This window comes from Bufo bufo, chromosome 8 (genome assembly GCF_905171765.1).
Source record: "Bufo bufo chromosome 8, aBufBuf1.1, whole genome shotgun sequence".
Classification (NCBI taxonomy): Eukaryota; Metazoa; Chordata; class Amphibia; order Anura; family Bufonidae; genus Bufo; species Bufo bufo.
In genome coordinates this window covers 208,363,196-208,491,262 of record NC_053396.1, presented here as the reverse complement: position 1 = coordinate 208,491,262, position 128,067 = coordinate 208,363,196, and the positions used below count along the sequence as shown (strand labels likewise).

Sequence of the window (128,067 nt, the reverse complement as noted above, 5' to 3'; positions counted from 1 at the left end):
TACATCCCTGCCCCGCGAGTCCATGCCTCGTTTAATGCAGACAATATCCTGGTGGCCTTAGGCTACTTTCACACTCGTGTTTGGTGCGGATCCATCATGGATCTGCACAGATGGATCCATTAAGATAATAGAACCAAGAAAAGTCCAGCTCAACCCAATTATCCAAACACCTGCGTGCACGGAAAAGGCTGGTGAGCCTGTATATCTTTAATATGAAGCACAATGAAATTCCAGCACTCACGATTTTGGTAGCTAAAATCTTCGTCTTTTAATCAGGCAGTAGACAGTTTAGACAGGACATCCACCCACAAGTGTAGCAACTTTGACGCGTTTCAAACAGTCACTGTTCGAAACGCGTCAAAGTTGCTACACTTGTGTGTGGATGTCCTGTCTAAACTGTCTACTGCCTGATTAAAAGACGAAGATTTTAGCTACCAAAATCGTGAGTGCTGGAATTTCATTGTGCTTCATATTAAAGATAATAGAACCGTCTGCATCCGTTCAGAACGGATCCGTTTGTATTATCGTTAACATAGCCAAGACGGATCCGTCTTCAACACCATTGAAAGTCAATGGAGGACGGATCCGTTTTCTATTGTGCCAGATTGTGTCATAGAAAACGTATCCGTCCCCATTGACTTACATTGAGTGCATGGACAGATCCGTTTGGCTCAGTTTTGTCAGACGGACACCAAAACACTGCAAGCAGCGTTTAGGTGTCCGCCTCTAGAGCGGAATGGAGACGGAACGGAGGTAAACTGATGCCTTCTGAGCGGATCCTTTTCCATTCAGAATGCATTAGGGCAAAATTGATCCGTTTTGGACCGTGTGTGAGAGCCCTGAACGGATCTCACAAACGGAAAAGCCAAAACGCCAGTGTGAAAGTAGCCTTAGAAGCAGTTGTCTGACATTGTATGCTGTTATTAAATCTATGATCTACAAGGACACCCAAATCCTTCTCTATAAGTGACTCCCCCAGGTTTACATCCCCTAGGACAGGCATGCTCAACCTGCAGCCCTCCAGCTGTTGCAAAACTACAACTCCCATCATTCCCGGACAGCCTACAGCTATCAGCCTACAGAAGGGCATGGTGGGAGTTGTAGTTTTACAACAGCTGGAGGGCCGCAGGTTGAGCATCCCTGCCCTAGGACATATGAAGCAAAGATATTATTACCACCAAGATGCATAACTTTACATTTTTCCACATTGAACCTCATTTGCCAAGTTGATGCCCAATCACTCAGAGTGTTCAAGTCAGACTGTATTTTATGGACATCTTCCATACACTGCACAGTAATACATAGCTTAGTGTCATCTGCAAAAATAGAAATGGTGCTATTAATCCAGTCCTCAATATCATTAATAAATAAATCAAATAATAGAGGACCAAGCACTGAACCTTAGTAGCAAATGTATTTTAACATGTAGATACTGAAAAATGTGAGAACTTCATGTGCTCACGTTGTTAAACCCAAACATATACATGGAACTTAAAATTTCAGTGAATGTCAGTGGCTCACCTGCTGTAACAGTCCTACAGGCTCACCTGAGTCAGAGGACCGCTTGCTGGAGGTAGGAGTGGAGCCCAGTGGCAAGGACCGCAGGCAGGTAGTAGGTGCAGGAAGTCTGGCAGAGGCATAGTCGGTAGGCAGGCGGTGGGTCAGGGCAGGCGGCAGTAAGCGTGGTCAGACAATCCGGATGGCAACGGTGGAGGCAGTTCAGTAGGTAGGGACAAAGCAGAAGAGTAGTCAGCAGGCAGGCGGTGGGTCAGGGCAGGCGGCAGTAAGCGTGGTCAGACAATCCGGATGGCAACGGTGGTAGCAGTTTAGTAGGTAGGGACAAAGCAGAACAGTAGTCGGTAGGCAATTCCTGGTCAACAGTGGACTTCCAGCAGTAGCAAGAGCAGCAGATGAGGAGAAGCTAGATCAAGGCTCAGGAGCTCAATAATCAGCAAACTGGAGTGCAAGGGGCTGGACTTATATAGGGAAGTACCAGGTGTGGGGAATCAAGGGTAATGAGCAAGGCTTGGCAAGACTGAGGTTAACTAATAGGCTTCAGGGAGGAATGTCCAGAGAGGACGGTAGCCTAGTAAGCAGGGCTACCGCCTGGGATGTGGCTGGTCACGGGTTTGAATCCCGACACCTGCATGCACAACCGTGATATGGTGCTCACATGGAACTTATTGTAAGATTTTTATTTGACTGCAGCATGACAAATATCAATAAAAAAGAAAGATGCATAAAAGATGTTTTATGGCACTTACATGACAAATCTTTGCATTAGTTCTCAAGAACATGAATGGAAACCTGGACATCTATCATTTGCACCAACTTTGTATCACATATAGAAGTATTTTTGGGCGGATTTACAAATCCTCTATAAAGTGAAGACAGTGTAAACGCAGGCTCTGTGCACATCTGCAGGAGAGGTTCTGGCAGGAGCCTCTGACATAGATTTCTGCAAAAATGCAGCAACAGAATTTCTATCGGTAAGGTGCTGGTACTCATGTCAGAACCTGATGGACCCCATTATAGTGAGTGGGACTCGCAGACTCCTCCCTCCTCCCATTGCTAGCATGGTTACACGCTGGAGGTAACTAGTGAGTTGTTTGTGAGTCGGCCTCATGCTCCTGTAATTTGCCCACTGGCTCCTGGTATTGCCCACATGGCACAGGTAGGTGAGTGTTAGGTCCTGAGCTACTTGAGAAACCTTGGTGCGGTGCTCGGGCTCAGACATGTCCTACACCGTAGGACATGTTGGCTAATCTCTCAATTTTAAAATCAGTTTGAGGGTTTAGTAAGACCGCAGAGTGCACCTGTCTTTGCTATTATTTTGTTATACTGATATATTGATTATCACATCCACATAATTGCTATCTTGTGTAGGATGTCTATTGTGGTACTTGTGGTTCGCTGCGGGCATCCTCCACTGTATGCATTTTTGCTGGGGATCGTCATTAGCAAAGGGCCACAAGTGCGGGATTTGCTCCCCTGTATATATATGCACAACTGCATGTGGGTTTGAGCACCTCCTGCCTGTTTAATACCACGCCATTCTTTTCAGTTTGTATATATAGAGATGCCTGGAGGTGTATAAACTCCAATTTAAATGTGCCTGCTTTCCATCTACAGGCTACATTTAGGTGCACCTGTGAGGCCTGGGCCATACCAGCCGTCTTCAGTGGGACTCGCAGACTCCTCCCTCCTCCCATTGCTAACATGGTTACATGCTGGAGGTAACTGGTGAGCTGTTTGTGAGTCGGCCTCCTGCGCCTGTAATTTGCCCACTGGCTCCTGGTATACTTTTAAAACGTTGCCCCTCTAATTTAAAACTATGTCCTCTTGTAGCAGTTTTTCTTCTTTTAAATATTCTCTCCTATTTTACCTTGTTGATTCCGTTTATGTATATAAAAGTTTCTAACATATCCCCTCTGTCTCGTCTTTCTTCCAAGCTATACATGTTAAGGTTCTTTAATCTTTCCTGGTAAGTTTTATCCTGCAATCCATGTACCAGTTTATTAGCTCTTCTCTGAACTCTCTCCAAAGTATCAATATCCTTCTGGAGATATGGTCTCCAGTACTGAGCACAATACTCCAAATGAGGTCTCACTAGTGCTCTGTAGAGCGGCATGAGCACCTCCCTCTTTCTACTGGTAATGCCTCTCCCTATACACCCAAGCATTCTGCTAGCATTTCCTGCTGCTCTATGACATTGTCTGCCTACCTTTAAGTATTCTGAAATAATGACCCCTAAATCCCTTTCCTCAGATACTGAGGTTAGGACTGTATCACTGATTTTATATTCTGCTCTTGGGTTTTTATGCCCCAGGTGCATTATCTTGCACTTATCAACATTAAATCCAGCATAGAGGCAGGGCAGAATGCTGGTTGCAGAGTGCTATTGCAATTGTGTCTTTTTCTTTGTATTAAATTTTAGTTGCCAGATTTTTGACCATTCCTCTAGTTTTCCTCAATCCTTTTCCATTGGGTGTATCCCTCCAGGAACATAAACCCTGTTACAAATCTTTGTGTCATCAGCAAAAAGACACACCTTACCATCGAGGCCTTCTGCAATTTCGCTGATAAAGTTATTAAACAATATGGGTCCCAGAACAGATCCCTGAGGTACCCCACTGGTAACAAGACCATGGTCTGAATATACTCTATTGACTACAACCCTCTGTTGTCTGTCCCTCAGCAACTGCCTAATCCATTCTACAATATGGGAGTCTAAGCAGAAAAACTGCAATTTATTGATAAGTCTTCTATGTAGGACAGTATCAAAAGCCTTACTAAAGTCTAGATAAGCGATGTCTACTGCACCTCCGCCATCTATTATTTTAGTCACCCAATCAAAAAAATTAATAAGATTAGTTTGACATGATCTCCCTTAAGTAAATCCATGCTGTTTTTCATCTTTCAATCCATGGGATTTTAGATGTTCCACAATCCTCTCCTTAAGTATGGTTTCCATTATTTTCCCCACTATTGATGTCAGGCTTACTGGCCGATAGTTGCCCGATTCCTCCCTACTACCTTTCTTGTGAATGGGCACAACATTTGCTAATTTCCAATCTTCTGGGACGACTCCTGTTAGCAGTGATTAGTTAAATAAATCTGTTAATGGTTTTGCTAGTTCACCGCTGAGCTCTTTTAATAGCTTTGGGTAAATCCCATCAGGCCCCTGTGACTTATTTGCATTTATTTTAGACAGCTGACTTAGAACCTCTTCCTCTGTAAAGACACATGCATCAAAAGATTCATTAGTCTTCCTTCCTAACTGAGGTCCTTTTCCTACATTTTTCTTTGTAAAAACTAAACAGAAGTATTCATTGAGGCAGTCAGCTAGTTCCTTGTTTTAGTTTCCTTTTTTCATTTATGTATCTGAAGAATGTCTTATCACCTTTTTTCACTGACTGAGCTAATTTCTCTTCTGCCTGTGCTCTAAAAGCTCTTATAACTTGTTTGGCCTCTCTCTGCCTAATCTTATAAATTTGCCCCTCGTTTTTTTTATTTTTATAATTACTAAATGCTATCTTTTTGTTTTTAATGATTTTGGCCACTTCTGCTGAGTACCACAGTGGTCTCTTCCTTTTTTTGCTTTTACTGACAAGCCTAATGCAATTATCTGTTGCCTTCAATAGTGCCACTTTTAAGTAGTCCTATTTCTCCTGGACTCCATTGAAACTGTTCCAATCTGATAGGGACTCGTATACCACTAATCTAATTTTAGAAAAGTCAGTTTTTCTAAAATCTAAAACTTTTGTTTTTGTGTGGTGTGACTCAGTCACTGTACTTATATTAAACCACACTGACTGGTGATCACTAGATCCCAAGCTTTCCCCTACAGTAATATCAGATACCAAATTCCCATTTGTGAATACTAAATCTAAAATGGCCTCCTTCCGGGTTGGCTCCTCAACTACTTGCTGTAGAGATAATCCCAGTAGGGAATTTAGAATATCTGTACTCCTGGCAGAACTAGCTATTTTGGTTTTCCAGTTTATATCAGGAAGATTAAAGTCTCCCATAATGATAACTTCCCCTTTCAATGTCATTTTAGCTATTTCCTCAACTAGTAGATCATCTGATGGGATTTGTAGTTTTACAACAGCTGAAGAGCCGCAGTTTGCCCATCACTGACCTAGGGCATAAGGTTTAGCCGATCCTAACTATCCAGAGTGCAGAAGGAAATAGCTAGAAAAATACCAGGCCTCATATATAAAAAAAATGCAGACAAAATGATAGAGGCTATAGTAGAAGGAGAGCAGAACTAGCACTTTGAATGGAACAGGAAACATAGCTACTTTCAAACTATAGTGGTCGGTCTGTGTTACAGGGTTACCTGAGAGCCAAACTGAAGTAACTCAGCGCGGCCACTTAACTTTGAAAGGAGCTGCACTTCCTGTTGTATTCAAAGTGATTGTTCCAGCCTCAGAGTCTGCAAGGAACTGCTGATCGTTGGGCTACAGGGTGTTCAACCCTCACCGATAAGACTTTATGATCCTGAGGATATGTTACCAATATCATGAGCCTGGAAAACATGGATGTCTTTGTGTGCTTTCCACATCTGTATGTCCATTCTGCATAAGATAGAACATGTTCTATACTGCAAAAAGCAGGCCCTGGATCTATTGAAGTCAATGGGTCCACAAGAAAATGCAGCATGCACATGGCTAGTATCTGTGTTTTGTCGGTCTGTGGTTAGCAGCCTGCAAAATACTTTTGGTCATGTGCATGAGGCCTTAATGATGCAGGTACAGATAGTACTGCCTCCCTTTTCTCTCCTTGTAAATGATGTAGGAACAGATAGTTCTGCCTCCCTGTCTCTCCTTGCAAATCATGTAGTTACAGATAACACAATAGTACTGCCTCCAAGTCTCTCCCTGTAAATGATGTAGGTACAGATAGTACTGCTTCTCTTTTCTCTCCTTGTAAATAATGTAGTTACAGATGGTACTGCCTCCTATCTCTCCTTGTAAATCATGTAGGTACAGATAGTACTGCCTCCTATCTCTCCTTGTAAATCATGTAAGTACAGATAGTACTGCCTCTCTGTCTCTCCCTGTGTCATGGTCTCTCCCGTGACAGGGGTCAGAAGATCTAAGAGACTGGCTGCATGTGATGTGATCTGACAGCCTCTTTGGTTTCACTTGTTTCTATTTTGTTGCTGGTGATGACCACACCTCTTGTCTCAGGTGTAGCTTAAATGGTCATTCCATCTCCTCTATTTAATCTAGTCTCACCCATCATGCTTTCTGGTTGTGGAAGTGCTGGTGTTTGGTTCTCCACTTAGTTCCTGCTCATCCGCGTACTTTGGAGTTAAGTATCTTTTCCTATTTCTAGTTTGTTGTATTCCTCTATATTTTGGTATTAGGCCTGAGTGAGCCTCCTGTTCCTTGAGCTGGGAAGGAACAGGTCATCTTTTGTCTTGACACTATTTCCAGGGCCCTTTAGGGTAAGATAGGGCTCTAGGTTACTGCGTATGAACATTCCTACCATCGAGGTCTGTTCATACTGATAGTAGTCAGGGCTCGGTTTAGGGATTCACTAGGTGGCGAACTTTTCCCTTTCCCTAGTTTCCAGGCCTAGTACCCTTTCCCTTCCCTCCTATGTTTGGTGTGGAGTTTACCACCCACACCGCGCAGTGACATTATCAACCGCCACAAACTGTCATTTTTTATTTGTGTCAGTGAGGCTATGGATCCAATCGCTGCACTGGCTAGACAATTGCAGGGTCTGTCTATAGAGGTAGTTGTATAACAAAACAATAACAAACATAGGTGCACTCTGCAGTCTCACTAATTCTCAAACTGATTTTAAAATTGAGAGATTAGTCAACATGTCCTACGGTGTAGAACATGTTGACTAATCTCTCAATTTTAAAATCAGTTTGAGAATTAGTGAGACTGCAGAGTGCACCTATGTTTGTTATTGTTTTGTTATATTGTTATATTAATTATCACATCCGCACTTGTTACCTTGTGTAGGATGTCTATTGTGGTACTTGTGGTTCGCCGCGGGCATCCTCCATTGTATGCATTTTGCTGGGGATTGCCATTAGCAACGGGCCACAAGTGCAGGATTTGCTCCCCTATATATATGCACAACTGCATGTGGGTTTGAGCAGCTCCTGCTGATGCCAACCTGTCTTCTTAGTTTGTATATATAGAGGTAGTTGACCTCCTCACGCTGATCTAGGGATCGCAGGCTGCTGGTGCCAGTAGTAGTTACCAGGCCTGTCCTGAACCTAAGGTTGCACTTCCGGACAGATTTTCAGGGGGAAGCGATAGTTTCTTTCGATTCAGAGAGTCGTGTAAATTGCACTTTAAGTTACGTCCATTCTCATCTGGGGATGAGAGTCAAAGAGTGGGTACTATCATGTCGTTGCTGAAAGGGGACGCTCAGTCTTGTTTTTTTTCTCTACCGACCGGACAACAGTCCCTCCGGTCGGTAGATGAATTTTTCAGAGCTCTAGGTCTTATCTACGATGACCCAGATTGGATCTCCCTTGCAGAGACCAAGTTATGTGGTTTACAGCAGGGAGAGAGTTCTGCAGAGATCTATTGCTCTGAATTTAGGAGATGGGCTACGGATACGGAGTGGAATAATCCAGCTCTTCGTAGCCAATTCTGTCAGGGATTATCCAAGAGGACTCGTTGGCCTTTCACGAAAATCCTGAGTCATTGGAAGTGGCTATTTCTCTTGCTGTACGTATGGATAGACGCCTGAGAGAGAGAGAGAGATCTAAGGTCCCTCACTCTCAGGACGAACTATCATATAACGTGGCGGCTTTCTCTGACACCTTGGGTGGAGAGACTCCTGAGTTTATGCCTGGTGACAAACCTATGCAGTTAGGGGGAGCTACCCCTTGGCCTGCTTGCAAGAGTTTTAGTCATAAGAAGGGAGTATGTTTTTTCTGTGGAAAAAGGGGACATTTTGTTAATGTTTGTCCTTACGTTCAGCGTCAAGGTGAAAAAAAAAACACGTTTATTCCCATCTTACTCTTGGTGGTGTGGGTGGGGAGTCAGAGAACTTACTTTTGTCATTTACTGGTAGTACCCGATTTCTTCTGTCTGCCGAAGTGGCGCTAGAGTCCAAAACTGTGGGAATTGAGGTGTTTATTGGCAGTCGGACAGGGGTTAACCTAGTTGATGGTCCGTTCGTTCGTTTGCATGGGTTGACAACAAGTGCATTAGAGAAAAATATTTAGGTATTTGCAATACACTCCGCACCACTTACTCAGAAATGTTTGTCACTGATGGTGCAGGACATCCGTTTAAGAGTGGGAGATTTTCATCAGGAATCCATTTCGTGTTTTGTGCTGGAGGGTCTGCCTGCTCCGTTGGTGAGCAAACATAATCCTACTATTGACTGGCAAGCGAGACAGATTCTCGATTGGAGTGATTATTGCATGGACAACTGTCTTAATACATCTCTTTCTGTCTTGACTACTAAAGCTATTTCCTCTTTCATTTCAGATTTTTCTGATGTATTTTCTGAGTGGTTGCCAGGGTTAACCCCCACACTGGGAATACAATTGTCCTATCAATCTTATTCCCGGAGTGAGGTTGCCCAATTCTAGGTTATATAACCTTTCTGAACCCGAAAGAGCAGTCATGCAGGAGTATATGGCCGAGAGTTTGGCTAAGGGACATATTAGACCTTTCATGTCCCCAGTGGCAGCAGGGTTTTTCTTTGTAAAGACGAAAGACGGAACTCTTAGGCCATGTCTGGACTTCCGTGAGCTCAATCGGATTACGGTCCGTGATCTGTACCCCCTTCCTTTGATTCCTGACTTGTTTAACCAGATTGTTGGTGCCAAGGTGTTCTCCAAGTTGGACATAAGGGGGGCATATTATCTGGTCAGGATCAAGGAAGGGGATGAATGAGAGACGGTGTTTAATACCCCAGAGGGTCATTTTGAGAGTCTGGTCATGCCATTTGAGTTAACTAATGCTCCTGCGGTTTTCCAGCATTTTGTTAATGATATCTTTAATCATCTGGTGGGGAGGTTTGTTGATGTGTATCTGGATGACATACAAATTTATTCTCCAGATATGGAGACTCATCAGGATCACATGAGACAGGTGTTACAGATCCTAAGGGAGAATAAATTGTATGTTAAGATGGAGAAGTGTGTTTTTGCAGTTCAGGAAGTGCAATTCCTGGGTTACCTACTCTCATCTTCAGGTTTTCATATGGATCCAGAGAAGGTCCGTGTTGTGTTGGACTGGGATCGACCCGAAATTCTGAAAGCGCTTATGCGGTTTTTGGGGTTCACAAACTACTACCGTAAATTCATTTTGAACTAATCCACTGTGGTTAAACCTTTAACGGACATGACTAGGAAAGGTTCGGATGTCTCAGTCTGGTCTGATGCGGCAATACAAGCTTTTTCTGCGGTGAAGGAATGTTTTGCTTCTGCTTCTATACTAGTGCAACCGGATGTGTCACAGCCATTCATTGTGGAAGTTGACGCATCCGAGGTAGGGGTAGGAGCAGTCTTGTCTCAGGGTCCTTCATCTAGTAAATGGCGCCCATGTGCATTCTTCTCTAAGAAACTCTCGGCTGCAGAAAGGAATTATGACGTGGGTAATAGAGAGTTGCTTGCCATTAAGTTGGCTTTTGAAGAGTGGCATCATTGGTTGGAAGGAGCAGTTCATCCTATTACTGTGCTTACTGATCACAAAAATCTGGCTTACCTGGAGTCGGCTAAACAACTGAACCCAAGGAAGGCCAGATGGTCGTTGTTTTTTGCCAGATTTAATTTCATTGTCACCTATAGCCCTGGGGTTAGGAACATCAAGGCCGATGCTTTGTCACGTAGATCTCCTGGGGGGGTTGGGGGGGTGATTTGGAATATCCTGGTCCGAAGGGGTAGTCTGAAGGGGTAGTTATATCCACCCAATATTCCGACCTTGAGGCAGAGGTGTTGGAGGCCCAGGGAGATGCCCACCGGCTTCCTGTCCTCCGGGGAAGCTGTTTGTTCCTTCTGAATTACATCACAAGTTTTTTGAGAAACATCACTCTACAGTTCTCACAGGACACAAGGGCCGCCCGGGCACCGTCAGAAGGGGGGCGCCGGCAGGGCACAGCAGGAGATGAGCGCTACGCTTCCATTGTGGAAGCGCTCACTCATCTCTATAGTCATCTGTATCGCCGTCCTCAGGACGGGCGATACAAATGTCTGTGCTGCGGCAGGGGAGGGAGAGGTGTCCCCCCTCCCTGTTCCTCCGATAGGCTGCCAGCACTAGGCCGGCAGCCTATCAGAGGCCGGTGCAGGCGGCGCGATGAAGTCATCGCGCCGCCTGAGCCAGCGAGGGACACAGGCCGGAAGAGGCCTGCATCGCATCAATGGAGGAGGTAAGTATAATTTTTTTTTTATATATATATATATATATATATATATATGTACAAATTGCAATACTGGCACATAAGGGGGGCTGCTGGCACATAAGGGGGATGCTGGCACATAAGGGGGACTACTGGCACATAAGGGGGCTACTGGCACATAAGGGGGGCTTCTGGCACATAAGGGGGGCTACTGGCACATAAGGAGGGCTACTGGCACATAAGGGGGGCTATTGGCCCATGATAGGAGGCTACTGGCACATAAGGGGGCTGCTGGCACATAAGGGGGGCTGCTGGCACATAAGGGGGGCTTCTGGCACATAAGGGGGGCTGCTAGCACATAAAGGGGGGCTGCTGACACATAAGGGGGGCTACTGGCACATAAGGGGGGCTGCTGGCACATAAGGGGGGCTACTGGCACATAAGGGGGCTACTGGCACATGATAGGAGGCTACTGGCGCATAAGGGGGGCTACTGGCACATAAGGGGGACTACTGGCACATAAGGGGGGGGGCTACTGGCACATAAGGGGGGCTACTGGCACTTGATAGGGGGGCTACTGGCACATGATGGGGGGGCGACTGGCACATAAGGGGGCTACTGGCACATGATAGGGGGGCACTCTGGCTACTGGCACATGATGGTGGGGGGGCTCTTATTACTGGCACATGATTGGGGGGCATCTATGTGGGCTCTTATTACTGGCACATGATTGGGGGCATCTATGGGGGCACATCTTACTGGCACATGATTGGGGGCACATCTTACTGGCACATTATTGGGTGGCACTATAGGGACATCTACTGAGTCTAAAAAGAAGGGGTATCTTATATGGGGGGCTCTGTATAGGGGCATTTTATACTGGGACACATTATGGTAGGTACTATGGGGAAGGGGGGAGAGGAGCACTATGGGGTCATCTACGGGGGCACTGAGAAGGGGTATTTTTTATTGGCACATTATGGGAACATTAGCTCAACTTGGGGCATTACAAGGGGGTATGTTTTGCACATTATAAGGAGAATTATTTCTACTGGGGGGCATTATGGTGGGCTTTATTACTCCCCCATGGTATGACCCCGTAGTAGCAGCACCAGCCTCTCCCTGCTCTGTTATCCCTCTGCCCTTTCTCCAAATCCTTATTATGAAATCTTTCTCATTAGGATAAAGCACAACATCAGCTCCACCGAGCCCCCGGCCAAAGTGTTGATGTGGTGTCCGAGATCCCCAAGGGCCAAGCCAAGAAATTGTAAGTTTTCATGTGAAGTATGTTTATGTTATACACATATAGCCTACACTGTGCCACACAATATACAGTATACCGCTACACTGTGTAGGGGTTATACTGTTTATTGTACAGCATGGCACAGAGGTTATATTGTCCAGCATGGTGTAACCTCCATACATTTTATGTACAGTATACAGTAATCTGCCTACCATCTATGCTTTGAATCTGGTTTTATATGTTACTTGGTTTTTGTACATTTACTTGCGTGTGCTAGTTGAGACCTGCTGTGATTGGGTTTTAGTTAGTTATTAAATGCAAAACAGTTTTTTGGTTTTGCACATTATTGATGATTGTATTTCATGACTACTCTTGTAAGGGTATTGCCTTCCTTTATACTGCAGTTCTCCTGTTCCACTCTGCCTGCGACTTTTAGCAGTTTAAGCAGTAATTTATGATTTTCTTTTGCTCTCAATAAATCTTGTGTTAAGCATAAAAAAATAAATAAAAATAAAATAAAATATGGTGAGATGGTTGCAAGTACTCTTCTGATATGATTTCATCGAGCAGTTTTGATGGGGGGGGGGGGGGTTTGACACTCGCCCTGAGAGAAATTTTACCTGGAAACTGCACTGCAGGACACCCTGGGAGCAGATCCACTGTCGATCTCATCTCTCGTAGATTCTGGTGACTGGGGTTGCATAAGTGTGTTGAGGACTATGTGTCTGCTTGTAGTACTTGTGCACGTGCTAAGGTGACACCTACTCGGCCTTCCGGATCTTTACTTCCTTTGTCCATCCTGTCCCGACCTTGGACTCATTTATCCATGGATTTTATCACAGATTTACTGAATTCTTCAGGAAAAACTGTGATTTTGGTGGTTTTTGATCGCTTTAGTAAGATGGCGCCCTTTATAGCATTGTCAGGTCTACCTAATGCTAAAACTCTCGCACAAGTGTTTGTTGATGCAGCACGCCAGACCTGCAGGGTATAGCGAAGCGAGGTCACGGTTATGGGCAATCGAGGGTTGCTCACTGTATTGGAGAACCCTGGGCAGGCATGCGGCAGTGAAGGAGAGGTAGACACAGTTCCTCTGGGGCACACTCGGTATGTAGGGACCAGGCCTGATGGTGGATGAGGTGCCCTGGATGTTACAGGTATATTGAGTGCCTGGGGCAAGGTCCCTTTTGGATTCGTGACGCCAGTGCCTGTAACGGTGGCACACCGATTTATAGTTGGAATAAGTGAGGTACACAGGTGCTATAGTGAACCAAACGTTGCTTTACTTAACAGTCCAACTTTGTTGTTCAATTATTTTATTTAGGCATAAAAAAACATGTAACAACATGAATCAGTACAATGCGAGAAACACATCATATTTATAGTGACATCAGTAGGTTACAAAACTTAAGCAAGTAAACCTTGCATCTGTAGGATTCACAACAAAGAGTGTTTCCAAAAGCCTATGCATAAACATGAAACGAGACAAACGGGGGAGACAAACATAGACAACACAGATAGACACAAAAGGAAAAAGACAAACTACTAGGTATCTTCCATAAGAGCAAGCATCAACAGTCTTATACAACCGGAGACACACTGTACCGATTCATCCATTCAGAAAATCCCTGAGACCCTTTAAACAAAATCCATGGCATCCACACTTTCAAGTATTTCTGGTCTAGTCCCGCATCCTCTGCTATCAATTCCTCCATTCTACGTAAGTTCTCAAACGTCTCTAGCCATTCTGACATCTTCGGCGCGTCCTGTGACTTCCAATGTCTAGGCAAAACCAAACGAGCCGCCTGCATGAAAAATCTCAGGAGGCCTTTTTTGACTACCAGGGTGGGACTGGCAAACATTGATAGCAAAGCTTCCTCCGGAGTCCAAACAGAAGTCGTATCCACCACTCTGTTGTACAATTCATTCAGGGCCGACCAAAAGGGAACAATTTTCTTACACCGCCACCAGATATGGGACATTGTACCCACCTCCTCCAAACATCTCCAACACAGGTCAGAGCACTCCGGGAAAAAGGAATGCAAAATAGCAGGGGTCCTATACCATCTAGAAAGTATTTTAAAATTCTTTTCTTGCACCCCACAGCATATGGAGGACTTGTGAGATAATACAAATGATTTCTCCCACTGTTCCTTAGAGAACACTTTTCCCATTTCCTTCTCCCAAGCCCGAACATAAGGCAAGGAAGAGGCCGGCCCAGCATTCTCCTGTAGCAGCCCGTACACCAGAGACACCAAATGCGCAGGAGGAGATGACTGTGAACACACTGCTTCAAAGGGGGTCAGATCCCTAGCCAGGGCTTCCGTCGGACCTAAGGACAGTATGTAGTTTCTCAGTTCTCTATATAAAATCCACGCCCCTCTATTCCTACTCCCCGGCAAGTCATCTAAAGTACGGATAGAGGTTCCCGAGATCAATTGTCGAACCCTAAGTCCATCCTCTCTACGATAACCCAGTATTTCTCTCCTACCCTTACACAGCGGAAAAGCTGGATTATCAAATATCGATGTCATAGGGCTCGGGAAAGATGAGCAACCGAGTGTAGCCGCACAACTGTCCCACACCTGTAGTACCCCAGCTGTAATGGTCGGGATTACCCTGCCACGTAAACCTTTTGGTATCCACAAAAGATTTTGCGGGGGGACTTCCATCTCGCTCCTCTCAAATCCAACCCATCTTTTGCTGGAGCTGTTGTGAAACCAGTCTAATATGTATGCCAGAACTGCCGCTCTATGGTATAATTTTATATCAGGGACCCCAACTCCGCCCCTATCCTTAGTCCTAAAGAGGAACTTGATCCCCAACCTAGGAGTAGAACCGGCCCAAATAAAGTTTATAAACAGGGATCTTATGGTCCTGAAGAACACGCCTGGCAACGGGATGGGAATAGTCCTGAGAACATAAAGAATCCTAGGGAGTACATTCATTTTTAACGCGTGTATTCTGCCAAACCATGACAGGGGTAATCTCTTCCAGACCGCCAGATCCTTCCTAATCTCCTCTATTAATGTAGAGAAATTTAGCTGATATAAGTCCTCTAAACGGGTAGGGATGGACACCCCCAGGTATGAAATGTGATCTGTCTTCCATTGAAATGGAAAGGCTTGTTTCAAAGCCTCCATTGTGGTGTGTGGAACCGTGACATTCAATATCTCAGATTTGTGGAAGTTCACCTTAAAATTACTCAAGTCTCCAAATATAGAGAATTCTTTAGTAATATTTGGTAAGCTAACAACTGGATCTGTACAGTATATCAGTAAGTCGTCTGCATAAATTGCGATTTTAGATTCTAGTGCACCAAAACCCAGACCTCTAATTGAAGCATTAGCTCTCAGTGCCCTTGCCAGAAACTCCATGACCAGAATATATAGTAAAGGCGATAGCGGACACCCCTGGCGAGTCCCATTGTGTATCTCAAAAGAGGAAGACAATGCGCCATTTACTCTCACCTGAGCTCGTGGTTTATTGTAGAGCGCCATTATTCTGAGCAACATATTAGGACCCAGCCCAAACGCCAACAAGGTCTCCCTGAGGAAATCCCAGTCGACGCGGTCAAATGCTTTTTCCGCGTCGACTGAGAGAAGGCACAAAGGCGATCCGTCAGCTCTAGCCTTTGCGATATGAGCCAAGGATCTGATGGTATTGTCCCTAGCTTCCCTGCCGGGCACAAACCCCACTTGATCTGCTGAAACCAGGGAAGGAATATGCCCCCTTAGCCTATTTGCCAGTATTTTCGCATAGATTTTCACATCCACGTTGATTAAAGAAATCGGCCTGTAATTACAACAGGCCAGGGGGTCCCTCCCCGGCTTAGGGATGACACATATGTGTGCTGTAACTGCCTGCGCCGGAAACACATCCCCCTGATCTAGGGAATTGCACATATCCTTCAGAGGCCCTAATATCTCCGTCAGAAATTTTTTATAAAAACGAGGTGTGAACCCGTCAGGGCCTGGGCACTTGCCTACTTCCAATGACTTCACCACCCCCTTTATCTCCTGATCCGTCACCTCCCTTTCTAAGTCCAAACTATCTATAGATGAGAGTTTAGGTCCCTTTAGCTCATTCAGGTACTGTCTTATTTTTTGGGCTTTAAGTTCAGAGGCTAAATCAGCATATTTCCCTTTTAAGCTATAAAGCTCCTCATAATAGGCCCGAAACTCCTTCAGAATGTCCTCCGTAGCATGGACCTTCCCCCCTACTCTACAGTTGAGAGAGGGAATGTACCCAGAAGCCGTGCGTGGTCTCAACGCCCTCGCCAGGAGCCCACCACTCTTATCACCTAAACTGTAGAACAAACTCTTCAATTTGTCCCTGGCCCCCAAATATTTCTGGTCAATGAGTTTCCGCAACGCACTTCTAGTGTCGCAGAGCTCCTGAAACACTTCAAGATCCAGACTGCTCTTATGGGACTTCTCCAGATCCGCTACCTTCCTTAAAAGATCAATAATCTTAGCGGCCCTCATTCTCTTGAGTCGGGACGCGTGGGAAATCAGACGACCTCTGATCACACACTTAAGCGCCTCCCATTTAATAGTGGACCTGGAGGAGTCCTCCTTGTGAACCTCCACAAATTCCTCAATTACTTTTTTAATGTCAGCCACACACACACTGTCTTTCAATACGTTATCATTCAATTTCCAAGAACTCCTTGAACGAGTGGGATCCCCTAGGTCTAAAGCTACCCAGGTCATTGAATGGTCAGAGAAGAGGATAGGTTCTATCGCCGCAGTCGGATGTAGATCTAATAGTTCATGTGAAATGAACACGTAGTCCAGGCGGTGATATGAGTTATGTGTCACAGAAAAAAATGTGAAGTCCTTCCCTGACGGGTGCAGTATTCTCCACACATCAACTAAACGCAGTGCATGTAAGTGTCTCTGGAAACCACGGGATGCCCCAGGAGAAGTAGAGGACTCACCTGAGGACGTATCCAATTTAGCCTCAAGAGGGAGATTAATGTCACCACCTAGGATAATCTTTACACCATCCGCAAAGTCCTCCAATGCGGCAAAGGCCAAATTCGCAAAGCCACTCTGACCTGTGTTGGGACAATATATATTAGCAATAATCAATACTCTAGAGGCAATATTAACTTTCAGGAACAAGTAACGACCTTGATCGTCTCGACGGGTATCCAGCACAGTGCATGGTACATTTTTATGTATAGCTATGGCAACCCCCCTTGATTTAGATTCAGCATATGTACTATGAGCCCATGTGGTGAAGTATCTGTTTTTACATGAGGGGATGTGACCTTCTTTAAAATGGGTCTCTTGCAGGAGGGCTATACCCACTTTCTGTTTATGTAGATTATATAGTACTTGGTTTCTCTTGACCGGTTCGTTTAGCCCGTTGACATTATAGGAGCATACTTTAATGGATGCCATAGCTATTGTATGATATGCTTATGAAAGTTACTGGATACCTAACATGTAAAGGCAGAACCACTGCCCTAAGGGAGACAAGACACAACAGGGGGGACATACAAACATTACATATAACAAATAAGCCCCTACAATATGGAGCGACAAAAATGACATTTCTTGTAGATAACATTAGGTAGTGGAATGAAACAACCATCCACCACCCACACCTCTAAGGGAGAAGAGGAAGCCCAAGATGACAGAGCAGGCCCTCCCCCCCATCTCCATCTGATATTATCATCTGACAATTTAAAGAAAAGCTAAACATAGTAATAATGCTAAAATACAACCTGCATTATATGAACTATAAAGGCCCTTACAGCCCATCCGATTCCTTGCTGGAACTCTCTGGAAAACATCGTATACCATAACATAATAACGTTCATCCCCCATACTATCCTGAACCAACTGCACAGAATATGTGCTAACTTAACAGGGAAGCCTATCGGCTATAACCACAATAGTATGGGGCAGGTTATGATTCACATAAGTGGTCCACTATATGACCACTGTAAAAAGATAAGTGACCCCAAGGTTAATCAGACTATCTTCATGGTGACTTTCTTTGCCTAGAAGCCCTTGGAGAGACCTCCGACCATCTTTCTCTTTGTGGCCTAGGCGCAGGCTCCATAACCATCGGCCAATCCGGTAATGAAACACGTGGGAGCGACAAAGTCTCCAGAAACTTGGGAAGGTCCTCCGGATCTCTGAAAATCGCTGATCTTCCATCTCTCCTAACATGCAGTTGGAAGGGGAAGCCCCATCTATATGGTATCTCTCTCTCTTTGAGTAAGGCGAGTAGAGGCTTCACCGCCCTTCTAAGTTGAAGAGTTCGTCTAGAGAGGTCCGGCAAGATCTGTACCACAGAGCCTCCGAGTTCCAGAGTGTCCGCTTGCCTAGCTGCTTTTAATATCTCCTCTTTTACTTTAAAAAAATGCACACGGCACACAATGTCCCTTGGTCTGGAAACATCCATAGATTTAGGCCCCAAGGCCCTGTGCAGGCGATCCAACTCCACCGGTAGCTGCGCCGATTCCCCCAGCAGTTTGCTAAAAAAGGTCTGGATCGTTGCCTCTAATTCAGACGTGGATATTGATTCCGCCACTCCACGGATCCGCAGGTTATTCCTGCGATGGCGGTTCTCTAGATCATCCACATGTGAAAGAAGGTGGCTGATCTGCTGCGTATGCGCCGATAGTACCTTGTGCTGGTCATCCAGCTGGTCTTGAAAGGACTCCTGTGTCTTTTCAGCAGCCTCGACTCTGGTGCCCAAGTGTTTGATTTCCCCTTTCAGGGTCTCCATTTCTGAGCGAAATGTCTGCTCTAGCCTCTGCACCGAGTGGGCTAAATCATCTTTGGTAGGGAGAGCCTGCAAAAACGTGCGGATATCCCATTCGCCATCCGTAGTAAAGGTCACCGGGCTTTCCGGCTCTCTGTCCTCATGTGGCGGGCTCGAGTTACCAGCGGTCGCAGGCACATTCTTACCGGTCGCCATCTTGGGCGCCTCTGCCGGCCCTGTGCCACTCGACTGGGATCCAAAAAACTTCTCAATTCCGGACCCCTCCGGTTGTTGTGCAGGCTCCTGTAACCCCTTGGCAGTCCTACGACCCATCAGGAGACGTGAGTAAGCAGGAATGTAGGTAAAAATAGCTTTTCAAACGGAGATGGCGGGAGAGCTTCACCGTCCTGCGTCCTACTCCGCCATGAGCAAGCCACGCCCCCAACAGTCCAACTTTGTACAGCAAGATAGTTATACAGTCCTTTAGATCACAAGCTTCACAAGCAGGCTTATTTCACAAGATGGCAGGTATTGATCATGCAAGATACTCAGAGGGTAAATCCACAACACACTCAGAATCAGGTTGTACCTTTCCTCAGAAATAGTGTACACTGTTCTTTCAGAACTCCTGTCTGGTTTCAATCCCAAGGCCCGGATGCCTAAATGCTGGCTCAAATCCTTGGTAAATATATATCTTCCTCCCGTATAAATCCTTGCTTTGCTTTATAGTTCCTCTGCCTATTAATGTACTTATCTTTGCTGGAAATATCCTTACTTGACTGGTGAAGGACTGTGGGTTTCTCCCAGGAGGTTCTGTCCTGCTACTGGGGTGTCTCAACTGAGCTAATCCTAGCCTCAGGAGCTTCAGGTAGACGAAGTAACACCTCTAGACCCCTGGAATGAACTACTTCTTCCCTGTCTGGGCCTACCTATATATATCTAGGGCTCTCTAGCTCCCTCTAACGCCTGGGAGGCTAAACTGCACCGTAACAGGCCTGACACCAGTTAACACAGGGAAAAGCATGCACATGACATTAAATGTAATAAGGCAAATTAACCCTTTTTGTGCAGTGCCCACCTTTACCTAGTGGGACACTACATACAACCACGCTATAACGTTGCCCGTCCTCGGCGCAACATGGAGGGGCCCTGCCCGGCTGGATACTGCAGCCTGAAAGACAAAATAGAGAACCGGCATACATGGCAATTATCACAGCGACATTATAAAGATTAACAAACATTGTAACTGAAGGAATGGTGAAAAGGGGCGTCGTTCTCTTCTCTCAGGATAATGGAAGGGAACAGGGGTGCTGACCTGGTGCAGCGTATCAATAAACCATGATAGTCAATAAAAATGCCAACAGACATAAGTCCTTGGAGGCTCAAAGGATCACACGAGTCCGTACCCAGGCTTGCAAAAGGGTTAAACAGGGGTTTCCCGTGAGGGGCTACCTGGGCCCATGATGTAGTCCTCAAACCTCACAGGTGGGTGTCCCCTGGTAGAACGAGTGGACCTTCTTAGTGGCAGGGATTCTTCCTGCCTGGACTCAGGAAGGTCAGGGGAGCTCACCGCCTCTGGAACCACTTCAGGAGCTCTCTGGGGTAAGATGTCTTGAGACGGAGGACTAACAGGAACAGGAGCAGGAACCAGTAAATTCAACCAAGGCGTGAGGGCCCAGTGGAGTGGCTCTTTATCATAGATCAAGTTCTCCACAGCCTGCATAGGGTCCATAGGTGGAGCCGGCAATTCTTCCTCAGAAGGCTCAGGCTCCATCTCCTCCGCCGCTGGTTCTCCTTCTATACAGGGCTTGAGGCGGTTCCTGTGAACGACTTGGGGACCTTTTCCTTCTCTGGAGACCTGGTAAATGTGGGCTGCAGCATTGGTTATGGCAGTAATAATGTAGGGAATCCTTTCCCATTTGCTGTCCAACTTGCTGGTCCGGTGGTTGTTTTTCAACCATACCTTGTCTCCCAGAGCCAGGGGTCCCGCATGGGCAGTCTGGTCATAGTCCTTCTGCTGCCTTTCTCGAACAATCCCTATCCATTCCTGGACAATCTCCTTAGCATTGAGGAGACGCCTTTGATGTTCCACTACCCAATCTGTCCTAGGCAGTGGGTTGATTACATCCGGTACTTGTACACCCAGGGAGTGATCCGCAGGCAATCTCCCTTGTCGGCCAAACATCAAATAGAACGGGGTGTAACCGGTGGAACAATGGATGGTGTTGTTATAAGTATAAATAAGTTGTGGCAACAGAGTAGGCCAATCACCCCTCGTATCAGGGGGTACTGCTCGCAGCATTTCAATGAGAGTCTTATTGATTTTCTCACAGAGTCCGTTACCTTGCGGATGATAGGCGGTGGTCCGGACTTTCTGGCAGTTGTGCAGCATGCACATCTCATGGAACAGCTGTGACTCAAACGCAGACCCTTGGTCGGTGAGGATCCTTTCTGGGCAGCCGTAGGGCAACAGGAAATGCTTCCAGAATGCCTCCGCTGTGGTCTTGGCTGTCAGGTCTTTCACAGGCACTGCTACGACAAACTTGGTGAAGTGATCAATTATAGTCATGGCATATGTATACCCAGAGCGACTCGGCTCCAACTTCACATGATCAATCGCGACAAGTTCTAAAGGAGCTGTACTTACAATAGGATGGAGAGGCGCCCTCTAGTCATGGCGTTCAGTCCGCCCCACAGCACAGGCAGTGCATTCTCGGCACCATTTTTCGATATCCTCTCTCATCCCAATCCAATAGAATCTTCTCCGTATGGTGGCCTCAGTCTTTTGCACACCGAAGTGTCCGGACTGGTTGTGGTACATGTCCAGTACCAGGCTGGCATCCCGACGTGGCAGGAGAATTTGGTAAACTCTATCACAGGACACTGGATCCAGACTCCTTCTGAGCAACAGGCCTCTTTGAAGGAATAGTTGGTGGCTATGTCTCCACAGTCTCACTAGTTCTGGGTCTGCACTCTTCCTGCGGATTCTCTCAGGGATTTTCCCACTGGTAAGGAAGTCGAGCAGTTCACCGAGGACTCTACTTTCGGACTAGAGCTTAATCCATCTTTCTTGATCGCCTCTGGACTCAGGATCATCTGAGGAGGGAGGATCAGCAGCAGGGAGATTTTCAGTACGGATATTATCCTGCTGGGCAAATTTTTTGTAGAACGCGGGCATTTCCACTTCTTCCCAGGCATCTTTTAGCTCATCTAGGGCCTCTGTAGTGGGAAGCCGCGACAGGGCATCAGCATTATCATTGGAGCGGCCTGCCCGGTACTTCACAGTAAAGTCATAGTTGGCTAGGCGGGAGGCCCATCTTTGCTCCAGTGCCCCTAACTTGGCCGTGTTCAGATGCGCCAGGGGATTATTGTCCGTGAAGGCAACAAATGGTGTGGCAGCGAGATAGTCTTTGAACTTTTCAGTCACAGCCCACACTAAGGCAAGAAACTCCAGCTTGAAAGAACTGTAATTCTGGTCATTCTTTTCAGCTCCCTTCAGGGATCTGCTGGCGTAGGCAATTACCCTTTCTTTGTTGTCTTGCACTTGAGCCAACACGGCCCCCAGGCCTCTTTTACTGGCATCCGTGTAGAGGAGGAATGGCTTCTGATAATCTGGGTAACCCAAAACAGGGGGTTCAGTCAACTTCTTCTTTAGGAGTTGAAAGGCAATTTCTCGTTCTTGGTTCCACTCAACAGGAATAGGAGTTTTCGGGCTCTTCTTTGGATGCCCCCTCAAAAGTTCCTGGATGGGATCCGCAATTTGTGCGAAATGCGGGATGAAACGCCTGTAGTACCCTGCAAAACTGAGAAAGCTTCTCACCTCTTTCACGGTCGTCGGAGTAGGCCAGTTGCGGACAGCAGCAAGTTTATCAGGATCAGGCTGTATTCCTTCGGCACTGACAACGTGCCCAAGGTATTTGACTGCTGGTTTCAGTAGGTGGCACTTGGATGGCTTGATTTTGAGGCCATATTTAGCAAGAACTTGAAACACCTCACCCAGGTGCTTTAAATGGTCCTCATACGTCTTGGAGTATACAATGACGTCATCCAGATATAAGAGTACAGTCTCAAAATTCCTATGGCCTAAACAACGTTCCATCAGCCTCTGGAACGTTCCTGGAGTGTTACACAGTCCAAACGGCATATCATTGAATTCAAACAGGCCCATAGGTGTAGTGAAAGCAGTCTTTTCTCGATCTTCTGGGGCCATGGGTACTTGCCAGTACCCGCTGGTTAAGTCCAAGGTGGAGAAATAGCCTGATGACCCCAGGGCAGTCAAGGACTCCTCAATGCGTGGCAATGGATATGCATCTTTGTGGGTGATTTGATTAATTTTTCTGTAATCCACGCAGAACCTTATGCTGCCATCTTTTTTCCGGACAAGTACTAGGGGCACAGCCCAGGGACTATGACTGTCCCGGATTATGTTAGAGTCTTTCATCTCTTGTATCATCTCTTTCACAGACTGATAGGTAGTAGGTGGTATGGGTCTGTGCCTCTCCATAATAGGAGGATGAGAGCCGGTGGGTATGGTGTGTTTGATTACACTGACCTCTCCGTAGTCCGTGGAGTGCTTGCTGAAAGCCTGGTGGTGCTCCTTCACCAGCTTCAGGACTCCCTCTATCTGCTCCTTTGGGGTGGATTCGTCCCCCACATGTAGTTCTTCCCACCAGGATGTTGAAGGGGTGCTGCTGCTCTGTGTGGTCTGGAACGCCTCTCTGGCAGGCAGACGGATCACATCCTGGAAAGACACTTGAAAAAGCTGAGCAACGGGGCAGTGTTTAAGGAGAGTAACGGGATGATCACCAAAGTTAATTAAACAGACAGGCACTTTACCTTGAGACACGGTCACCAGACTCTTGGCAGTCCGTATGAAGGGGTGATTTTCAAAGGGAATAGGTTCCACTAGGGCTTGATAGTCCTGGCCCTGGATCCCTAACACAGCACGGCACCACAGGATGATCTGGGAATTTGGAGGCAGAATTACCGGCCGGTTATCCCGGATCCGGACGGTGCAAATTTCTCCTTTCTTGTTGGCGAACCTTTGTTGAGCACACAGCACACTAATAGTCTTTTGAATAACTCTTCTGGAAGCAGGTGAGGCTGAAGATATAGTTTGATTCAATGCTTCAAGCACTTCGGAGTAGCAATTTTTTAGGACGTTAGTCCCTAAGATCACAGGGTGTCCTCCTTTATCTCCTGCTTGTACTACAATTACGCCTTGCTGTGTCAGAGTGGCGTCTCCCACCTGAAGGGTAGGTTCCCAATACCCATGCACTTTCACTGGCCTACCGTTGCTGGCAATGATATCTAGCCAGGACTCTGGTGGCTGGGTGAGGAGACTTGGATCCCAGAATTTGTCAAAGGCAGGCCGTTGAATGGTGGTGACCTGTGACCCAGTGTCCAACAGGGCTTCAAAGGGTATCCCGTTGATACATATATTAATTTTTGGACGGGATCCTACATACTTAGGCATCCAGCTTGGATCCTTTGGACCTACTGTTCTACCTCCCGAGGGGCGGTCCTCTGCCTCAGGGGTTGCCCGGTTTAACTGCCAGCACATTGATTCAGTATGTCCATATTTCTTACAATGATGGCAGACAGGCTGCTTTCTACTTCTGGACCGGTAACTCGGTCGCCCATCAGGTTCTTTTGGATATACATCCCTATAGGCAGGTGGGAGCCTTGGAGGAAAAGGGCCTTCATCCTCCAGTAACAGTGGCCTCTCCCACTCCTCTATCTTCTTACACACCTTCTCTAAGCTGAGAGTAAGATGGTTCACTTGCTCCATTAGTGCTGCCACTACATCTGTGACTGGAGCCTGGGTGGCCTGACTGACTTCTGCAGGCCCCACATTAACAGTCTTTGGCTGACAAGCCTGCGGTTCAGGGAAGGCTGCTGGCCCTGGAGCAGGGTTCTGGCCTAGTATACTGATGGCCAATTCCTTAAAATCCAAAAATGTACAATGGGGGTGTTGAGCTGACAACATCCGTAGCTGGCCCTTTAAATGCTCAGTACTTATGCCCGCAATGAATTGCTCTCTAAGAGTCCGGTCCTGATCCTCAGCTTCTTTGGGATCCACTTGGACTACAGCTCTCAGTGTCTCTTGTAAGGACAGGGCAAAATCGCGGAGCAACTCTCCAGGCTGCTGTTTTCTGCTGAAGAAACGCATTTTAACTTCTGACACCGTTCTGGCCTCAAATGTGGTGCCCAAGCGATCAAAAATCTGTTCCAGGCTACTCTTCTCAGAGCGGGGCCACGACATGACTTCCCTGCGGGCGGCCCCTTCTAACTGAGCTAAAAGGATCTCCATTTGCTGTTCGGCAGTTATGGGATAAAGCCAGAACAAGGCCAGTATCTGTTCCCTAAAGTCCTTTAACTTGTGGGCTTCCCCTGAATAACGTGGGAACCAGGGGGCCCCAAAATAGTACGGCATAGTTAGCTGCATCAGGCTTGGCGGTGCCGCGGCGGCAGGGGCCCTAGGGTCGGCTGTGGATACTTCAGAAGGCACGACTGGGGCCACCTGTCCGATTTCCTCAGGTGTGGACATGGCGTTGCTAGGTGGGTATGGCCCTTTAAATGTAGCGGAGCGGACCGGAGCGGCAATGGTAATAACTTTTTTTTTCACAGGAAAGTCTTTTGTCACTAACGGGGCTCCCTCTGGTGCCCTGGCAGGGGTCGGGAATGTTCCTGTAAGGTAAACAGAAGAGCCGGCAACAGTTCAAAGTCTGTACTTACTCCGGTGATGCTCGCTCCAGGTCTCACGAGATGCGTGGCTACGGGCATTGAGCGTCCTGCGTACAGCGTCAGCAGGTGGGCGCGTCCTCTCGTAGCTCCGGGACTCAGGTAGGCGGCACCTTTTCTTCCAGACAGGGCGGCGCTCTTCCTCCTTGCTGGCCGGGCGATGACTCCGCCTGGTTCTTTTCGCGCCAAAGTCCTCTTTTTCGCGCCAAACGGTTCCACAAGGCGCACTTATAAGCCACCTCAGGTTTAAGTAGCAAAATAGCTGTCTATTCACTGACAGCAAGCGGTGGCTCAAATAAGCAGCAAACAGTCCAGAAAATATTATCTTCACACCGCTAATTCTTTTTAGTTCTTTGGCCCAGCAATTTTTAATAAAACAATAGGGCTTGGTCACTTTAAGGCGACGCCAATTTATGCACCACGCCAGACCTGCAGGGTATAGCGAAGCGAGGTCATGGTTATGGGCAATCGAGGGTTGCTCACTGTATTGGAGAACCCTGGGCAGGCATGCGGCAGTGAAGGAGAGGTAGACACAGTTCCTCTGGGGCACACTCGGTATGTAGGGACCAGGCCTGATGGTGGATGAGGTGCCCTGGATGTTACAGGTATTTTGAGTGCCTGGGGCAAGGTCCCTTTTGGATTCGTGACGCCAGTGCCTGTAACGGTGGCACACCGATTTATAGTTGGAATAAGTGAGGTACACAGGTGGTATAGTGAACCAAACGTTGCTTTACTTAACAGTCCAACTTTGTACAGCAAGATAGTTATACAGTCCTTTAGATCACAAGCTTCACAAGCAGGCTTATTTCACAAGATGGCAGGTATTGATCATGCAAGATACTCAGAGGGTAAATCCACAACACACTCAGACTCAGGTTGTACCTTTCCTCAGAAATAGTGTACACTGTTCTTTCAGAACTCTTGTCTGGTTTCAATCCCAAGGCCCGGATGCCTAAATGCTGGCTCAAATCCTTGGTAAATATATATCTTCCTCCCGTATAAATCCTTGCTTTGCTTTATAGTTCCTCTGCCTATTAATGTACTTATCTTTGCTGGAAATATCCTTACTTGACTGGTGAAGGACTGTGGGTTTCTCCCAGGAGGTTCTGTCCTGCTACTGGGGTGTCTCAACTGAGCTAATCCTAGCCTCAGGAGCTTCAGGTAGGCGAAGTAACCCCTCTAGACCCCTGGAATGAACTACTTCTTCCCTGTCTGGGCCTACCTATATATATCTAGGGCTCTCTAGCTCCCTCTAACGCCTGGGAGGCTAAACTGCACCGTAACAGGCCTGACACCAGTTAACACAGGGAAAAGCATACACATGACATTAAATGTAATAAGGCAAATTAACCCTTTTTGTGCAGTGCCCACCTTTACCTAGTGGGACACTACATACAACCACGCTATAACGTTGCCCGTCCTCGGCGCAACATGGAGGGGCCCTGCCCGGCTGGATACTGCAGCCTGAAAGACAAAATAGAGAACCGGCATACATGGCAATTATCACAGCGACATTATAAAGATTAACAAACATTGTAACTGAAGGAATGGTGAAAAGGGGCGTCGTTCTCTTCTCTCAGGATAATGGAAGGGAACAGGGGTGCTGACCTGGTGCAGCGTATCAATAAACCATGATAGTCAATAAAAATGCCAACAGACATAAGTCCTTGGAGGCTCAAAGGATCACACGAGTCCGTACCCAGGCTTGCAAAAGGGTTAAACAGGGGTTTCCCGTGAGGGGCTACCTGGGCCCATGATGTAGTCCTCAAACCTCACAGGTGGGTGTCCCCTGGTAGAACGAGTGGACCTTCTTAGTGGCAGGGATTCTTCCTGCCTGGACTCAGGAAGGTCAGGGGAGCTCACCGCCTCTGGAACCACTTCAGGAGCTCTCTGGGGTAAGATGTCTTGAGACGGAGGACTAACAGGAACAGGAGCAGGAACCAGTAAATTCAACCAAGGCGTGAGGGCCCAGTGGAGTGGCTCTTTATCATAGATCAAGTTCTCCACAGCCTGCATAGGGTCCATAGGTGGAGCCGGCAATTCTTCCTCAGAAGGCTCAGGCTCCATCTCCTCCGCCGCTGGTTCTCCTTCTATACAGGGCTTGAGGCGGTTCCTGTGAACCACTTGGGGACCTTTTCCTTCTCTGGAGACCTGGTAAATGTGGGCTGCAGCATTGGGTATGGCAGTAATAATGTAGGGAATCCTTTCCCATTTGCTGTCCAACTTGCTGGTCCGGTGGTTGTTTTTCAACCATACCTTGTCTCCCAGAGCCAGGGGTCCCGCATGGGCAGTCTGGTCATAGTCCTTCTGCTGCCTTTCTCGAACAATCCCTATCCATTCCTGGACAATCTCCTTAGCATTGAGGAGACGCCTTTGATGTTCCACTACCCAATCTGTCCTGGGCAGTGGGTTGATTACATCCGGTACTTGTACACCCAGGGAGTGATCCGCAGGCAATCTCCCTTGTCGGCCAAACATCAAATAGAACGGGGTGTAACCGGTGGAACAATGGATGGTGTTGTTATAAGTATAAATAAGTTGTGGCAACAGAGTAGGCCAATCACCCCTCGTATCAGGGGGTACTGCTCGCAGCATTTCAATGAGAGTCTTATTGATTTTCTCACAGAGTCCGTTACCTTGCGGATGATAGGCGGTGGTCCGGACTTTCTGGCAGTTGTGCAGCATGCACATCTCATGGAACAGCTGTGACTCAAACGCAGACCCTTGGTCGGTGAGGATCCTTTCTGGGCAGCCGTAGGGCAACAGGAAATGCTTCCAGAATGCCTCCGCTGTGGTCTTGGCTGTCAGGTCTTTCACAGGCACTGCTACGACAAACTTGGTGAAGTGATCAATTATAGTCATGGCATATGTATACCCAGAGCGACTCGGCTCCAACTTCACATGATCAATCGCGACAAGTTCTAAAGGAGCTGTACTTACAATAGGATGGAGAGGCGCCCTCTAGTCATGGCGTTCAGTCCGCCCCACAGCACAGGCAGTGCATTCTCGGCACCATTTTTCGATATCCTCTCTCATCCCAATCCAATAGAATCTTCTCCGTATGGTGGCCTCAGTCTTTTGCACACCGAAGTGTCCGGACTGGTTGTGGTACATGTCCAGTACCAGGCTGGCATCCCGACGTGGCAGGAGAATTTGGTAAACTCTATCACAGGACACTGGATCCAGACTCCTTCTGAGCAACAGGCCTCTTTGAAGGAATAGTTGGTGGCTATGTCTCCACAGTCTCACTAGTTCTGGGTCTGCACTCTTCCTGCGGATTCTCTCAGGGATTTTCCCACTGGTAAGGAAGTCGAGCAGTTCACCGAGGACTCTACTTTCGGACTAGAGCTTAATCCATCTTTCTTGATCGCCTCTGGACTCAGGATCATCTGAGGAGGGAGGATCAGCAGCAGGGAGATTTTCAGTACGGATATTATCCTGCTGGGCAAATTTTTTGTAGAACGCGGGCATTTCCACTTCTTCCCAGGCATCTTTTAGCTCATCTAGGGCCTCTGTAGTGGGAAGCCGCGACAGGGCATCAGCATTATCATTGGAGCGGCCTGCCCGGTACTTCACAGTAAAGTCATAGTTGGCTAGGCGGGAGGCCCATCTTTGCTCCAGTGCCCCTAACTTGGCCGTGTTCAGATGCGCCAGGGGATTATTGTCCGTGAAGGCAACAAATGGTGTGGCAGCGAGATAGTCTTTGAACTTTTCAGTCACAGCCCACACTAAGGCAAGAAACTCCAGCTTGAAAGAACTGTAATTCTGGTCATTCTTTTCAGCTCCCTTCAGGGATCTGCTGGCGTAGGCAATTACCCTTTCTTTGTTGTCTTGCACTTGAGCCAACACGGCCCCCAGGCCTCTTTTACTGGCATCCGTGTAGAGGAGGAATGGCTTCTGATAATCTGGGTAACCCAGAACAGGGGGTTCAGTCAACTTCTTCTTTAGGAGTTGAAAGGCAATTTCTCGTTCTTGGTTCCACTCAACAGGAATAGGAGTTTTCGGGCTCTTCTTTGGATGCCCCCTCAAAAGTTCCTGGATGGGATCCGCAATTTGTGCGAAATGCGGGATGAAACGCCTGTAGTACCCTGCAAAACTGAGAAAGCTTCTCACCTCTTTCACGGTCGTCGGAGTAGGCCAGTTGCGGACAGCAGCAAGTTTATCAGGATCAGGCTGTATTCCTTCGGCACTGACAACGTGCCCAAGGTATTTGACTGCTGGTTTCAGTAGGTGGCACTTGGATGGCTTGATTTTGAGGCCATATTTAGCAAGAACTTGAAACACCTCACCCAGGTGCTTTAAATGGTCCTCATACGTCTTGGAGTATACAATGACGTCATCCAGATATAAGAGTACAGTCTCAAAATTCCTATGGCCTAAACAACGTTCCATCAGCCTCTGGAACGTTCCTGGAGTGTTACACAGTCCAAACGGCATATCATTGAATTCAAACAGGCCCATAGGTGTAGTGAAAGCAGTCTTTTCTCGATCTTCTGGGGCCATGGGTACTTGCCAGTACCCGCTGGTTAAGTCCAAGGTGGAGAAATAGCCTGATGACCCCAGGGCAGTCAAGGACTCCTCAATGCGTGGCAATGGATATGCATCTTTGTGGGTGATTTGATTAATTTTTCTGTAATCCACGCAGAACCTTATGCTGCCATCTTTTTTCCGGACAAGTACTAGGGGCACAGCCCAGGGACTATGACTGTCCCGGATTATGTTAGAGTCTTTCATCTCTTGTATCATCTCTTTCACAGACTGATAGGTAGTAGGTGGTATGGGTCTGTGCCTCTCCATAATAGGAGGATGAGAGCCGGTGGGTATGGTGTGTTTGATTACACTGACCTCTCCGTAGTCCGTGGAGTGCTTGCTGAAAGCCTGGTGGTGCTCCTTCACCAGCTTCAGGACTCCCTCTATCTGCTCCTTTGGGGTGGATTCGTCCCCCACATGTAGTTCTTCCCACCAGGATGTTGAAGGGGTGCTGCTGCTCTGTGTGGTCTGGAACGCCTCTCTGGCAGGCAGACGGATCACATCCTGGAAAGACACTTGAAAAAGCTGAGCAACGGGGCAGTGTTTAAGGAGAGTAACGGGATGATCACCAAAGTTAATTAAACAGACAGGCACTTTACCTTGAGACACGGTCACCAGACTCTTGGCAGTCCGTATGAAGGGGTGATTTTCAAAGGGAATAGGTTCCACTAGGGCTTGATAGTCCTGGCCCTGGATCCCTAACACAGCACGGCACCACAGGATGATCTGGGAATTTGGAGGCAGAATTACCGGCCGGTTATCCCGGATCCGGACGGTGCAAATTTCTCCTTTCTTGTTGGCGAACCTTTGTTGAGCACACAGCACACTAATAGTCTTTTGAATAACTCTTCTGGAAGCAGGTGAGGCTGAAGATATAGTTTGATTCAATGCTTCAAGCACTTCGGAGTAGCAATTTTTTAGGACGTTAGTCCCTAAGATCACAGGGTGTCCTCCTTTATCTCCTGCTTGTACTACAATTACGCCTTGCTGTGTCAGAGTGGCGTCTCCCACCTGAAGGGTAGGTTCCCAATACCCATGCACTTTCACTGGCCTACCGTTGCTGGCAATGATATCTAGCCAGGACTCTGGTGGCTGGGTGAGGAGACTTGGATCCCAGAATTTGTCAAAGGCAGGCCGTTGAATGGTGGTGACCTGTGACCCAGTGTCCAACAGGGCTTCAAAGGGTATCCCGTTGATACATATATTAATTTTTGGACGGGATCCTACATACTTAGGCATCCAGCTTGGATCCTTTGGACCTACTGTTCTACCTCCCGAGGGGCGGTCCTCTGCCTCAGGGGTTGCCCGGTTTAACTGCCAGCACATTGATTCAGTATGTCCATATTTCTTACAATGATGGCAGACAGGCTGCTTTCTACTTCTGGACCGGTAACTCGGTCGCCCATCAGGTTCTTTTGGATATACATCCCTATAGGCAGGTGGGAGCCTTGGAGGAAAAGGGCCTTCATCCTCCAGTAACAGTGGCCTCTCCCACTCCTCTATCTTCTTACACACCTTCTCTAAGCTGAGAGTAAGATGGTTCACTTGCTCCATTAGTGCTGCCACTACATCTGTGACTGGAGCCTGGGTGGCCTGACTGACTTCTGCAGGCCCCACATTAACAGTCTTTGGCTGACAAGCCTGCGGTTCAGGGAAGGCTGCTGGCCCTGGAGCAGGGTTCTGGCCTAGTATACTGATGGCCAATTCCTTAAAATCCAAAAATGTACAATGGGGGTGTTGAGCTGACAACATCCGTAGCTGGCCCTTTAAATGCTCAGTACTTATGCCCGCAATGAATTGCTCTCTAAGAGTCCGGTCCTGATCCTCAGCTTCTTTGGGATCCACTTGGACTACAGCTCTCAGTGTCTCTTGTAAGGACAGGGCAAAATCGCGGAGCAACTCTCCAGGCTGCTGTTTTCTGCTGAAGAAACGCATTTTAACTTCTGACACCGTTCTGGCCTCAAATGTGGTGCCCAAGCGATCAAAAATCTGTTCCAGGCTACTCTTCTCAGAGCGGGGCCACGACATGACTTCCCTGCGGGCGGCCCCTTCTAACTGAGCTAAAAGGATCTCCATTTGCTGTTCGGCAGTTATGGGATAAAGCCAGAACAAGGCCAGTATCTGTTCCCTAAAGTCCTTTAACTTGTGGGCTTCCCCTGAATAACGTGGGAACCAGGGGGCCCCAAAATAGTACGGCATAGTTAGCTGCATCAGGCTTGGCGGTGCCGCGGCGGCAGGGGCCCTAGGGTCGGCTGTGGATACTTCAGAAGGCACGACTGGGGCCACCTGTCCGATTTCCTCAGGTGTGGACATGGCGTTGCTAGGTGGGTATGGCCCTTTAAATGTAGCGGAGCGGACCGGAGCGGCAATGGTAATAACTTTTTTTTTCACAGGAAAGTCTTTTGTCACTAACGGGGCTCCCTCTGGTGCCCTGGCAGGGGTCGGGAATGTTCCTGTAAGGTAAACAGAAGAGCCGGCAACAGTTCAAAGTCTGTACTTACTCCGGTGATGCTCGCTCCAGGTCTCACGAGATGCGTGGCTACGGGCATTGAGCGTCCTGCGTACAGCGTCAGCAGGTGGGCGCGTCCTCTCGTAGCTCCGGGACTCAGGTAGGCGGCACCTTTTCTTCCAGACAGGGCGGCGCTCTTCCTCCTTGCTGGCCGGGCGATGACTCCGCCTGGTTCTTTTCGCGCCAAAGTCCTCTTTTTCGCGCCAAACGGTTCCACAAGGCGCACTTATAAGCCACCTCAGGTTTAAGTAGCAAAATAGCTGTCTATTCACTGACAGCAAGCGGTGGCTCAAATAAGCAGCAAACAGTCCAGAAAATATTATCTTCACACCGCTAATTCTTTTTAGTTCTTTGGCCCAGCAATTTTTAATAAAACAATAGGGCTTGGTCACTTTAAGGCGACGCCAATTTATGCACCACGCCAGACCTGCAGGGTATAGCGAAGCGAGGTCATGGTTATGGGCAATCGAGGGTTGCTCACTGTATTGGAGAACCCTGGGCAGGCATGCGGCAGTGAAGGAGAGGTAGACACAGTTCCTCTGGGGCACACTCGGTATGTAGGGACCAGGCCTGATGGTGGATGAGGTGCCCTGGATGTTACAGGTATTTTGAGTGCCTGGGGCAAGGTCCCTTTTGGATTCGTGACGCCAGTGCCTGTAACGGTGGCACACCGATTTATAGTTGGAATAAGTGAGGTACACAGGTGGTATAGTGAACCAAACGTTACTTTACTTAACAGTCCAACTTTGTACAGCAAGATAGTTATACAGTCCTTTAGATCACAAGCTTCACAAGCAGGCTTATTTCACAAGATGGCAGGTATTGATCATGCAAGATACTCAGAGGGTAAATCCACAACACACTCAGACTCAGGTTGTACCTTTCCTCAGAAATAGTGTACACTGTTCTTTCAGAACTCTTGTCTGGTTTCAATCCCAAGGCCCGGATGCCTAAATGCTGGCTCAAATCCTTGGTAAATATATATCTTCCTCCCGTATAAATCCTTGCTTTGCTTTATAGTTCCTCTGCCTATTAATGTACTTATCTTTGCTGGAAATATCCTTACTTGACTGGTGAAGGACTGTGGGTTTCTCCCAGGAGGTTCTGTCCTGCTACTGGGGTGTCTCAACTGAGCTAATCCTAGCCTCAGGAGCTTCAGGTAGGCGAAGTAACTCCTCTAGACCCCTGGAATGAACTACTTCTTCCCTGTCTGGGCCTACCTATATATATCTAGGGCTCTCTAGCTCCCTCTAACGCCTGGGAGGCTAAACTGCACCCTAACAGGCCTGACACCAGTTAACACAGGGAAAAGCATACACATGACATTAAATGTAATAAGGCAAATTAACCCTTTTTGTGCAGTGCCCACCTTTACCTAGTGGGACACTACATTGATAACATCGTGAAATTACATGGTATTCCTTCTGATGTGGTGTCTGATAGGGGGACTCAGCTTGTTTCCAAATTCTGGAAGGTGTTCTGTACTCATCTGGGGGTACAATTGTCCTTCTCTTCGGCCTTTCATCCACAGTCGAATGGACAGACTGAACGCACTAATCAGAATCTGGAGACTTATTTCAGATGTTTTTTCTCGGAGAACCAGGAGGAGTGTTCTTTATTTTTGTCTATAGCTGAGTTTGCCATAAATAACCGTAGACAGGAGTCCACTGATAAGACGCAGTTTTTTGGGGCATATGGGTTTAACGCTCAATTTGGCACATTTTCTGGCACGGAGACTTCTGGTATACCTGAAGAGGAATGATTTTCCTCTTCTTTGTCATCTATTTAGTAGAAAATTCAAAATAATCTGAAAAAAATAGGCAACAAGTATAAATGCCTGGATGACAAGAGACGTATGAATGGTCTGAACCTGAGAGTGGGTGATTCTGTGTGGCTGTCCACAAGAAACATTAAGTTGAAAGTACCTTCTTGGAAGTTGGGTACAATGTTTATTGGTCCATATAAGATCACTGCCATTATTAACCCTGTAGCCTTTTGTCTTGAACTTCCTCAGGCCTTGAAGATTCATAATGTGTTCCATAAGTCGTTGTTGAAGAGATATGTTGAACCTGTTGAACCATCCTCCTTGCCTCCCGCTCCTGTCATGGTGGACGGTACTCTGGAATTTCAGATCGCCAGAATAGTGGACTCCCAAATTCTCCATAGATCCCCAGACCCTCCAGTATCTCGTTGGACCAGAGGAGAGGATGTGGGTTCCAGTGGCGAGATTAATGCTAGTTGTCTGGTGAAAGCCTTTCACAGAGCTCATCCGGATAACGTCGGTCCTGGGTGTCCGGAGGCCAACCGTAGAAGGGGGGGTACTGTCACGGTCTCTCCCGTGACAGTGGTCAGAAGATCCAGGAGACTGGCTGCACGTGTTGTATAAGGAAGAAGACCGGCACTCGCGATTAAATTTTCACTGCGATTTATTCAGTCACTTATAAATACATAGTGACGCGTTTCAGCACTGGGTCGTGCTTTCTTCAGACTATATAATACACTCCTACCGTTGCACCTTATATACATTGAAAGGACAACAACGCAACTGACGTCATGTGATGTAAAGCTCCTCCCACTTGGAGGCCGATACAGAATCTGCAATATAGGTACCATAGACCATAAGAATCAATGTGAAGCGGTGAATATTCAAGTCCGCTGAAAATGAAACATGATACACAATTAGAATATTTTGCAAACATGATTAGACATGGCTAAATAAAGGCAGAGATATTATATTCTCTATTGAGACCTCTTGGTTCCACCGTTTGCAGCCGGTGAATCCAATATGCTTCTCTCTTTAATAACAGTTTGTTTCTGTCACCGCCGCGGCGGGGTAATGATACACTTTCAATAACCTGGAATCGCAGTTGAGATATTGCATGTCGTTTCTCGTGGAAATTATGTGGTAACGGAAGCAGTAAATTCTCAGTGCGGATGGTGGATTTATGTTTGCTTAGTCTGTCTTTTATCCGCATGGAGGTTTCACCTACATAAAGTAGGCTGCAGGGACATTTGAGGATGTATATGACATGTTTACTGTCACATGTGAACATGCCCTTGATTGGGATCTGTTCACCAGAGTGGGGATGAGTTGGCTGCACGTCTTGTGATCTGACAGCCTCTTTGGTTTCACTTTTTTCTGTGTTGTTGCTGGTGATGACCACACCTCTTGTCTCAGGTGTAGCTTAGGCTACTTTCACACTAGCGTTTAAGTTTTCCGGTATTGAGTTCTGTCATAGGGGCTCAATACCCGAAAAAACGCTTCAGTTTTGTCCCCATTCATTGTCAATGGGGACAAAACTGAACTGAACGGAATGCTCCAAAATGCATTCTGTTCCGTTTAGTTGCATTCCCAGACCGGAGAGCAAACCGCAACATGTTGTATTTTGCTTTCCGTCCTGGGAAACTGATCAAAACGGATCAGTCATGACCCCCAATGCAAGTAAATGGGGACGGATCTGTTTTCTCTGCCACAATAGAAAACTGATCTGTCCCTCATTGACTTTCAATGGAGTTAATGACGGATCCGTCTTGGCAATGTTAAATATATGTTAAAGATAATGCAACCGGATTCGTTCATAACGGATGCAGATGGTTGTATTGTCAGTAACGAAACGTTTTTGCTGGACCCTGCCGGATCCAGCAAAAACGCTAGTGTGAAAGTACCCTTAAGTGGTCATTTTAACTCCTCTATTTAATCTGGTCTCACCCATCATGCTATGCGGTTGATAGCTCCTTTCTGGTTGTGGAAGTGCTGGTGTTTGGTTCTCCACCGAGTTCCTGCTCATCCGCGTACTTCGGAGTTAAGTGTCTTTTCCTATTGGTATTAGGCCTGAGGGAGCCTCCTGTTCCTTCAGCTGGGAAGGAACAGGTCATCTTTTGTCCTGACACTATTTCCAGGGGCCTTTAGGGTCAGATAGGGCTCTAGGTTCCTGCGTATGAACATTCCTACCATCGAGGTCTGTTAGTAGTCAGGGCTCGGTTTAGGGATTCACTAGGTGGTTACCTTTATCCTTTCCCTAGTTTCCAGGCCTAGTACCTTTTCCCTTTCCTCCTGTGTTCGGTGGGGAGTTTACCACCTACACTGTGCCGTGACACCCTGTAAATGACGTAGGTACAGAAAGTAAAGCCTCCCGATCTCTACTTGTAAATCATGTAGGTACAGATGGTACTGCCTCCCTGTCTCTCCTTGTAAATCATGTAGGTACAGATAGTACTGCCTCTCTGTCTCTCCCTGTAAATGATGTAGGTATAGTACTGCCTCCTTGTCTCTCCCTGTAAATAATGTAGTTACAGGTAGTACTGCCCCCCTTTACATGACATAAGTTCAGACAGTTCTGTTACTCTGTCTTTCCCAGGACATAATGTAGCCACAGATAATCCTACTACCACGTCTGTCCCTGTAAATTATATATTCATGCATAGTATTACTTCCCTGTTTCTTCCTGTAGCTCATGTAAGCACAGACTGTACTGCCTACCTGTCTGCCTCTGTAGTGCATTATGATTTTTGTTAGAGAAGCTAGTGATAAAAAAAAGAGGGCTGATGTGCTCTGAACTGAGCAATTCATCTTTTACAAAGCAAGCTTTTTGCCAAAAATACAGGCGGAATTATATGTTAACATGTCAGATTTAGGCTACATGCACATGAACGTTGTTTGTTTCCATGTCTGTTCCGTTTTTTTTTGCGGATAGGATGCGGACCCATTTATTTCAATTGGTCCGCAAAAAATGTGGACAGCACGCGTGTGTTGTCCGCATCAGTATGCCCGTTCCGTAGCCCTGCAAAAAAAATAGAACATGTCCTATTATTGTCCATTTTAGGTATTGTTACAATGGATCCGCAAAAAAAAACGGATGGCATCCGTTTTTTTTTTGCGGATCTGCAATTTACGGACCGCAAAACACATACGGTTGTGTGCATGTAGCCTTAAACTAATTTCAGACGAGCTTGTCCGCTGCGGGAAACACGTTCCTTGTGAGGGGTTCGATTCTGGTTATGGACACTGCACCTTTCACAGGACCACAAGGCATAATAATGATTTATAATACCGTGTGTCTCTGCCTGACCTTCCATCTACTGAATTGTAGTGACATGTTATACAATTCAGTAGATATTTCCCACAGTGGACAGTGCTCGTCTGAAATTAGCCTTAGGCCTCATGCACACGACCGTTGTGTGCATCCGTGTCCGTTGTTCCGTTTTCCGTAATTTTCTGTGGACCCATTGACTTTCAATGGGTCCGTTGAAAACTCGGAAAATGCACCGTTTTTCATCCGCGTCCGTGATCCGTGTTTCCTATCCGTCAAAAAAATAGGACCTGTCCTATTTTTTTGACGGACAACGGTTCACGGACCCATTCAAGTCAATGGGTCCGTGAAAAAACATGGATGCACACAAGATTGTCACCCGCGTCCGTGATCCGTGTCCGTAGGCTACTTTAACACAGACGGATCCGCTATGAAAACTCAGATCCGACAGTATATTCTAACACAGAGGCGTTCCCATAGTGATGGGGACGCTTCAAGTTAGAATATACTAAGAACTGTGTACATGACTGCCCCCTGCCGCACCTGAGGGGTTAATTGTGCGTATCATAGCCCCCTGTAAGAGATCAGGTGCTGCCAGGCAGGAGGGGGCAGACCCTCCCTCCCCTGTATTTAACTCATTGGTGGCCAGTGCGGCCCCCCTCCCTCCCTCCCCTGTATTTAACTCATTGGTGGCCAGTCTCCCCCCCCTCCCTCCCCTGTATTTAACTCATTGGTGGCCAGTGCGGCCACCCCTCCCTCCCCTGTATTTAACTCATTGGTGGCCAGTGCAGGCCCCCCCTCCCTCCCCTGTATTTAACTCATTGGTGGCCAGTGCAGGCCCCCCTCCCTCCCCTGTATTTAACTCATTGGTGGCCTTTGCGGCCCCCCTCCCTCCCTCCCCTGTATTTAACTCATTGGTGGCCAGTGCGGCCTCCCCTCCCCCCCTAATTAAAATCCCCCCCCACCCTCCCATCATTGGTGGCAGCGGAGAGTTCCGATCGGAGTCCCAGTTTAATCGCTGGGGCTCCGATCGGTAACCATGGAAACCAGGACGCTACTGCAGTCCTGGCTGTCATGGTTACTTAGCAATTTTAGAAGCATTATACTTACCTGCGATGTCTGTGACCAGCCGGGCGCTCCTCCTACTGGTAAGTGACAGATCTGTGCTATAGGCAATGCGCCGCACAGACCTGTCACTTACTAGTAGGAGGAGCGCCCGGCCGGTCACAGACAGCGCAGGTAAGTATAATGCTTCTAAAATTGCTAAGTAACCATGACAGCCAGGACTGCAGTAGTGTCCTGGTTTCCATGGTTACCGATCGGAGCCCCAGCGATTAAACTGGGACTCCGATCGGAACTCTCCGCTGCCACCAATGATGGGGGGGGGGTGGGGGGATTTTAATTAGGGGGGGAGGGGAGGCCGCACTGGCCACCAATGAGTTAAATACAGGGGAGGGAGGGGGGGGCGCACTGGCCACCAATGAGTTAAATACAGGGGAGGGAGGGAGGGAGGGAGGGGGGGGATCGCACCGGCCACCAATGAATTTAAAACTGGGGAGGGAGGGGGGTCTGCCCCTTCCTGCCTGGCAGCACCTGATCTCTTACAGGGGGCTATGATACGCACAATTAACCCCTCAGGTGCGACACCTGAGGGGTTAATTGGGTGGATCAAAGCCCCCTGTAAGAGATCGGGTGCTGCCAGGCAGCAGGGGGCAGTCATGTACACAGTTCTTAGTATATTCTAACTTGAAGCGTCCCCATCACCATGGGAACGCCTCTGTGTTAGAATATACTGTCGGATCTGAGTTTTCACGATATAACTCAAATCCGATGGTATATTTTAACATAGAGGCGTTCCCATGGTGATGGGGACACTTCAAGTTAAAATATACCATCGGATTGGAGAAAACTCCGAACCGATGGTATAATAGGGACTCCTGACTTTACATTGAAAGTCAATGGGGGACGGATCCGTTTGCAATTGCACCATATTGTGTCAACGTCAAACGGATCCGTCCCCATTGACTTGCATTGTAAGTCAGGACGGATCCGTTTGGCTCCGCACGGCCAGGCGGACACCAAAACAACTTTTTCCTTCATGTCCGTGGATCCTCCAAAAATAAAGGAAGACCCACGGAAGAAAAAACGGACACGGAACTACGGAACCCGTTTTTGCGGACCGCAAAAAACGGTCGTGTGCATGAGGCCTAAAAGAGAAACTGTTGTTCCTTTCAGTTGAAGCCCATGAACACATACATCCGCATATTGGCTAAAAGCCTCTCCATATAATTTAAAATTGAATGCTCTATACTAATAGATGATTGGGTGGGTAGCTGTTTCTTTCAGAAAGGTTCTAAAATACAGAAGACGTGGACACGTAGGAAGCATTTTTATATGAAGATTTACATGCACTCTTCTGAGTAAAGGGAAGTCAACATTATTTATAGGGTTTTCCACAGTCAGCATTTAGAAAAAAAATTCACATATTAGGCTACTTTCACATATGGGTTTACATTTTCCATTATTCTCAATACCGGAGAAAAACGCTCCAAAATGCATTCTGTTCTGTTTGGGTGCGTTCCCATACCGGAGATGCAGAGCAAAACGGATCCAGCATGACCCAAATCTGTTTTTCATATTTTAAACTTAAGCCATAGAAACAGCTAAAAAAGTTTTTTTCATACTACATACGTCTTTATCGCTTTTTTTTTTAGCAATGTTTGTTTCTAAATGTCTGTACGAACTACATTTTTTTAGCATTTTTTCCCTATAGAGAAAGATGTCAGAAAAGACCGGCACTCACTTCTTCTTTACAAGCTTTTACAAGTTTATTGCACCATCAATACACAATGTGTTTCGTCTCAGACGCAAGCATTTGTCAAAGATACATAAATCAAAAAACGTAATAGAGGCATTTAAATAGCTCGCCTGGCACCTCGTGATGACATCACGTCACCATGGTAACCATCATAAACAGACATAGAAACAAAATGGTCAGGGAATCACAAAAAATTAAAGGGCATCTGTCAGCAGTTTTGACATGTGCACTTGGCAGCTGAAGGCCTCTGTGTTGGTCTTATGTTTATGTGTGCCCACATGGCTGAGAAAAATGCAGTTTTAATATATGCAAATGAGCCTCTAGGAGCAACTGCCGCATCTTCTCCATAGCTGCAATCAAAGTGGTAAGGAATAAGGAAAAAAAGATTCTTATGTATAATTCTATATTTAGAATATATATATTTTTTTATCTATTGTTCACACCTGTTGAAGTCTCCCTTTTATACAATAGGCTACATGGGCACTTAAGTACCGTATTTTTCGTCCCATAAGACGCACTTCCCCCCCCCCCCAAAAGTGGGGAGGAAGTGGCAGTGCGTCTTATAGGGCGAATGCTGCCATTTTTACATTGCAGGCTGCGATGTATCAGTGGGGAGGGAGGTGGAGCTGGAGGCAACTCACGGTCGGGCCCGGTGCAGTCACTGTACTCTTACACCGGGCCCCCGCACACACCAGTATTTATATGTAAACTGTAGGCAATTGATATGTTAACTGTAGGCAATCCATATTTAAACTACAAGGTAGCGCAATCCGTGTACCTTAGTACTCACTATTGAACGCCCGTACTTGCAGGCAGGCTGGCCAGTCACACACTTCCTCACGGCGCATGCTCCGCTCACTTTAGTGACCGGCCAGCCTGCCTGCAAATACGGGCGTTCAATAGTGAGTACTAACGTACGCGGATTGCGCTACCTTGTAGTTTAAATATGGATTGCCTACAGTTAACATCTCAATTGCCTACAGTTTACATCTGAATACTGGTGTGTGCGGGGGCCCGGTGTATTAGAGTGACTGCACCGGACCCCGCATCGATTTTAACTCCAGTTGCCAGCCCCCACTTGTATTACGGTCACTATTTACTGTACACAGGGAGACTGTTATGGGAGATATCTGTGGATGACACATATATAGCATAATATGCTATATATGTGCCATCCACAGATCCCCCATAACAGTGCCATCCACAGATCCCCCATAACAGTGCCATCCACAGATCCCCTAAAACAGTGCCATCTACAGATCCCCTAAAACAGTGCCATCCACAGATCCCCCTCATAACAATGCCATCCACAGATCCCCCCCAATACAGTGCCATCCACAGATCCCCCCATAACAGTGCCATCCACAGATCCCCCATAACAGTGTGTCCTCCACAGATCCATAACAGTGTGTCATCCACAGATCCCCATAATAGTGTCATCCACAGACCACCATTAGTTCTAAACCCACCAAAAGCACACCTTTTGGTTAACATATTTTTTACTTATTTTCCTCCTCAAAAACCTAGGTGCGTCTTATGGGCAGGTGCGTCTTATAGGGTGAAAAATACGGTATATATATTTACGAATCTAGTGTTGTAAGTAAAATATCAGTATATTGGAAAGCCTTCACCATATGAGGGTGAAAAAAGGTATCTCCCTTGATTACACTTGAACAATGAATACATTAAAAGGCATGGAAAAGTGCTATTCTATTCTTTCTTTTCTACTTCCCCCATCTGCTTGTACTAGGTTAGGAGGTTAGGATGTTTTGTGAGTCCTGTCCAGAGTGTCAGATTACTGCTCTCAAAAACTCTCCCTACGATCTCCCTGCACTCTCCCTCTCCAATATTCCTTTTAAAAAAAAAAATCAGCAGCATTATCCCTAGCGCATGAACACTTGCCACATCTCTCCCTAGGATCAGCTCACAGTGAAATGGCGGCGATGGCGCTGGATCAGGGTTTTATAGGGCTGTGACATCATAGCATATGGTGATCTGCGGATTGTGAGGCTGCACGGCATTTAGGGTGATCTCGTGTTCCCGGGCTTCTTACTTTTGCTTTGTAACACATGCAGCTGCCATTTAAGGAAAACCTGATTCTTTACCACGAAGCGCGAGAAAATTTGGCTTAGTTGTAAATCAAAGTTTTCCCTGAAATTCGGAATCGAAATCCACTTCGGACACTTTGATTCGCTCAACACTAGTGGTGGTAACTGTCTGCAGCACTATATTTTGAGTGAGACCTTCTGCTTTGAATGCTTCGCTTTGCTCGACTAGTCACATGACCGCTGTGTATAGGGCAATCTGGAAGACAGGGACAGTTTATAACGCCTATGCCACGGCCACTTTTTTAGACGGGGCATGAGCGGGGAAGAGTCACAGATTGTGGAGCAACTAATCATCGAGCCACAATCTGCGCCTGAAACATGCCTAATATAGGCATTTCTCAGGATGATAAATGACCCCCAGTGTGAACAGAGACTTAAATTTATGTACTCTTGAGAAGATACATCTAAGGGGTAGGGGCACAATAGAAGTGTACAAATGTATAATGACCAATACCAAAACTACAGTAAAAAGTTGTTCCAAGTCCATTGGAAACAAGCCGATAGATTGATGTACGTTTTACTCCTGCTTTCTTCCGGACTTTGAATTTTCCACAGGCGGTGAGCACTGTTGTTTCGTGAAATAGAACATGAACATATCAGGACTGTACTTCCTTACTTCTTGCAGCTGCAGCTTATGAACTTCTCCGTTTCACTTTGACACCCAAACCAAAAAGTACCTTGCAGCTATGAATGAGGTTCTACTCGGTAACAACTGATGTCATCCTAATTCTGATTTCTCATTTGCTGACAAATGTAGGACAGTTTTTCTGTGTTGTGGATGTCGGCTAACGCTAGCATATCGGACTGGACTGCAGAGATGAGAGGGTCTGTAGCTGGAATGCTGCTGGTGTACAGCGCCATATCTCTCCCCGCAACAGGTACAGCGCATGCTTTACAGATAACAAGACATGACTGTCGCTGCTTTGTAATCAACTATATTTTTTTAATTTACTCATTAGTATTTGTTATTTACGAGCTTAACGTTGGAACACGTCACTTTTCACAGGCGTTTCATTAGTTGCATAACCTTTGACTTGCCATTCGAGAATTATATTTTTCCGTACCGCCTTCTGCGCGCCACCTAAAAGACACATGAACGTTAAAAACCACAGTAGTAGTGCAAATTCTGGTGTTTGTGAAAATGTTTGTGCCTGTTCTATGAATGATGATTTTTTTTTATTTTTTGCAGGCTACGTCATGCAGGAGATTACATTGTGCACATACGGAGATGATAAGCAAGGAAATATTACATTTTATTTTCGAATTGCATTTAATCATCAGCCTGTACTGGGGTATGACAACCATGAGAAAATGTTTTTCCCTTATCAATCTATTCCCCAAATGAACGAAGTAGTGAAGAAATTTACTACAGAATTCAACACTAAACCAGACATGTTACATTATGTGACAGCCGAAGAGAAAAGATGCAAAGATGAAAAAAAGACATTCTGGAACGATACCGTGGAAAGAAGAGGTGAGTTACAGTATGTCAGCAGAAGAGCTGTAGTGAAAAGTGACAAGCTATAGCTTTACGAGACACATATAAATATCTTTTTTGCCTATGAGGCACATAGGAGTCAGTATTATAGTAGTTATATTCTTGGATATAGGAGCAGTATTATAGTAGTTATATTCTTGTACATAGGAGCAGTATTATAGTAGTTATATTCTTGTACATAGGAGGCAGTATTATAGTGGTTATATTCTTGTACATAGGAGGCAGTATTATAGTAGTTATATTCTTGTACATAGGAGCAGTATTATAGTAGTTATATTCTTGTACATAGGAGGCAGTATTATAGTAGTTATATTCTTGTACATAGGAGCAGTATTATAGTAGTTATCTTGTACATAGGAGCAGTATTATAGTAGTTATATTCTTGTACATAGGAGGCAGTATTATAGTACTTATATTATTGTACATAGGAGCAGTATTATAGTAGTTATATTCTTATACACTCACCTAAAGAATTAGGCCTCCTGCACACGGCCGTTTTTTTCCCCGTTTACTGGCCGTTTTTTGCGTTCCGTATACGGTCCGTATACGGAACCATTCATTTCAATGGTTCCGCAAAAAAAACGGAATGTACTCCGTATGCATTCCGTTTCCGTATTTCCGTTTTTCCGTTCCGTTTTAACATAGAACATGTCCTATTATTGCCCGCAAATCACGGTCCGTGGCTCCATTCAAGTCAATGGGTCCGCAAAAAAACGGAACACATACGGAAATGCATCCGTATGTCTTCCGTTTCCGTTCCGTTTTTTGCTGAACCATCTATTGAAAATGTTATGCCCAGCCCAATTTTCTCTATGTAATTACTGTATACTGTATATGCCATACGGAAAAACGGAACAGAAACGGAAACACAACGGAAACAAAAAACGGAACAACGGATCCGTGAAAAACGGACCGCAAAACACTGAAAAAGCCATACGGTCGTGTGCAATAGGACTTATTAGGAACACCTGTTCTATTTCTCATTAATGCAATTATCTAGTCAACCAATCACATGGTAGTTGCTTCAATGCATTTAGGGGGGTGGTCCTGGTCAAGACAATCTCCTGAACTCCAAACTGAATGTCAGAATGGGAAAGAAAGGTGATTTAAGAAATTTTGAGCGTGGCATGGTTGTTGGTGCCAGACGGGCCGGTCTGAGTATTTCACAATCTGCTCAGTTACTGGGATTTTGACGCACAACCATTTCTAGGGTTCACAAAGAATGGTGTGAAAAGGGAAAAACATCCAGTATGCGGCCGTCCTGTGGGCAAAAATGCCTTGTGGATGCTAGAGGTCAGAGGAGAATGGGCCGACTGATTCAAGCTGATAGAAGAGCAACGTTGGCTGAAATAACCACTCGTTACAACCGAGGTATGCAGCAAAGCATTTGTGAAGCCACAACACGCACAACCTTGAGGCGGATGGGCTACAACAGCAGAAGACCCCACCGGGTACCACTCATCTCCACTACAAATAGGAAAAAGAGGCTACAATTTGCATGAGCTCACCAAAATTGGACTGTTGAAGACTGGAAAAATGTTGCCTGGTCTGATGAGTCTCGATTTCTGTTGAGACATTCAAATGGTAGAGTCCGAATTTAGCGTAAACAGAATGAGAACATGTATCCATCATGCCTTGTTACCACTGTGCAGGCTGGTGGTGGTGGTGTAATGGTGTGGGGGATGTTTTCTGGGCACACTTTAAGCCCCTTAGTGCCAATTGGGCATCGTTTAAATGCCACAGGCTACCTGAGCATTGTTTCTGACCATGTCCATCCCTTCATGACCACCATGTACCCATCCTCTGATGGCTACTTCCAGCAGGATAATGCACCATGTCACAAAGCTCCAATCATTTCAAATTGGTTTCTTGAACATGACAATGAGTTCACTGTACTAAAATGGCCCCCACAGTCACCAGATCTCAACCCAATAGAGCATCTTTGGGATGTGGTGGAACGGGAGCTTCGTGCCCTGGATGTGCATCCCTCAAATCTCCATCAACTGCAAGATGCTATCCTATCAATATGGGCCAACATTTCTAAAGAATGCTATCAGCACCTTGTGGAATCAATGCCACGTAGAATTAAGGCAGTTCTGAAGGCAAAAGGAGGTCCAACACCGTATTAGTATGGTGTTCCTAATAATTCTTTAGGTGAGTGTATATATATGAGGCAGTATTATAGTAGTTCTATTCTTGTACATATGTGCAGTATTATAGTAGTTATATTCTTGTACATAGGAGCAGTATTATAGTAGTTATATTCTTGTACATAGGAGGCAGTATTATAGTAGTTATCATCTTGTACATAGGAACAGTATTTTAGTAGTTATATTCTTGTACATATGTGCAGTATTATAGTAGTTGTATTCTTGTACATAGGAGCAGTATTATAGTAGTTATAGTCTTGTACATAGGAGGCAGTATTATAGTAGTTATATTCTTGTACATAGGAGGCAGTATTATAGTAGTTATATTCTTGTACATAGGGGCAGTATTATAGTAGTTATATTCTTGTACATAGGAGCAGTATTATAGTAGTTATATTCTTGTACATAGGAGCAATATTATAGTAGTTATATTCTTGTACATAGGAGCAGTATTATAGTAGTTATATTCTTGTACATAGGAAGCAGTATTATAGTAGTTATATTCTTGTACATAGAACAGTATTATAGTAGTTATATTCTTGTACATAGGAGCAGTATTATAGTAGTTATATTCTTGTACATAGGAGGCAGTTTTATAGTAGTTATATTCTTGTACATAGGAGCAGTATTATAGTAGTTATATTGTTGTACATAGGAGCAGTATTATAGTAGTTATATTCTTGTACATAGGAGCAGTATTATAGTAGTTATATTATTCTACATAAGAGCAGTATTATAGTAGTTATATTCTTGTATATAGGAGCAGTATTATAGTAGTTATATTCTTGTATATAGGAGGCAGTATTATAGTACAATAAGATAGCACAGCAGATGTGAAAGAATATAACTACTATAATACTGCCTCCCATGTACAAGAATATAACTACTATAATACTAACTCCGATTAGAGATGTCGCAAACATAAAATTTTCCGTTGGCGAACGCGAACGAGCGAACCGGGCGAACCACCAAAGACTTCAATAGACAGGCGAATTTTAAAACCCACAGGGACTCTTTCAGGCCACAATAGTGATGGAAAAGTTGTTTCAAGGGGACTAACACCTGGACTGTGGCATGCCGGAGGGGGATTCATGGCAAAACTCCCATGGAAAATTACGTAGTTGACGCAGAGTATGGAAAGTTGAATTCGCAATGCAATTAATAGAACCTGTATTAATCGCATTGTGATTACAAATTAGATCTGAGTTCCTAATGGTTGTATTGCTAGAATTGACGAATATAACGAATATAGCACTATATTCTCAATCTTCGTTATATTCTAGCAATACAACCATTAGGAACTCAGCTCTAAGTTGAATTCGCAATGCGATTACAACTTAGTCAAATTTGTGACACTGCAGCTTCAGAATGAATCTAAGATGGATGCTGTCCTTGCTTTTTGATAGGAGGTGGGAGGGTCTGGGAGGGAGGGTCTGCTGCTGATTGGTTGGAATGTGTCTGCTGACTGTGAGGTACAGGGTCAAAGTTTGCTCAATGATGATGTATAGGGGGCGGACCGAACATCGCATATGTTCGCCCGCCGCGGCGAACGCGAACAAGCTATGTTCGCCGGGAACTGTTCGCCGGCGAATAGTTCGGGACATCACTACCTCCGATGCCCAAGAATATTACTATAAGGCTACTTTCACAGTAGCGTTTTAGTTTTCTGGTATTGAGATCCATCATAGGGGCTCAATACTGGAAACAAACGCTTCAGTTTTGTCCTCATTCATTGTCAATTGGGACAAAACTGAACTGAACAGAATGGATTACTCCAAAATGCGTTCCGTTTAGTTGCGTTCCCATACCAGAGAGCAAATCACAACATGTTGTAGTTTGCTTTCCGTCCTGGGATGCGGAGCAAGATGGATCCGGCATGACCCCCAATGCAAGTCAATGGGGATGGATCCGTTTTCTCTGCCACAATCTGCCACAATAGAAACAGACTTTAAATGGAGTTCATGACGGATCTGTATTGGCAATGTTAAAGATAATATAAACGGATCTGTTCAAAACCGATGCAGATGGTTGTATTATCAGTAACGGAAGAGTTTTTGCTGAACCCTGCCGGATCCAGCAAAAACGCTAGTATGAAAGTAGCCTTATGCTGCTCCTATGTACAAGAATATAACCACTATAATACTGCTCCTATATCCAAGAATATAACTACTATAATACTGCCTCCTATGTACAAGAATATAACTACTATAATACTGCTCCTGTGTACAAGAATATAACTACTATAATACTGCTCCTATGTACAAGAATATAACTACTATAATACTGCCTCCTATGTACAAGAATATAACTACTATAATACTGCCTCCTATGTACAAGAATATAACTACTATAATACTGCTCCTATATCCAAGAATATAACTACTATAATACTGCTCCCATGTACAAGAATATAACTACTATAATACTGCTCCTATATCCAAGAATATAACTACTATAATACTGCCTCCTATGTACAAGAATATAACTACTATAATACTGCTCCTATATCCAAGAATATAACTACTATAACACTGCTCCTATATCCAAGAATATAACTACTATAATACTGCCTCCTATGTACAAGAATATAACTACTATAATACTGCTCCTATATCCAAGAATATAACTACTATAATACTGCTCCCATGTACAAGAATATAACTACTATAATACTGCTCCTATATCCAAGAATATAACTACTATAATACTGCTCCCATGTACAAGAATATAACTACTATAGGGGCGGAGCCGAGCCACGCTGCTGAATGGCCGCACGAGCTTGAGCTCCTCCAGCATTCCGGCTCATTTACCCTATAAAAGCCTATATTTTACCTGATTATGGGGAAACCTGGCAAAGAAAAGAACAGAGGAAGCTCAGAGTCTACCCCACTGCGCTCCAGACAGCCTGAGATGGAGAAGTTCCTACGAAAAGCACCGAGAGCTGCCGCGCAGAAAGGTGCCAATATGGCGGCGTCTATTGCCCAGGACTCTGACGCAGGAGAGCTATCTGATGCGGGTAGCGGCTCGGATGTTTCAGACAGGAGGCCCAGAGATTCGCCTTTATCAGAGCGGACCCTCCGCCGGGTCCTTGAATCGGCCCTTACACCTCTTAAACAAGATCTGGCGGACATCAAAGACGATATGAAGCACCTAGGCCAGAGAGTGGTCACGCTAGAGGGTACGCAGGACGCCATTATAGCCTATCAAGGCAAAGCATCAGAAGTATTGGCCTCCCACAAAGCTCTACTGAATGAGGCCTTCCTGAAACTAGAAGACCAGGAGAACCGGAGTCGCCGGCGCAACATACGCATACGCGGCCTACCTGAGTCGATTGCGACGGAGGCCTTACCGACTGTGGCGCGTGAGCTGTTCTCCAAAATGCTTGGGCCAGACAGAGCGGAGGGGATCGTGGTGGAGCGCATACACAGGGCGCTGCGCCCTAGGCCTAAACCACAAGAGCCACCACGTGACGTAATTTGCGGCCTACTGAGCTATGTAGACACCGCGGCCCTCCTAAAAAGGCAACGAGAGATGGAAGTGTTGGAGTATGAAAATACCCAGATTCAGATGTTTCAGGACATTGCGCCATCCACTCTGACCAAAAGACGTCTCCTCAGACCTCTCCTGGAAATCCTGAGGAAAACCTCGACCCCATTCCGCTGGCTATACCCCTTTGGGTTGGCAATTTCCAGAAATGGCAAGCTACTCACCGTGCGTTCACCTGCAGACCTGGATTCTGTCTGGCGGTCTCTGGACGTTCCTCCGGTGGAAATTCCCTCATGGCTGCCAGCTGACCAAGATGGCGCTCTTCCCACACCACCTCGCGTATCCGCATGGCAGACGGCGTCTACAGGCAAGTCGGATCGCTCGGGCCGCAGCAGGATTGACAGAGATCCCACCTGATTAGAAGCACTTACAAGCATTCCTTGCTGATATTTCTACCTCCCCAGAATTGGAGATGACTGTTGCTCACCTCTACGATATTCAGGTTCTAAAGGCAGACTTAGCCTCTTTACATTTTCTATGTTTTCAGCATTTTTACGGTTTTATTTTTATGGCCTACCTTTTAATTGGGCTTAATGTTGTGTCATATTTGAATGTTTTTGCACCGTGTCTCTGTCGCTAAAGGATACTACCTCTAGAGTATTACACTTCGTTCCTCATTGCAGGGTGATGACCGGACGGATTAAGATGCTGGACACTTTTTCTGTTTTTGGTCTCTTTTGTTTAGACCACAGGTGCTTTACTTGCCCCCTCGCCAGTCCAATCCTGTCTTGGCTGGTGATAGGTAGAGTGCCTAACCCTCCTCGGACGGGTATCTAGTCTGAGTTACTCACTTGTCAACTTGACATGTTTAATGTTCTCTTACTCATCTTTTGTTCTTTTGTACTTCCCCTACCTTTTTTCCCTTCTCCTGCTCATATCATCTGTGTGCTCTTCCATACTTCCATGGATGTATTATGCATTTACTCACCTGAATGTATGCAGAAATGTCTTCTATAATAGTCGCCTCACTAAACGCGCACGGGCTGAACGAGCCATGTAAAAGGTCTCAAACTCTATCTCTCCTTCTGAAAGATAAGGTCTCTGTGGCCTTTTTGCAAGAGACCCATTTTAGAACAGGCAAAGTTCCTAAACTTCCCCCCAAGAAATTTGTCCAGTGGTTTCACAGTACTCATGATTCCGCCAGTAGAGGGGTTAGTATAGCTGTGCATAAATGCCTCCCCTTTAAGCACTCAGCTATCTCAGCGGACCCTGAGGGCAGGTACATCTTTGTAAAGGGTTTACTGGGCGAATCTCCAGTGACCTTTGCTAACTTATACGCTCCCAATAAAGGCCAAGTACCATGGCTCGTTCAGACCCTTAATGCGTTGTCCTCCTTCTCTGAGGGCTTACTAGTTTTGGGGGGCGACTTCAATGTTGCCCTGGAGCCAGCGGTGGACACCTCGGCGGGCAGACCTTCAGTATCTTACAGGCTCCTGAGAAGATTAAAAATTTCCCTGAGGAAACTTAAAGTATTAGATGTCTGGCGGGCCCTAAACCCCAATGGCCGAGATTATACTTTTTATTCACATGCTAAACTGTCTTTCCACAGATTGGATTACATTTTCCTGTCGAGTTCTCACGTGCGTAATGTCTCTGGAGCCCGGATAGGTAATATAACATTGTCCGACCATGCCCCTGTCATTGTAAATTTTTCCCTGTTTGGACTACAGAGAAGGGAGCGCTTGTGGCGTCTTAATGATACCCTGATTCTAGACCCCAGACATGCAGATAAAATTAAGGCCTCAATATCTGAATTTTTCACGCTTAATGATACCCCAGAATCGCCTCCTTCTCCTTCTATATTATGGGAATCCCATAAGGTGGTCCTCAGGGGGGAGCTTATAGCTTTGGGAGCTTTTTTGAAAAAACAAAGGACACTAGCCCTGGACGCCTTATTGGCGAACATAACCCGTTTAGAATCCTCCCATAAGGAATCTCGGGCTATAAGCACCCTAGCAGAACTAACTGAAGCCAGAACAAAACTAAAAAATCTATTGAATGTCACCTCAGCAAAGTTGGTACTTCGTTCCCGATTTAAGGCCTATGCACATGGGGATAGAGGAAACAGACTGATGTCGGCAATTGCCAAGAAACAGTTTTCTGACTCCTTTGTTTCCTCTATTAAAGACTCCAAGGGCAAAATACATAAGTCCACTCCAGATGTTGCTAAAGCATTTTGTGCCTTCTATGAGGCCTTATATAATTTGCCACCCCCTAGTGGGACTACACCAGGAGATTTATCCGAGGCTACTGACAAATTCTTGCAGTCTCTAGATCTTCCCTCTGTATCCCCATTAAAAACTTCCCTCCTGACTAAGCCTATCTCAGACTCGGAGGTGCGCAAGGTCCTTATGTCTATCCCATCGGGCAAAAGCCCCGGACCGGATGGATTTTCCATTGCATACTATAAATCCTTTCAGGATGTGTTAATCCCACGTTTCAGGAACTTGTGCAACTACCTTCTGACAGGGGGGTCTCTTGCTCCTCATTCCTTATTGGCGCACATTACTGTTCTCCATAAGGAAAACAAAGATCCAACATGCTGCAGTAACTATAGGCCAATATCTTTACTCAATAATGATGTGAAGTGGTGGGCGAAAATTCTGGCTACCAGGCTTCAGGATGTCCTCCCTGACATTGTACATGAGGAACAAGTAGGTTTTGTCCATGGCAGACAGGGGTCGGAGAATACGGTGCGGCTTCTACATCTTGTGAATTGGGCCAAGAGATCCTCTAAGCCTTTAGTCCTGGTGAGCACGGACGCGGAAAAAGCCTTCGACAGGGTCAGCTGGCTCTTTATGTCGCGGACCCTGTCGAAGTTTGGCCTCCCGGACCAGTTTATTAGTGCTGTTAACACCCTTTATTCGGCCCCCTCTGCCATGGTCAAAGTCAATGGAGCATTGTCCCCACCATTTCGCATCACCAACGGGACAAGACAGGGGTGCCCCCTCTCCCCGGCACTGTTTGTACTGGTCATGGAGACCCTTTTGTGTAAAATTAGGTCAGATCCTGCTATCAAAGGCCTTCAGATTGGCTCGCAAACCCATGTTACTGCAGCATTCGCGGATGACCTTTTAGTCATGACCTCCAACCCTGCAGAGGCCTTGCCCAAGTTGTTGAATACTTTTGAGGATTTTGGATTTGTATCCAATTTTAAAATAAATTATGGGAAATCCATGGCACTTAATATTTCATGTCCCCAATCTGTAGTCAATAGTCTAAAACGAGCCACCCCATTTACCTGGGCCTCCAGAGACATTACATTTTTAGGAACACGTGTTTCGGCCAATATTCAAGACCTAGCCTCCCTTAACTATGCTCCACTCCTGCAAGAGGTTCGCACTCACCTACAGAATCTGAAACTCCCTTTTGTTTCGTTGATAGGGAGGAAAAACTATCTGAAAACTTTCATTCTCCCCAAATTTCTTTATTTGCTGCAAGCCATTCCCATATGGCTGCCAAACTCATACTTCTCAGAAGTCCGCCGAGTGTTCACGCGCTTCCTCTGGAATGGTAAGTCTCCACGCATTGCCTACTCTGTCCTTACAAGGGACAAGAAGTTTGGAGGCTTTGGGATGCCTGATGTAAAGTCATATTATACTGCTGTTCAGTTATGTAGATGTATATCTGCCCTGACCCACAAATCTAACTCTCTTTGCTCACGGCTCGAATCTGTACTACTCACCAGCCAAGATCAGCTCACTCTGTGGGGTGTTAGGCCCTTTTCAGCCAATCACTACGCCTCCTCCCCGGTTTGGAAAGGAATGCTAGTAGAATGGTCTAAAATGGTCAAATCCCAGCAGTTTAACTTTCCTAACCCCTGTATGCCTCTTAAATTGTTACAGAGCTATATTCATCCTTTTGTGTCAAACCCCTCAGGGATTTGGTCAAGGCTCGCTGGTTTGTCCCTGCGGGATGTCCTTCTCCCAGACGGTAGTTTGCAATGGGATTTAATAATGGATCGCCCCGAAATCAAGTCAGCTCCTTTTTTCCACTTAGCAGACTTTAAGAGAGATACTAAGTTATGCGTAGTGAACTTTGCTAGTAATAGCTCCCCTTCCTGGCTTGAAAAGAAAGTCTTGGCCCCTAGGCCTCCTCTTAGGCCATTATCCCAGATGTATAAGGAATTGCTTTCCTCTTTACCTCCAGAGCTCGGTTATGTGACTTCATGGGAGCGAGAGCTTTCTATGACCCTAACGGAACCAGAGAGGGCCTTTGTTTTAGCCCACTCTCATGGCTTCAGTCGCTGTGTAAGAATTCAGGAGAATTCTTTTAAGCTACTAAGTAGATGGTACAAAACTCCTGAATTCTTGCACAAACTTAATCCTGAGGTACCTGAGGTGTGCTGGAGGTGTGGCATAGAAACCGGTTCATTATCACACATCTGGTGGTTCTGCCATAAGATCCAACCGTTTTGGAAATTGATAGAACCAATGATTAATAGCGTTTGCAAGACTAAAGTTGTATTAGATGCCAAACTTATCCTACTGTGGTGCCCTAATAGCACGATAACCCCTGCTAAGAATAATCTCCCTACAATGCTGATCACAGCTGCGAGATTGCTAGTTCCCCTTTTGTGGAAAACTGATTCCCCTCCAAATCTAGATATGTGGACGGACAAGGTAGATCATATCTACCGCTTTGAGGAATTGGCGCATTGGGAAACAAACTCTCGCCATTGTTTTCTAAAGCTATGGTCCCCATGGAAATCACACAGGAATTTCACATGATAGAGCAGGATTCCCTCACTTCTCTGCCCCCTCCCCCACCTAACCCATTGTCTCCCCCTCCTCCCCTTTTTTTCCTCCTTTTGATGTTTGTTTTATGGTGATGATGATGATGATAATCGCTGGTACTGTCTACACATGACTTGTATGCTGGATAACTACTGTAACTTTTAATGTTATGATACTGATGTCTTGTGTGGGCTTGTGGCCTTGATTTCTTACCTCAATAAAAAGAAATATGGTTAAGAATATAACTACTATAATACTGCTCCTATATCCAAGAATATAACTACTATAATACTGCCTCCTATGTACAAGAATATAACTACTATAATACTGCTCCTATGTACAAGAATATAACTACTATAATACTGCTCCTATGTACAGGAATATAACTACTATAATACTGCTCCTATGTACAAGAATATAACTACTATAATACTTCTCCTATGTACAGTAATATAACTACTATAATACTGCTCCATATAAACATGTAGATCTGAATGAGTAGGACAATTTTCATATCTGACTGTCCATTCTTTTTGAATCTATCTAATACATACTACTTTATTTCTCTGCAGTGAAACCATCTATGGAATTATTTTCTCCTGAGCAGTTTGCTGGGGAAAGTCTCCCGGTACTAATCTGCCATGTGTGGGGCTTTTACCCTCAAAACATTGTTGTTACTTGGATTAAAAATGAAAACACTGTGGTTAGGAATGAAACTCAGGCTGTACGATCTGGGGACTGGACCTACCAGGTTGTTACGAAACTAGATTTGAGGGGCTCCCTACCTGAAGATAACTATACTTGCTTCGTAGAACATCAAAGCCTAGATGAACCTATGATGAAAACATGGAGTAAGTTGGAGGCAGACAAAGTCCCACAGGGAGCTGCCATATCTGTCCGAACTTTCTTTTAATGTATTTTAGTATCTTATTCATTCCATCTTCTTTAACTGGGAAGCACGTAGGATCGAGAAATTTTTCTTCAACCTCGGCATCTTGCCTTTAGAATTCCACAATTGATACTGTAAAAAATAGAAGTACTATTACAAAAAATGCAGGGGGCGCAACATGTATAAGCAATGTATTCAATTGATAATTAATCCAATTTAGTATATTGAACAAACAACTGTACTGGGACAGTCTATTCAAAAATTAAAAACATTGAGACCAAAAAACTGAAATTAAACCAAGGCACGTGACTGTATTTTTAGTTTTTTTTAGTTTAGTTGATAAAACCTATTTTTTACACTCTGATTTTTTATGTTAATCTGCTGGCACCTTATATTTTCTTTTGGAAAAATATCATAGGGTGAGTTGAGATATGGTGAAATTGTTACAGATTTTCACTGCAGATTTGGTAGGAAAATCCACAACAATTCATGTGGTTGAAGCTTTTAGTACCTACAGCGGGAAAAAATCTGTGCAGTATTAAGATCATGGATTTGCAAAGCATGCCCAATTTTCAGTAAATTCCATAGCGGAAAATATCTGCCATGTGTAGTCTCACTCTTACAGCCCTGTTTGCAGTAGGGCCTAACAGACGGCTTGTGAGTCTTAAGGAAGGGCTACACAGCGACTTGTGGTTACGTGACATAAGATTGCAATATTGCGCTACTACATCTCAACTAATGATAGTTAGGACTTGAGGACATGACCATATATTTTGTCTACATCTGATTCACATTTTTTGCGTATAGTATGCAGACCCATTCATTTCTATGGGCCACAAAAGATGCGGACAGCACAAGGTGTACGTATGTTCGTTCCTCGGCTGCGAAAAAAAAATAGAACATGTCCTATTCTTGTCTATACGGTAAACAAGAATAGGTATTTCTACAATGGTGCAGGACCTGCAGAACGAGAAAGTGCGGGTTGCACATGGCCATTATCCGTGTTTTGAAGATCTGCAGGTTGTGGACAGCAAAACGGATATGGTCGCGTGCATTAAAGCATTAGGCTAGGTCTAGACGCCGACATTTGTCGCATCAATGTCCTGCGCGACAATTTTTATAATGATAGTCTATGTGGTATCGCACCGTGACTTGCGACATGCTGCGACTGCACCAGGCACATTGATGGAGGAGCTGGCACTGGCTGAGCAACAGAAACATTATGTACTGGCACTAGGCATACATTGGCAATAATGGTGGAGCATCTTAGCTCTTTACAGAAAAAAGGGCTCTATATTTTTTAATAAAGACCAAGTGAAAAAAATATTTTTTAGCTATGACTTCTAAAGATTTTTTAGCTTAAAAATAGAACATGTCCTATTCTTGTCGACAGTCGCAAAAAATCTATTCGAGTTGGATTTTTCTGCGACTGTCGCGTCGCAGCATGTCGCATTGCGACACCATAGACTATCATTATAAAAATTGTCGCGCAAAATTAGTGCGACAAATGTCGCAGTGTAGTTGTGCCCTAGTGAGCGACACATGTCGTCGTGTAGACCTAGCCTTAATGTGGTTGTGTAGCAACCTGCAAGTTTTTGTGTCTGCAACAGGACTGGTGGCAGCAATCCAAACCCGCTAGATTTCTGCACAATCACATTCACTCTTATACATTGCGATCAGCGCTGCCACAAGTCACTATGTAGACCTAGCCTAAGGGGCTAATCAGAATGCTGCATGTACTACATGTACTTTTTCTGTTCTTTTTACAGTTTTTTTTCACAAAATGTACTTTTTCGGTTCTTTTTACTGTTTTTTTCACTGTCTCTCTGAAGTAAAATGTGTATTAGTTTGACACTTATTTCTTATTCACACAGAAGCTGGTCTGACCTCCGTTCAGATTGTGAAGATCAGTGTCTCGGCTGTAGTCTTTGGACTAGGACTGATCACTTTGATTGCAGGAGCTCTATGCCTGAAGAAGGCCAAGAGAAGTAGTAAGATCATAAGAACATGGGCACATGATGTCTACGAGGCTTTGTTTGCATCTTCTTGTGGGTCTTAGACCTCATGCACACGACCGTTGTTTTGGTCCGCATCCGAGCCGCCGTTTTTGCGGCTCGGGTGCGGACCCATTCACTTCAATGGGGCCGCAAAAGATGCGGACAGCACTCCGTGTGCTGTCCGCATCCTTTGCACCGTTCCGTGGCCTCGCAAAAAAAATATAGCATGTCCTATTCTTGTCCGTTTTTCGCATGTCTACAATGGGCCGCCCGTTCCATTCCGCAAATTGCGGAAGGCACACGGGCGGCTTCCGTTTTTTGCAGATCCGCGGTTTGCTTACCGCAAAAAACAGCACGGTCGTGTGCATGTAGCCTTACAGTGAATGTCTACCTTTTATACCATATCTTCTATAGGTCAGACACTGGGGCACATGCATGAAGTGTTTTACACCACTATTGTAGTGTGAAAACTATGGTGCATTCGTCTCTTTTCAAAATTGGGTGGAGCTTAGCACAAAGGGCGTGGCTTCTGGCATAAATGATAAATAAAATCTTCGCCAGCTCATAGGTGTACCTATGGACTTTGTACTAAGACTGGCGTAGCGCTATGTAAGACTGTGTAATGCCAGTCTTATTATTCTTGCTCCATGTGTTGATTCATTTAGTTAGTTTAGTGACAACTCTATTTTTATATAGAGCTTTAATCTGCTGAATAGACATAGGGGGTCATTTATGAATAGATATACGCCAATTTTTGGCATATAACTGTTGCAGATTTGTTTGGGGATTTGCGGCCAAATCTGTGACTTCTTCTTCCCCATCCGAGCCACGTACGCTAATTCTAAAAAAGTGGATGTGGCTTGAGCGGGGAAGGGGGCGGCCATGCCAGCCCGTCTCATTACTCATTATCCATGCCTGTTTTACACGTAGAAAATTATCTAAATCTACGCCAGCAAGGGAGCTGGCATATATTTAGACCGGCAAGGAATACTCTGAAGTTATGTAGAGGCTCCTCTACCGAACTTAAAGGGCTTCTGTCACCCCACTAAACAGTTTTTATTTTTTTTGGTTAGTTATAATCCCTATACTGCGATTTATGCATACATACTGTAATTAATCATTTCTGTTCAGTAGATTATGTTAAAAATTTACTTTAAAAATATGCAAATTACCTTGCTACCAGCAAGTAGGGCGGCTACTTGCTGGTAGCAGCCGCATCCTCCGATCCTAAAGACGCCCCCTCCGCATGTTGATTGACAGGGCCAGCGGACGGGATCGTCCTCTGGCTGGTCCTGTCTGCTATCAAGATCTCGCGCCTGCGCCGTAACGGTATTCAGTCGGCGCAGGCGCACTGAGAGGAGGACGCTCGCTCGGTCGCTCCTTCCTCAATGCGCCTGCGCCGGGTGTAGATGTGACATCATTGGCGCAGGCGCATTGAGAATGGAGCGGCCGAGCGAGCGTCCGCCTCTCAGTGCGCCTGCGCCGACTGAAGACAGGTACGGCGCAGGCGCCAGATTTTGAATGCAAACAGGGCCAGCAGAGAAAGATCCCGTCCGCTGGCCCTGTCAATCAGCATGCGGAGGGGGCGTCTTTAGGATCGGAGGATGCGGCTGCTACCAGCAAGTAGCCGCCCTACTTGCTGGTAGCAAGGTATTTTGCATATTTTAAAAATATGTTTTTAACATAATCTACTGAACAGAAATGATTAATTACAGTATGTATGAAAAAAATCGCAGTATAGGGATTATAACTAACCAAAAAAAATAAAACTGTTTAGTGGGGTGACAGAAGCCCTTTAAGCTCATCAAGCGCCAGCGCAGGAGTCTAAAACATCGGTGTTAATAAATGACCCCCATAGTGTTATCTTATATAATTCTGCCTGCAAGTCAACATGGGGGGAGCTCATTAGCTAATTATGTACTGTCTGTTCTGTTATTGCGTTCAATGTATAAACAATATGCAGTAAGCTCCTAAGTATTTGCATTGCCGCATCCCAAGACCCATAACTTTTTTATTTTTATTTCTACGGAGCAGTGTGAGGGCTTGATTTTTGCAGGACAACTTTTATTGGTATTATTTAGGGGTGCATGACACTTTTTGGGAGATCTCATTCATGGGGTTCTAATGGGAGACAGAGGGAGAGAACGCTATTCCCCGCGGCATCTAAAAGATTAATGGTCACGATCAGCGCTTCTGCCCATCTGGGACATTACAGCAGGAGTGTGGCGTTTAATGCGAGAGCCAAGCTCCCACTCTCTGCTGCCCGGGAGACTCGTGCAACACTCACATCGGGCCCCTTAGTGACAGCCGTGTATTAGTGGTCGCTGAGGGCTTATTTGTAGAATGGGAAAATTGAAGAGATTTGATTTTTTTTTTTTTTCCTCTTCAGCTGGTTTGCACATGAAATTATTAGATCTTCAATATCACAGATAGAAATAGTTTAGTATTGTAGTCTATGGGAAAATCGCAGATTTTTTTTTTCAATGTGAAAAAGTGGCCGTAATGCTGAGGTGCAATAGAAGTGCTATGGTGCCACCTGCTGGATAGCTATAGCAACTGCTGTCCTGCATGTAAAGGCGGAGCAGGTTTACTAGATCACTGTTTGTTTTTCTGTTCTTCTAATCCGTCAGAAGAAGAGAAAAAAAAACGGATCTTGTGCAGCCATTATGCACATTTGGCATCCGTTTGAGCCATTTCAGTCTCAATCAATTTTTTTTAGTTTGGGGAAAAAGTACTACTTGCAGGACTTTTTTCCCATCTTAAAAAAATTAATTTCAGATTGAAATGGCTCAAACGGATGCCAAATGCGCATAATGGATGCACAAGATCCGTTTTTTTTTTTTTTTTTTTTTTACAGGAACCTGTTATTTTTTGCTCTTCTATCGGATCAGAAGAACGGAAAAAGAAACAGTGATGTCAAACCAGCCTAATCCAGTCTAAAATGTAGACCGTGTGCACTTAGGCAGCATAAAGACACGCCATATGTATCAGTGGCTCAGGGTGGATGATATATTTGGCTAACTTTACACCTATTGGTCTGATTACTTTGCACCCAAATTGTGTGCTAAAATATTGGCAGACATTTGTCACATATAATATTATTATGGTGCCATTAAGCCATGTCCCTTTTTCAAGTGAGTGTCTAAAATACAGCATGTGCGCCAAATTCTGGCCTCAGTATGATTAGTAAATCTGCTGCAGTTATTGTTACACTGTGCGGTTGTTTAGCGACCTATACTTTATTAGTTATAATTTTATTCCTTTCTCTAAACTTCCCCGTATCCTTCTCACCTACCCAGCCACCAACCATGTATTATTCATATAGGGGGTTATTTGCTATGCTGAAATAAGCCTAAATTAGGCGTATTTCAGGCGCAGATATCGGCGCCACGGCTGTCTGCGACTTCGCCCCACTCACGCCAGATCTAAATAGGTGGGCCTGGCGTGGGCGGGTCGGTAGGCCCGTCTCATTTACCATTTTCTACGCCTGTTTTAGGTGTAGAAAATGTCTAAATGTAAGACCATTCAGAAGCTGTCTTACATTTAAAACTGGCGCTGGATGCGCTGAAGTTATATAGAGGCCTGCACCTCTTCATAACTTCGGTGAATCCACTGCCATAGTCTGTTATAAGCAGTTCTATACTCCCTTTGCCTGGGCTCAAATTGAGTTGACCACCATTGCTGGCCTTTGTTCTATGGCGGAGGTGGTGGTCATCTCAGCAGGTAAGCAGTGCTTCCGTTAGCCAGCTCTGGTAAGCAAAGGTGATCAATGCAAGATGGTGTGAGTGGAGGGTTTTCAGTCATTTGGAACACATGCTTTGTACATGACGACCCCTATGGCAGCCATTAGATGTTTTTTTAAATTGCCGAATTATCGTACTGGCATCTAAGGCTACTTTCACACTTGTGGCAGAGTGATCCGGTAAAACGTATGCCAACTGATGGCATTTGTAAGACTGATCAGGATCCTGATGAGTCTTAAAGAGGACCTTTCATCAGTATAATTTTAATAAACTAATAACCCTACCTAATAGTGCGGCTTCCACTGATGTTCCCCCCTTTTTTTTTTTTTAATCGACCACCGAATGTTGAAATAATAGCCCCGTTTGTTCTGGTGCAGCGCCTGTCACTCGAGCGCTTTTTTGTATGGGGCGTTGCTAAACTTTTTTCTTTGCTATGGGCCTTGGCTGAGAGCGCAGCCAATCAGAGCGCTCCTCTCTCAGCCAGGCAGAAGGAGCTAAAGTTCTCGCGAGAACTTTAGCTTCATAACATCCTGTTGCAGCGATGTCTAGGGGATGATTATGATACTTACCCTGCCGCTCGTACCGCTGCTTCCACACCCGTCTCGTCCCTCGGCCGGTCTATCTGATCTTTCGCTGATCTTTCTATCTGATCTGCCTGGCTGAGAGAGGAGCGCTCTGATTGGCTGCGCTCTCAGCCAAGGCCCATAGCAAAGAAAAAAGTTTAGCAACGCCCCATACAAAAAAGCGCTTAAGAGACAGGCGCTGCACCAGAACAAACGGGGCTATTATTTCAACATTCGGTGGTCGATTTAAAAAAAAAAAAAAAGGGGGAACATCAGTGGAAGCCGCACTATTAGGTAGGGTTATTAGTTTATTAAAATTATACTGATGAAAGGTCCTCTTTAAAGATGCCTGATCAGTTAGAAAAATGCATTGAAATGCCGAATCCGTCTTTCCGATGTCATCCGTCAAAACGGATCCGGCATTCATTTTTTTCACCTTTTTTTTTGGTCTACGCATGCGCAGAACGGAAAGACTGATCCGGCATTCCGGTATTTTGAATGCACTAATACATTCCTATGGGAAAAAAATGCCGGTTTCAGGCAAGTCTTCAGTTTTTTTCGCCGGAGATAAAACCGTAGCATGCTGCGGTTTTATCTTTTGCCTGATCAGTCAAAATGACTGAACTGAAGACATCCTGATGCATCCTGTACGGATTGCTCTCCATTCAGAATGCATGGGGATAAAACTGATCAGTTCTTTTCCGGTATTGAGCCCTTTTGACGGAACTCAGTGCCGGAAAAGAAAAACGCTAGTGTGAAAGTACTCTTCGGCCATGTACTTGCAGATGCTTGTTTCGTCTATTCTGTTGATGTACTACTAACCCTTCCTCTACACAAGGACTCACAGTGGATTTTCTGTTCCTGTTTTGTAGATGACTGTCACTTCTTATCCGTCTCCTGTCCTTGGCGTCACATATTCACATGTTTGCCTTTTTCGTTAGTTTCCGTAAGCAGAGAGGGGTCCATCACTAATCACTCCACCTCGTCACTGCTCTCCTGTGACTCACAATTACTCATGGAAGAAGAGGGGGATCTTGGGGAAGACAGTGAGACAGATTCTATGGAGGGTGAGCTTATAATAGGGGACAGTATCTACGCTGTGTCTGAGTCACCAGTCCTCTGTGATCAGGGGTGTGCACTGAGGAATGCTGTAAAGAACCTGGCCAACGATAGACGCAACTTCCCTATATGATCCATGAAATACGGGACTCACAGGCTGTATACAGGGACTTGTAAATGTCTGATAATCCTCCTCATGCACATTGTCCAAAGAGCTTGATTTTGCAGCAGGCCTGTACCCAGCGTGCTGCAAAATGTGAACAAATGTGGGCAACTTTATGAAACCCAACTGAATGTCCCATGTTGGGACATATTTTACTTTTATATGTAGTAAATGAGGCCATAATCGTGAGATCAGTCAGAGTGCGACTGATGATGAAATCCCCTTTGACGTAGGGAAGGACCGAGCAGTAGGTGGAGATTTATTTTAGACTACATTAAAGGGGTTATCAAGTTATCCCCTATCCCCATTGATTATAATAACGGGGGGCCCGTACCCTGGTAGGAACCCAGAAATGAATGGAGCATCAGGTGGAGCATGCGAATTGCCGCACCATTCATCTCTATGGGATTGACAAAAATAGCCAAGGGCTTGTACAGCACCGTGTGCCATCCGCATCCATATGTCCGTTCCGCGGCACACGCAAAAAGCTAGAACATGTCCTATTCTTGTCTGTAGACTGTTCTATAGAGGGCCGGACGTGAAAAATGCAAAAACTGCTACAGCTGAGTGCCTGAAACCTCCTCCACACCTAGACAAGGTGAATTCAAGACAACTAGATCTCTCCTGCATATTCCTGCATTGACTTCAGATGTCTGTTACGGCCTTGTGCAGTACGCGACATAGTGGGACACTACACTTGTCTTTACTCTGTTTCATTGGTCGTGACAACAGTCTCCCAATGCTGTTACCGTGTTCCGTACATGTCTGTGTGTATATGTCACTTCTGTTTGTACATGTAACTGTAACCATGTTTTGGTTTCTGTATATGTTTGTCTTTTCTTCTATGTATCACCATGGCCCTGTGTCTGCATTCTATAAATATATCACATTTTTGTGTTTTTGTGTGTTTGTCCTTGTCTTTGTCCGTCTTTCTTACACTCTCCGGTTGTAATAGAAAGTACAGTCCTTCCACTCTCTATGGTTGAACTCATCTGTCCTGAACACAGGGGCGTAACTACCATAGCGGGAGACCATGCGACTGCTATGGGGCCCAGGGCAAGGGGGGGCCTAGTTGGGATCATCCCCTCTTCTACTGGGGGTGAAAACTTGGTCAGGACTCTACCCTCTAAAGGAACAACTTTTAGCAAATGAGGCAGTGGGAAAAATGGCCCAAGGGTCATTGAAAGAGGTTTAGGCGAAAACCATTTTGTCCTGTGTGGGGGGCCTTGTTTGATCCTTGTTATGGGGCCCTTACTTCTCTATCTACGCCACTGCCTGAACATTACTCTGGGAAATGCAGCTGATCCCCTGGAACCCAGGCTGCACATGCCGCCCTGAAGCCTTCACAACTGTGGCCATACAACTTTCTCCAGTGGTCACAATTTTGTACACAAATCATTCTGTATATTTTACAAGTTCAATCCCTTAAAGTACAATATATGGTAATAGAACTATTACCGTAAAAAATCCATCCCAGTTCATGAGGGATTATTTTTCCCTTTGATTTTAAGAAAAAAGCATGCCATCCTTAAAGGGGTCGTGCAGGGGTTTTATACTGATGACCTATCCTCAGGATAGGTCATCAATATTATATTGGCGGGGGTCCGAGTCCTGGAACCCCGCCGATCACCTGTTTGAAGAGTAGGTGGCATTCATGTGAGCACTGCTTTCTCTTCAGAATTACACTGCGCATCGTCTCTTGTCTCCCCATTCACTTGAATGGCCCCCAGCACTTGTAATTACACTGCGCCGCCACTGTAAGTGAGACTACGCACTGTGTAATTCTGAAGAGGGAGCGGTACTCACATGAGCACCGCCTCTTCTCCGGACAGCTGATTGGCGGAGGTGCCAGCACTTGGACTCCTGCCGATCTGATATTAATGACCTATCCTGGGGATAGGTTATCAATATAAAACCCTTGCACAGCACATTTAAAAGGTTTTCTGGTTTTAGCACATTATCCCATATCTACAGGATAGTGGATAAATATCAGATCAGCGGAGGTCCCAGAGATAGGACCATGAGAATGGGGACACGTTGTTTTGCTGATAAGAGCAAGACTTCAGGTTCAGATACTGTTTCAAAAGAGACTCTTTACTGCAACTACACTTCAAATGAAGGTTAATATGATTTTATTAAATATAACCACAATAAGGTATGCGTAGAGATATAATGTACTTCTTTTTACAAGTTAAGTAAATACAAAAAAAGAGAACTTATATCACCAATTGAGTTAACACCATTTGACGGCTGGGAAGTCCTTTTCAGCAAAGGCAGTCTCAATCTGGAAAACACCATTTTCTACTCAAAGCGTCCTTTCGTAGATGAGCGTCAAACACTTACCGAAAAGTTCCAGCTTTTATACTGTTTAACCAAAGGGTTTCACCCTCTAGTGGCATGTAGCCAGCTTATGCAATCTATACGGGTCACTGTTTATCTCTTGTTTATCTCTTATTATTTCGGACCTTGGAGTGGCCAATTCCCAAATCCGCAAGAAATCAGAATCCCAAGATAACCTTAGCAGGCAATGCCAACTCTCTTACACAAACATTTCAGACCAGTCTTTGTTCATTCTAAGAACGGCACTAATAAAGCTGGCATTCACACTATCTGGACATAATATTTATAAAATATAATATTTGTGTTTATTTCACAAATATAGAAGCAAATGTGCCATGAAAAGAATATATATGGATGTAAGTCAGTAATACCCATTTTGACATCTAGTTTTTGGAGTTTTTAATTAATGATAAATTGTTATGGTTGGACAAGCCTTTTAAAGGGTTATAGCAACTTTTTTCAACTTTTTGGCTTCTATCTCCTCATTGGACCTGTGAAGGCATATTTTCATGTTTTCCACTGCTCACATCTGACTACTTTGGTTCACCTCTGTTTTCCTGGTTGGGACAGGGTCACGTGCGCCATTGCAGCCAATAACTGTCTGCATCTACAATGTGTTCCCCCATGTAGCACATAACAGTGGTGACCTGCTGCTTGGACGGGACATCATGTATGCTATGGGGAGAGTGAAGAAGTCTACTGCCAGACAGTTCCCGGAGAACAAACGGATTGGGTGAAATGATTAATTTCACCCATTCTTTGTCAGATGGGTTTGTGGGGAGTTGGAAGCTTCCGACACACAATAGCATTGACTTAACCCACTTTTCTAGGCAGGTTCGGCTGACAAAAATATAATGTGTATGGCCAGATTTAGCTTACATCTACAGGATTAGGGCTCATGCACACAAATGTATTTTTGGTCCACATCCTATCCGCATTTTTTGTGGGTCGGATGCAACCTCATTCACTACAATTCATTTTTAAGTTCTAAATGTCCCAAAAAAATTTAAGTTATATCTTAGCAATATGGTCTAAATTGTTCAGGGAAAACAACAACATTATTTAATATTGTGTGTGTGTGTGTGTGTATATATACATATATAGCACCAACTGCGTAGCGCTACACATATATAGCAGTAGAGGGAGCAGACTCCAACAGAATACATGCAGGATATGGTAGGTGATGGGGAAGAGTGGCTAATGTTGGCTACTGGTGGAGGGACAAGGTATGGTAGGTAGGTGTTTGTGAAGAGGAGAGGGCTTGCTACAAGGGGTTGTCTCACTTGGCACAATGATACTTATATTGAATATAACGCTATGATGAAGAACTTACTAATATAGTCCATGTTGTAATACTGCCTCCTCTCCTGGATAATTTTCATCTTGTAGTCCCTTAGCGAATGCTCGCTGTCAGGGGTTACGGGAATCCAGCAGCGGTGGCCGCATCTGCTCACTGGGTAGTAAAGTCCTGGCCTGTTTGGTGGCTGGGATGGCGGGAGCATGCGCGTGTGCATTGCCGCACATGCGCACTAGCTCACTCCCATCTTGGCCACCTCGTATATGCTGTCTTGAGCTGCTCCCAGCAATGGCAATAGCTTGGGAGTAGTTCAAGAGAAGAAAAGGCAGCTACAAAGAAGAAAACACACTTAGCTGAAGGCATGTGAAGCCTCGGGAGCGCGCATGCACAGGCAAGGAGTGGGATTACATCGCCACTTCCCTGTCCAATCAATCAAAGCAAGAAACACTGCCCCCTGCAGCTCAGAGTGCGCCTAGGGTGCTGCTTGGAAGAGCAAAAATCAGGAGTAAGGACAACACCTTTACGCTTTTAAAAATCTCAAGTGTGTTCTAGAGAATTGAAGCAGCCCGAAAGAAAACCGATAGATGGGTGGGAGGAGGTGAGAAGGGGGAAAGGGGTAAATCAGTAGAGAGGATGATTAGGAGAATATAAGTGGATGAGATGAGGGTAGAGGTGTAGGCTAGGGACACGTTGGGAAGGGAAGTGGAGGTAAAACTGTTATTTAAAGGGGTTATGTTACCTCATACATTGGGGGAATATCGCTAGGATATGCCCCCAATGTCTGATAGGTGCGGGTCCCACCTCTGGGACCCGTATCTATCTCTGAAACGGAGCCCACAAAGTGAAGACTGGGCATGCTAGGCCACCCATAATTCATTTCTACAGGACTACTGAAAATAGCCAAGCGCTGGCTTGGCTATTTCTAACCGCCCCATAGAATTGAATAGAGCTGTGGCCATGCTTACGCGGTGTGCTTCCCATTCATTTCAGTTGACCTTCCGAAAATACCTGAGCACACTGCTCGGCTATTTTCAACACTCCCATAGAAATAAATGGAGGGTGGCCACGCATGTGAGATGCACCGTTCTTCATTTTGCAGGCTCCATTCTAAAGATAGATGTGGGTCCTAACGATATGCTCTCATGTATAATGGGACAACCTCTTTAAAGTTCATTCACATGTAAGGCCACTTTCACACAGTCAGATTTTGGTTAGTGTTTTGATTGTGAGCCACAATCGGGGGTGAAGGCCACACAGAGATAAGGTATAAGGGAAAGAGCCGCACCTGGTTTTGGCGGCTCACAATCACTGATGGAAATCACTGACCAAACACTGACTGCATGAAAGCGGCCTTAATGGGAAGTCAGTGGAGAGAGTGGGAAGATGAACAGTTGATGGAGAGCGTTGGGCAGATGTGTCGTAGAGCACGTAGAGAGATACTTGTTTTTTACTGGATTCGCACTATTAGTTTGTTAGGTATTGCAATGAACAGTTGACTCGAAAACCACTTACACTATGTAATATGAATATGTGCTTATCTTTATGGTGGTATCTTTTCTTCTGTAGGTTACATTCCAATCCCAGGATACAATGACGTACAGTAAACTGTAGTTCCATGAGGTAAGAGATCAGATCTATAACGGCCTTCAGTAAATTTAGAAAAGGGATGTCCAAGGGGACAAAGGTAAAAAAAAGATATATCACCACTCCCGTTCCAGTGCTTACTGGGTCATTGCTGGTTTTAATTTCCTGGTCCCATCTTGACATACAAGAAATTCCAGGAGATGTCCCTGGCCATATCGGTGACGTACCCCAGTGATTGGTGTTTCCTATTGTCAAGACATGGCCAGGAAGGCCAGGAAGGCCAGCATGGAACCAGCGAGCATTGGAATGGTAGCAGCAGGGGATCAATGAGTATAAAAAAAATAATTTAAACCCATTCTGAGCATTTTCAAAAATATTTTGCCCTATTGGACAACCCTTTTAAAGAGTTTTTTTTAAATTTCCACCCCATCCATTCAGTTCCAGCTCCATGGCTGTCTTCATTGGTCTAACAGCTTCCAGACAGACGAGGTCACGTGCATCGCTGCAGCCAATGACTGGCCTCAGCGGATATATGTCCACAAAGTGGCACATCACTGCTGCTTTTGGACATGTCACTGCTGAGGCCAGTCATTGGCTGCAGTGGCACACGTGACCCCGTCTGTCCAGAAGTTGACAGGACAGGGACCGGAAGACCAGGGAAGAGAGCCAAGGAATCAGAACAGAGCAGCAGGGAGCACATGAGTATTCCACAGGTAATGCAGGCTGTGGTGGAAATGAAAAAAATAAAAATGGAAAACCACTTTAAGGGATTGGGTTTAGACAGAAAATAAGAGGCCTAGTCAAAGTTTACACCCTCCTATGACAACGTCTTTTGCGTTATTACTCGTGCTGTCTTTATATCCTACAGAAAAAGTAATAAAAAAATGAACATCTGCCATCACTTCTCATATAATACATCCATACATTTTTCAGATACAGTATTTTGTCATTCAGAAAATGGGATTCACCAGTGGTGACCATGTTCTTTCGATTTCAGGTCAATAGGAACGAACACAACTAAAACAGGTCTCCCTTGTATGGACCAAAGCAAATGGCATCGTAGATCACGATTCCCTACACATATGATTTGGGATAGAAAAGAAGAACCTGTCTGGTCACTTCAGATGTCCTTAAATGTTTAATTTAATCTGGAGGTTTGAGATCTGAACATAGCAGATTATGAATGAATCAGCAATTTGCTGGATATTTTCATTTTTGGGATATTTTTTTCTGCCGTATATTTTCACTTTCATTTTACAGATTCAGCTGTGTGATGTTTTTCTTGAACTGTATAAGACAAAAGCAGACTCCTGGGATTGAGGAAGATCTCTGCTCAGAACACTTGGCAGAGACAGGAGGTCTGTGCATCTCTCTGTGAACAAAAAAACACGAACTATCTCCACGGATTGTCTCCACGCCATTGTGGACCAATGAAGGACAAATGCTCCAGGACAGTTGCATGATGAAAATTGCTTTACGTGTAATTTTTGTATTTTTCTTACAGGGGTTTTTATACTGTTTAATATTAATGACCTATCCTCAGGATAGTTTATCAATCTATGATCGGTGGGCCATCGGAAGTTCGACGCCCAGCCCCCACACCTATCGGTCCTCCTCACAGTTTACCAAGTGCAGCTCCATCCATTGTATAGTAGCTGTGTTTGGTATTGCATCTCAACCTCATTCAATTAATTGGGACTGAGCTGCACCTAGGCCATGTGAGTGATCAATATGACATCTCTGGCCTAGGAAGAGGCTGCGGTCTCTTCAAAAAGCTGATCAATGGGAGTGCCGGGAGTCAGATATCCATTGATCAGATGCTTATAACCCTTCCTGAGGATAGGTCATCAGTATTAAAATCTCAGAGAACTCCTTTAACTGGATCAATGAGTAACACTCACAGTGGACAAGGTTTTGTCAAGGTTATGCCTTTTTGTCATACATGTAACTTATGGTCGGTGTCCTACTACATGAGTAAAAATGCCCTCTGTGAACCTAATCTTGAACTATATTGCGTTTTGGAAAACATTAGGCACTGGAATTGTCCATAAGGCCATGAGAACAAGGAAATTTCCAGGTGGGCCAAAACCCATGGGGCCACCCGAGCCCTCGCTGTCCAAGTACATAACCATCTAATGCCCTCAGCATTACTTAATGCTAGGAGTATCGGGTACTTATGCACCTGGCCAGCATAGATGCCGTCCTGAATTCAACTGTCCTCAGTATGGTCATAGGACAGTATTTTATGCTGCACTGTGGTATTTTCTTTTGCTGGGGCAGTATTTTGTGCTGCACTACGGTATTGAAGTTCTGTCTACTTCTGTTGTCTCTGCCTACTTGCATTGTCCCGCCTTCTGTCAGTTTGGACACAACACAATCATAAGAATAGATGCTCCGGAATTGTGTATTACAAGAATGCAAGTAGTTGCTAAAACAGTCGGGAGAGCCAAATTTTGTCACTGATGCCTTTCTGAGAAGCAGCTGTTAAAAATGGTCACCTTCAGTTGTATGGGGGCTGTCGGTCTGTGAAAACTGACAAAACAGAACATGTCCTATTTTTGACAGCCATTTTTCACAGACCGTCAAATAAAAATGCCATGCGATTAACGCCATAAATAGAGATGAGCAAATTTCTAAAAAATTCGATTCGGCCGGTTCGCAGAATTTTTGGAAAAAATTCTGTTCGATTCAAATTTATTCGTGGCAAATCGCGTTAAAAAATGGCTATTTCCTGGCTGCAGAGAGCATCTATAGTGGTGTAGAACACTGTGCCTTGCAGTAAAACGCATAGGGAGTTTGCTGTGGTAGTGAAACTATACTGTGAGTCAGTATGACATGCAGACGGCAGGCGTCGCTCTTAGAATCACTGCAAGCTTCACTTTTTTGGGCAGTTACGGGGCCAAAACTGACCAAATAACTCAAGTGTGAACTCAGCCTTACAGGTCAATGTTAGCGTCAGGAAGAACCGCACTCCTTTTACACAGCTGATTCCATATAGATGTCTACAGAACCTGTTCTATTAAATGCTTATACAAGTAGAGCCCCCCCCGACAGAGTGGAGAGGGTGTCAGCAGTACGTTTGTGTTGACATCACTGATTATTTTTCCCTTCCTCTGATCAGTCAGAACAATAACCCCAAAAAACGGATCCTGTCTGTGGAGCATCCGCCTTCACTCGGTCAGCATTTGGTCAGTAATCCATCAGTATTGCTAAAGCAAAAAAAAAACAGGAGTAGATCCAAAACAGAGATGACACGTAAATGGAATATTTGCATGTCTTCTGTGTTTTGTACCCACTCCTGCTTTTGGCTACCAAATGATAAGCCAATTCTGATGGGACCATACAGGCCTTACAGGTGCTACACAGACAGGATCAGTTGTGCGTCTCATTTTTCCTTCCTTCTGACAGATCAGAAGTAGGAGCAAATAAATGATGATGTCAGCCAGGCCAAAAGACAAAATAGTGGCCCAGTCATGAAGTGGGGAGGGTGGGAACAGCATGAGAAGTGCATAGAGTGACCCAATGACAGAGTCTGGAGGTGGAAGCAGCATCAGGAGGTGGCCACAGAGTGGCAAAATGACAGTGTGGAGGTGGCAGCAGCATCAGGAGGCCACAGAGTAGCACAATGACAGTGTGGAGGTGGCGGCAGCATCAGGAGAAGGCCACAGGGTGGCACAATGACTGTGTGGAGGTGGCAGCAGCAGCATCAGGAGGAGGCAACAGGGTGGCACAATGATAGAGTGTGAAGGCGGTGGCAGCAGCATCAGGAGAAGGCCACAGGGTGGCACAATGACAGTGTAGAGGTGGCAGCAGCAGCATCAGGAGGAAGCAACAGGGTGGCACAATGACAGAGTGTGGAGGTGGCAGCAGCATCAGGAGGCCACATAGTAGCACAATGACAGAGTGTGGAGGTGGCGGCAGCAGCATCACCAGGAGAAGGCCACAGGGTGGCACAATGACAGTGTGGAGGTGGCGGCAGCAGCATCACCAGGAGAAGGCCACAGAGTGGCACAATGACAGAGTCTGGAGGTGGTGGCAGCAGCAGCATCAGGAGAAGGCCACAGGGTGGCACAATGACAGTGTGGAGGTGGCAGCAGCATCAGGAGGCCACAGAGTGGCACAATGATAGAGTGTGAAGGCGGTGGCAGCAGCATCAGGAGAAGGCCACAGGGTGGCACAATGACAGTGTGGAGGTGGCAGCAGCAGCATCAGGAGGAGGCAACAGGGTGGCACAATGACAGAGTGTGGAGGTGGCAGCAGCATCAGGAGGCCGCATAGTGGCACAATGACAGAGTGTGGAGGTGGCGGCAGCAGCAGCATCAGGAGGAGGCAACAGGGTGGCACAATGACAGAGTGTGGAGGTGGCAGCAGCATCAGGAGGCCGCATAGTGGCACAATGACAGTGTGGAGGTGGCAGCAGCAGCATCAGGATACCACAGAGTGGCAAGGTGACATAGTGTGGAGGTGGCAGCAGCATCAGGAGACCATAGGATGGCAAGGTGACATAGTGTGGAGGTGGCAGCATCATCATCAGGAGACCACAGAGTGGCAAGGTGACCTAGTGTGGAGGTGCCAGCAGCATTAGGAGACCACAGAGTGGCAAGGTGACATAGTCTGGAGGTGGCAGCAGCATCAGGAGACCAGAGTGGCAAGGTGACATAGTGTGGAGGTGGCAGCAGCATCAGGAGACCATAGGATGGCAAGGTGACATAGTGTGAAGGGGGCAGCATCATCATCAGGAGACCACAGAGTGGCAAGGTGACATAGGGCAGCTTTTCCAGGGCAAACTCTACCAGTTGCGGCCACAAATCCAGTTTGGCTGCCCAGTAGTCCAGCGGATCTTCAATGTGGGGTGGCAGGGTGCTGTCCAAGTATGCCACCACTTGCTGGTTCAGGTCCTGCTCCAGTTCTAGCTGCTGCTGGTGAGAAGTTTCTTCACTAGGCGGGTGAAGAAAGCTGTTCATCAGCGACTCTAGACTCAAGTTGCTGCTGATGGAGCTGGAACTGCTCCTACCCCCCCACCCTGCCACAGCAGCAATGGCAGAGGAACGTGATCGCAGAGGGCCCCCCGGTCAGACCTGCGAGAGGATGGACGATGGCGCAGATAGGCAGTGGCCAACTGACTATATAGGATGTCTCTATAGTAGTTCAGTTTGTCCTCCCTCTCAGCGGGTGTAAAAAAGGCCCCCATTTTGGACCGGTAGCGAGGGTCCAACAAGGTGGAGAGCCAGAAGTCATCCCCCTGTCGAATAGTGACAATTCGGCTGTCACTACACAAGCAAGTGAGAATGCATCGGGCCATTTGTGCAAGTGACTGGGAGGGACTCTCTGCGTCCATCTCCACTGCATAATGCCACGGTGTGTCTGGGTCCTCTGCCTCGTCTTCCTCATTGCCCTGTAGCTCCTCTGGCTGCTCCTGCTCCTTCGCTCCTGTCACCTGTGTAGAAAAACCACCCATTTTGCTACACATTGCTTGTGCTCCAATGTCCTCCTCCTCCTCCAGTTCAGCCCCCACAGGGCTCATGTGGCCATGAGATCTAGACGCCACATCTCTAGTCCCCTGACCAACCAGATTTACTAGCATCTGTTCCAGGACATAAAGCAGTGGAATAACGTTGTTCATTGCATAGTCCTGGCAACTGACAAATAACGTGGCCTCCTCAAAGGGCCTGAGCAAACGGCAGGTGTCACACATGAGCTGCCACTGGCTGACATCGAAGTTACACAGAGGAGTACTCCTGTCCGCTTGGATCATCAAGAAATCGTTTATGGCCTTTCTCTGTTCGTATAGTCGGTCCAACATATGGAGGGTGGAATTCCAACGGGTGAAAACGTCACATATCAGCCTATGGCACATGGCTCAGCCCTCCTTGACGCAGCGCCAACATTCTTCCTGTTGTCGGTCACCATGGTTCAGTTTTTGAGTTGTCGCAGAGAAAGCCAGGATTCGATTCATTGATTAAAAGGACACGGAGCAATATCTCCCCTGTGTGACTCCGTTCGCCCAGACAAACGAGGTGCAGAACAGTGTGACACCGCCGTGTGGTATGCTGGAGGGGCACTGTGAATTGTCCCTGCAGTGGTGGCTGAGGACATGGTGGGGGATGAGGAGGCAGAGGCGGACATTGTCGCAGGACCAACAGCGTGAGAACGTGGAGGCGGAAGCAGCGTTACCTGGCCAAGTTGCTGGTGTGGCTGTGCAGGAACCACATTCACCTAGTGGGCCGTAAAGGACATGTATTGTCCCTTACCGTAGTTACAGCTCCACAAGTTGGCGCTGCCGTGAACTGTGGCAGACACCGACAGATTCAAGGACTGGCCCACCTTCTGTTCTACCTACGTGTGCAGGGCTGGTACTGCCTTTTTGGCAAAGAAATGAAGGCTTGGGACTCTCCACCTTGGCTTGGTACAAGCCACCAGTTCTCTGAAAGATGCAGAGTCCACCACTTGGAAAGGGAGGGACTGCAGCACCATCAACTTGGCCATGACCACATTCAGCTTCTGCGGGGTTGGATGAGTGCACGCATACTGTTGTCTCTTGGCAATCGCTTCGGTGATCGATTGCTGATGGAATGACTGACTAGGAGGAGGAGCAGGAGCATCAGGACCAGCAGATGATGGGAAGGACAGACAGCTCCCTTCGGCTGAGGTGGTGGAGCCTTGACTGCCTGAAATCGTGTATGTGCCACTGGGTGATGCAGCGGTTGCTGCGGTAGGCTGGACCACCACATCGGAGCCGCGGTTTTCCCAGGCCACTTTATGGTGATGGTGCATATGTATACGCAGGGCCGTGGTGCCAACATTGGCATCCTGGCCACGCTTCACCTTCTGCCCACAGATTCTACAAATGGCCATGTTCATCTCCTCCTGCGGCTTAATAAAAAACTGCCACACCGCCGAGTAGGTGATTTTACCCCCAACACTCTGCACTGACTGATTGCTACCGCCGCTGCTTCTGTGAACCCCTGCACCACTACTTTCCGGGCAGGCAGGCCCCTGCGAAGCGGGTGGTCTATCCCGGGCACATTTGGCTCCCGACCTCCCACTGCTGCCACCCTGCTGACTCCCGGCCACGCTAGCGACTTGTTGGCTCCGCCGCTGCTTAATGGGCAAGCTGCCACCCTCTTCTCCTGATGATGATGAAGCCCCTAATTCACCTGGCTCCCAAGTGCGATCAGCTAAATCATCATCATTGAGTACTGTCTGCACATCAGTGATGGCCTCCTCAACAGTCTCTGGGTCAGGAGCCTGAACGCTCGCAACACCAGCTCCCACGCCACTCTCCTCATCACTACTTGCCGCCCTACCGGAGGAAGCGGCGGATGTCTCCTCCACATCTTGGCTGGCCAGTAGCTGCTGACTGTCCTCTAGTAGCTCATCCTCGCTGTATAGTGGAGCTGAGCCCACAGCATATAATATTTCACTAGCTGAGGGAACAGAAAAGGACAGAGGCAGGTTGAGGACAGGTGAGGGCACAGGGCCTGCTCCTGGGCCATGCCAACTAAGGGTTGTGTCTGACGAACCCACCGACTCTTAGCTGGGGGTGTCTGATGTCTCTTGGGACGAAATGGATGACCGAGTCAACCATTCAAGGACCGCTGGGTTGCTGGTCAAGACACAACCACTAGATGACACAAGGCACTCAGGCCTCTCGCTGCGACTCCTGCTGCCACGCCCCCTTACTCTGCTGAGACCTGTGCCTGCCCCAAAAACATTTAGGCCTCTGCCACTCCCCTGTGCAGGGCCTGGCACTTCCCTGTCTGACATACTGTTAGATCAACTAAATAAATAAATAGGAAATTAAAACACCCCAAAAAAGTCTGTAATTTTCTCACTTCACCACACAACGGCTAATAAGCCCTTTTTTTACCACTAATACAAGCCCAAAAATGCTTTAGAACATATAACTGCAACGCACAAGGGCAAATAAGACATAGAAATATTTCCTTGTAATAAACCCTGTTAATGGCTGTATCAAACAACACTTGCACCCCAATAACAAGATCGGTTTGCTGGAATTACAGAGCTGTATAATGGCAATTTGGATCCGCAGTCAGTGCAGCAAGGTGTAATAGGATTGTTCCTATTACCCAGGCTGTAACCTCCCCTACTGAACCCTGTTCTTCTTCAATACTGTTAAATGATTCCCCCCTATCCTTTCCCTGAACTTCTATACAGCAAAATAGTCTTTCCTAGCACTGTCCCTAGCGCCTGCTAACATCTCTCCCTGCACTAAGTACACTGGAAAAGGGCTGAATCCAAGATGGCTGAGGCTATTTATAGGGCTGTGACATCACAGGCTGGCTGCTGATTGGCTGCATGCATGGCATTGTGGCTGATCCCTCGTTCCCAGAGTTCCTTGCTCCATGTCCAAACACATGCAGCAGCCATTTTAGGAAAAAATACAATTCGTTACCACAAAGCGTGAGAAAATTTGGATTCGGTGCGAATCTAATTTTTCCTGAAATTCTGATCGAATTCCACTTCATCAATTTCGATTCGCTCATCTCTACCCATAAACTACCATTGTTCTTTAAAATCATGTGACGCCCGTTAAAATTTTTTCCAGCATATGGCCGTTTTTCACTGTCGTGAGAATGTCGTCTAAGTTTCCTTTTTCACGTACAGATGATCAGGCAGATTATCGGGAACTCTGCAGACGATCCTGATAACTGCCTGATTATCAATGGAGATAAGGGGAGCATTTACATGCAGCAATCACCTCCGCTATATGGGGACACGTGATCAATACATCAATCGCTCGTCCCCATAGATAATAATCATTATTCCTGGGCAGCAGATCATTGTTTAGAAGGAGCAATCTGCTGCAACAATCTGCGCTTCGTAGTGCGTCACTGGGCTTCTGATCCCTACCTCCACTCCACAAAAGATAGGTGAAGTCCTATCTTCGGTCGTATCTTGCAGATCACGCACCCATTCAAGTTAATGTTTGCTGTCCGCAGTCCAAGCACGACAGCTATACGGTCATGTGCATGAGCGCTAAGTCCTAAATTAGGATGTTGACTGCTGACAATTTTAGCGTGGTTACCTTAGGCTGTAGCAGGTCTTCTTAGACCTCTTCCAGACAAGTCATGTTAAACTCTTCATGTTTTGGCCAGCAAACATGGAGGAGTATTTCACGTAGACCACGCCTGGGACCTTTTGCGTATGGTTTAAACTTAGTTTTTGGAACACCATGCATCCACAGAAATGGTTAAATAAGGTACCATGTGTTATCCTTGTGTGTGACCCACAATGTGGGTCAGTTTGACATGACTGAAGTTGGTAACAGACTCCCTTTAAAGTTCACTAATAATTTATATGTACCCCAAAAATTTCATTAATCTGAGGGCTGCTGCAACGACCAGCTGATCATCATGAATCCGACTCATGAGACCTCTGATAAGCAGATGACTGCTGGAAGATGATCCAGCCAGCTGCTCATTCCCTGTATCACATGAAGGCTTGAGTTAGTGACAAGCCATCACATTAGCATTCCCTCGTCTCCATACAGAGTAGATGACTGCTGCATGTAGATAGCCATTAGATGTCCAGGGGGCACTACAGAGAGGCACTATGGGGACATTCATATAATCTGAAGGCACTGCAAGGGTTAGGGGTTAAAAAAAAAGACAATTAAATTCATACATTTGTATCGGACATTAAAAAAACGGATTTAAAGCAAACGTTAAGAACAGATAATAGATGCAAACACTGATGCAAAATGGCCATGAAAATCTGACGGTTTATCCGTTTTTAAAGAACTTTTTTTGCACTGTCAGTTTTTCATGACCATTTTGCATCAGTGTAAGCATCCATTTTCTGTCTGTCTATCCATTTTTAACATCCAGATTAATTTTATTGGCTTTTTTAAACCCCAGTGCCCTCAGCATATATCATACCCCGACACAGTGCCCTCACATTGCCTGCTATTGCTCCCAGTACATATAATGGTCCCCATAGTGCCCCCAGTATCAATAATGCTCTTCATTACTGGACCCAGTATAGATAATAGAAGTGTCAGCCCATAAAAATATTTGCCCCCATAGTGCCTCCCCGAGTATAAATAGTGGCCCCAACCCCTGGATATATAGTGCTGCCAACACTCTCTCCCATCCCTCCCAACCCCAGTAGTGCTGACATTGCTGACAAGTAAAAAAAAAAATACATTAATGTGTGTGTGTGTACATATACAGTACAGACCAAAAGTTTGGACACACCTTCTCATTCAAAGAGTTTTCTTTATTTTCATGACTATGAAAATTGTAGATTCACACTGAAGGCATCAAAACTATGAATTAACACATGTGGAATTATATACATAACAAACAAGTGTGAAACAACTGAAAATATGTCATATTCTAGGTTCTTCAAAGTAGCCACCTTTTGCTTTGATTACTGCTTTGCACACTCTTGGCATTCTCTTGATGAGCTTCAAGAGGTAGTCCCCTGAAATGGTTTTCACTTCACAGGTGTGCCCTGTCAGGTTTAATAAGTGGGATTTCTTGCCTTATAAATGGGGTTGGGACCATCAGTTGCGTTGATGAGAAGTCAGGTGGATACACAGCTGATAGTCCTACTGAATAGACTGTTAGAATTTGTATTATGGCAAGAAAAAAGCAGCTAAGTAAAGAAAAACTAGTGGCCATCATTACTTTAAGAAATGAAGGTCAGTCAGTCAGCCATGAAGGAGAGTGATGGGGTGCTGCGCCAGATGACCTGGCCTCCACAGTCACCGGACCTGAACCCAATCAAGATGGTTTGGGGTGAGCTGGACCGCAGAGTGAAGGCAAAAGGGCCAACAAGTGCTAAGCATCTCTGGGAACTCCTTCAAGACTGTTGGAAGACCATTTCAGGGGACTACCTCTTGAAGCTCATCAAGAGAATGCCAAGAGTGTGCAAAGCAGTAATCAAAGCAAAAGGTGGCTACTTTGAAGAACCTAGAATATGACAAATTTTCAGTTGTTTCACACTTGTTTGTTATGTATATAATTCCACATGTGTTAATTCATAGTTTTGATGCCTTCATAGTCACGAAAATAAAGAAAACTCTTTGAATGAGAAGGTGTGTCCAAACTTTTGGTCTGTACTGTATATATGTATATAATCACCAGAAGCACAGCTGGGAACACTCGCACCGCCCTGTACGTAACAAGACCTGGCGCTCCTAGCATGATCATGTGGCATCAGGATGCTGGGAGTGATTGTCTTTGTAGCCATGCCTTGAGTTGAGGTGAGTATTTTTCTTATTACATAGTGTACCCATTTTTAACGGCTGCCAAACTGGTGGCATGCCCTATTTTTGACCGCTCCTGTTCACTGGCTATTAAAGAAAATGGCCCTGTGAATAGCCCCATAGGCTGCATTTGGTTCGAATAGTTTTTTCGCTGTTGTGTGAATATTGCCTTAGACTTTGAATGAAGTTATCACTGTAGCATTTTTCTGGTGACTATTGCCTACAATTTGGATGGACGTATTATACAAACCTCAGCTGCTAATAGGGGTCTGTGTGCAAGCAACATCACGTTCCTGCTTCCAGCCACATAGCAATGAGTATGGGGAAGAAGCAGGAAGGAAGATCGGTGTCCCCGCAGCCGCGTCCAGGCTCTCGGGATGAAGCTTCTTACGTTACATCAGTTTTTGTGGCTGTGGAGACATTGAGTGTCCTCTACAACCAGACATGAGGAGCAAATGTATTTTAACATGTAGATACTGAAAAATGTGAGAACTTCATATTAAACCCAAGCATATAAATGCTACTTTTTATACTATTGTCAGGTGACTTACTAATCCTGTTCGAAATGCAGACATCACCGGCAGGCTGTTCCAGCAGGGACAGGCGCAGCGGTTTTAGTCGGCAAAAGTAGGCATAAGCAGAGGCAGATTAAGTGTATCATAGGCCCAAGGCTGTTTACTCATCCTGGACCCCCCCACCATCCCCCTTTCACGTTCCTCTCCATATTAATTTTATTTTGTACATATTAAAGAAAACTATGCCTCAATAAGAGTATAACACCCCCAGCCCCTAAGAGTGTCTGGTATACAACCCTCCACAGTACGCGTTATACAGTATAACAACCCATAGTTTATGGTATATAACACCTGCAGTCTGCAGTATATAACACCCCACAGTATATAGTATAACCCCAAAGTATACCGTGTATAGTATAACACCGCCAGCCCCTTATAGTGCATAGTATACAACACCTCATAGTATGCAGTATATAGTATAAAACCCCACAGTATATAGTATAACCCCAAAGTATAGTATAACTAGGGTGGCCAGACGTCCGGTTTTAGGCCAGACAGTCTGGTTTTCTGGATCCCTGTCCTCCGTCCGGCGCAGGGCCTGGACGGACACAGGGATGTCCACCCTTTCAGTAGCTCACGCACAGACAGCAGCACTGCGCTGTCGGAGCATGGGCTGCAGCAACTGACTGAGGCTTCTGTCATCCCCAGCCAGTCACTAGAGCCGCAGACATGGCTCCCTGTGGCTGACTGAGGGGGATCGAAGCACCCTGACTGCCCCCAGCTCACCTTCCCCACAGAAATTTCTTCCCTCTCCTCCCCCCGTTTTTTCCCCGGCCCGCGATGTGGGCATGGCTTCACAGAGGTGGTGTGGCATATCAGTTTGGGGGCGTGGTCGGTGAGGTCAGTCTTTCTTGGGTGACGCCAGTGACCACCCTAAGTATAACACCGCCAGCTCCTTATAGTGCATAGTATACAACACCCCATAGTATGCAGTATATAGTATAAAACCCCACAGTATACATTATATACTATAACACCCCTCAGAATACCGTAGAGTATACCACAGTATGCAATATACAGTATATCACCTATAGGGTTTCGCTCTGGTAGATAGGGTAAGCGGGCGCAGTACAGAGGCAAAATACAAGTTCTTAACTCAAAACATCAGTGTTTATTCACACTTGAGGCAATTGCACAAAACAGCACGGAACTTTGCAGTCTTGGTGTTAATTCACACACAATGGAAAGTTCATATAACACAAGTCACCTTGCTGGAAGTTCTGCCTCCAGTAGTCCACAGCAGGCTTTAGGGGGCCTGTTTCCCAAGTGTGCGGCTCTCAGCCGTCCAGCATGGTACAAAGCCTCAGATCCCAAAAACAGAGACATCTCTTCTGAGCCCAGCTGCCTATTTAAGGACAGCTAGGTGCCTCCAAAACCCGGAGAGGCACTTAAACTCTGGCCCGGTATTTGACCTAACCCATCATTGTCATAACATAAATCAAACTGTGACCCCCCCCCCCCCCCCTCCCATAAACCTACAACTTCTATATCAGCAACAGATAAGGAAGGGGTGCTGCGCAGTGTGGATTAGGGTTTACGCCATGTCTCCTATAAAGAGACGCCAGGACACTGACATGTCACTGAGCGACTCCTTATCAGACTGAAAAGACTAGCGTGGTATTAGCAGGAGGTGATCAAACCCACATGCAGTCGTGCATATATATAGGGGAGCAAATCCTTCACTTGTGGCCCGTTGCTAATGGCGATCCCCAGCAAAAATGCATACGGTGGAGGATGCCCGCAGCGAACCACAAGTACCACAATAGACATCCTACACAAGGTAGCAATTGTGTGGATGTCATAATCAATATAACAATATAACAAAATAATAGCAAAGACAGGTGCACTCTGCGGTCTTACTAAACCCTCAAACTGATTTTAAAATTGAGAGATTAGTCAACATGTCCTACGGTGTAGGACATGTCTAAGCCCGGGCACCACGCCAAGGTTTCTCAAGTAGCCCGGGACCTAACACTCTCCTACCTGAGCCGTATGGGCAATACCAGGAGCCAGTAGGCAAATTACAGGAGCATGAGGTCCGACTCACAAACAACTCACCAGTTACCTCCAGCATGTGGCCATGCTTACAGTGGGAGGAGGGAGGAGTCTGCGAGTCCCACTCAAGACTGGCTGATATAGCCCAGGCCTCACAGGTGCACCTAAATGTGACCTGTAGATGGAAAACAGGCACATTTAAATTGGAGTTCATACACCTCCAGGAATCTCTATATATTCAAACTGAAAAGACTAGCGTGGTATTAGCAGGAGGTGCTCAAAAAATTGCTACCTTGTGTAGGATGTCTATTGTGGTACTTGTGGTTCGCTGCGGGCATCCTCCACCGTATGCATTTTTGCTGGGGATCGCCATTAGCAACGGGCCACAAGTGCAGGATTTGCTCCCCTATATATATGCACGACTGCATGTGGGTTTGACCACCTCCTGCTAATACCACGCTAGTCTTTTCAGTTTGTATATATAGAGATTCCTGGAGGTGTATAAACTCCAATTTAAATGTGCCTGCTTTCCATCTACAGGTCACATTTGGGTGCACCTGTGAGGCCTGGGCTATATCAGCCAGTCTTGAGTGGGACTCACAGACTCCTCCCTCCTCCCATTGCAAGCATGGCCACATGCTGGAGGTAACTGGTGAGTTGTTTGTGAGTCGGCCTCATGCTCCTGTAATTTCCCCACTGGCCCCTGGTATTGCCCATACGGCTCAGGTAGGAGAGTGTTAGGTCCCGGTCTACTTGAGAAACCTTGGCGTGGTGCCCGGGCTCAGACATGTCCTACACCGTAGGACATGTTGACTAATCTCTCAATTTTAAAATCAGTTTGAGGGTTTAGTAAGACCGCAGAGTGCACCTGTCTCTGCTATTATTTTGCTATATTGCCACTCCTCATCAGCTAAAGAGTTCAGGCTCCCCGACCACTCTCAGTAACAACCTGATAAGTCTGAACTCTCCTTAGAAGAAATTGTAGAGAAAGTATAAATCATGAGAAGCACGTATTGTGTGCAACGAGAGGGCCGCAGGGGTGCAATGTGTGAGTGCGGTGGGCTGATGGGTGTAGTAGTTGTTACTCACAGTTTAGCAGCTCCCTGGGCTGGCGTACAGTGATGGGAAGGATAGCACCGGGTTCCTTCGGGGCACACCCTGGTGTTCAGGGTTTTCCCGTGAGATGGTGATTGAGGTGCACTTGGAGGTGTGTTTTAAGGTGCAGGGGAGGCAGGGTCCCTGGTGTTTGTGGTGCCAGCACCCTTAGGTGCAAAGGAGGTGTAAAAATGTGTAGAAATGAAGAGGAGTCAGTTCTGATAAATAACTGGAACTTTCATCATCGATTTTAAATCACTACATGCGACTGTGTCATTAGTCTCCTGATCGATTGTCTAGTTCTCTAAGTGCACCATTGTTTGTCCACCTAAACGATTTTACAAGTGACGAACAAGCGTTTTCAGTACCATCGTCCATTGGTTATATACAGATGTAGTAGAGTTAACACTCATGATTTATGAGACGTGTTATCTAAACTAAATGCGTTAAGCAAACACCTTCAATTGCCTTTCAATGGCTTTTGTCTCAAGATGACTGATGAGTTAAGAAATTTTAGTTAAGAGCTGGAGTGCTAACTCTGCTCCATCTGTACATGTTATAGTAAGTGCCAGTAGGTGGCAGTAGTACTCCATCTTCTATACTGGCTGCATCACGTGGTTTTCTGGAAATCAGCTCGCTTCCCCTTTACAATGTAATTCAAAGTTTCACCACACGGGAGCGGAAATGTGCAACTGAAAATGTTATGGGTATTTTTTTTTATTTTCTTTTATAGAAAATGAATAGAAACAGGTATGCACACACCAGTCTGCTGCCCTCTAACACGGATTACTCCCGAAACACAATTATGGGGTATCGGTAACTGGTGAAATGCTGTGATCATATCCGTCTCATATATTATATTACAGTGTATGGAGGTTTGTAACCTTCTTCTACTCCCTCTGCCTGGTAACTGCTGATGATCTGTAGATTGCTTTTCTTACTGGTGTTTACAGCCAGGAAATCGGAGAAGTTTCTCATCGTCCTTTCTACAAGTGACTCACCCTGAACATCTCAAGCTTCTTGTTTCGTATTTGTAAGACATTACTTTCACATATGATGGCGATGTCTCCTTATATCCTGCTTATCTTGTGTACGTCCTATACAGTGAATTCTGGTGAGTATATAGGAAAGTATATCATACTGTATATATAATACATGCAATAATCATCGTTTTACTGTTCATATCATATTTCTATAGCCTGTTTTATATTGCTATGTAAAGGCTTTGGGGGCAATTTTTTTTTTATTGCATTGTACTCATTTTGAGTTAATAAAATCATTTTTAAATTGGTCTTTATTATAAAGAATAAAGCAAAAATGAGTAACATGCAATCATTTAACCCCTTATGGACCGGGCTCATTTTCACCTTAAGGACCAAGCCATTTTTTGCAAATCTGACCAGTGTCACTTTATGTATGAATAACTTTAAAACGCTTTTACTTATCCAGGCCATTCTGAGATTGTTTTTTCATCATATATTGTACTTCATGACACTGGTAAAATGGAGTCAAAAATATATATTTTTATTTATAAAAAAATTTGCTATTTTCCAAATTTCAATTTCTCTACTTCTATAATACATAGTAATACCTCCAAAAATAGTTATTCATTTACATTCCCCATATGTTTACTTCATGTTTGGATCATTTTGGGAATGCCATTATTATTTTTTAGGGACGTTACAAGGCTTAGAAGTTTAGAAGCAAATCTTGAAATTTTTCAGAAAATTTCTAAAACCCACTTTTTCAGGACCAGTTCAGGTCTGAAGTTACTTTGTGAGGCTTGCATAATAGAAACCACCCAAAAATTACCCCATTTTACAAACTACACCCCTCAAGGTATTCAAAGCTGATTTTACAAACTTTGTTAACCCTTTAGGTGTTCCACAAGAATTAATGGAAAATAGAGATAACATTTCAAAATTTCACTTTTTTGGCAGATTTTCCATTTGAATCAATTTCTTCCAGTTACAAAGCAAGGGTTAACAGCCAAACAAAACTCAATATTTATGGCTCTGATTCTGTAGTTTACAGAAACACCCCATATGTGGTCGTAAACTACTGTACGGGCACACGGCAGAAGGAAAGGAACGCCATACGGTTTTTGGAAGGCAAATTTTGCTGGACTGGTTTTTTGACACCATGTCCAATTTGATGCCCCCCTACAGTAGAAACTCCAAAAAAGTGACCCCATTTTGGAAACTAGGGGATAGGGTGGCAGTTCTGTTGGTACTATTTTAGGGTACATATGATTTTTGGTTGCTCTATATTACACCTTTTGTGAGGCAAGGTAACAAGAAATAGCTGTTTTGGCACCGTTTTTATTTTTTGTTATTTACATTCATCTGACAGGTTAGATCATGTGGTATTTTTATAGAGCAGATTATTACGGACGCGGCGATACCTAATATGTATAAATATAAAATATTATAAATAAATAATGTATAAATAAATTTTTATTTATGTGAGGGTACTTTCACACTTGCGGCAGGACGGATCCGACATGCTGTTCACCATGTCGGATCCGTCCTGCGGCTATTTCGCCGTGCCGCCGGACTAAAATTACAGCATGTCAGGCTTTTTAGTCCGGCGGCTTTCGCCGTGCACCGCCGTGCTGCGCCGGAGCTCCGCCCCGTCCCCATTATAGTCAATGGGGGCGGAGCGGCGGTCCGGCGGCACAGCGAAATAGCCGCAGGACGGATCCGACATGGTGAACAGCATGTCGGATCCGTCCTGTCGCAAGTGTGAAAGTAGCCTTAGTTTTACACAAATTATTTCATTTTTTAAACCAAAGAAATCATGTTTTAGTGTCTCCATAGTCCGAGAGCCATAGTTTTTTCAGTTTTTGGGCGATTATCTTGGGTATGGTATGATTTTTGCGGGATGAGATGATGGTTTGATTGGCACTATTTTGGGGTGCGTATGACTTTTTGATCGCTTGCTATTACACTTTTTGTGATGTAAGGTGAAAAAAATGGCTTTTTATACACTTTTTTTTTACGGTATTCACCTGAGTGGTTAGGTCATGTGATATTTTTATAGAGCAGGTTATTACGGACACGGCGATACCTAATATGTGTAGTGCATACATTTTTTTTTTTTTTTAATCAGTGATTAATGTGTTTTTTTATTTTTACATTTTGTTCACTTTTTTTTTTTAACTTTTTTTTTACCCAGACCCACTTGGTTCTTGAAGATCCAGTGGGTAGGATGTCTGTATAATACTTTACACTTAGTCTGATCAGACTTCTGCCTTTAGCAGAAGTCTGATCAGCACCATGGAAAGCCAGAAGCACGTGAAGGTGTCCGGTTGCCATGGTAACCATCACCCGCTGCCACAACAGAGCAGCGGGTGATGGGGAAGGAGGGGGGCCCTCTCCCTCTGTGATCCTGTCAAGAATCGGGAGCTGAAATGGCACAGCAGCCCCCGATGGGAGAAGGAGGGAGCTCCCTCCCTGTTAACCCCGTCCCTACAGACCGCGGCATGGAAGGGGTTAAACGGCTGACATCTGTGAGCACAGATTCAGCCGTTTCAAGCAGAGTGTCAGCAATGTGCTGACACTCTGCTAACCGCTCGGCCATCCTGAGAGAGGGGGCGGCGGATGATCGCGCGTCCGCTCGCTCCCCAAGCACCGCCTGCACCTCCCTTCCTGCACAGCCCGCCGGCAGAGAACAATGAGGGCTGCAGGGGGAGTTGAAAAAAATGAAAATTTTGGTCATTTTGAAGCTTCTGATCCCCGCGGTCACGGACTACGGGGATCAGAAACTACCAAAAGCGCTGCAAACCGCAGGTCTGAATTGACCTGCGGTTTGCAGCGATCGCCGATGTGTGTACATAGCCTTTAAAAGACTGCAAAAAGGTTAAAAAAGGTGTAGTGACAAAAATTACAAATACGGAGATATTAGAAAATGTATTAATTGAGCTTTGTGGGCCCATGATCCATGTAGAAAATATTATTAACTTATTTGTACAACAATTAGTCTATAAAGCTCTTTCCACATGTGCTGTTCAGAGCCGCCGTCGCAGATTCTGTTGGTTTTCTTGGGAACTACATGAAGCTTTATTTTGTCTGTCAAACATCTGACAACTTGACGGAACCTGACAGATCCCATTATAAGTAGAAGGGTGTCCTCTGGTGTCATTGAAGAATGGATCAGTTCGTTCGCTTTGGCTGTTGTTAGAAACAGAAACCATAACGCAGGTGTGAACACAGCCTAAAATGTGTAAACTAGCAATAATAGATCATGCCAGACACCTTAAAGGGGTTCTCTGGGCTTTTTTTAGAAAATGCCAGCTTTCTTCTGTCCTGTGGAAGAAAGACTGTTTTGTCACTACTTACCTGCCCATCATACCACCGATGCCATTATGTCCACTGTGCTCTCACTGGCTGTGAGCTTTTCCGCTCAGATGTATGTAATATAAATGAAGCTGAACAGGAAGACTTAGAAACACATCCGCTCAGGACCTGAGCGGAAGAGCCTACAGCCGGTGTGAGGGCAGGGAAGATGGCGGCATTGGTGGCGTGACACAGGTAAGTACTGACAAAACGGTCTTTCCTCCACACCACTGAAAAAACTGGATTTTCTAAAAACCTTGGGGAATCCCTTTAAGGAAGCTGTTAGATTATATATATGCTAAAAACTGGATAGGTTAAAAAATTATATAAAATGCTGTATACATCTGAAAGTTGCCTAAACGAGGCAATAGGCAGTGTGTGGTTTTAAAAATTACAAAGGTATTAAAACATAACTAAAACACAATAGAAATTTGTTATCACCGTACCGAATAGCACTGACCAACAGAACACAGAATGCAAAAAGGGTTATTAAAAATGAAAGTAAAAAACCAAGGGGTGACTGCTTTTATAAAACAACTTTTAACGATAACCCAGATAAAAACAAAAACATTAAAATTGCTAACCTCACAGATGTGGTCAACCCCTAAGATAACCAGGGGTGTGAGCGACGTATACAGGGTACATGGTGGCCCCCAACACATCCAGTGTGAAGGTAGGGTGTACATGAGGCATAAACCGGAACGTACAGTACAGACCAAAAGTTTGGACACACCTTCTCATTCAAAGAGTTTTCTTTATTTTCATGACTATGAAAATTGTAGATTCACACTGAAGGCATCAAAACTATGAATTAACACATGTGGAATTATATACATAACAAACAAGTGTGAAACAACTGAAAATATGTCATATTCTAGGTTCTTCAAAGTAGCCACCTTTTGCTTTGATTACTGCTTTGCACACTCTTGGCATTCTCTTGATGAGCTTCAAGAGGTAGTCCCCTGAAATGGTTTTCACTTCACAGGTGTGCCCTGTCAGGTTTAATAAGTGGGATTTCTTGCCTAATAAATGGGGTTGGGACCATCAGTTGCGTTGAGGAGAAGTCAGGTGGATACACAGCTGATAGTCCTACTGAATAGACTGTTAGAATTTGTATTATGGCAAGAAAAAAGCAGCTAAGTAAAGAAAAACGAGTGGCCATCATTACTTTAAGAAATGAAGGCCAGTCAGTCAGCCAAAAAATTGGGAAAACTTTGAAAGTAAGGGCTATTTGACCATGAAGGAGAGTGATGGGGTGCTGCGCCAGATGACCTGGCCTCCACAGTCACCGGACCTGAACTCAATCGAGATGGTTTGGGGTGAGCTGGACCGCAGAGTGAAGGCAAAAGGGCCAACAAGTGCTAAGCATCTCTGGGAACTCCTTCAAGACTGTTGGAAGACCATTTCAGGGGACTACCTCTTAAACCTCATCAACAGAATGCCAAGAGTGTGCAAAGCAGTAATCAAAGCAAAAGGTGGCTACTTTGAAGAACCTAGAATATAACATATTTTCAGTTGTTTCACACTTGTTTGTTATGTATATAATTCCACATGTGTTAATTCATAGTTTTGATGCCTTCATAGTCATGAAAATAAAGAAAACTCTTTGAATGAGAAGGTGTGTCCAAACTTTTGGTCTGTACTGTATATGGGGTTAATTGGGTGCAGGGAATGGATAAACACCGGACCCCACAGTTGCCCGATGGATGGGTGCTGTGCTTGTCCTAAAAAGCCAAACCACGGAGCACCTGCCTCGAAAAGGGTTACCCCTTTACGGAACCTAACTGTGGCACTAAAAAAGCCCTATCACCTACTCCCTATATGACATATTTCGCTGTTCGCTCATCAGGGGATTAGGATAGTTCAAAGCATCTACTACCTATAGATGAACTAAATAGTAGTACAAAGGGCTCCAGTAATGCTGTATATGGCAGCTAAGCTGGATAGCAAAACAAAGTCGCTCATACCCCTTGGTCATCTATGGGGTTAACTATTTAAAGTTTTTCTGATCTAGGTTCATTTTCATTATCTAATAATTATCTAAAGTAGTTAATATTTCTGCTTGCTCTCAGTGGATGAAAGAATTTATGTGTACATCCAAAGGGTGAAAACTTGTTCAGGCCTTGCCTTTTTTTTTTTTACAGCCACTGGCTGTCTCTAATGGTATTCATGCTAGGCTATCCTCTGAGCCATAAGTGTGCTCACTTGTAGATTTGTGACAAAACTGTAAACACGAACACGTGAATACACCTTAAACCAGCGGCAAAAATTTTGGTACAATGGGTAATATATTAAAAATGCTGTAGTAGTTACTCATGGCAATCAATCAGATTTTGCCTCTCATTTTTCAAAGACTCTTTGAAAAATGAAAGCAGCACACTGATTGGTTGCCATGTGCAACTATTCCGCTTTACTTTTTTGCATAACTTGTCACAGTACATTCCATTGTGTTGGTTGTAAAACGTAGAGTCCACATTGATGGCCACCACAGAGGGACAGCTTATGGGTCAATATATTGAGCTGCACTGTGGCATATGGTTCTGATAGGAATGTGTTTTACGCTATGGTCTTGCTGACCCCACCGTGTGTTTCCCTGCCTTGTGTCAATTTGGGACCCCTTTTACTTAGTTTCCGAGGCCACTTTAAGTTCCTTGTCCGTCCCGGTTTACTAGATTCACCTCTAACTACCCCAACTACCTCTACTTAGATTTTCGTTTGCTGTGGTTCATTTTGTGGAATCTAAAGGTGGATTTAGGCAGGCAGTTTATCAGGAAAGAACGTTCTTGCAAACGCTTGTTCCCAACAATCTGCCTGTGTCAAGGTGTAGCAGATCACTCATTATTATTTCTGGGCAGCAGATCATGTGGTCCTCATACTGTGGAGATGATCACTGCATGTAATTGCAGAGCTTCACCTCCATGTAACGAGCTGCCACATGTCAGGAAGGAAGGCATTCTTCCCGACAATCTGCTTCTCCTCGGCGCGTGTAAATGTGCCTTAAATCTCTACAATTGTAAACGCCTCCCTATTCATAAATTAGATACCGACATATCACATTTATCTACATTAAATCTCTAATTACATTGATGTACTAAAAGAAACTCCATTATGGGGAGATTCTCTCACTTTTAATTCACAAATAAATTAATTTCCCAAGGTGTCTCTTACTTGACCAGTGTAGGAGTTACTTTATTTTCTCATGTATTTAGAAATTATATATCTGATATATTTATTTCTCAATCTGACGCACAAAATGTCTGTGGGAAGTTCTTTATTCCCTTCTTTAAGTTTTTTCAATTACTTCATGTTATCCAAGCTGTATTTTCATCCCATCACGTTCCAATTTCTATGTACCCAATTTGTACTGTATGTACCCTTTGATTGGTGTACTTCAAAGGCAAGGACCGCCCAGTCTTATTTTTTTACTTTATATGTATATTTCTCAATCAAAAAGTATTCTTTTCTATGACTTTTTTCAGTTATGCCAAGTTATCCAAGCTCTGTTTTCAGCCTATCGTGTTCCACTTTTTACATACTGCTTCATAGTGACCGTGCTTCATATGCAAGGAACATCTGGTCTTATTTCCACTTTATATACTAATTTTATGTTTCAAAAAATGTTTGGGGTCATTTATTAAGATCAGCGTATTAGATGCCGGTCTTAGTATCCCTTGTGCTGGCGGCAGTTGCGTTGAAGTTATGTGGAGGCGCCGGCCCCTACATAACAGATGCATCCACCAGCCAGCTCCCTTGCCGGTGTAGATTTACATCATTTTCTATCCCTAAAACAGGTGTAGAAAATGGTGAATGAGATGGGCTGGCCTGGCCCCTTCCCTGCCCACGCCGTGCTCCCCTTTGCGACCGAATCTGTGACAGATATACGCCAAAGTTTGGTGTATACCTAGTAATAAATGACCCCTGTTGTGTCTGTTAAACCACCCTAGAACATGTTGTTTGGTACCACCACCTGCAGGTCAAGCATGGAAAATTTTTGAAATATTTTAAATATGATAATTTTAATTTTATTTAGATGCCTGTATAAATCCTGCAAATAAATAACGGCATACTCCATTGAATTTTGTAAGGCTAGCATTGCTTCTAGTCAACAATGGGGCAGGCTTACTAATCCACAGCCCTTTCCAGTAAACCTTGCTGCTTTCCTGATAGACCATTCTCCTTTGTCAGGCAAGTGAAAAAAGTATTAAAACACTTAAAGGGGTTATCCGAGTTATATTTTTGTTCTTTCTATGTTCCTAACTGGGCAAATGTAACAGCTTTCCAATTAACTCACTTTATCTGCAGTGGCTGGTTTCTCAGATTTCACTGAGGGTCACATGACCTGTGATGTCAGCTTCTCTCCCTGCTCTGATAAAGGTCGTTTACAAGCCTGTAAACAAGACGTCACTGTGCTGGCCACGCCCCCTTCACTGCTGGCTACTCTCTGTTAGGATTCTTAACCCCTTCAGCTGCACAGCTCTACAGGCAGTGAGGAGACAATGCTGGGCACTGGAGCTGACATACTAGAGAGAGCATTGCACAAGAAGGTAGGGGGAAGAACCTGTGTGTATTAGCAGTGTCATTATACAGGTGGGACATGTAGTTCTACACTTACAAGTTGCTGTTGATTCTCCCAGCACTCAGGGCAGCTCTTGTATCCACCCCCTTAGCAGTGTCATTATACAGCTTGGACTTGTAGTCCTATACATACAACATGCTGCAGAGTCTCCCAGCAGGCAGACATGTCACTCAGGGCAGCTCTTGTATCCTCTCCCTTAGCAGAGCAGGGGGAGGGGCAGAGATTGTTTTTATTGCATGTAAACAAAGGGCCAGAAAAGAACCAGGGAAATGAGGAAATATATATTTTGTTTTGCATAAAACTTGCTTAGCTCAGTTATATATCAGATTTTCAGTGCTATATATATTTTTTTTCATAACTCGGACAACCCCTTTAATAAATGTACTGCAGAACATGTACGCCTGGCTTGTTTGTGGAAATTAAGGCAGAATTCTGGTGCATTTTGATTAGTAAATTTCCCCCGATATCTCTGTACACATGGAGTGCGACGGAACTGGTTCAATGGTGCACAGAAGCCATGCAGCTCTGTAAGGAGCCATGCAGGCTCTGAGCACCTCCATGCAGACCCTGCTCCAGGCTCTGAGCACCTCCATACAGACCCTGCTCCAGGCTCTGAGCACCTCCATACAGACCCTGCTCCAAGCTCTGAGCACCTCCATACAGACCCTGCTCCAGGCTCTGAGCACCTCCATACAGACCCTGCTCCAGGCTCTGAGCACCTCCATACAGACCCTGCTCCAGGCTCTGAGCACCTCTATACAGACCCTGCTCCAAGCTCTGAGCACCTCCATACAGACCCTGCTCCAAGCTCTGAGCACCTCCATACAGACCCTGCTCCAGGCTCTGAGCACCTCCATACAGACCCTGCTCCAGGCTCTGAGCCCCTCCATACAGACCCTGCTCCAGGCTCTGAGCCCCTCCATACAGACCCTGCTCCAGGCTCTGAGCCCCTCCATACAGACCCTGCTCCTTGGGCTCTACCGTGTTCCCTAAAGCAGAACTTTCTTTGCAAAGAGGTTTCCATAAAGTGTAGAGAAAAATGATGATGTAAAATGGGCCTAAATATCTGTATTCTGACATTATTTTTGTGTTATGCTGTCAGTAAAAGTGAATTTGTGATGAGATGATTTTACTCTGTATCTCTCTCAGACAGTCACTCTCTGCGCTATTACTACACGGGGGTCTCAGCTCCGGGGTCCGGGCTGCCAGAGTTCTCCATAGTTGGATATGTGGATGATCAGCAGATTGATTTATACAATAGTGATATCAAGAAAAATATTCCTGTGGCTCCATGGATGAAAAAGGATCCTGAATACTGGAGGAGAGAGACCGATATTGCGAAACAAACCGAGCCTCTTATCAAACATGATGTAAAGACAGCAATGCGCCGCTTCAACCAAACAGAAGGTAAGAGGCTCAATGCTGTGCTTACAGTGAACCTGTCATATTAAAAACGCAGTACGTTATAGAGCAGGGGGAGCTGAGCAGAGTGATATACTGTAGGAAACAATTCCGGATAAGGGCTCATGCACACGACGGTTGTTTTAGGGGGTGGGCGGGGCTTAGGGGGTGCTAGTCGGCGCTGACTGATTCACGTGCATAACAAAACACAAGGTGCGTATTAAAATATATAACACTATATAACGACCATATAAACTGACTAAGGTCTCTGCTGTACCGTATTTTTCGCCCTATAAGATGCACCTAGGTTTTAGAGTAGAACAATAAGAAAAAAATATTTTTCATTAAACCTCAGGTCAGACCAGCAATCAGACCTCCAATGTTAATCAGACCTCAGATCAGACCCCCAATGCCTCAGATCAACCCCCAACCTTTAGCCATCTATCAGCCCCTATGTGAGCCATCAGACCCCCATGTCAGCCATAAGCCCCCCATGTCAGCCATCAGCTGCCCCATGTCTGCCATCATCCCCTTATGTCAGCCATCAGCCATATGTCAGCCCCCAGCCCTTATGTCAGCCATAAGCCCCCCATGTCAGCCATAAGCCCCCCATGTCAGCCATAAGCCCCCATGTCAGCCCCCAGCCCTTTTGTCAGCCATCAGCCCTTTATGTCTGCCATAAGCCCCCATGTCAGCCATCAGCCCCTTATGTCAGCCATCAGCCCCCCATGTCAGCTATCAGCCCCTTATGTCAGCCATCATCCATATGTCAGCCCCCAGCCCTTATGTCAGCCATAAGCGCACCATGTCAGCCATAAGCCCCCCGTGTCAGCCATAAGCCCCCCATGTCAGCCCCCAGCCCTTATGTCAGCCATAAGCCCCCCATGTCAGCCATCAGCCCCTTATGTCAGCCATCAGCCCCCCATGTCAGCCATAAGCCCCTTATGTCATCCATCAGCCATATGTCAGCCATCAGCCCTTATGTCAGCGCAAATAAAAAAAACAAAAAACATTTACCTCTCCTGCTCCTGGTCACCATCGCGATCCTCTTCATCCAGCTGTCGGCTGTGTATTGCCGCACACAGTGTAAGGTCACAGAGCGCCCTCATGCTGTGCGCAGCCCTGCACATACGATAGCGGAGCCGAGGACCAGGAAGCGGTGAGTACAGATCCTTCAACGCTTCATTGTCCTCCTGTACTAATGAAGCGCTTCCATGATGGAAGCGCTTCATTAGTACTGCGTTTAAAGACTGCCCTGATCGCCGCGGGCCGGCAAACGATCTTCCAGGGCCCGTTCCTGGGCCGCGGCCCGGCGGTTGGGGACCGCTGCCCTAGACCACCAGGTATACTGATATTAAAACCCCTGACTGCCCTAGATCACCAGGTATAATAACATGAATCCCTTCACTTCAGCTAGAATATCAGATATAGGCCTCCTGCACACGAACGTGTGCGCCCCGTGGCCGTGCTGCAGCCCGCAAAATGCGGGCTAAAATGCACGAACACGGACCGTGGGGCAGCCACAGCGGATCGCGGACCCATTCACTTTAGTGGGGCCGCGATCCGGCCGTTCCGCAAAAAGATAGGACATGTTCTATCTTTTTGCGGAACGGAAGTACGGGACGAAACCCCACGGAAACACTCCCTAGTGCTTCGGTAGGGTTCCGTTCCGCACCATTCCGCATCTCCGGATTTGCGGACCCATTGAAGTGAATGGGTCCTCATCTGTGATGCGGAATGCACACGGAACGGTGCCCGTGTATTGCAGATCCACAAATGCGGTCCGCAATGCGGCAACGGGACACCTACGGTCGTGTGCAGGAGGCCATACTGAAATTAACCACATTAATGCTCTAGACTTCCAGGTATACTGACATTAACCCCTTCACTGCCCAAGACCACGCAGGATCATGCCCAAGGCCATCAAGGATACTGGAATGAATCCTCTCGCTGTCCTAGACAACTTGGTTTACTAACATTAACCTGTTCAATGCCCTGGTCCTTCAGGTATACTGACATTAACCCTTTCATTGGCTAAGACCACCACTAGAATTCACCCTCTCACTGTCCAAGATCACCAGGTATACTGACATTAACTATTTTATCGCTCTAATCCACCAAGCATTCTCACATTAACTTCTTCGCTATACTAGACCACCAAATTGGAAACTTTTCAATGCTTCAGATCACCAAGGATGCTGTCACTACCACCCTTACTGTCATATACCACCAGGCATACAGACATTAACCCCTTCAATATAGCTGATAGTGGGCTACGGCCAGCATTGGGAAAAGAAGTTACCCAAGGAGGCCCAAGCTGTTCTTTTGGCAACAGGGCCTGTGAGCATTTAGCAATGCTTCTGGTATAAACAGTATGTAGTAAATTACCAATTAATTTTTTCAATTCAGATGTGAAAATTAAATGTATTTTATTCTTGTGGTCCTGGCTACGGTGGGAACAGAGTGGACGAACCAAGTTGGGGAGGGGTGACTTGACTGTCAACTATCAATGCCTGAGGTGTGCCGGAAGCCATGGCCGTGTGCGAGCTAAATGAGGGGCATGCCTGATGGTGAGAGAGGTGAAGAAAGGGGAAGGGTGGGAGGGGTAGAGCGCGGCGTCCATGATGGGAGAGCAAGGCGGCGCTATATAGGCCTCCTTCGCCCCTCCCACAAACACAGGCTGAGCTTCAGCCTTAACTACTTGTGGTCCTGGCTACGGTGGGAACAGAGTGGACGAACCAAGTTGGGGAGGGGTGACTTGACTGTCAGCTATCAATGGCTGAGGTGTGCCGGAAGCCATGGCCGTGTGCGAGCTAAATGAGGGGCAAAAATCAATCGGGTAGGAAAGATTAATGCGGAACTCATAGAGCTAAGCTGGTGAAGGCTTTGGCAATCTCGACCTGCGGGTTCGGAACGTAGTGCGTGAAACAGGAAGATTGCCATCTGCCCATTTTCTGGATGACGTGCGCTGGGACCCCATGACTTGACGCTGCGGATGCCGCCCCTATGCGAAATTAATGTCCCGAAATGGCCTTGGCATCGAACCCTAGTCCGGAAGCTAAGATTCTGATGTGGTGAACGAACTGTGACGCCGTGAGATGTTTGGAGTTGAAGGGAAAAAGAGGGCTGCCCGGCGCAGGATCTTTTGAGGTGGCGAATAGCTTTTTGAACACGGCAACCGGGCACCAGTCATTGAAAGTCTGGTAATAGCGAATTTTGACTGGCGGTCCCACTTGAGAATTTTTGGTGGAGTGGAGTGATAGGGTGCAATACGTCTGCTGCCAGGCTAATTGATCTAAAGTGGGGCCTGCGTGTCCAGGAGAGCTGGTGAATTCCCCAGGCCGTAAGAACCCGTAAAAACAGAGGTACATGGCTGCTTTGATCACTATGTTTTTATATGGCCCGAAAGGATCATTGTCTAGGGAGGTGGAAAAGGCCCTGAACATTGCCCCGGTGACTGGTTTCCTGCGGGACTCTGGCTTGCTGCTGTTCTTTTGAATCCCTCTCAGGGTGGATTTTATGGCTTGAGACGAAAATATGGACTGGCTGGCTGGGTGATCTAAAGAGAAAAAATGTTGTACCCCTGCTAGGTATAATTTGATGGTATTGAATGATAGGTGAAGGTCTGTGTGACAATAAGCCAGGAATGCCATGACATAAGTTGTTCGGTCCAGTTGTTCCTGTGGATGTCTGAGGGAGAATTGTATGAAGGTTTCCCACCCTGTCTTGTAGTTCCTGGCTGTATTGAGGGATAAGGAGTTATGGATGAGTGACTTAGCCGTTCTGACATGCTTGCTTAATCCATCGTCAGTGTCTCGAGGGTGGGTGAAGGGTGGGTGGAGGGACCCCTGATGGATCTGCGTCTGGCATTACCTGAAAGAAAACAGGGAAGTTGAAACGAGAGAGGGCATCGGCCGCCGTTTGCTGAACCCTGTATGAACCTACATGAGAAATGAAAATTATACTGTAACGCAAGACACACTAGTCTGCGGACAAAAGGCATGATTTGTGGAGAAGAGGAACGGCCTTTGATGAGGATTTCTACGACTGCCTGATTGTCTGTGACGAAGATGACTGGCTTATTCCTCCAAATCTCCCCCCAGATCTGGGCAGCTGTGATGATGGGATAGATTTCTAGAAGTGGAGAGGATTTGATGGAACTCTGAACGGAAGAAATCTGAGGCGGCCAAGGACCCGCGAACCAGTGGGTGTTGAATATGGCTGCAAACCCTTTTGGAAGCTGCTGCGTCGGAAAAGACTGTGGGTAAATTGTGGTCCCACGAAGGGACGAAGAGGGAGATGCCATTCCAGTTTGAAAGGAAATGGTGCCACATGTGTAGATCGGCCGTTGCGGCGGCATCGAGATGGATCAAAGCGTCCCGATCCGAGGCAGCAGGTAAAAGTTGCAGCAATCTGGAAATGAAGGCCAGCCCCTGAGGCATGATCTTAGAGGCGAAATTTAACATTCCCAGAAGTGACTGGAGTTCGACCTTGGCGAGGGTCCTGGCCGTGACCGATTTCCTGATGGAATCTTGGATTTTCTTGAGTTTGTCAGGCAATCTGGCTTCCATCTTACCAGTGTCCAAGATGATCCCCAGGAAGGTTATTACTGAAGATGGACCTTCAACTTTTGCTGGGGCAACCGGGACGTTTAGTTTCGAAAATATGTCGAGAAGAACCTGGAGCTGATTGGGTGCTTGATCTGAGGTCTCGAACAACAGGAAGTCATCAAGGTAGTGGATGACCCTGGAGCATCCGCCGTGATTGACCAAGACCCAGTGGAGAGCTATGGCGAATTGATCAAACAGCCAGGGGCTGCTCTTTGATCCAAAAGTCAATCTGTCTGCAAAATAGTACAGTTCCCTCCACTTGATGCCATAGAACTTCCATAATTGAGGTGAAACTGGAAGAAGCTTAAAGGCGTCGGCAATGTCTGCCTTGGAAAGCCAAGCGCCTGATCCCAGCTAGAGAATCAACCGAATGGCTTCGTCCAAGGAAGAGTACTGCATGGAGAAGTCCTCAGAAGGAATGCGCGAATTTAAATTAGGTGTGCTGGAAGCATGAGGAGCAGAAAGGTCGAATATCAGCCTTTATTTATTAGAAAAAAAAATCGTGACCAGACCAATGGGGTTGACCCTCCAGATGTCAAAGGGGGGGACTGCAAATGGACCCAGGAGAAAACCCTTGCTGATCTCGGACTGGATGAGGGAGTCCACTGATTCTGGATCTGCCAAGGCGGAACGGAGATTGGAGCCTTCCCATGTTGTCTGTGGGGAGGAAACTAGCCCTGTGTGGAACCCCTGTAAAAACCCAGAAATCAAAAACTGCACGAATGTGGGGTCGTGATGATGCAAAAGGAGGGCGGCCAGTAGATCGATGTTGACTCCAGCTAGTCATAGATGTTTGGAGGATCTTTGCGGACAAGACGACTGGGGATGGGCCCTGAAACAAATGGAGCAAACGTGCAAAGCCTTGCATTTTGCAAAATAACAGTCAGACCAATTGAAATTATTGCAGACCTGACTTCTGCCCAAAAACACTATGGGCCTGCCCCATTTGTCGACGTTCTGCCCTGAACTTGAAGAACCGGAAGGGATGGCAGAGGGTCTACCTTGGGCCAGAGATCCTGAATTGGGACACCAGTCGGAGGAATGCGAGATGGATTGACAGGTGGCACAGGTGGGTGCATTGAGTCCCGCAAAATGCCTGCAGAACAGCTCCATGTCTAGTGTGGACCAATCCGTCATGTGCTGGAATTGGGACAGAGCAGCAGCGGCTTTGGCAGAGAACGAGCGATGGTAGTCATAAAAAGCATGACCTCCATACTTGTGTCCCAAATCAGTGACCCTGTAAAGGTAGATGTCGAGTTCCTCCCTACGGTGTGGTTGGGCAGAGCATAGGATATCCCGGAATAGGCTGAAAGCCAGCACAAACTCCAGAATGGAGAGTTTTTTGTGCAACCGGGCATCTTTGGATTTAAGAACCACTGACACGTCTCCACATGCAATGGTCTTGTTTTCGTTGGAATCGTGGGTTGAAATGAGTATGGAAGCCAGGTTTATGTCTTTACCTGCCAAAATGTCCTTCCGGATGTTGTCAGGAACGAAGTGTGACGGGGCAATGGTAAAGGAGCTGGAAGCCCTACCTGGGGTTGGGGCCTGAGTGGCGGAGGGGCCTGGAACCGGAGAGGTAGGAATGTTCGGAATTGACGGCCTGGTCTCCACAACCAGCAACCTGGTCTGGATGTCAGACACTGAACTGGCAAGAGTGTTGATGGTGGAGTGAAGCTGGGCCAGCGCTGTCTGGATCGTGGACAGGGACACTTGTTCTTCCGCAGCTAAGATAGGCCCAGCAGTTAGTAGTCGGTACAACTCTGCTTTGCGAGCCGAGGCAGGATAGCGGATGCCTCTCCTAGTTAGTTCGGTCATTAGCTTTGGAATGGTCCACTGCCTGAACGAAAGATTGCTTCCATGGGCCGAGCTGGGTGATTCCGGAATGGAGCGAGTCTCGGCGATATCGGAAGCGTGGGACATCGTGCTGTGGAATAAATGACGGAAAGTATGGAGGGTGGTAGAGCCACCTGACACCAACGAGTGAACCTGCGGAACCCTCTGAAAATAAACACCGAAGTGTGACAGAAAACCGTCACCAAGAAGAGGGGTAAGAGGGCTGACCCACCTGACGAGCTGACCTAGATTACCTGAAAGAAAGGCGACATACATGATTCCGGCCAGATCCTAAAGGTCGAAGAAGTGAAAACCGAACTTACCTGGACTTGGCGTATGAAACCGTGGAACAGGAATGACCTGGATGGAAAGGGACCTGAGACTGGTACCTGGAGGAAATCACCTAAGCGAAATTTGAACCAGACAGACCTCTGGGATGACCCTGGAAAACATAGGGTGATGCTTGAGAGATGCTGGAGATAAAGTAGAACCCGACGTGGATCAGGGAGCGGGAGCCCGCAATGTCAAGGAACTTAACCATGCCTGATACATGTGAGGCAAGAGAGCGAAACGAATGACCTGATGCGTATCAGGTGGTGAACTAGCTGCGTGGCTAGTGGCAAATGCCCCTGAGGCGCATCAGGGTCCAACCAGGTTGAAACAGCCCGATGCGTGTCAGACGACCGATGTACCTGCTGCGTGGCAGGACCGTGAAGAAGCACCTGATGCGTGTCAGGAATATACAAAATGACATAAAAGAAAAACCTGTCCCTGATGCGTGTCAGGGCGGTAAATGAACCTGATGCGTGTCAGGAAAATAAAACATGAACTGCTGCGTGGCAGACAAAAGATCGAATGAACCTGATGCGTGTCAGGAAAAAATGAAATGACATGAATCTGCTGCGTGGCATACAAATGACCGGATAAAACCTGATGGGTATCAGGACAATAAAAGGCATGAATCTGCTGTGTGGCATACAATGACCGGATGAAACCTGATGCGTGTCAGGAAAAAATGAAATGACATGAATCTGCTGCGTTGCATGCAAATGACCGGATAAAACCTGATGCGTATTAGGACAATAAAAGGCATGAAGACTAACCGGAATTTTTTTTTTTTTAATGTGAGGCGCAGGACCGACCCCAAGTCCGCCATAAGGAGATCGGCATGTGCCACATGTCTGTGCGCCGCCTGCACCAATGATGGGACAACACCCTGAGAAAATGATGGATCAGTGATTGCTCCAGGGGAACAGATCTTATTTGGGTGACATGTGATGCAGGCATGAGTGCATGATATGTGTTCTGTGATTTAAATGCAAGTGGTTGCCAAACAGACATTAAGAGGGGTAGCCAGACCTTATGATATCACAGCAAGCCTAAACGATTTATTCACATGGTGATGTTTGATGCGTAGTTGTTATTGTGCAGTGTCTGGATGGACTGAAGGGCTGAGATCGAAATGTGAACTGTGAACTGACAGGCAGGTGCGCAGATGGAGCATGTGAGACCCGATCAACTGGAAGCAGTGGCTACCTGAGCGTCCGGCGTTGCCCAGGAGACCAGTGCAGGAGAGTCGGGCCCAGTATCGCGAGAACACGTGCGGCTAGCTGGTTGTGCTGAAAGCGCAGAAAGAACGGCGCCGAGGCTCCCAGGACGGGGAGCAGCTCAAGGCGCCGCTTAGCTTACCGGAGGAGAGAGGATCGAATCGGTGCGGTATAACCTTCAGAGCGGCGGCAGGTACGGAGCGGCAGCGAGGGTAAAGCGGCAGCGTGGGAACCCGAAACCGGAAGTGATGAGACGTCACGGTAGAGCGCGGCGTCCATGATGGGAGAGCGAGGCAGCAATATATAGGCCTCCTTCGCCCCTCCCACAAACACAGGCTGAGCTTCAGCCTTAACTACATACTGTATGTAAGTGTTACGACCAGTGGGTGGGACCCACTGGTCAAACCAGAGAGTGTGGACAAGCTCTGGGTCAGACAGGTAAATTAGTCGATGCAGGCGGCAGGCAAACAGAATCAGAATGGTCAAACACAGAAGATCAGAACAGAAGACCTTTGCTATTACTGGTAGTAACTCAATGCTCAGGCAACTTCCCGGAAGAGAAAGCTGCTATTTAACCTTGTAACCCAGGAAGCACGCGCCCCTGATAGCATAAATGACAGAAAGCGGCAGGCGCGCGCCCCTATGGGACGCCAGCATAGGATGGAGCACGGAGGCAGCATGGCCGGAGGACACATCAGCGAGGAAGGAGATATGACGGGTGAGACAGCGGGACGTATGGCAGAAGGCCCAGGCCTAGCAGTAAGATTAACAATAGTTTACACAATCATTTTTCCAGTTCCTAGTCAGATAGACATGAAAGTTAGGGTTTTGATCCACTTTTATAATGGCAGTGATTTTCATAATGTCACATGTTCCTCTGCTGTCTGCAGGCTTCCATTTCTACCAGGTGATGTACGGCTGTGAGCGGAGAGATGACGGCAGCATCACGGGATACGAGCAGCACGGATATGATGGTAGAGAACTCATATTCCTGGACACACAGACGTGGACATTTATCCCTACCTTGTCCCAGGCTCAGATCACCACAGAGAAAATCAACAGTCCACTTGTACAAGCGGGAATGAGGAGCAAACATTATCTAGAGGATGAATGTATCACAGCTCTGAAGGAATATATTGCGAGTGGAAGAGAAGATCTAGAGAGGAGAGGTACTCTCATACCGCATGCTATAACAGCACCATCGATAGATATGTAAGGGCAGGAAGGACAGTCCGGGTACGTCCATGTTTTACAGTAGCAGCAAAGTGGATTGAGATTTAAACCTCTTCCACATGCAGCATGAAAAGCTGAGCACATAATCCGTATAGAATTTATTTTATTTATTTTATACACTTATATAGCGCTACTATATTCTGCAGCGCTTTACAGACATTAGCATCAAGCGGTCCCCAATGGAGATCACAATCTGTTCCCTATCAGTATGTCTTTGGAGTGTAGGAGGAAATCGGAGTACATGGGGGAAACCCACACAGACATGGAGAGAACATACAAACTCCATACAGATGTCCTTGGTTGGATTCGATCCCAGGACCCCAGCGCTGCAAGGCACCGATGCTAACCAAATTGACATGCAATATTAAATCTATGCATGTCAATTTATGGTGAGGATTTCCTTTCCAATGCATAGAGGTGGAATCTGTGCCAAATCCATGTGTAACTGGCGCAGATTTTGTTGTGGCATCACAGTTCCATCCTTCAACTGCCACCGGCTGCAGCAGAAAGGACACACCTCCTGAGAAAGTGCACGCCCCCTAAGCTGCCATCTTGAAATAAATCTAGCTCAACAACTGGAGCAATGAATAGGGAGATCTCTGGATCCATGTGAGGTACAGGGCTGCTTCCAACTTTGTTAGAAAGCTACTGTCATGCTCTATATGATATCAGATTTTCATTTTTTACAGAGTACTGGTGTGTCTTTTGTGTTTGCTTTAGTATTAAAGCCACGGCAGTGTGCACTGGTACTGTCCATCATTTTCTTTTTCTGTGTTATACACAGTACAGGGGGCTCTGCTGATTGTACAGACTGCCGGAGTATAGGACATAGGAGTCCATTTATATTTTCTTCTTCTTCCCTCTCAGTTCAGCCGCAGGTGAAGGTCTCCGGTCAGAAGAAAGGTGACACCATGATGCTTCACTGCCATGTGTACGGATTTCACCCCCGAGCTGTGCACGTGAAGTGGATGAAGAACGGGGACGACGTTCCCGACTATGAGACCACACACACCCTCCCCAATCCTGACGGCACCTATCAGATCAGGGTCAGTGCGGAAGTGATCCCCAAAGAGGGCGAGAGTTACTCCTGTTATGTGGATCACAGCAGCCTGGGCGAGCCGCTGAACGTTGTGTGGGGTGAGTTGTATCCATACTGGGCGGATGACTGGATCACGGGGGCGATTTTAACATGCACTTTCCCACCCAACCTATAGTCCATTGTGTAACTGTTAAATATTCAAGCATTAACAAAACTACTATTGAACAAACAATATATAACACATTATAGTTAAAGTCCCCGCAAATACCACAAGAAATGCACAACCACATACTGTATACACTCTGCACACCTGCATAGACACACGTGTCCTCTAGACAGACATTCTGATCGCACTCCAGATACACTCTCTGCACATCAGCATACACCATACAAATTATTTTTTACACTCACTACACACGCTTCAAATACACTAAGCATTAACTCAACACATATACACACTGCACACTCCAAACCAACACTCTGCATGCCTGTATACGCACACTGCACACACACTTTGCATATCTGCATAGACACCGTGCTCACCTGTTTGCACAAACTCCAGATACTTGCTGACACTCTCCATGCATACAGCCACTGCACTCCTTTAGTGCATCAGTACTACATCAGTATTTTACTAGCAATTCGTGATGTAGCTCAGAGCATTTGTAAGAAACATTTAAAGAGACTTTTTGTTATCAAATAAACTGCGAATGTCACGTTCGGGTGTTGGGAGGGAAACACCACACCGAACATAGGAGGGAAAGGGGTGAGGGAATAAGGCCTGGAAACTAGGGAGAGGAGATGGACACCACCTAGTAAAACCATAAGCAAAGTCCTGACTAACTACCAGTATGAACAGACCCCAGAGGTAGGTGAGTACGTACACAGGAATACCTAGTGTCCTAACTCACCCTATAGGACCCTGGTACTAATGTCAGGACTGAGACAACCTGTGCCTCCAAAAGAAAGGACGAACAGGAGTCTCCGCCAGGCCTTAATACAAATGACAGGGAAATGCAACACACAAAATAACCCAAACAAAATACAAAAGGGAAAGAAAGCACTTAACTTCAAGTGGCTATGGCAGCACCAGGAACTCAGCTGAGATCCACACACCAGCTGTCCACAACTCCAACAGAAGCTATAAACCGCACAGCATAGTGGGAGGAACAACAATAAATAGAGAAGCTTTACTGACCATAATAGCCACACCTGGGGAAAGAAGGTGCGGCGTGCACAAAAAAAAAAACACAGACGTCATTTGATCCAAACGGAAAACATCTCAGATCAAACCACATGTTGCCAGTCTCACTGATCTCCTGCCACCTGTCAGGGGAACGTCATGTTTAAAAATTAGATGGCCCTTTAGGCAGGTGCCTAGGCTTGCCCCCTTCTCCTGGATCAAATATGACCGTGATCATTTAATGTGTATGGGGGCCTCCTAACCGCCACCCAACAGCTGTTGTCGAGAAGGGGGAAGTATCATCCATATATTGTTCCCACTGCTGCCATTCTATTGTCACCCATACAAGAAATCAGGCATCAAGTATCACAGCCTGAGAAATACACACTAAGGGAAAATTAAAAGGATAGCTATAAAGCTAGATTATGCAAAAGTATGCAGTACTGTTTGGGAGCAAAGGTGTGTAATCCAGCACCAACTCGTGGAAGCAGTAAACTGGCTGCGTTATGGATCCACAGCATGTTCATGACCGAGGAGATCAACCAAAGTCGTACAAAGGAATCCAGTGTGTTGAATAAAATTAGAACTTTATTCTAGTACTCAGGTTTTCTAATGCAACTATTGGAATAAAGATTGAATTTTATTCAACATGCTGGATTCCTTCTTACAACTTTAGATATGTAATCCTATTACACTATACATATGTCTTTACTACAGCTGAGGTAGACGCGAATGTGAATCTCTGATACATTAAGCTCTCAGTGTAAACTGCTGCTCATATATATCTGTTCTTCATATATTTTCTGTTCTTGTTCTAGAAGCAACACCAGAACCAAGCAATCCAAATCAGTGGGTCATAGCTATGTTCTTAACTATGGTCACAGCTGTGGTGGTCTTTCTTCTTGTTTTTGTTGTTGGTAGATTTGTCCTGCGTAAAAGTAAGTGTCAGTAATACAGCTCTTCTCTTCTATACGATCACAAAGAAAGTAAAAAAATATATAGTACTGGTGTAGAAGAGGAAATAAACAGCGGCACTCACCAGTGTGTGAAAATAGCAGCAGCTTTATTCCAAAATCAAGTGTGTCATGGAAATAGACAAACAAGACTGCGTCCGTGTAAAAGGATGAATCAAAATATAAAAACAACAATATACATGTAACAACAAAAGGCTGTAAGCACTGTGCACAATGTGTATGCATGATTATAAATATGTTTTTACAGAAAGGGACTAAGATCATTCCTGTCGTTTAATCCAAGCTCCCCCAGGGCTTGTGTACGCAGGATCCACCTTGCTTCCCTCTGCAGAAGTAGGCGATGTCTATCCCCTCCCTGCAGAGGGGTGGGCACAGTCTCCAGGCCGGAGAAGGAGATACAGTCAATGTCACCACCATGGGCCTCTCTAACATGATCTATAAATCTCGGGCAACCCTTCCCTGTCTTGATAGAGTTGAAGTGCTCCCTAACTCTTTCGAAGAGGCACCTAATGGTCTTCCCAATATAGAATCGCCCGCAGGTGCACAGCAGTAGATACACCACGTATGTGCTCCGGCAGTTCATAAAGGTGTTGATTCTATGTTGGGTCCCAGCAAACTCAATGTACTTTTTTGGGGAATTGTGGGGGCACAGTGAACAACTGCCACATCTAAAATTACCTTTGGGTAGGTTGCTCCTAAGCCAGTCTTTGCTCTTACTCGGCTGGAACCTACGTCTAACAAGTCTGTCTTTAACAGTGTGGCTCCTTCTGAAAGAAATCAATGGTTTCTGTTCTGTGAGCTCGTTCAGGGTTCCATCTCTCCTCAAAATATCCCAATTTTTGAAAATTACTGAGCGGATCCGCTCTGCCATAGGGCTATATTTAAAGGAGATTGCAAACCTGGTGCCCCTAGTGTCTGTCTTACTCTGATCACCCCTGTAACTACCACTCTTCAATAAATTATCCTGTGAGAAGCCCTGTTCTACTCTCTTCATGTCTCTATTAAACAGTTCTTCTGGGTACCCTCTCTTCAATAATCAAAGTTTTAAATCATGAGCCTGACTGTGGTATCCAATGTGTTTACTATTGATATGCCTCAATCTGATGAATTGTCCGTATGGTACGGCTTTTTTGACACTCTGTGGATGGAAGCTGTCATGGTGGAGCAAGGAGTTGGTCGCCGTGGGCTTGCGAAAGCCCTCCGTGACCAACTCGTCGCCCTCCACCAGGACAGCCACATCCAGGAATTCCAGTCTGGTGCCTCCAAAGTTTCGGGTGAAGGTCATTCCCATGTCATTTCTATTGAGAAAATCAACAAACTCGCTGCACTCATTCTCTGTACCTTCCCATACTATGAACACGTCGTCCACAAAACGTAAATACGTTTTTAACTTAGGTAAGAATGGGTTCATAGTAGAGTAAATATACCTGTCCTCTAATCTGGCAAGGTACATATTCGCGAATGTGCAGGAGACGGGGTTCCCCATAGCCGTACCCAGCCTTTGCCTGAACCACTCGTTCCCAAACTGAAACACTTGTTGACACTCTCCATGCATACAGCCACTGTATTAGGATTATATAGGATTTACTCAAGTGCCTCACCAATGAAATCACAATACATCGGACTCTTTCCTAAATTTGTTACGATGTCAAGGACCGCCTCCACACCCGCATTATGAGGGATGCGGGTGTAGAGGCTCTCCACATCGAGGGATACCAATTGGTAACCTTCTTGCCAATGTAGTTCCTTTAGGGCTAATAGAAAATTATTGGTGTCCCTGAGATAAGCAGGGGCACTGGTGAGGGCTGGTCTCAGGAGCCAGTCTACATATTTAGACAAAGGCTCTGTCACTGATACAATCCCCGCGACGATGGGGTGTCCTGGGGGGTGGCTCAGCGACTTGTGGACCTTCGGAAGAAAGTACCAAGATGGTTTAGCTGGGGACGAGGGGACAAGTTTGTCCAACATATTCCTACGGAGGAAAAAAAAAATATATATATCACAGTAATTCTATCCATTTACAGTATTTGCATATTTTTTCAAGCTCTTTATTAATTATAACTTTTTCTTAACTTTTGACAAAAAGTGATGAATGGAAATGGAGCTGCACATAAGAAGCCTGTGGGCTGCACGTGGCCACCCTGTATATAGTGTATAGAGTCAGTGCAGGAGGGTATAGTAGTGCTGATATAATATACCAGACAGCAATCTGTATGAAACACACTAAACAACTAGAACTGGAAAGCTTTCAGTTTATTGACAACAGGACCTGTTTTTCGGAATTTTGCAACTGCACGGTTAGGAATGGGAAGCCCGTTCGGGGTGGCATGGGTTGAAATCTTCTACGATGACACATGTGCTTCATTCACCGAAAATTAAGACAATTTTAAAATGTTCTGCTTGGGATAACATCACCCTTCACATCAGAAGAAAAATCCTGCTTTAACACAAGAATTAATAAAGTTACGTTAACATGAAGCACACCAGCTTGATAGGTCACACACCAATCTTCTCACTAGAAAATCTGAACTTGAATACAAGAAAATAAAAGAAAATAAAAGTTTTGTTTGTTTTAAAATCATGATTCACCCAACACAAAAATTTGAGCACACGTTTATTTTTTGAGGTGGGTAAGCCGCTGCCACACTTCTACCCGATCCTATTATAGGGTCCATTTACACGTCCACAAAATGGGTCCGCATCCGTTGCGCAATTTTGCAGAACGGGTGCAGACCCATTTATTTTCAATGGGGCCGGAATGTGCTGTCCGCATCTGCATTTGCGGATCCGCATCCGCATTTGCGGATCCGCATTTCCGCATCAGTGCTTCCGCAAAAAAATAGAACATGTCCTATTCTTGTCCGCAATTGCGGACAAGATTAGGCATTTTCTATTATAGTGCCAGCGATGTGCGGTCTGCAAATTGCGGAATGCACATTGCCGGTGTCTGTGCTTTGCGGATTCTCAATTTGCGGATACGCAAAACACTTACGGACGTCTGAATGGACCCCCTTTGTGAGCAGATTCCACCATTGTGCAGCCTTTCAAGATACAAGTGTCTATCGTGTCTGCATGTTCTCACCATCCCACTTATGACCTTCTATTATGTTTCTGTTAGAGGGGAGATGGACTAGATATTCATAGGATTCTTTCTAATTCCATCTTCTCGTCTTACTTTAGGAAAGATACCCAACTACAAACCACCAGAAGTGAGTATTCTGTATACATGGCCCTGCTGAGATGTGATAGTGGAGTAGTGAATATGGATGACAGCAGGGGCGTAGCTAAATGCTCATGGGCCCTGGTACAAGAGTTCAGCATATGATGTATATAGTGTGAGCCCTGCACTCTGTGTATAGGATATCACTCAATAAGATTGTAATACTGAATTTAAGGAGAAACAAATTTTTAAACAAATGTTAGAATATTTCAAAAGTTGTGTAACTTTGTATGCTCTGTTCACACTGCTGTAAAGCTTTTGGGTCCAAACAGTGACAAATTGATCTATAAAGGGGGCCACCGGTTTTCTATTGATGTTTCTGTCGTATTAACAGCAAAAATAGTGATGTAATCTGTGTTTTTCTTCCCATCAAAAGTGAAGAATGTAAACAGGGCATAACTTGTTTGATTGACTCCTCAGTGTAATGAAATATGAAATGCATTGTTTAAAAAAAATTCAATTTTCACACTAAACATTCCCTGTTATTGACAGCTCACTTGTCAGCTTTACTGTGTAGACTGGGACAAGGTCAGCAGAGGACAGGAATATAACGACAGTTCTGCTGGAGAGTAGTCCCAAGTACACACAGATAAAGACTCTGTATTCAATACCCTTGTCACTTCCAAGTCTCTGGATGAAGGGCATTACTCCACTTCTTTTCCCCCAGACTTTATTAGTTTAAAGGGATAAAATAAATATTTCAAAAGGTGGAAAGGCAGTTTGGGTTTTGTTTTTTGAAAATTTAAAAAATTCTCCATTTTCAAAGGTTTAAAGGGGTTGTTCAGCTATTTTTCTCTTTTAAATTTCAACCTCACGCTTGTGTACCTGTGGAAAAAACGTACCTGCTGCCTTCACTAATATTCTGGTCCCTGTGTCACTGCTGGGTCATGTGCTACTTGGGGGCTGCTGAGGCCTGTCATTGGCTGCAGTGGAGCATATGAACCCTCTTTATCCAGAGGTTTACAGACAGATTCTGGCATACGGCCATGCACAACATTTATTAAGTGATTTAGACATTCTTTGTGCCTCTTTTAACAAAAGGAGTGGCTTAATGAATGGAAAGGGACAAGGCACGAACTGTGCCTACAATGCGTCAAAATTTTGGTGCAGAATATTGACGTAAACTAAGCCAATGAATAGGTGGTGTATTACTGTAAGATAAAAATGACTAACAATACACCAATTTTATCTTACAGAGTGAGCTGCAGGGATACAATTGCCACATTTTCAGACTGTTTAGTATCTCAAACGAATGACGAGGCAGCACTTCCAGCATAGAGTGAACGGGTGAGGACCCCAAACTTTATTCAAGCGACGTTTCGGCCTGCTCAACGAGGCCTTTATCAAGCTGACTGTTTAGTATAAATTTATGCTGTATCTATATATGTTGGAAATAATAAATCTTGTCCGTTGTTTTTTGTTTTTTTAGGGGAATATAGGTTTGATCATTTCGTGATGCATCTAAGAAGTCTCATAATGACAGAAATCCAGAATATCGTGCAGCCCCCGTTCTGCTCCAGGTCACAAGCTCAAGTTTCAAAAGATCATATTTGCTTTATGTCAGGTCGTTTATGCTGTTTTGAATGCATCAGAAGATCACAACAATGGAGCTCATGACTTGGGACCACCAAGAATATCCAGAGTAAGGCCTCATGCATACGGCCGTTGTTTTGGTCCGCATCCGAGCCGACGTTTTGACGGCTCGGATGCGGACCCATTCACTTCAATGGGGCCGCAAAAGATGCATCCGTTGCTCAGTTCCGTGGTCCCGCTAATAAAATCTAACATGTCCTATTTTTGTCTGCGCTTTGCGGACAAAAAAAGGCATTTATATTAAAGGCTGTCCGTGCCCGCTCCGCAAATAGCGGAACGCGCACGGACGCCATCCGTGTTTTGCGGATACGCGATTTGCGGATCGCAAAACACACCACGATCGTGTGCATGAGGCCTAGTTATGAACCATGATGATTTTTCTAAATTCAGAGTTATGCCGATTGAGCAGATTTCCCTGACACCAACAATAGACTGGAAAAACAAAAATGGAACATATCAGATTTTATACTGAAATCTCTGGTACCCATGGGCTTCAATGAATCGCTAGAAAATGTTTGACATGTCTCCTTAATATTTCTCTGCCTAAATCTGCTACCCATGCCATATATCTCCCTGCTAGAAGAAGCTAGATCAAAATGTCCCTTTAGATGGGACAATACAGCAGACAATTGTTGGGAATGAATCGTTCCTTCCCGGCAATCGTCTGCTCGTCAGTGGAGGAGAGCGCTACATTTACATGCTGCACTCTCCTCCACTGTATGGGGAGGATCAATCACTAATGTCATCACTCATTCTCATACTGACTCGTTGTTTGCCGACAGCAGAGGGTGTTTACACGGCACAATCTGCTGCCGGCAAACAACGATTTATGTGTCCGTACAAATTATCTATTACCCAACGAATAAGCATTTCGCTTTAGATTCTATGTGGGCAATTATGGGCTATATAGATAAAATGCAAAACAATATACAAAAAAAGGACCTTAAATGATTGCACATGGTTTCAGTCACGGCAATAAAAGCAGCCTCTCCTCACCTCATTTAGTCTTTTCTCCCAGAAGCTATACTTTATTATGAATATGGACTGGATAGAGGCAGCCCAGCATAAAGAATGGAAGATGGTCTATCTTTACAGTATGGGGTAAATACGTTGCCTGGCTTCCTCCAGATACTTGCTTTAAACTGCACCCATGCTTTTCTTTGACAACATGGTACCAGAATCGTATATAGAAGAACGATCCTCCAATTCATGTCTCTTAACCTCTCACTTGAAAGTCCTGATGTTTCTGATGCCTTCTCATTCATCCGTCGACCAAAAGCGGGGATTTGTGCATAACTCCCTGGACTGCAGATGGTGGGCATGCTGAGATCAGATTGGGCTGCAGAATTTTTTGAGCCCTCTAAGATCAACCTGATACTGATTAGATGGAGGAGATAGAGCGAGATGAGCCATGGTTCAGTTGGCTGGTTTTATTGGTTAGAACATTAATTTTTTATGCTCAGTTGTCTACCTACAGTATATGCTCTCGCTGTCCTGCCCCTCGAGGACTCTATATACATGCAGAGATGAATCGACAGCGAGAGGGCTTCTAGCATGTGCTCAGGAGAAGATCCTGGAGAGTCACGATCTATCTATCATCTGCACGTGTTTAGCAGATCTTCCGGGACTGCAAGGCTCAGTATTTTTTACTGTAACACTTTGTATATTTTATTAACGCATTCTGTGGAAGCTGTGATATTTTTCTTTTGTGAATCTTGAAATACACATGCATTGTTCCAACAGACTTCTGATTGGCTATTATTCATCTTATTGTATTTTCAAACTGTCAATAAAAAACAAAAAAGAAAATGTTTCCGACTAAACTGTATAACATTGACTTGATTCTCATCATATATATAGCTCCAGAGAGAAGAAGGGGAAATGAACAAGAGAATCAAGTATATTATCAAGTAATTCCTGAAACACACTTTATAAAAAAATAAAATAAAATGGGCAGACAAAAAAGGTTAGGCATATGTGAATACAAAAGGAAAACAGGCTGAAAACGTGTCTACAATACAAACGCAAAAATAAAGATCTATTCAGGCGTAGAGTAATAACATAAGCCCCCAAAATGAATATACACAATTTCTTACCAAAATACAAAAATACCAATGGATAAAGTTGCATAGAAAACAGCCTGGTCCCTGCAGCCCGGCCAAACCCTGCCCCATGAGTGTAGTGGGGAGAAATGGCTTTCAGGTGTCTCAAAGTGCGATAGATAGATAATAGATATTATCCAGTCATTACAATAACTACAATTACAATAATATAATCAATACGTAGGTCAGAACACCGTGACATAGTAAAAACTCACATGGTTCCTCCAGATGGACGCAGTGTTTGTCGGCAGGGTCTTTCCCACAGAATAGTGAAAGCACCTCCAAACCAGGCAGCTGAGGCAAGCACTACAGTCCATACACAGCCGTATGTGCCGTATAGGAAATGCCTAGTTCCGAATCAGTACAAACCACACATGCACCAGGATAAGTAATAGAGAGGATGGTGCAGACGTAAAAGCTATGAATAAAACAAGTATATGCGCATAAACATATCCACAGCACAATGTGATAACGATGATATATAAGTAAACATTCAGGGCGTGGACCCTAGTACAAAGAAGACATTAAGGGGGGAATGTTATTTAAATGCATGCACTTGTTAAAATATAAGAACCAAATACTTCAAGAAATAGTATAATGCATATCTCACCGCTTCCGTAATGTAGGGTCCAGAAAATAGCTATTACAGAATTGAAATAATCCCCTTCTCCAAAAAATAACTTTTAATGATATCAATTAAAATCCCACACTTTATCAAAAATATAAAGAATTCTAAAATCATCAAAGTAGGTTCGGTATCAAAATTTAACTGGGACTAAATTAATTCCAGTTGCTATCTAAGATGGGGCACAGGCATAAAGTACACCCAGCCCATCTTCACTCTACCAGGTTTGGGATCTTCAGATCATGTTGCTCTATCTTCCTGATGGATAACGGTATAGGATCATTCATGATAAACAGGGTCCTTCCTGGTTCCCCCTGAGGAGTGGGGTCCAAGTTGTTAGATTTCTATTGGAGTCAGGCCAGCTGTCCCTGAATTCTCCCTAGGCTACACCTGCCTAAAAGCGGAGCACTTGCCCCGAAAGGGGAGACCACACTTCTTGGTGGCTAAACCCTTGGAGTCCCTTCTATAGTCCTGTCTTGATGGCAGAACCTCCAACAGGAGTACGTCCCAATGTGTTTCTCCAGTGCTTATGATGTCCTGGTTCTTCAGGGGACATTAGATAAATAGGCCAAATGAATGATAAAGACATGTCGTGGCCATCTCAGATACAGGAAATGGGCGCAAAAGCTACTGCCCTTATTGCCTTTAAATAAGGCCCCCTACGCTGTTTTTCATTGCAGTTCAAAGTGGAGCGTATACCATTTCCCCCGTCTGTTCCATAATTGATTTCCGCCACAGGTTATAGTATCACAGCCGATGGAACGGTGGAATGCACACCATTTTATTGCATAGTATGTACATTTCACGGTGTTGATTCTCATGAGGCCAAATAAGATCCGGATAGGCAATCTTCCCTATAAAATAAAAACAAAAAAAAGGGAAAAAAACAGCAACAAAAAAGGATACGACCACCATACTGTGAGTGAATTGTAAAATGTGAAACCCGAGCAGCTAAAAAAATTCTAAAAATGTATTTAATAAAGAAAAGACGTTATAAAAATACTGTGTGGTGAAATTGTCTCTTAGATACAAAAATGTGTGTAAATATGAAGCACCTTCCTACCGCCGCATGACTTACCACGCCGTGGCGGTAGGCTCTTATCTGTAACCCGACGTATAAAAGCATCAAGTCACATTGCGATCTGCCGGCGGCCCGTGCCGCTGCAGATCGCTGTTATCGTGCTGTCATTGGACAGCTGCTGTCACAGGGAGGTGTGCTGTGGCCAGCGGGAGCAGTCAGGCAGTAATACACGCTTGTAGCACTCTGCTACAAGCGTGTATACCTTAACCCCTTCAGGACACTGCCATTTTTCACCTTAAGGACCAGGCCATTTTTTGGAAATCTGACGTGTCACTTTATGTGGTGATAACTTTAAAACGCTTTTACTTATCCAGGCCATTCTGAGATCGTTTTCTTGTCACATATTGTACTTCATGACACTGGTAAATTTGAGTCAAAATATTTCATTTTTATTTATAAAAAAATACCAAATTTACCAAACATTTGGAAAAATTCTCAATTTTCAAAATTTCAATTTCTCTGGTTGCTATGACGCCGTGCGCTTCATGCCCCCGCTGAACTACAGTAATACACTCGTATAGATCATACCAGTGTATTACTGTAGTGCAGCGGCGGCATGAAGCGCACGGCGTCATAGCAACCAATGATGCCGTGCGCTCCTGCTGTCAGCAGGATGCCAGGCCGGGATACCACGGACTGCTCTCGGCCGTGGAACACGGCCGTGTGCATGAGGCCTAAATCAGATAGTAATACCTCCTACAATAGTTATTACTTTACATTCCCCATATGTCTACTTCATGTTTGGATCTTTTGGTAAATAAAATTTTCTTTTTTTTGGACATTAGAAGGCTTATTTTAGAAGCAAATCTTGACATTTTTCAGAAAATTTCCAAAACCCACTTTTTAAGGACCAGTTCAGGTCTGAAGTCACTTTGTTAGGCTTACATAATAGAAACCACCCATAAACGGCCCAATTTTACGAACTACACCCCTCAAGGTATTCAAACTGATTTTTACAAACATTCTTAACCCTTTAGGTGTTCCACAAGAATTAAAGGAAAATGTAGATGAAATTTCAGAATTTCACTTTTTTGGCAGATTTTCCATTTTAATCCATTTTTTCCAGTAACAAAGCAAGGGTGAACAGCCAAACAAAACTCAATATTTATTGCCCTGATTCTGTAGTTTACAGAAACACCCCATATGTTATTGTAAACTGCTGTACGGGCACACGGCAGGGCGCAGAAGGAAAGGAACGCCGTATGGTTTCTGGAAGGCAGATTTCACTGGGATAATTCTAAGTTACCATGTCACATTTAAGAGTAGAGTAGAAACCCTAGAGTAGAAACTCCAAAAAAATTACCCCATTTTGGAAACTACGGGATAAGGTGGCAGTTTTGTTGGTACTATCTTAGGGTACATATGATTTTTGGTTGCTCTATATGACACTTTTTGTGAGGCAAGGTAACAAAAAATTGTTGTTTCTTTTTTGGGCGATTGTAATAGGTAGGGTCTCATTTTTTGCGGGATGAGATGAAGATTTGATTGGTATGATTTTGGGATGCGTATGACTTTTATGACTTTGATCGCTTGGTATTACACTTTTTGTGATGTAAGGTGACAAAAAAATGCTTTTTTTTAGCACAGTTTTTATTAAAATTTTTTGATGGTGTTCACCTGAGAGGTTAGGTCATGTGATATTTTTATAGATTTTTTTTTTTACTTGAAACTTTTAATTTTTTGGGGGACTTCAACTTTTGGGGGTCTGATCCCCTTTACAATGCATTACAATACTTCTGTATTGTAATGCATTGGCTGTAAGTGTATTACACAGTCTCCTTCCTGTGAGATCCAGCCCCCTGGATCTCACAAGCTGTCACGGAAGGCAGCCACGATGCCTAAGGAAGGCATCGGGCTGCCTTCCCTGCCATCGGGTCCCCTTCACAGCAGCGCGGGGACCCGATGGCAACCCCGCACCTGGCAGGATCCCACACATGCCGCGGTCAGTGCAAGGGTTAATGCGCCGGCATTGGTGTTTTCACCGATGCCGGCGCATACACCAGGGGTCCAGCTATCAGTGACTGCCGGACCCCTGCTGCTGATCGGACGGTGCTGACATTACTAGTCATGTCCATGTACAGCGCGGGTTCTTAAGGGGTTAAAGAAGTTGAAAGCCGACAGGGAGCACTTTTTCTTATGTAAAAGCGCCACCTGCTGGCTTTAAAATGAAATGTCAGCCTGCAGGCTGGGAATTAACCTCTTCCTGCCTTGACTATGGCAGAAAGGGATTAATTCACGTAAAAAAAGTTAATAAAAAATTTTAAAAGTATTAATAAAAAAAACATTTCTTTTATAAAAGACAGAAATAAAAAATTTAAAAGATATGGCAATAGTTACTAGTATTAGCAATAGTAATTAGACTAGGTACACACCCATACAAACATCCCACCCTTTTTCGTTCATAAAAAATAAAATAACAAATATATATTTATTAGTTTTAGCAATAAAAATAGTAAATGAGGCGCACAGGAACACACAAGGACCAACCAGAGGTGCACTCAGTAAAGTGGACTCACCCAGTCCACTAAAATGGCATAAAACTTGTAATGAATGAACTGGGCACTCTCAGGATATAGGGATCATACAGATATTTATTAATGTGTAAGACAATAAAAAAGGACAATAAAAAAGAGAGAGAATATGGCCCTCCTTTTGGAAATCTATGTACTAAACAGCACTTCCTCACTATAACTAGCACTCTGAATCTAGATAAGTACTAATAACTTTTTATGGCATATTCTTGAAATAAAACGGCAATAAAATGGTACAATCGATCGCTAAATCACAAATTATTCACACAATAAAAAACGCATAGATAGCGTACTCGCTGAATGTTCACTGGGAAAACTACAAATGTCACTGTTGCGAGTTATTCCCAAACTCACTGATAAAGTTCTGAAGCTCCAAAGTAACAGTTATAAAAGGCACCGTGGCGTGATAGTCCCACAACAAACAGGTATAGCGGCATCCCGCTCTAGATTCAACCAGTAGTGTCCCACTGGGCGAATAGCATTCAAGTCTTGTTAAGTCTCCTGTCAGCAAATATTCGATGAAAAAGATAGTCTTACCGGAAAGGTTCTCCTCACCACTTCGCTGCACACCGTCGCTCTGCTGGGTCGCGTTTTTATAAATTACTTCCAGACTTTTTTGAGCGGTCCGGTTGTTGAAATCCCACGTAGGTAAAAGTTTGGCATGTGCAGCCCGGTCTCTGCTGTAGGCTGTCATGGATTCCTTATACTTTAACCTTATCGTGGTGTTGAGCAGTGTGGTACGAGGTTCCGGCACTATCTGTTGGTCCTCACTCTTTCCAAGTTCGGGGTCCTGTTAGAGCTAGACGCGTTTCGGGGCTTAAGGTTGCCCCTTCCTCAGTAGCCATTTTATTGCCGTTTTATTTAAAAAATATGCCATAATAAGTTATTAGTACTTATCTAGATTCAGAGTGCTAGTTATAGTGAGGAAGTGCTGTTTAGTACATAGATTTCCAAAAGGAGGGCCATATTCTCTCTCTTTTTATTGTCCTTTTTTATTGTCTTACACATTAATAAATATCTGTTTGATCCCGATATCCTGAGAGTGCCCAGTTCATTCATTACTAGTTTTAGCAATAGTATAGTGGAATTTGTATATGTAAAATATACAAACATACACACGTTTGTTTATTTTTAAAATCTAGGTATTTGTTTTAGCTATATTTTGTATAGAAGTTTTTTTTTTCTGCGTAAAATATACAAACGCATAAAAAAAAAAAAAAAACTAAAATGTCCAAATTTCCCCAAGATGAATACCTTAGGCCTCGTGCACACGAACGGATTTTGTTTCCGTGTCCATTCTGGGTTTTTTTGCGGACCGTATGTGGAACCATTCACTTCAATGGGTCCGCAAAATAAAAACAGAAGTTACTCCGTGTGCATTCCGTTTCCGTATGTCCTTATTTCCGTTCCACCAAAAAATAGATCATGTCCTATTATTTTCCGCATTACAGACAAGGATAGGACTGTTCTATGAACGGCCAGCTGTTCCGTTCCGCAAAATACGGAATGCACACGGATGTCATCCGTATTTTTGGCGGATCCGTTTTTTGCAGACCGCAAAATACATACGGTCGTGTGCAAGAGGCCTAAGGCTACTTTCACACTTGCGTTGTTGGATTCCGGCAGGCAGTTCCGTTGCCGGAACTGCCTGCCGGATCCGGAAATCCGTATGCAAACGGATATCATTTGTTTCCGGATCCGTCTGGCAAATGCATTGAAATACTGGATCCGTCTCTCCAGTGTCATCCGGGAAAATGGATCCGGTATTTTTATTTTTTAACATTTTTAAAGGTCTGCGCATGCGCAGACTGGAAAACCGGATCCGTCAATGCTGCAATTTTGGTACCGGATCCGGCATTAATACATTTCAATGGAAATTAATGCCGGATCCAGCATTCCAGCAAGTGTTCCGGAATTTTGGCCGGAGAAAATACCGCAGCATGCTGCAGTATTTTCTCCGGTCACATACCGTAAAAGGGACGGAACTGAAGACATCCTGATGCATCCTGAATGGATTGCTCTCCATTCAGAATGCATTAGGACAAACTGATGCGTTTTTTTCCGGTATTGAGCCCCTAGGACGGAACTCAGAACCAGAAAACTTTAACGCTAGCGTGAAAGTACCCTTAGGTGAATAACATTTAAAAAAGTCACTTTGAAGGGGCTTGTAACGTTTTGGCACTGAACAAAATTGTTCTGGCAGTACGGTGCTGTAGCAATAGAAAAATAGGCCGCCAAAATCCAAAATGCTCTCCTGTCTTTTAAAGTCTTACTGCAGCCCAGCCAGTAGATAAATTACATAAATAGCGTCCATTTTCAGGGCACAAGCATACAGGGATGGTTTTAGAAATATTTTGTCTTGCGACATTAATTTTCAATGGGGTCGCAAAAGATGCGGAAAGCACACAGTGTGCTGTCCGCATCCGCTCTTCCGCGGCCCCGCAAAAAATAGAACATGTCCTATTCTTGTCCGCAGACACGGACAAGAAAAGGCATTTCTATTATAGTGCTGGCCATGTGCGGTCCGCAAAATCCGGAACGCACATGGCCGGTGTCCATATTTTGCCGATCCGCAATTTGTGGACTGCAAAACATTTGCGGACGTGTGAATGGACCCTAATAGTTAGAAAAAAAATTGCTAAGAATGGAAAAATATATATTTTTCATAATTTTCAGTTTTTCCTTAAATTTTTTTTTTTTTTTATATTATATCCATCATCTAATGGCACAAAAGAAAGGTCCCGAGAATAATAATATCAAATACGTGTAGGCTGGCTCAGAAATTAGTCAGTTATTTGCACTTAGATAGACTCATTGCTACAACTGAAAAACTGGCCTGGTAAGGAAAGGGGGATAAACACTCCGGTAATGAAAGGGTTAAAAATGTGCTGTCTCATTCAAGGGTTAAGGGCAACCACTGAACGTATCACAATTATTCACAGGCAAAACTTCAGTACACAGAATAGGCAAAATCCATTTTATTTTTTTCAACAATGATTACAAGACATAAACAGAATGAAACTGGACATTCGGGTAGGGAGCAGAGCAACCGAATCTCTACCCGTCTTCTTTCCCTGCTAAAGCTGGATTCACATCACCCTTTATTTTTACAGATCCTGTATTTTTAGCGTCCGTTATGCTCAGTTATGCACATTTGGCATCTGTATTAGCCATTTCTGTCCGAGATCTTTTATTTTAAACTGAGAAAAACTCCTGCATGCAGGCTTTACTTGGACGATCGGTCCAAAACAACAGCCCCCAACTGGTCAACAGTCCCTATGCTGGCCAAGTGCAGGGACCTAGTCCAAGCACCCGCAGGGCCTCTTCACACATACCTATATGGCAGGAACCCAAGCATACGAAAACAGTCATAAACCAAGATCACAACCAAGCTTGACCAAAGACACTGAATCAGGATCAAAGCATAAACCAGAACCTGGGGCGTAACTACCATAGCGGCAGACCATGCGACTGCCACGGGGCCCAGGGCAAGAGGGGGCCCAGTCTTAGTTGGGATTATCTCCTCTTCTACTGGAGGTGAAAACTTGGTTAGGACTCTACCCTCTAAAGCAACAACTTTTAGCAAACGAGGCAGTGGGAAAAATGGCCCAAGGGTCATCAAAATGGGACTTGTGACTATTTTAGATGTAAACATAGTCGCAAGTCTCCTTTTTGACTGGCCATGTAACAATATTAAGTTGCATGGCTGGTGTTGAAACGTTTTCTAAATTTGGCAGGACAAGGGTCCAAGTGGGCAAATTTTCTAACAGATGTACATATTGGAGCCTGGGACTGGTGTCGTTTTTTCTGCTAGGTGCACAGCTTCCAGAGGAGTAGCCTAATTTATGACGAGGTCTTGAATACCTGGACATGCCCAACACAACAAGAGTGACTTGGTGCCAGGTTTCCAGACCACTGGGTGGTTCTCTCTAATGTGAGCATGGCATCATCTCCATTTTCATTGGCAAATCTTTGTTGAGCACTTAGAACATGTATGGTTTGTTGGATCGTAGACTTGTGTCTAGGCTGTGAGCATAGACTTGTGTAGTGCTTCAAGCATTTCTCCATCGTAGTTTCTGAGGACATTTATTCTTCTTGGACTTGCAGTACAATAACACCTTGTTGTGGTAGAGTTGTCCCTCCTATTTGAAGGGTTGGTTCCCAGTACCCATGCACAGGCACTGGTTTGCCATTACTGCCCATAATGCTTAACCAAGATTCTGGTGGCTGTTCCAGTTCTCAAATTCAGCCAGCTGAGTGATGGTGACTTGAGAATCAGTGTCCATCAGGGCACCAAAAAATACCCTGATGGTTCGGAGAACCACTTCTGGATGACGTCCCACATATATGGTCATCCAGTCAGGATCTTCTGGACCTATTATTTTTCAATCATAGGGTGCTGCCCTTTGCCTCAGGGCGTGCCATTTTAACTGCCAGCACATCTTCTCTGTATGGCCGCATTTGTGGCAGTATCTGCAGATAGGTCTCTTATGTTCATCAAAGCGGTCAGTAATTAGTTTGTCAGAGCTCTTGTAATAAGTCTGTTTAGGATCAGGAAGGAATCGAAACCTGGTCGGAAGAGTCTTGTTTTCTAGCAGTAAGGGCTTTTGCCACAGCTCAAGTTTTTGATACACTTTCTCCATGCTTTTGGTCAGGAGATAGACTTGGTCTGTTAGAACAGTAACGGCATATGGAACTAGAGCTAGAGCTTCTTAGCTGGCCATGAGACTAACCATTGGAGGCACAAGGTGCTCACTGGTGGCTAGTGCAGCATTTTTGACAAGTGTTGGTTGATATTCTCTCCGCAGAATGCTGATAGTTAGCTCTCTAAAGTCTAGGAAAGTGGAATTTGGGTGTTGGCCAGCCAACATCTTTACCTGACTCTCAAGGAATCGCTCTGTCAGGGTTTTGTCTTGGTTCTCTGCTTCATTGATGTCTACATGTACAACAGCCTTGAGGGCCTCCTGTAAAGATAATGCCTCTGAGTGACTTATCAGGCTGCTGTCTCTCGCTGAAGAATCTCATCTTTGTCTCAGATGCAGTCTTGCTTTCAAAAGTGGCTTACAGTCTTTCAAATATCTCTTCCAGTCTTTTTCTCCGAGCTTGGCAAAGGACTTCACCTCTCTCAGTACAGCACCTTCTAATTGGCCAAACAGTATTTCCACCCGTTGTTCTGTGGACACAGGGTACAAACTGAATATAGCGTGCATTTTCTATTTAAAGCCTCTCAAAGTGTGGCCTTCCCCAGCATAGAAACCAGAATGCCCCGAGGAAATATGGCGTGGTTAATGGTATTGTATATGGTGCTGTGTTAGCAGCAGGGGACCCGCCAGGTTTAGGTCCTGAAGCTGAGGGCCACCTGCTAGGGTTGGGCTGCTCAGCATCCCAGTTATCAGATATGGCTGTGATAGTCTCTCACTGTTAGGGTCCATTCACACATCCACGGATCCACAAAACACGGACACCGGCAATGTGCGTTCCGCATTTTGCGGACCGCACATCGCCGGCACTATAATAGAAAATGCCTAATCTTGTCCGCAAATCTAAAAAAGACCGTATGTCTTTTTTAGTGTTTTGCGGGCCATTTTTCCCGGATCCGTTTTTTCCTGTTTTTTTTCAGTAGTGTTTCTGGTTCCATTCCGTTTTTCCATTCCGTTTTTCCGTCTGGCATATACAGTATACAGTAATAACATAGAAAAAATTGGGCTGGGCATGTTCTATCTTTCAACGGAACAGAAAAACGGAAATTCGGAAACGGAATGCATACAGAGTACATTCTGTTTTTTGCGGAACCATTGAAATGAATGGTTCCGTATACGGATGCGGAAGACATACGGGTGTTCGTTTTTTTGCGGACCCATTGACTTGAATGGAGCCACGGAACGTGATTTGCTGGCAATAATAGGACATGTTCTATCTTTCAACGGAACAGAAAAACGGAATGCATACAGAGTACTTTCCGTTTTTTTGCGGAACCATTGAAATAAATGGTTCCGTATACGGACCGTATACGGAATGCAAAAAACGTCCCGTATACGGAATGCAAAAAACATTCGTGTGAACGAGCCCTTTTTCAGTGTTTTGCGGGCCGCTTTGGCTGGATCCGTTTTTCAGTTTGTTTGTTTTTTAGTAGTGTTTCTGGTTCCGTTCTGTTTTTCTGTTCCGTTTTTCCATATGGCATATACAGTAATTACATACAAAAAATTGGGCTGGGCATAAAATTTCCAATAGATGGTTCCGCAAAAACGGAACGGATACGGAAGACATTCCGTATGCGTTCGATTTTTTTGCGCACCTATTGACTTGAATGGAGCCATGGAGCGTGATTTGCGGGCAATAATAGGACATGTTCTATCTTTCAACGGAAAAAACGGAAACGGAATGCATACGGAGTACATTCCGTTTTTTTTGCGGAACCATTGAAATGAATGGTTTCGTATACGGAACGCAAAAAATGTTTGTGTGAACCAGCCCTTTTTTTTCCATTTATGTTCCGTTTTCTGCGTTCCGTATATGGAACCATTCATTTCAATGGATCCGCAAAAAAAAAAAAACGAAAGGTACTCCGTATGCCTTCCGTTTCCGTATTTCTGTATTTCCGTTCCATTCAAAGATAGAACATGTCCTATTATTGTCCGCATAACGGACAAGGATAGTACTGTTCTATCAGGGGACACATGTTCCGTTCCGCAAAAAACGGAATGCACACGGACGTCATCCATGTTTTTTGTGGACCGCAAAATACTGAAAAAGCCATACGGTCGTGTGCAAGAGGCCTTATACAGGGTATATGCAGCAATTACACACTTTTGCTTTGTATTGCTATGGCTATTATATAGGTGCCGGCCCCTTTAAGAAAGTTGCTTGCAGCAGTTTTGAACAGTGTATGTGATGGCTACCCCCCGGCACTCCAGATGTGGTGAAACTACGACTCCCAGCATGCTTCATTCATTTCTATGGAGCTCTGAGAATAGCCAAGCAAGTGTGCATCTTGGGAGTTGTAGTTTTACCACGACTGGAGTGCCGCAACCACAACCTCTCCTTCACGCCACCAGGCACCGCCACTCTGGCTCTTCCACTATGTTCTGGGGCCAGCGCTGCAGTACGTCCTGCCGCTGCATGCGGTGAAGACATAGGAAGTGCCGGCGGCACCTGCAGTAGATGTCCAGGGAGCGGTGAGTAAAGCGCATATTCAACGCTCCCTTTCTGTCCTCTATGGCTGTACTGAGCGCTCCACAATGGAAGCGGTCGTTAGTAACAGAGCCCCTTCCAATCCCTTGAGAATCCCAGACATTTTTGGTAAATCTCAGCCAGATTTTTTTAGGTCCAGAAAAAGGACATGTCCGGGAAAAAGAGGACCTATGGTCACCCTATCATAGAGTCAGTACGGCGCTGTTCACACTGGTGTCATGGCTTCTGTTTGACGCCACAGATTCACCATTTTGCTTCCTGACCTGTTAGGTGTGGGGTGTTTATACTGGATAGAACAGCAGAGCTCACTGCGCTATTTCCTAACATCAAAAAGCAATGGAAACCAGGTGACAAGAACAGACACCATTGTGAGGATCATTATTTAACTGGTTACCAGGATGATTATTACTGGTTCCTGTACAACCAGCAGAACTTCCCGGCCTCTGCCGTGTTCACACTGGTGTCATGGTTCTATGTGACAGTGTCTTAGGCTCCATTCACATGTCCGCAACGTGTTTTGTGGATCCGCGGATCCGCAAAACACGGACAGCGGCAATGTGCGTTCCGCATTTTGCCGGCACTAATTGAATATGCCTGTTCTTGTCCGCAATTGCGGACAAGAATAGGACGTGTTCTATTTTTTTGCGGAACGGAAGTGCGGACCTGGAAGTGCGGATCCTCAATTCCGTGTCCGGGCAGCACATCGTGCTGCCCCATGGAAATGAATGGGTCCGCAATTCCGTTCCGCAAAATGCGGAACGAAATTGCGGACGTGTGAATGGAGCCTTAGGCCTCATGCACACGACCGTTTGTCTCCGCGTCCGTTCCGCCGATTTTAGCGTTTCAGATGCGGACCCATTCATTTCTATGGAGCCGTTGAAAATGCGGACAGTGCACCTTTTGCCATCCGCGTCCGTGATCCGTGGTTCCAGTCCGTCAAAAAAATATAACCTGTCCTATTCTTGTCCGCAGCAAACGGTTCGCGGACCCATTCAAGTCAATGGGACCGCTAAAAAAGGCGGAGGCACACAAGATTGTTATCCGCGTCAGTTTTTTTCCTATCATTTGCATGGCAAACCTGTCTTAGCCTTTTTTTTACCTTCCTTTATGTCTGGTGGTCCTCCAAAAATAAAGGAAGACACACGGAAACAAAAACGGAAACGGATCATGGAACAACGGAACCCCATTTTGCGGAATGGAACACAACAACGGTCGTGTGCATGAGGCCTCTCCTCCGGGCCTCCAGGTGACGGCCTCTCATCCGGGCCTCTCTGATACTTCACAGTTTTTCTAAAAAATCCCCAGACTCCACTTTCACTTTCTCCGGCGTCTAACCTCTCCGGCCTCGCTCTGCCCGGTAACTGCTGATCCTCTGGAGAATCATTTTCCTATTGGAGGGAAGTGTAAGCGCCGTCCAATCAGAGCGGAGCTCCTCCAGTGCACGGACTGGGATCCTCTATTACAGCTGCGCTCGTCTGGGGGACACTTAGGTTCTCGTCACTCGGGGCCCCCAATATATCAGAGGAAGATGAAGAAGATGTTCCCCCTCGTTGTGCTTCTCCTCCATGTGTCTGCGGTGTGTTCTGGTGAGTATGGAGGCTCTAGGACCGGGTTATTATGTGTATTCTGCAGTGTCAGTGCAGTGTCAGTGAGTGGTGTCGTATGTACTTACCTGTGGTAAAGGCAGGCGGGGGGTGAAAGGCACCTCCTCTATGTAGTAATGGAGTGTGGGGTACCTGCTGGGAATGAAGTGAAGTCCATGCTTCAATGTTATTTTACTACACTTTATTAACCCCTTCAAGACGCAGCACGTTCATTTTGCATTTTCATTTTTTCCTCCCTGCATTCCAAGAGCCATAGCTTTTTTTAATTTTCACATAACCGTATAATGGATTATTGTTTGTAGAACAAATTGTATTTTTTAATGGCACCATTTAATTTACCATGTCTTGTATTGGAAAATGGTAAAAAATAATTTGTGGGGTGCTACCTGTCATGTTTATTTATTTTATTGTTTATTTTTATATGTCATTTTAGGAAGGGGGGTTATTTGAATTAATAGAATATTTTATATATTTTTTTTATTTTTTTTTACTTTTTACATAATGAGGCCTCATGTACACAGCAATGTGCGGTCTCTATCCGTGCTGTTGCCGTGACGGATCCAGACCCATTCAATTCGAACCGCAAACCACATTTTTTGCGGTGCGGAGGCACGGAGATAGACCCCCCAGAAGCACTCCGTAGTGAATGAGTCCGCATCCATGATGGCGGTGAGCACATGGCCGGTGCCCGCATATTGTTAGAACCTAGGATTTTCTGATTGCTTGTCCCATAGACAATATTAGAGAACTATTATGGTCTATGGGATTCTGACACTTTGCCGTCTGAGCAAGTGCCTTGTGCATGGCTTTACAGGCAACTTACCATTACAGGCCTGGGCACTGCGGGATCTGAGGGGTTAAACTGCTACTGACCACAGCATTATCGCCGATCCCAGCCTGCAGTATACAGTCGTGGCCAAAAGTTTTGAGAATGACACAAATATTAGTTTTCACAAGGTTTGCTGCTAAACTGCTTTTAGATCTTTGTTTCAGTTGTTTCTGTGATGTAGTGAAATATAATTACACGCACTTCATACGTTTCAAAGGCTTTTATCGACAATTACATGACATTTATGCAAAGAGTCGGTATTTGCAGTGTTGGTCCTTCTTTTTCAGGACCTCTGCTATTCGACTGGGCATGCTCTCAATCAACTTCTGGGCCAATTCCTGACTGATAGCAACCCATTCTTTCATCATCACTTCTTGGAGTTTGTCAGAATTAGTGGGTTTTTGTTTGTCCACCCGCCTCTTGAGGATTGACCACAAGTTCTCAATGGGATTAAGATCTGGGGAGTTTCCAGGCCATGGACCAAAAATGTCAACGTTTTGGTCCCCGAACCACCTCGTTATCACTTTTGCCTTATGGCACGGTGCTCCATCGTGCTGGAAAATGCATTGTTCTTCACCAAACTGTTGTTGAATTGTTGGAAGAAGTTGCTGTTGGAGGGCGTTTTGGTACCATTCTTTATTCATGGCTGTGTTTTTGGGAAAAATTGTGAGTGAGCCCACTCCCTTGATGAGAAGCAACCCCACACATGAATGGTCTCAGGATGCTTTACTGTTGGCATGACACAGGACTGATGGTAGCGCTCACCTTTTCTTCTCCGGACAAGCCTTTTTCCAGATGCCCCAAACAATCGGAAAGAGGCTTCATCGGAGAATATGACTTTGCCCCAGTCCCTCAGCAGTCCATTCACCAAACTTTCTGCAGAAGATCAATCTGTCCCTGATGTTTTTTTTGGAGAGAAGTGGCTTCTTTGCTGCCCTTCTTGACACCAGGCCATCTTCCAAAAGTCTTGGCCTCGCTGTGCGTGCAGATGCGCTCACATCTGCCTGCGGCCATTCCTGAGCAAGCTCTGCACTGGTGGCACTCCGATCCCGCAGCTGAATCCTCTTTAGGAGACGATCCTGGCGATTGCTGGACTTTCTTGGACACCCTGAAGCCTTCTTAACAAGAATTGAACCTTTTTCCTTGATGTTCTTGATGATCCTATAAATTGTTGATTGAGGTGCAATCTTAGTAGCCACAATATCCTTGCCTGTGAAGCCATTTTTATGAAAAGCAATGATAGCTGCACGCATTTCTTTGCAGGTCAAGTCTGCCATTTTAACCCAATCAGCCTGACATAAGGATCTCCAGCCTTGTGCTCGTCAACCTTCTCACCTGAGTTAACAAGACGATTACTGAAATGATCTCAGCAGGTCCTTTAATGACAGCAATGAAATGCAGTGGAAAGGTTTTTTTTGGGATTACGTTAATTTTCATGGCAAAGAAGGACTATGCAATTCATCTGATCGCTCTTCATAACATTCTGAGTATATGCAAATTGCTATTTAAAAACTTAAGCAGCAACTTTTCCAATTTCAGTATTTA

General features: G+C 45.3%; 2 protein-coding genes across 5 annotated transcripts; both read left to right on the top strand.

Annotated features, from left to right (window-relative positions):
* Positions 1-43,282: 43,282 nt before the first annotated feature.
* LOC121009462 (HLA class II histocompatibility antigen, DM beta chain) lies at positions 43,283-70,108 on the top strand. Of its 2 annotated transcripts, XM_040442589.1 has the most exons (6): positions 43,283-43,422; positions 43,734-44,018; positions 55,047-55,325; positions 57,238-57,354; positions 68,092-68,145; positions 69,107-70,108. In XM_040442589.1, exons 1-5 carry the CDS (start codon positions 43,323-43,325, stop codon positions 68,127-68,129), a joined length of 819 nt encoding a protein of 272 aa, XP_040298523.1. In that variant the 5' UTR covers positions 43,283-43,322; the 3' UTR covers positions 68,130-68,145; positions 69,107-70,108. The 2 variants fall into 2 exon arrangements, with proteins under 2 accessions (XP_040298523.1, XP_040298522.1); XM_040442588.1 differs by lacking the exons at positions 68,092-68,145; positions 69,107-70,108 and adding an exon at positions 62,539-63,545.
* Positions 70,109-83,909: 13,801 nt separating this feature from the next.
* On the top strand, positions 83,910-112,302 carry LOC120977458 (H-2 class I histocompatibility antigen, Q9 alpha chain-like). 3 transcript variants are annotated; one of them, XM_040405422.1, is made up of 8 exons: positions 83,910-84,124; positions 93,073-93,330; positions 102,208-102,486; positions 103,418-103,687; positions 105,603-105,710; positions 108,927-108,955; positions 110,163-110,253; positions 110,396-112,302. In XM_040405422.1, the coding sequence occupies exons 1-7, from the start codon at positions 84,064-84,066 to the stop codon at positions 110,220-110,222; spliced, it is 1,065 nt and encodes a 354-aa protein (XP_040261356.1). In that variant the 5' UTR covers positions 83,910-84,063; the 3' UTR covers positions 110,223-110,253; positions 110,396-112,302. The 3 variants fall into 3 exon arrangements, with proteins under 3 accessions (XP_040261356.1, XP_040261355.1, XP_040261357.1); XM_040405421.1 differs by having other exon boundaries at positions 83,911-84,124; positions 105,591-105,710; XM_040405423.1 differs by lacking the exon at positions 110,163-110,253 and having other exon boundaries at positions 83,915-84,124; positions 105,591-105,710; positions 110,396-112,301.
* The last annotated feature ends 15,765 nt before the right edge of the window (positions 112,303-128,067 follow it).

Bases quoted from the DNA above. Each gene is read 5' to 3' on its own strand.
- LOC120977458 (XM_040405421.1), top strand. From the start codon at position 84,064: ATGATGGCGATGTCTCCTTATATCCTGCTTATCTTGTGTACGTCCTAT. The intron at 102,487-103,417 runs GTACTCTCATAC...CTTCCCTCTCAG, and splicing joins AGAAGATCTAGAGAGGAGAG to TTCAGCCGCAGGTGAAGGTC. The intron at 105,711-108,926 runs GTAAGTGTCAGT...GTCTTACTTTAG, and splicing joins TAGATTTGTCCTGCGTAAAA to GAAAGATACCCAACTACAAA.
- LOC121009462 (XM_040442588.1), top strand. From the start codon at position 43,323: ATGTCGGCTAACGCTAGCATATCGGACTGGACTGCAGAGATGAGAGGG. The intron at 43,423-43,733 runs GTACAGCGCATG...TATTTTTTGCAG, and splicing joins CATATCTCTCCCCGCAACAG to GCTACGTCATGCAGGAGATT. The intron at 44,019-55,046 runs GTGAGTTACAGT...ATTTCTCTGCAG, and splicing joins CGATACCGTGGAAAGAAGAG to TGAAACCATCTATGGAATTA.